We start from the raw sequence: 144179 nt of genomic DNA on the forward strand, positions 1-144179 counted from the left end.
GTAGATCCTGGCTATTATCATTAACATCTTGTAAAGATCGTTAACAAGTCACATATCAACTTGAGCCCTTCTATCTGCAGTAAAGTAGGGTAGGGTCAAAGTTCTATATCCATATTTTCTCATCTGTATGGACGAAGGTCTGACTGGTTACCTGGAGTTTAAAGCACGCACAGAAGCATCGCCCGATGGGACCTGAACGCTGAATGGGCGAACCAACTCTCTAAGGGCGTCTACTCTAAGACTCAGACCTTGACTCAGAGGGTGTTTGGTCTGAATGCATCCAGTTGAGTGACTGAGTGCGTCCGGATAACATTAAAAATTGGGGACCTCGTCATCTCTGGCGAAGATGCTCTGTAGCTTGTTTGTGTTACGTTGTCGGTCTTTTTTTTTAATTCTTTACAAGGTAGACCTTGACTACAATCTCACCTGATGGTATGTGATGATGCAATCGAAGATGTAAGGGGGCTAACTTGTTAGGAGGAGAATAAATATTCACACCACTTTCGATTTCTACACATCGTACCGGCACGCTAAATCGCTTGGCGGTACGTCTTTGCCGGTAGAGTGGTACCTAGCCTCGGGCGAAGCCTCCCACCAGCCAAAGATATGTCGTCATCAGGATCGTAAAGGACGATTTCCTGGCTTTTTATTATAATTGCCCGCCTCAGTTTTGATGCACTAGTGCCTCTCTCTCTCTCTCTCTAGTTTTAAAATCGTTAGCTGCTTTGTGTTTTTTGCCTACCTACTTGATTATTACGAATTCTTGCTGTACTGCGTCATTTAAATCATAATGATTTTTTTTAGTCAATGACAATAAATTTAAAATCCGGGGTGCGGCTCAACCACTATGTTACTCCGAATGAGCAAACGCTTACAATATAATTATTATATTGTGCTAAGCTGAGCTGTTAGAAAAGCGGCTAACTTCCGCTAGCTACTGACTACTGTCCAAAGTACAGTACTACTTACTGATCGACTCGTAAGCTACACCACTTTGCTACTGACCAAACCTTGAGTAGCTTGACCGCTATGCTACTGATCTAGTCGTAAGTCGTAAGATAGACAGCTGTGCTACTAAGTCAAAAAATCAAAATCAAAAATCATTTATTTCAAGTAGTCTCAGTTTACAAGCACTTTTGACACGTCAGTTAAATATTTGTAAAGATTCAACCACCGGTTTGGAAGTCAGGTTCTGGTGAGAAGAAACCGGCAAGAAACTCAAGAAGCTCTTTTTTGAAAAGAAATAATGCAGTATTATAATTTACAATTGATGACAACATTACAATTTCTAATAGTTTTACTTCCTGTGTGAAAGCTAGTGTGGTGGAAGCTGATCCAACGGCCTCCAACGGCCTCTAAGCGCCTTTATCTTTAAGGAACTCATCAATGTTAATTGATTATGAAACACGGCTAAAACTCACGTGATATTAGGTCAGAGTATGCCCGACTAGTTTCGAACCCATACGGGGCCCTTAGTCATGAGCTAGTTCTTGCATCGCGGCACGATCCAAACTACGAAGCGGCTGCGCGACGCGCCGCTGCTCGCATTGCGCGCTGTGAGGGGTTGAGTTGGTGTGGGTGGTGAGTTTTAGTCGTGTTTCATAATCAATTAATATGAATAACACTCACGATAGTTTAAATTCTAAAACTCATCAATGGTGCAGTAACCTCGACTAAGTAAATGTTTTTGACACATTGCTTAAAGCTATGGATTGACAGGTCCATCACAGTCGATGAAGTCAATGAACCTTCACAGCTAGACGGCTGTGCTACTGGCTTGGTATTGAATATCTCGACTGTTGTGCTACTCACTGAGTCGTGAGTAGCACGCCCTCTGTGCTACTCAGAGTGAGTAAACGCACACAATCAACGAGCTATACCTGCAGGCGCTGGGGGTAGGCAGTAATTGTTATGCTAATGCGGAGAGGCAGTACTCCACCCTGAGCTGCGTCGACACTATCGAAGCGGTGATTACGCCCAAGTGCTACTGCAGAATTAAAGTAGTTTAAGACTAAGCTTTACTACCTACGAGTGCTTACCTCAGTGAATCTACTTATGGGCAGTTAATCGGAATAGTCTTTACGAATCTTTCATCACTATTAGGCTAAAATAGGCAGATCACTACTACTACTACTATTTTTAACCGACTTCCAAAAAGGAGGAGGTTCTACGTTCGGCTGTATATATGTTTTTTTTTTATGTATGTCCAGCGATAATTCCGTTATTTATGGATCGATTTTGAAAATTCTTTTTTTGTTTTGAAGGGTTCAAAAAGCTTCAAATCCCATTACAAGAAAAACGAATTTTTTCTTCAAATCCCATTACAAGAAAAAATTCGTTTTTCTTGTAATGGGATTTGAAGCTTTTAGAGAATTTTGACCACACTGGAATCAAACCCTGAATTCTCTAAAAGCTTCAAATTCCATTACAAGAAAAAATTAGTTTTTCTTGTAATGGGATTTGAAGCTTTTGGAGAATTTTGAGAGCCACCAAGCTGCTCGAATGCAGGTCGGCGGGTTAACCTCATTGATTTATTATACGTTTAACAAACACGCAGGGGCACTCTTTCTAGATCTCTTAATAATTCAAAGACCCTTTTTTACCCTGACTGTGTCAACAGTTGTGAAACAAGTCAACAGATGCGTCGAAGAAGCGGAATTACTTGGCCTTCCAAGTAATTCCGCTTGACTCCTTAGTCAAGTCTATTCCACCCATACTTCTGACGCAATTTATAATATGAAATCCTAAATTGACCTGAGTTGTAATTGAATCGAACCCAGGGCCACTCTGTTGTAAAACACAATTTTAACAATTCTGTCGTAGAGGTCGTCAGATTGGCACATTTTTTCGTAATCGTAAATTTCATCTTCCTCACACACACATTTATTTAAACTTCGATCTTTTAGATAAATTGTACAAACTTTCAAGCTAAATGTACTGTTACACATGCTCTAAAATAGCATGCTAAAAATGCTATTTTTAAGTATGCTCCTGAATAAGAATGCTCAAAGTTAACATTCCAATTACACATGCTAATTTCTATTTATCGCTCTCTGTCTATAGTATCGTGTTAGACAAGGAGAAATAAAGGTGAAGAGAATACAGAGTAGCAATGCTGATCGACTAGCATACTCAAATAAGCAAACCTGTTCAGACGCGCTAAAAGCACGCCCCCTTCCACCCGCGCAGCAAGTAGCATGCTCATGAATCGCACTACTGTTGATTCTTGAGCAAGCTCGAAATAAGCGTGCTCATTAGCAATGTTGCGATGCTAATAAGTAGCATCGCAACATTGTTTAATATTAACATGCTTTCGTGCTTAAAATGAGCTTGTGTATCAGTAGCTTAAAACATGCGTCGCCTGGATACAGTGTACACACACTCGCTCATATATATACATACACTCACAATATATGTACAGATAACCTCAAGGGATGAACTAAACAAGCAACATATACTGAGCAAACGGAGATAGTTGCAGCTTAGTCCGCACTACAGTAACGAGATCCACCACTAAATACTCAGTAGGTACTCGTAAGTGTGCATTGATTCGGATTTAGCTACCAGGCGCCTAGGCCTGAGGCCTAGTTTGGACTATTTTAGTATTCTAGTCGAGTACGAACGATTTTTGGGCAGTAAATCCAAAAAATGTTCGTACTAGACTAAAATACTGTAGTAGTCTGTATGGGCTATTACATACTCATGATTAGTGATACGATCATCAGCGCAATTTAACAAAAATATCTTACACATAGTTCGAAGAGCCGATGGACGTTGGGGTCCCAAAGTGCTGGAATGGCGACCCCGCACTAGTAAGCGCAGTGTTGGCCGACCCCCCACCAGGTGGACTGACGACATCAAGCGAGTCGCAGGGATTCGCTGGATGCAGGCGGCTCAGTATCGTGATGTTTGGAAGTCCCTACAAAAGGCCTATGTCCTGCAGTGGACATCCATCGGCTGATATGATGATGATGATGATGATCTTACACATGGCTCCTAAAATTTATAACAACTTGCCACAACACCTACACTTAAAGAAAAACTTAAAAGTTTCTAATACAAAAATGTTACTACTCCATAGAGCTTATAAGATACTTTGCTGATACTTCAAAAAAATAGTTGTAATTGTATTTCTTTTAAACTTAATGTCATTTAATTTTAACTTATATAATTTTAATTGTATTAATAAAACATTTGTATACAGTTTGTATACTATATATGTATATCGGGGCATCGACCATATTCCACTCCATAAAGCGCACCGCCTATGCGCCATTTCAACGCTATTGGACGAGAGTCACGTGATAAATCTTTCAGTCTTATTTATTTAAACAGTAAATAATTAAATCTCAATTACATGAAAACCTGATTCTAATATTATTACAATAATTAACGTAGATTTTGCTTACCGTTCTATTAACTCACTCGGCGACATGTATATAGTATTAATGGTGAAAAATGGTTACCTATTACATAAGAACATCTTTGTATAACTAAATTTAATGTTTCTTGCAAATAAATGATTCTGATTCTGATCATCAGTCACAATAACGCCTAGTTTTTAACGGGCATGTCTCTCAAAAAGTTCAAAGTTTTAAGTTTTTATTAAACGCGAGCTTCCAAGTCTATACAGTGTTAATGATTATATATATCTACTATAAAAAAGTTCAACCGATTAGCCGTGAAAGGTAACAGACAGACACATAGACTGACTTACTTTCGCATTTATAATATTAGTATGGACTAGCGGACGCCCGCGACTTCGTCCGCGTGAAAGTCGATGTAAACTTTCATCTACCCCTACCCTACCTTACCCCACCCTACCCTACCCCTACCCTATTCATTAAGGCTGCACACGCGACGAAAGCTTAAAATATGTAACTTCTCCCGTTTTTCCAACATTTCCCTTCACTGCTCTGCTCCTATTGATGGTAGCATGATGAAAAGTATACTATAACCTGCCCAGGAGTATGAAGAACAATTGTACCAAGTTTCGTTAAAATCCGTCGAGTAGTTTTTGTTTCTATTACGAACATACAGACAGACAGACAGACAAAAAATTTACTGATTGCATTTTTGGCATCAGTATCGATCACTAATCACCCCCTGATAGTTATTTTGGAAAAATATTTCATGTACAGAATTGACCTCTCTACAGATTTATTATAAGTATAGATTAGCATGAACCTCCGTCCTTTGTAATGTGATCGGTCTTAATGCAGCTAATTACCGGAGCGCGTTAAGAGAATAATGCACTTTGATATCTGCCGTCGATTCCGAGGAGAATCGTTTTTATTGCCACTTTGCCGACGAAATGGAGCCTTATTTAATTATACGCAGTACTTATTAGGCTAATACTTTATTAACGTTGAGACAAGTAGCGCTACCTACTAAAATCTTAAGCGATGTTATTTTTCGCTTTTTAGTTTAGTCGATCTGACGTTTTATGTTTTTGAAATCGGTTGAATTTTTTTATTAAAATATTTTATTTATCCACTTTTGCTGTAATTATACTAAATTTGGATCTAGGCAAGAAAAAATCTTTCAAGGTATGTTGCTCTGTGTAATCGTGTTAAAACCCCCAATGACTGTCACAAACTATGTCTATGTGAAAAGTCCTCATCAATACAAATTAATCAAGCCCAATCACAAGAGAGTTACTATTCATCATTTAAAAGGTTTATTGCATGCCGGGTTTCTTACGATTTTTGAAAGTTCCCCTCGATTTCTCTAGGATCCCATCATCAGATCCTGACATGATGAAAATGGGACCACCTCAGAAGTATACCCTTACAAACAAAAAAGAATTATTCAAATCGGTAAAGGCGTCTTTGAGTAATCAGGTAAAATACATACAAAAAAAACATACACACGAATTGAGAACCTTCTCCTTTTTTTGAAGTCGGTTAAAAATGAGATTATCGTAATTTTTATTATCTATACTTATAATAAATTTGTAGAGAGGTCAATTCTGTAGATGAAATATATTTCCAAAATAACTATCAGGGGGTGATTAGTGATCGATACTGATGCCAAAAATGCAATCAGTAAAATTTTTGTCTGTCTGTCTGTATGTTCTTTATAGAAACAAAAACTACTCGACTTATGGATAGGGGTAGGGTAGGGTAGGGGTAGGGGTAGTAGTAGGGTTTCACGCGGACGAAGTCACGCGGGCGTAAAAAATATTATGATACGGAAATATCTGAGGTAACCTTTGAAATGGCGTGAACGTACAAGTATCTCATTCATTCACACTCACATCCATGATGTTTTCCGACTAAGTTTAGTCTCGCATCTATAAGAAACCGGTCGTATATAATAGTGCAAAATACCAGTATAAGGAAAATGGACATAAAAATTGAGTGTTTGTTCTTATAACTACGTATATTTGTGTTGTTTTGTGAATAATTTACTGGTACATATATTGTGTTTAACGTAGCTCCGTCTGCACACTCTGTATTAAGTGGTAGTAGTGGTACGAGTATCTACATACAAATAATACAAGCAGTGGCGCGCACAAGGTGTTTAACTAAGGTAGCCACTATACATACAAATTGTACTAAGTGTAAAATTATTTCTCCAATACAGGTTCGTAATAAGTCGTCACGCAGTGCATTCTTTCTTCTATTCATTGCATTACATTTATGTTCGCAGATTTATATAATGTATTCTGACTAATTACATAAGGAGCTGCCTCACTGGATGTTACTTTTCTGTCAAAGTATATATATCAACGATCTAATGCGAAACACTGTCTTTATGGAAACGATGTTTCATAGTTGTAATCGTGTTCGTCGGTAAAAAATATATTTTTGTGTAGTTGAATGTTATAAAAAACAGTCAACAACTTCTCGTTTAGTATAAGATACCTAATCTAAGCTCGTTTTCCGTAAAATATGAAAGACAATTTTCTTCGGGAATTTGGGCAAATACTAACCCTTAAGTAATTAGTCTGAAAGTGCATTACAAGTGTGACGTCACGTCAAGTATCACGCATTATTCGCATAAGGGTAGGCAAATACAATGAATCCGATTTGTACAATTGGAATTGGAATGGATTTTCTGGGATAAATATAGGATCGGACCTCGTCTATCTTCTGTGAAAGACCCATCAAAATTCCAAGGATTAGCATCAACAAACAAACACAAACAAAAAATTTTAAAAAGCTTGTTTTGTGTTCTGTTATCGTAAAGCACTTGAGAAAACTATTCCGAAATCACAGACATACACTTAAATTTTATGTATTGAATTTACAACCGAGTAGCGCAGAGGGTGCCCCGCCTACAGCATCTAAGGCTGTGGGTTCGATTTCTAAAACTGGAAAATATTTGATGTGTGATGAGTAAGGATGTTTTGTCATTCAGTGATTATCTGTATAGCCGTGATAGCCCAGTGGATATGACCTCTGCCTCCGATTCCGGAGGGTGTGGGTACGAATCCGGCCCGGGGCATGAACCTCCAACTTTTCAGTTGTGTGCATTTTAAGAAATTAAATATCACGTGTCTCAAACGGTGAAGGAAAACATCGTGAGGAAACCTGCATACCAGAGAATTTTCTTAATGGGGATGATGACTAGGTTTGAATATATTGATTTTTATGATACATTCGGGTAAATAAGGTCAATGTTAACTAATTTATACATAAAAAGCAAAGATTGACTGGTTATTTGCAAAATAAGTAAGATTATAAAATTTCAAAATCTACTAAAAATATTTTATCGTAATTAGAGGAAAATTCATACATTTTTAGCTTCCTTACATTAAATGTGACATTTTTTAATATTAAACTATAAACATAAACGCAGAAATAACAAAGATATTAGTAATTTTGTTTAAACGCCCATACAAATCTAACGATCATTAATTGCCTACGACGTCATAAGTTCGTCCCATTTTGTATGGGGCGTTTTTCAGGGATCCGCGGCAGCGCCGCAAATCTGACCCTTTAAATCCCTGTAGCTCCGAAAGTAATGATCGCAGATACCTTGTTACTTTTACAAAATTGCTTTACTATTAGCGTACTCTTAATTTATATACAATTTAAAAAACTGTCATCATCCCAATTCTCTGCGTGTGTGGAGTCTGCCAATCCGCATTGGACCAGCGTGGTGGACTATTGGCCTAACCCCTCTCATTCTGAGAGGAGACTCAGCAGTGAGCCGAATATGGGTTGATAACGATTATCTGTATAGCAAGAGCCATGATAGCGCTACTGCTAGCCTGCGTGCTGACGCTGCGCGGCGGCGACGGCGCGTGGACGCCGGAAAGCTTGCCACTGAGCACCGTATACCCCTGCCGGCACTCGCGCGACATCGTGCTGTGGGTGGAGCCCGGCCTGCCGCCGAGCAAGTACAACCGCTACTACATGGTCCTTGATACAATCGTGCCCGCGAACAGTGTCATGAATGTGACGTTTGATTCTGAAGTTGACATCACACTCACGCTGCGGTCGGTAAGTATTACCAGGTATTACTAAAGTCCGCTGAGAAATTACGTTTATGCGTGATCGAATGGGCGATGTAACATGAGAGAGAGAGAGATGAAAACGAGGCAATGGGGATGATGACTAGGTTTGAATATATTGATTTTTAGGATACATTCAGGTAAATAAGGTCAATGTTAACTAATTTATACATAAAAAGCAATGATTGTCTGGATATTTGAAAAATAAATGAGATAATAAAATTTCAAAATCTATTAAAAAAATCTTTTATCGTAATTAGATGAAAATTCGTACAGTTTTAGCTTCCTTACATTAAATTTGACATTTTTCAATAAATGAACTATAAACAAATAACAAAGATTATTAGTAATGTTGTTTGAACGCCCATACAAACCGATCAGCGAGCCAACGACGTCACTAAATCGTGCCATTTTGTATAGAGCGTTTTTCAGTAATCCGCCGCAGCGCCGCAAATCTGACCCTTTAAATCCCTGTAGCTCTGAAAGTAATGATTGCAGATACCTTGTTACTTTTTAACCGACTTCCAAAAAGGAGGAGGTTCTACGTTCGGCTGTATGTATGTTTTTTTTTTTTTTTTTTTTTTTTTTTTTATGTATGTCCAGCGATAATTCCGTCAATTATGGACCGATTTTAAAAATTCTTTTTTTGTTTTGAAGGGTTTACTTCCAGGGTGGTCCCATTTTTTTCATGTCAGGATCTGATGGTGGCATCCTGGAGAAATTGAGGGGAACTTTTAAAAGTTGTAGAGACGGCTAGTGCGTTTGTTAGTGTTTCCATAAGGTATTTTAAACCACTACAACTTTATGAAGGTTTGGAGTTGGTCTGATGATGGAGCCGAAACACAGACGATGGAACTCGTCAACGATTTACAGCAGTCACCTTTTGTTTGGGCTTGATTAATTTGTATTGATGAGTACTTTCCACCTGTATGGGTTGTGACTGTATTAAGGGTCTAGTGATGAAGACGATGGACAATGAAGAGAACTCCTCGACGGTTCACAGTAGCTACCTTGTGTTTGGACTTGATAAATTTGTGTTGATGAGAACTTTCCACCTAGATGGATTGTGACTGTATTAAGGGTCTGATGAGGAAGACGAGGGACAGTGAAGAGAACTCCTCGACGGTTCACAGTAGCTACCTTGTGTTTGGACTTGATAAATTTGTGTTGATGAGAACTTTCCACCTAGATGGATTGTGACTGTATTAAGGGTCTGATGAGGAAGACGAGGGACAGTGAAGAGAACTCCTCGACGGTTCACAGTAGCTACCTTGTGTTTGGACTTGATAAATTTGAATTGATGAGAACTTTCCACCTAGATGGATTGTGACTGTATTAAGGGTCTGGTGATGAAGACGATGGACAGTGAAGAGAACTCCTCGACGGTTCACAGTAGCTACCTTGTGTTTGGACTTGATAAATTTGTGTTGATGAGAACTTTCCACCTAGATGGATTGTGACTGTATTAAGGGTCTGATGAGGAAGACGAGGGACAGTGAAGAGAACTCCTCGACGGTTCACAGTAGCTACCTTGTGTTTGGACTTGATAAATTTGAATTGATGAGAACTTTCCACCTAGATGGATTGTGACTGTATTAAGGGTCTGGTGATGAAGACGAAGCACAGTGAAGAGAACTCCTCGACGGCTCATAGTAGCTACCTTGGGTTTGGACTTGATAATTTTGTATTGATAAGAACTTTCCATTTAGATAGGTTGTGACTGTACACACGCAGTAGGTATGCTAACACTAAAAATAAAAAAATAAAAATTTTAATAAAAAAAATTCAACCGACTTCCAAGTCAAAAAATAACTAACTAAAAAGCAAAAAATAACATCTTACCTATGTGCTACCTTCTGATCAGTTTGAAGGCGGTGCCAAGCCAGTGATGTTTTAATTAAACACCATTTAACTACAAAATTTCTGTGGTTCTTTCAGAAACAGCTTTAATTAAAACACAACACTGGCTTGGCACCGCCTTCAAACTGATCAGAAGGTAGCACATAGGTAAGATGTTATTTTTTGCTTTTTAGTTAGTTATTTTTTGACTTGGAAGTCGGTTGAATTTTTTTTATTAAAATTTTTACAAAATTGCTTTGCTATTAGTATACTCTTAATTTATATACAATTTAAAAAAAAACTGTCATCATCCCTATTGTAATTGATTATGTTTGTCCCTTTCGAACGACCTGTTAGAAACGCAATCTCTCAGAGGCCGGATTTTAGTCATACCTCATTTTATTTTATAAGCCTGAAAGTTTATCGGCTCATACTTGTTTTCTAAAAGACTTGAGTATTTTGGCTCTTTTATTAGACTCTACTAGCTAAAAGACCAAATAGCTCTTTGGCCTCGAGTTTAATTATATTTAATGGCTTAAATGCTAAAAAAAGAAAGAGGTCTGAGCCTTGGAGTTTAAGACTTTAACATTTTTATACGGCAAGCAGTTTTCAAGATTTCGTTATATATTATGTAGATTGATTTGTGTCTTTGTGTTTCGAGGATGAGGCAAAGTATTCAAGAGTCGTTTTGACTGATGGCGACAGCTTCGCACTTCGCTTTGACAATGAACAGGAAGGTCTGAGCTTCACAGTGCAGGGCACCACTCCAGGAGACACTCCTTATTTGACAGCCTTGTCCGTCAATGGCGTGCAACTCTGCGATGACCCTGCCGTGGTAAGTATGCAGAGATTTTTCAATTTCGTTTTATATATAGAATAGTCTACTACTTTTCTTTTTATGTGTACACCCGTCATTATGCATTATTCCTTGTATTTATTTTCGATTGGTTGTCTGGAAGAGACCGCTCACTAGCGATAAGGCCGCCAATTGTACATTAGTTTTTAACCGACTTCCAAAAAGGAGGAGGTTCTACGTTCGGCTGTATGTATGTTTTTTTTTTTTTTTTTTTTTATGTATGTCCAGCGATAATTCCGTCAATTATGGACCGATTTTAAAAATTCTTTTTTTGTTTTGAAGGGTTTACTTCCAGGGTGGTCCCATTTTTTTCATGTCAGGATCTGATGGTGGCATCCTGGAGAAATTGAGGGGAACTTTTAAAAGTTGTAGAGACGGCTAGTGCGTTTGTTAGTGTTTCCATAAGGTATTTTAAACCACTACAACTTTATGAAGGTTTGGAGTTGGTCTGATGATGGAGCCGAAACACAGACGATGGAACTCGTCAACGATTTACAGCAGTCACCTTTTGTTTGGGCTTGATTAATTTGTATTGATGAGTACTTTCCACCTGTATGGGTTGTGACTGTATTAAGGGTCTAGTGATGAAGACGATGGACAATGAAGAGAACTCCTCGACGGTTCACAGTAGCTACCTTGTGTTTGGACTTGATAAATTTGTGTTGATGAGAACTTTCCACCTAGATGGATTGTGACTGTATTAAGGGTCTGATGAGGAAGACGAGGGACAGTGAAGAGAACTCCTCGACGGTTCACAGTAGCTACCTTGTGTTTGGACTTGATAAATTTGTGTTGATGAGAACTTTCCACCTAGATGGATTGTGACTGTATTAAGGGTCTGATGAGGAAGACGAGGGACAGTGAAGAGAACTCCTCGACGGTTCACAGTAGCTACCTTGTGTTTGGACTTGATAAATTTGAATTGATGAGAACTTTCCACCTAGATGGATTGTGACTGTATTAAGGGTCTGGTGATGAAGACGATGGACAGTGAAGAGAACTCCTCGACGGTTCACAGTAGCTACCTTGTGTTTGGACTTGATAAATTTGTGTTGATGAGAACTTTCCACCTAGATGGATTGTGACTGTATTAAGGGTCTGATGAGGAAGACGAGGGACAGTGAAGAGAACTCCTCGACGGTTCACAGTAGCTACCTTGTGTTTGGACTTGATAAATTTGAATTGATGAGAACTTTCCACCTAGATGGATTGTGACTGTATTAAGGGTCTGGTGATGAAGACGAAGCACAGTGAAGAGAACTCCTCGACGGCTCATAGTAGCTACCTTGGGTTTGGACTTGATAATTTTGTATTGATAAGAACTTTCCATTTAGATAGGTTGTGACTGTACACACGCAGTAGGTATGCTAACACTAAAAATAAAAAAATAAAAATTTTAATAAAAAAAATTCAACCGACTTCCAAGTCAAAAAATAACTAACTAAAAAGCAAAAAATAACATCTTACCTATGTGCTACCTTCTGATCAGTTTGAAGGCGGTGCCAAGCCAGTGATGTTTTAATTAAACACCATTTAACTACAAAATTTCTGTGGTTCTTTCAGAAACAGCTTTAATTAAAACACAACACTGGCTTGGCACCGCCTTCAAACTGATCAGAAGGTAGCACATAGGTAAGATGTTATTTTTTGCTTTTTAGTTAGTTATTTTTTGACTTGGAAGTCGGTTGAATTTTTTTTATTAAAATTTTTTTAAGTTAATTTCTTGCCTGTTATTATTATTTTTGGTGTACAATAAAGTATATTTCATTCATTTCATTCAATAGTCATGCGTTTGACCATAGATCTTACCTGATGGCTAAGTGGAACGCGCTTGCCTAGAGTATGCTTATTCACTTGTCTTAAATATGTCCAGGATATATTTTTTTTATTCTTTAAAAGTTAGCCCTTGATTATAATCTAAGTGATGATGCAATCTAAGATGGAAGCGGGGTAACTTGTTAGGAGGAGGATGAAAATCCACACCCCTTATGGTTTCTACACGACCTCGTAAAGGAACGCTAAATCTCTTGGCGGTACGTCTTTGCTGGTAAGGTGGTAATTAGCCACGGCCGAAGCCTCCCATCAGCCAGACTAGGACCAATTAAAAAAACCTCAATCGGTCCAGCCAGGGATTGAACCCAGGAGTTCAACACCCTAGACATGCGTATACCTAAGAAATGAAGAAGCAAAACGTTTCGTACGACTTGTAGGGGTGCCAATGACTTGGTGATGGACGTCCACTGCAGGACATAGGCCTTTTGTAAGGACTTCCAAACATCACGATACTGAGTCATCCAGCGAATCCCTGCGACTCGCTTGATGTTGTCAGTCTCCCGCCGTCCGTCGCCACTGCGCTTACTATTGCGGGGTCGACATTCCAGCACTTTGGGACCCCAACGTCCATCGGCTCTTTGAACTATGTACCCCGCCCATTGCCACTTCAGCTTCGCAACTCGTTGAGCTATATCGGTGACTTTGGTTCTTCTGCGGATCTCCTCATTTCTGATTCGATCACGCAAAGATACTCCCCTAACATAGCTCGTTCCATCGCCTGCTGTGTGACTCTGAGCTTTCTTATGAGGCCCATAGTTAGCGACCAAGTCTCGGAATCTGAAGTCTAAATACTATATTTGTGTTTTCAGGATTATCTTCGTATGTACGAGGCAGATAAGGGTGTGCTGAAGAAAAGTGAACATCCGTGGGTTAGTAAGTGACCTAAATATAGTCGGTTGCAATGTTCGAGTGCATTTGGGAAAAGATTCTTAGCTATATATTTCTTGGCTGAAATTCGGAATGAAAATAAATTTTACTAATAGCGAGATTTGTGAAAAACTGAATTTTACGCGGACGAAGTCGCGGGCGTCCGCTATTATTGTTTATATTAAAGGAGATCATTCATTTTGGGCCCTTTTTGAAAGTGCCGGCCAACGAAAAAGAATGGCACGAATCGTTAGAACTAATCATATGAAGTAATAGCTAATACGGCATAAAAGTTGTCAGGTGGCTCTGAACCAAATTGTACAGGTTCGATGATTCGTCATTTCCATACATTTTGTCAACTTTTAAAAGTGCCCGCTCAGAAAAAAAACTAGAAATACAATCTTTGTGCCATACTAACTATTGCTCCAAATGGGCAATTCTAACGATACGTATCAGTTTTTTTTCTTGGCGGGCACTTTTGAAAATCGACAAAAGGTATGGAAATAACGAATCGTCGAACCTGTATAACTTGGTTCAGAGCCCTCCTACAACTTTTATGCCATATTAGCTATTGCCCCAAATGGCTAATTCTAACGAGTCGTGCCATTTTTTTTGTTGGCCGGCACTTTCAAAAAAGCGCCCAGAAATGTATGGAGCGTGAATGATCTCCTTTGATATGAGTCAAGTACCCTAATGTTTATTTTAACTCTACTATAGAAAGCTGTCATTCGAAGATCAAAAACCCAATGTGGAAGACCGAAGGTGAATCGCACGGGAGCGATAGAGAACGGGCTCGCGCAACCCGGCGCTTGGCCTTGGCATACCGCTGTGTATATTTCCAATTCGAGAGCAGGATTCCGTTACATATGCGGGGGTACTCTCATATCTAAGTACTTTGTTGTAACAGGTAAGACAAACTTCTATGCGTTAATTCTCAGTATTTAATAATAATAATAATCTGAGCCTATAGTAATTAGTAACTCAGATCGTGTGGCAGTATGGAAGAGCAAGGAGTTGCATGGACGATTCTACAAGGCCCTTACTGGGCCGGATGTAGATCAAATAACATCTGTATCTTGGTTGCAATTCGGTGACCTCTTTGGGGAAACCGAGGGTTTTGTCTGTGCAATTATGGACGAAGTTATAAATACGAGAAACTACCGGAAACACATTATGAAAGATGGCACTTTAGATATCTGTCGAGCGTGTCATCGTCCTAGATTCCCTTAGGCATATTGTGTCCGTGTGTTATCACCTTGCTAACGGTGAATATTTGACATAATCAAGTAGCTAAGATAATCCACCAACAGCTTGCTCTTCAGTATGACCTTATTGATTCTGAGATGCCTTACTATACGTACGACCCAGCGACAGTTCTTGAAAATAGCAGTGCATTGCTCTACTGGGACTGAACGATTAATTATCACTGACAGGTATATTGTTGCCAATATACCTGATATAGTGCTATTTGATCGGTCGGTGCGTCGTGCAATAATTGTTGATATCACTGTTCCACATGACGATAATCTAGTTAAAGCTGAAAAGGAAGAAGTATCAAAATACTTGGACCTCGATTACGAGACTACCTCCATGTGGAATTTTGAGTCAGCTATTATTGTTCCGATAGTTGTTTCAGTCAATGGTCTTATAGCGAAAAGCTTTGACCTACAACTTAAGAAGCTTTTGCTCAACTGTTGGATCAAAAGTCGGATACAGAAGGCAGTGATTCTTGAGACGGCGCGTATAATGAGGAGGTTCCTCACTCTGGAGCCCTGACCACCAGTTGCTTGGGCACTCAGATGTCCCGCAGCGGGAGGGTTTAATTTTTTTTATAAGTTTTTAATAGTGTGTTAACTAGTGTGTAATGGATAGACTTATTATGACAAATCACAGATTAAAAATACGTTGACAGCTCGCGCACTTTCCCCTATTCCTGACGCAGATGTATACGTCAGGTGACCCAAGAGCTGGCGCTTATTTGGCCCAAACGATAAGCCTTGTCATCCAGAGGAGTAGGTCTAGCATCTGCTTAACAAGGTGTTAGCAAAGTTACAACAATGTTATGCATCTTTTATAATATTTTTTGCATTGCTGATGCTCATTCAGTTTTACATACCAACACACCTGTGAAACTCTTTTCTGTATACTATACGACTCTAATGCCCGTCTTCAAACAATAAAAAATCGTAATTAATGGTTTCAAGAGCTGTAATTGGTGTCATGTGCTTCCTGGTCGTAAGGGCTATTTGAATGGAAATCTGCGTTTCTAAGTAATCGTTTCTTTTACAGTTGCGCACTGCATTACAGTTCCGTTCAAGGGCCAGAAACCCGCAGCAGAAAAGGTGAAAGTAATATTGGGACTACATGATATGAATGGAACCGAATCCCATTCCCAAACCAAGAAGGTATGTATTGGATAGAAGCAGGCGTTACTTTGCGGAAGTTCATCATGATTATATAATGATTTATTTATTTTGCTATCATCCGCGAAAAGTCGACGAACCCATGCGACAACGTCACCCAGGTCCGGCAAAATACTCTCTACGTACGTTTCACCCCGAAACCGGAGCATCCTCAGGAGATGTTGACTCTACAACGTGCAATTGCACGTTGTAGAGTTTTCGCGGATGATAGCAAAATAAATAAATCATTATATAATAAGAAGGTATGTATTTGATAATTTGAGTTCAAGTTCTTAGGCAGCGTGAATGCCGTCACGCTGCTAGTCGCGTATCTAAATGATTTTGTGCGATAATGTTTTGTGTTGTAATTATTGATTACTAGAGGACGACCGCGACCTCGTCCGCGTGAAAGTCGATGAAAACTGCCCCTACCCTGGCACAACCCTGGCAAGGCTGTAAAAGGCTTTTTGTGACAAAACCACGTCTGAAAAATATGTGTTACGACCACGACATCAAGTATCATCCGGATCCCTCCGTCCTAACATCGTTTTCTATAAGACCTGCGTCCTTCGCATAATGATCTACGCTAGCGTAGTATTTGCCGACCATCCGAGAAGAAAGTTTTCAATTATCTTGCCAGTTGCCAATATCTTGCCACTTTTTTAAGGGTTGTACGGTTTAATGATTTAATTAAAATATTTCTTCCTGTTTTCTTACAGGTTGAAAAGTTAATTGTCCATGAAGATTTTGATAAAAGACGATTTTATTCCGACATCGCGTTGATCAAGCTGTCGTCGGCGGCTACGTTGACAAGTTTCGTCCAGCCCGCGTGTGTGTGGCGGAGCGGGCTCGAGTCCGCGCTCACGGAACCAACTGTAGAAGTTGTGAGTGAATGAATACAACATCATAATAATAATAGAATAGACGCTGATGTTACTTTGAAGATCATATTGTGCATATGTAAACAATCTTTGGTATAGGTATCATCTCGTATTTATCCTGACAAATCAAATATTCACTTCGTCTTCTTACGAAGTAATCGCATCGTTACAATTACCTACTCATATTATAATAACTACGAGTATCTTTGAGACTGCTTTGAGCCTGCTCATCAGGCACCTACTGGTAGGTAGGTAGGGCACAGTGGCGTAGCGTGCCTTGGAGGGGCCCTGTATTAAAAGTAGGGGGCCCAATATAAAGGGTAAAGGTTTCTTAATACAGAAAGATGTTTGAAGAACTTATAAATATACGGATACGGATAGTTGCAGAGGCGTAACGGAACAACAAGTACCAGTACACACACAAGACATGTTCCTAAGACATTTTTAATTAATTTTCCTTAAAGAATGTAACCAAAGAATTATGGTAAGTACTGCCGAGCATCCTGTATAATGCCCTCCAACTAAAATGTTCAAAATATCTTCAGTATGTTGTAAAATATGTACAGAATTTTACCTGTTACTGTTATAAAATACCTAAGAATATATTGTTGCTCTTGTACCTACCAGGTACCGGGCTGGGGGATCGACAATGACAACACCATGCCCGGTCCGCTGCAGCAGGCGCTGCTGCCCATAGTGTCTAATGACACCTGCGTCCGCAGCAATCCGTCATTCTACCTCAAATTACTGAACGAAAAAAATTTCTGCGCGGGATATCACAATAACGGTAGGTACTACCGCTTTTCATATATCTAAAACAATATAGATTTGATTTTTAATTTTACTGAGTCGAATATCTTAGCAATCCATATATCCACCGCGCGGGTGCTGAGTCCATCGCGTGGTAGAAAGAAAAAGCTCCGAACTTGTGACCAGTGGATGTAGGATTAAGGAATTCCTTGACAACCGATTAACACTCCGCTCCTCCGCTCGTGTGGTTCCCTGCCTAGCCAGGATTATTTTATAAAATACTATTTATTATAGTAAAGTACCAGTAGACAATAATTTCTTGCAAAGCTTTACGAATAGACATAATAATTAAGTAGGTGTAAAAATTGTTTGCAGGTGAACTTTCAATTGCTTTTTAATTGCAGGAACGGGAGTTTGCAATGGTGACAGCGGAGGAGGTCTCGTGGTAATAAAACGCGACAGCTTTTTATTTTAACCTACCTTTAATAGAAGGGGCTTGCGTGCAATTATCCAATTAATAGGCGAGGCGTCTTGAGACCGTGGTGTGTTCGGAGGTATATGCAAAAAGCCTTGGCTTGGCTTGGCTGGTATACCTCCTTATACTATTATATAATTACCTATACTCATCACTCAGTCATTTAGTTCAATATTGTATTGAATTATGTAGGTAAGAACAGGCTACAATCTTCCAGCCTTCCTAATAAATTGCTTCAGATCCAGGGATTCCCCACTTCTATATGGAGGTAGACCTGTAGACCATTAGGTCTAGGATAGGTTTGTCGTGGAGCGTATATTAATACGCTCTACGACATATCTATATACGAGAGAAACGTCGACGAATAGCGGCATAACCATAAATATCTCTCTTTCACTAAGTTGGGACGAAAGACGTGGGACTGGCCACTACTCGTACGTATCGATTGATTGATCGACAATGTCTTTTTCATAACGAGATATTATGTCGTCGATGCATGTTAGGCTGAATCAATAAAATAGACTAATAGTATTGTTACGGAGGACCCTATAATTAGAGGCATAGGGTTCATAATCGCACTCACACACACACTCGAACCCTAGTTCGTAACAGTATGATAATCCAGGGCTGTTTGGGCCTCACTTTTCATATTAAAAAAGTATAAAGAAGACTAACTGTGATAGCCCAGTGGATATGACTTCTGCCTCCGATTCCGGAGGGTGTGGGTTCGAATCCGGTCCGGGGCATGCACCTCCAACTTTTCAGTTGTGTGCATTTTAAGAAATTAAATATCACGTGTCTCAAACGGTGAAGGAAAACATCGTGAGGAAACCTGCATACCAGAGAATTTTCTAAATTCTCTGCGTGTGTGAAGTCTGCCAATCTGCAATGGGCCAGCGTGGTGGACTATTGGCCTAACTCCTTTCATTCTGAGAGGAGACTAGAGCTCAGCAGTGAGCCGAATATGGGTTGATAACGACGATAAAGAAGACATGCTAGTAAACATCTTTTTGCAGGTTTACGTCCCTGACAGGACTGAATCAGGCAGCGGGAAGGAGTCAGGCGCCTGGTACGTCAGGGGCATGGCATCCTTGTCTCAAACAGTTCCTAACGGGTTCATCTGCGACCCGGACCAGTATAGCTTATTCACGGACGTAGCCAAATTTACGGATTGGATTGATGCCCAAATGGCTGAATGATGAAACGACAACGAAGAAACTATTGACATCACTATTGAAAGTATGGGAATTAACAAATTACACGCATCGCTAAAGCCAGCCAATATGACATGTCCGATGAAAATTTATTTTTAACCGACTCCCAAAAAAACGAGAGAAAGATTAGGTATACTTCCAGATTGGTCCCATTTAATTTTCATGAAAATCGGTTTAGTGATTTTGTGTTTAAATTAGCATAACTGAAATAAGTCTTTAAGTCGGTTAATTTTTTATGTTAAAAAGATTATTTCAAATTAAATTTATAAACTGGTATGTATTTTTTTTAATATATGGCTTCACTTTTAATTATAATAATCGGAAAAGACGAGACTGGGTACTACAACGAACGGTGATCGAACCACCATCTCTCTGTGAAGAGTCCGTCGCCTTTATCACTGAGCTATACAAGAATGTATTTGGTACAAGAAGATTTTTTTATTTTTTTTTTATTCTTTACAAGTTAGCCCTTGACTACAATCTCACCTGATGATAAGTGATGATGCAGTCTAAGATGGAAGCGGGCTAACTTGTTAGGAGGAGGATAAAAATCCACACCCCTTTCGGTTTCTACACGGCATTGTACCGGAACGCTAAATCGCTTGGTGGTACGTCTTTGCCGGTAGGGTGGTAACTAGCCACGGCCGAAGCCTCCCACCAGCCAAAATTGAAATGAATGAATGAATAGCCAAAGAATGGGCTATGTATAAAGTTTAATTACATTTATACTGAAGTACGGACATAAAATATAGCCATGACACTAATAAATAACGTGACTTCCTATTGTTGAAAGAATTTTTTAAGTCGGTTCAGTAGATCCAGAGATTACTCCCTACAACACCACAAATCTTACCTCTATAATATTAGTAATGGAAATATTTGAGACCTCAACTTAAGGCCTTTAATTTGAATAAGCTATTTTTTAAGAATCAAATGGTCTTTCGGTTCAAATAAAACGCTATATACAAATCAAATTCATTTATTTAAGTAAATAATTGAACATTCTGATATAATTCAACGTGATAAATATTCTCTTAGGATACTCCTCAACACAACTCGTAGCTCGCCAATAGGCCTGACATACGACCCACGACATTAATTTCATGAAGAGAAAGCCATTGTATTGAAATACTCTCATTTTGTTGATGGGACAAAAAAGAAAGCGATATGTCAATTGGCTGCTATTGGTCGACCTCGACAATCTCTTCGTCTCATCACGATATGTCGTGACCCGCATCACGATATGTCGTGACCCGCATCTTAGGCTTAAAGGTAAGAACGAGCCGCCTGCGTCACGCTTACAAAAATATATAAACATCAAAATTTATTGCGTAATATATACAGGGTGCTCGGGAGTGTTTCCCATAACATCAAAGTGTTGACGAGTTCACTTATAGGAGCCGAACTGCATTTTATGTTTTCATACAAAGTAATTCAAATCGTTCCAAATATGTAACACCTTTAGGAAAAATTAAAAAAAAAATATTTAATGACAAGTTAAGATGATGATGATACTAGACTACATTTTTGACGAGAGTGACGACCAGTGGTGCAGTGATTTTCTTGATTACTGCATGACAGGCCTTAAATACTTTCTGATAGTGGTATGTATGCAGCCTGTGTCTGACTTAGTCGATGATAGATAGTTGCAACTGGCACCCCGCACTTCATTAATTAGCTACTTCGTGATATGTATCACTGAATAAGTTTCGGTACGTTATCATTATAAGGATGCGTATATAAGGGACACATTTTAAGATCTATTTACAAAAGAAATATTATTTACTCTGAAACTATTCATTTTAGAACACATGTTCCTTGGACATATTTAATTAATTTTCCTTAAAAAATATAACCCTAGAGTTATGGGAAATTACTCCCGAGCACCCTGTATATATACCTCATTTTCATAACCTTACACTTATAGCACATATATGCATCCCTTTATTACGTACAATATAACTAAAATATGTAAACGAGACAAGTACAACATCTCATTCCACGTTTTCTAAAAAAACTTACTTTCGTCATTTCGCGTGCGTATTACGCAGTTTTACTACGCACTTGAGCAAATTATATTGTAGTTTAAATTTTATTATTTTGTTTAAATCGCTAAAACAAATATAAATATATTCTCATAATAATCTATGCAATGAAATAGGTAGATTTAAAAAACTTTTCGATGTATTCAGTAAAACCCAAATTTCATAACTGTCTAGATAATATTATAAATTTTATTAAAAAAGGAATGTCACTTTACTAAAGATCTATATCACGAAGACCGGTTATATAAATAGAGAACATTATCTCTAATTTTTCAAAAATTATGAATGTAGGTGAAAAAATATTTTCATAAAAACCCTTATATGGTCTTCGTGACATAGAAGCACTGTAAGAAAAATATGGTGAACAAATATGTCATATTTTCTTTGACACTTTACATAACAATAGCTATATAAGGAACTTATTTAAGTATAAACAGCACGACAGTCGCAACGCACAAACGCAAGTCTGCCGCATAAGAATCACTAAGTTCAAATCACTATAGTTATTCTACCATCAGTGTAGGCCTAGCGACAGCGTGTCTCGTGAAGAGAAAAAGACAATATTGTCGACCAATAGCGGCATCCAACCAATAGAGTTGAAACATCGCAAGTTTGTCTAGTAGTAGGCTTCGGCCGTGGCTAATTACCACCTACCCAAACTATTTAGCCTTCTGGTACGATGCCACGTGGAAACCGTCAGAGGTATGGGTAGAATAAAGTTGTATATCTTCCAAGATAGCCCGCTTACATCTTAGACTGCATCGTTACTTAAAATTAGGTGAGATCCCAGTCAAGGGTTAACTTCCCATTGAATATAAAAAAATCTACGAGCAACGAAAGAGAGCGTTATTTTTGATTATACCGCTGTTGGTCGAATAGGACATGTCCCAAAATGGGCCTTTATTATCTATAATTTATAAGCAGGTCGATAGTATCTATTTCGGATAGAAGATACAAATTGCTATTAAAAATAATTTTCAGAATTTTTGAACCCGCATTAATTAGATAAATATTTTTTTTGTTTTGCTCTACTTGTTTACAAATTAAACACAGACAATACTGTAAGTGTTCAAAACAGCCAATAAAAACACCTGGAATTGAATTCATATCCGGTGTAAGCTGTCAATGTAATATAGTCAAATGTCAATAAGACACAAGTTAAAAAGAAACATTAAATCGTAGACAGAGAAGTATTAAACAAAAAAATCCTTAAAATGCTTTAAAAACGCCACAAAATAACGCTACTTCGCGATCACTGACAATCTGTCAGGGTGTGAGTTACAAGCATGTTGCCATGATAAAAATTCTTAATTAACGTTGTCAGCTAATGAAAAAAAACATTTTATTTAATTTATAAAAAAAATGTGCGGGTTCAAATTTTTTTTTATTTTGGGTTTTAAGCCCTATATTATTGTTCTGCTTAGTTGACACTCGGAATAAAGGTCCAGCCTCCATACAAAATTGGGACATGTCCTCTGTCTGTCTGTTTTCTCGAGATATGTCATGATACGCATCGTAGGCCAAATGATGACTTGGATGTAGTAGTAAGGCGAGAGCGCCTTTGTGTGCCGCACACAGGAGAATCAGCAGCACAGCATACGTGTTAATTTACAGCTGTGTGTGACATCGAAACCCGTTTATCAAATAACCGTTGCTTGGCCACTCCTCACAGACAGAGGGTAATTTATAATGAAAAAATCTGCTTTTCTGACGCCCACAAATGCGCTTTGAAATTTTTTTTCAATATTAATGATAAAAATTGAGAACAATAAAATAGTTAACCTACTCATACAATACTGGACGTATGCCTTTACCTGCACCAAGTTCCAGTCGTCGACATTGTCTACCTACGCATACATATTACATATACAAACAATAAAATATTTTATCTTAACACAAATCCACCGCGACAAACGCGGAGCGATAGTCGTCACGAGGCGAGGACGCATTTGATTTCATTAAAAAAAATTACTTTTCGTAGCATTTTCTAATACTCTTTATTATTGGCTAATGATTTTAATGAAAATGGCTTGGCAAAGAGGTCCTAGTTACCAATCTACCTGCAAAGACGTGTCGTCAAGCGATTTAGCGTAACGGAGGGCTATTCTATAACGATTTTTTGTATAACTCGCTTGTTCTAGTTGTGAATTCACCTCTATCGTTTGCGTCCTAGAGGGCTGTTCTGTTTTGTATAAGTCGCAAATGTTAGTTTTGAATTTTCCTCTATCTTGAATAAATTAAGCAATAAGGCCACCTTTACATATTAATTCTTGGTTCAATTTTTTAAAGTTTCATTGGTGTGCAATAAAATATTCATTCATCTTCTTCTAACGGCCAGTTTCTTCATCGCAAGTCAAAGTAACGTCATAAAACAAAAGTGACGGTCTTATTCACTGAAAAATAAAGTCTTCTTTACTACTTACTACTTTTACTGTTACTTTAGCTTTACATGAAGAAACTGGCTGTAACTGTCACTTTTTATAGTATCTTGTCAGACAGAGAGTTAGAGGTCTCACTAGCGAGTTATAAAGACATCCGTACACGTACGTACGTAGCGATACAGCAGTTTAATTATGTATCACAATTCATACAAGTGTACGATTTATAACTCGTGCCACTGCATCAAATAACCAAGTAAGATGATGTTTTTTTTTTTTTTTTTAATGCGAATAGGCTCGCGTTTGACCATGATCTAACCTGATGGTAAGTGTAGATACAGTCTAAGATGGGACACGCTTGCCTAGAAGGTGCCTATTCACTCTTGTTTTGAAGATGTCAAAAACGTTATTTTTTTTATTCTTTACAAGTTAGCCCTTGACTACAATTTCAAATTTGGTAAGTGATGATGCAATCTAAGACGGAAGCGGGCTAACTTTATAAGAAGGAGGATGAAAATCGACACTCCTTTCGGTTTCTACACGGCATCGTACCGGAACGCTAAATCGCTTGGCGGTACGTCTTTGCCGGTAGGGTGGTAACTAGCCACGGCCAAAGCCTCCCACCAGCCAGACCTGGACCAATTAAGAAAATCTCAATCGGGCCAGCTCAATCGGTGATCGAATCCAGGACCTCCGTCTTGTAAATCCACCGCGCATACCACTGCGTCACGGAGGCCGCTAAAGTACTTTGATCTCATTGCCACTTGAAAATTTAACTAAACAATTGTTAAATAAAAACACAATTCAAAACACGGCCCCGCCACGGCCCTGTCACTGTGCTTACGTCACCGTCAAGCCTCCCCTCTCAAACATCGATACATTATAAATAGCATCGTCAGGACGTCTCATCACGTTTCATAAATATTTTTTATAGTGCATTTACAACACCGTGAAAGATTGTGTACATAATACTCATATAATATACATATATCACGGAACATCTCGCGCGTTCAAACAGTATATTACACCAAGAAATCGATACAGTTTAAATACATTTATGTATTAAATACAATACACAGAAAGTTAGTTGCGGAACGCACTTGCGATTGCAACAATACATTTTTGTCAATTGAAACGAACGATTACGTGTACAGAATAGAAATGTATCGCATTCAATATGTTGCAATCGCAAACGAAGTGCGTTTAGCAATACACATGTCAATAGATAAAACAGTACTACAATATTGCATCGCATCACTATCTCAAATATTCATAAATTTCAATACTTTAAGATTACGTACAAGTATAGTCGGTATACATTTATTTACTTTAATGTTAATATTTAAAATCCCTATACTCCAAAGTCACATCGCTAAAAGCGATTATTTTGTAAATTTTCAAAAAACGTCGCTTTCGTTTTGGCACATGCTGATATCTTACGTTATATTACATTCTTGATGTGCGTATACGCTTGTGGCCGCTCGCACACATGGCCCCATCTAACGCACACATACATTTATAAATACGCTATAAAAAATCTGATCAAGTTATCACATTTTATTCACATCTCAATCAAAGGTGTCATTATTTTTAGAAATTATTCCAGAAAAAGGTTGTCTGAAGGTAACAGCATTTTGAACGGAATACTGGTATTGAACGGAGTAAAAGGGTCTGTGCCTTGATGCCTTGGTTTACAATCGATATTTTGTAAACTTGTCGTCCCCGTCCGAGATCAAACACGTTGCGTTTGCAGCAAGCTTCATTCGCTAGATCGTTCAGCGAACGAATAAAAATCGATATGTAAAATGTAAAGCATCGGTAACGGTGTACCATTGCTACTGCCTGCATATAGAAAGCTCACGCCTCGTTCTACGCCACGCTAATATAAACCACCCCTTATAGTGTATCATATAGGATACATAACCTTCTCTATCGACCGAGAATATCGGTCGAGTTCTCTACATGCGTTATGTTACAAGACATATTTTTTCAACACCTTTACATTTACTTTTATTATTCGGGTACATCTTTTACATTAGCGATACATGCAGTGCGTTCACCGCGGGGATATGTGCGATCAGCTTTACAATCATTTAGTATAGTTATACAAGCGCGTATTGTAAGACCCGCCTCCCGCAAACATACATAAGTTGGCCGACTATCGATCAACAAAATTGCGAACTTAGAGAAAATTTTAATTGGGCGTAATCGAAAGTGAATCTCGACGACATTGGGAAATGACAGTCGTTATCGATACATCGGATATGGTCATATGTCATTCCCATATTACATTCTTTTATTATTATTCTCTGCGGTTTAGTTGACCAACTTCGTCGTATGTCCACGAGAGCTGTAAGGGCTCCCGCACACGGGCCACCGGCCACAACCAAAAAACGCATACATTTTATATGGATTCGCCGCACGCGCTGGCCACTAAACGCCGACACAAAACACCGCAACACGCCACTCGCGCGATTACAATACTGCATGTAAGGGTTAAAAAGTGTTAGCCACCGACCACAAGTATCGACCACTGGCCACAAGTGGCTGTCGCGCGCTTCAGCTACTTTTGTGGCCCCTTTTTGCTTCTTGCAGCGGCGTTAGTGGCTTTCGTGTGTCGCCCGTGTGCGGCGACACTAAGCCCGCCCGAGTACAACGCGCGCGTCGCGTCGCTCGTAGACCAGCATATGTACAAGTTAATTGTCAACATGATGATATAACAACCTTTATCAGACTTTCAGTACTTGTCTACAGCAAACTGCACGCAATAAACGACGTCCAGCCACGTTTGGAGGTTTAAGGTCGCTGCACACACAACGGTTGCTACAACTTACAAGTCACCGTCCCGTCTGTTCCACTGTGACGTATGTATTTTGTATGAAACGACGTTTTCAAATCGTGTCGTCCCCGTCGCGTTACGTATGCAGCAAGCTTTAGCCGAAACATCGTCTCACCCGGCGCAGTTGCTTAAAGTCCGGCCGCTCAGTGATTGCGTTTCTGACAGAATGTGATCGAATGGGCAATGTAACTTCAAACTGGCATACACGGTAGTTGAACTGAGCTGTTTCAAGGTTATGCCAACTGTTTGTCTTTGTCTTTGACCTGCCAGAAACGCAATCTCTGAGCGGCCGGACATTAGTCGACGCTACAATGCGCGTTATGCTTGTGAGTCACCGGGTTTGTGACACGCACTCAATTTATCGCACCGGCCATTTAAAATACCGAGATATTTGACGTCACGAGATTCAACTATACGCATAGATCGTTGGATATAATCAAGTTTTCAAAATAAAATAAAATAAAAATTCATTTATTTCAAGCGAGCTTAGTCTACCAGCACTTTTGAAACGTCAAGTTTGGAAGTTTGACTATTTATAGAGACTACCACCGGTTAGAAAGGCAAGGAATACACTTCTACTGCAAGAGCGAGAAGTAAAATGTTGAATTTTGTAACTAGCTAGGGCTCGCGTATCTTTTCTAGTTTAGCGATAGATCTTTAAGACGTCACTACATAAACAAAGTATAAAGAAAAGAAGAATTACAAATACTATCTATATATATATAAAAGGATTTTTTTGTGTTTATTTGTAGCGAAAAGGCTCCGAAACTACTGGACCGATATAAACTATATTTTCACCAATAGAAAGCTACAGTACGTGAAAGTATTTAGGAAACATTCTAAAATATTTAGGAGATCGAACGTAGAATTATAATTTTTATATTTTTTAGCGCTTGATTTTTTGTTAATTCCGCGTCTCGCATTTTTAATGACCGATGCTTTATTGAGTATATTTTATATACATCTAACACAAAGGTCGATTTACGTACATTACAAAATAAGATCCACTATATACCACCTTTAGCACCATTCATTCTTTCTTAACAATTTATTGTGTAACACAGCTCAAGTAGATAACTCGAGTACATGCTAAAAATATAGATTGTGCGTATCAATTTAATTATACAATTATGTAGAAACATGTTGAACACGCAACGCGCACTGTACAACGCAGCGCGTCGCGTGTTGAGTGTGTTTCCACCCTAACATTGGCATCAAGAAGAAGCCGATATCGACAATATACCCTAAACGTTTACAATAAAGATATATTTTGTTTAAAGATTACAAGTTTTAGAGCCGGTTTCACCATCTTTTGATAGAATTCACAAGTTTTGTCTTTTTTTTTTCACATATCGTGACAAACCTTGAGGTTAGACTTTTCGATTCTAATCAGAAGGTTGTAAAACTGACTCTTAATATCTCACTTTAGTGATACTTTAAAATAGTTTATTACGACAAATGATTTGAAGGAATGATATAATGGTTCCGTATATCAAAATAATTAATGAAGAGGTATTTACGGAACATAAAAATAAAACAAAATAGCAATATATGAAGTTTTTTTTTAAATGTGATAAACTAATGAATGAAATGAATGTGATATTTATGACAAAAATAGTAATTATCAAATATAATAATTACAATAAACAAGAAAACAATGAGGTTATCCAAAATATGATAAATGAATGAATAAGAAAGGTGATATTTAAAAAAAAAGTGCTCTTAAATGTACAGGTATAAAATAAGCACCGCTTAGAAGTAAAAAAAAGTAGGAATAACCGCTTAAAATATTAAAAATATAAGAAAATTAATTGATAGTGTGTGGGACACACGGCCATATTTTTTAACGTGAAACGTCTGTTTAAGCAAATCACTTCGTTCGTTATCAACCCATATACGGCTCACTGCTGAGCTCGAGTCTCCTCTCAGAATGAGAGGGGTTAGGTCAATAGTCCACCATGCTGGTCCAATGCGGATTGGCAGACTTTACACACGCAGAGAATTGAGAAATTCTCTGGTGTGCAGGTTTAACACGTGATATTTAATTTCTTAAAATATAAAATAAACACAACTGAAAAGTTGGAGGTGCATGCCCCAGACCGGATTCGAACAAACACCTCCCGGGATCGGAGGCAGAGGTCATATCCACAGGGCTATCACGTCTTTTTACAGCAAATAGTATATAGTAAGCAAATCACTTAAATACGTTGAATAGGCTAGTTGACATTTATATAAGTTCTTAAATGGTTCATTATCATTCTACTAGATTGAAAAAAATATATCATAGTTTTGAGACGTCATTACCTACATGAAATTTTTAATTTTTAAACATCTTTTTGACAATACGAGCCAAAACGTTGTCGGCCATTATTGTCTATATTTTATCGTTTCATGACGTCACGTAAACAATAAACCTTAGCCAAACGATTTATTGTTTGTCAAAATTTGTTTGACGTTTATTCCTTTAGTACATCAAGTAACATTGGTCACAAAATGAATGACATCGTTTTTAACGTTCACATAATTTTTAAATTAAGTTTTTTTATGAAATCCTTAAGTTTTATTAATCAATATCGATATATATTTCGGACCATTATCCCATCTACAATACGAAATTAACATTGTTTATATTAAATTTGATATGAGTCAACTACCCTATCAATCTCAAGTAGCTTGAACTTAAAGTTGAGGAACGTCTATTAAAAAAGGACTTAGAGTGCCTTGCTCGGCGCCTGAGATCGCCCTATACATTATAATACTATCAGCCAGCTTTTGAACTGGACTGAAGTCAAAATAGTTTTTTTTTAAATATAATTTTATATTACTTATTTTTAATAAATATTGTCTAAGTTACGTTCATTTTTATTTTGAAACGATTGTTCTTTAAACACACGTTATAGAAATTTCGCCGATCAAAACGAAGCAGAAACTCCAAAAACGCCCCTCCCTTCGCTGCATTAGGCCGCGACACAAAATTTATAAAATAATGTAAGTCCAACTTTAGAAGGCTCTTGGCCTATCTATGCTTCACCAAAGTTTTTATTGAGAAAATCGTCAAATAACTCATCGTATTTAATTAATAAGTTACAGCACGATATAATATAAACTAGAGGCCGGTTTCACCTTCTGATCAGTCTTACTTTATATCCAAAGACATAACTCAAGCCTCAATAGCTCAACTTCTGAAGCCTCAACAGCTCAACTTCTGACGCCTCAACAGCTCAACTTCTGATGCCTCAATAGCTCAACTTCTGATGCCTCAAAATCTCAACTTCTTTAACCTCAAAAGCTCAACTTCTAAAGCCTCAATCGCTCAACACTAAAAGGACCAAACTTATCACCGAGAGATCATGGTTCAATCCTCGACCGATAGATCACTGTCGTACCCGGTCCTCAAACACCGTCTAATTTGAGGAGAAAGGAAATATTGGTAATATTAAAAAAGAAGATATTGCAAATATTGTTTCAAAAAAACAAACTTGTGAATAACCTTTTTAACTGATGAAACTTAATGATTATCTGTAACTACCTAGATTAGATTAACATGAATGTAAGTAATGTAGATTTATTAATTGTAACATAAGTATAATCTAGATATAAGAAGAGACCGCACGCCAGGGAGCAAAGCTCTGCAGAGCCAAGGTGTGCAGTCACTATTTTGTAAATTTTTGTCTTACTTTAATCATGTGTTAAATTTTTTTCATTGTTGTGTTGTACTCAGCTGAATAAAACATTTTATTATTATTATTATTATTAACTTTTGAATCAGAAGGTATAGAAACCTCAAATATTATGTTTCTAAAACAAATAATAACAAAGTCATCAAGGTAGGACTACACAGTCCTGTTCATTACGTCTCGTATATCACATAGCACATATATCAGCCAAATTCAAAAGAAGCCAGTCAGTATATCTTTACTCAGGGACACTGTTCAGTCCTTAATATTTGAAAATTACGTGGACGTTTCACGTTAAAATCAATGAAACAAAGTGACGTCATGCGCCGCTCAGTGCTTGTGCGGGCGCGGGTCGCGCGGCGGGCGCGCTAGCGAGTACGTCTCCGGCTGGAACGTCGGCGGACACTGCAGGTGCGCGTATTGCTCTGAGCGACTGCTCTCCTAGAATCAATGCATATTAATAAATAAATAAATCATCAATTGATTATTAAACACGGATAAAACTCACGTTATATAATGTCGGAGTATGCCCGACTATACTACAGCCTTTCTTAATGAGTACTGTTTACCAACAAACAAATTAAAAATGAGGGTATAAATCACTAGTCATTTCACACTTTTTTTATAGGATTGGATTATATATATATAGTAGGGAAGTTCCAGCTTTCTGAGATACACTTTCTAACTAGTTCGGATAGCTGGGGCACTCACAAAATTTGATAGTAATATTTAATATTTTTCTATTTGTATTTATGTTTCATGATTTCCTCTTTTGTGTTTTACCGAATAAAAATCTTTCTTCCTTTTCACCTAATAATTATTACAAATAACTTGTTCTTAAATTAATGAAAATAAATTTAATTATTAAGCTTAGAACAATTAGATATGGTTAATATATTTTATATAACATTTTATAAGCAAACCATACGTAATTTAAAATAAATAAATTAGGAAATGACATGCGTTTTCTACCTTCATTTCTAATTTCTTTGTTGGTAAACAGTACTCATTAAGAAAGACTTTAGTATAGTTCCGAATAGTTAGTTTTAGGTACGACTCATTATATCCGTTTTGATAAGTCTTCTGTATTGTCAAGGGAAAAGTTTCTAGTACCTCGTAAGATACGAGAAGCAATAGAAATTAGTCGTCACCCGAACTTTAATCATGGATGGTTGCTGCCGACAGCGTGAAAGCTGCTATTTCTTTGATTGTCACATACAACAAACTTGAAACAAGATAGTGTTAGTTCGGTTTGCTTACAAGAAGACGAGTCTAATGAAGATGACATTAATGAACCGTCGGAGAGTGTAACGGAACCTTCACTCCCCACCACTCAACCCCTCTCCCAGCGCGCGATGCGAGCAGCTGCGCGCCCGCAACGTATCCTTGCGAGCCCGAAAATTGAAAACGCTCGCAATCCGCTAGTGTGATAGCTTTGTAAATGTGATATTGCCACAAAGCGAGTTTATAGTTTTCTCTTTTGTCGCACGACATCACTCACCTGTCGCACGATGTCGCGTCGCGCATTGCTGAACATGAGCCGCAGGCGAGCCACACCGCCGCCGCTGGCCCAGCTGCAATTAACAGTCACTATAGTAAGCTCGTCAAAAGCTGACTCTTTTTTCATTAACCGACTTCAAAAAAAAAGGAAGAGGTTCTTAATTCGACGCGTATTGTTTTGTTTTTAATGTTTGTTCATAACTTCGCCATTTATTAATTAATTTTAAAAATTATTTTTTTGTTTGAAAGAGTATACTTCCAGATTGGTTTTATTTAATTTTCATGAAAATCCGTTCAGTGATATTGTTTTTAAATTAAAATAACTGAAATAAATGAATGAAATTGCTTTGATTCTGATAACAGGCTACTTGCCTCTTTTGTAAACAGTGTTTAAACTGAATTATGGAAGTATTATAAGCTATATTTTATTTTGTCCCGTCAATAATAACCAGTAAAAACTTTTATATAAATGAAAAAATATCTACGTAAAATTTTTGCCGCCGGAATACAACACATTAGCAAGTGACGTCATTCATGGAGATAACAGCGTGATTGGCGTTCGCAGTGATGTGATTATATCACGTCACTGCGAACGCCGTTTTGTCGTTCCAGTTTATGATTGGCGTTTGCGGTGACGTGATAAAAGTACAATTTTGTTTTATAAAAATATTACAATTACGAGATTATTTTCACAAATAAAAATGTGATTAGAGTTTATATGCATCTAAACTGCCTATATGCAAAAGATCTTCTTAGTTTTGTACAGCAGGCGAGTAGCCTATTCTTATTTTTGGATGAGGAGATGTTTGGACAAAAACAAATTATAAGTATAAATAAATAAAAAGACTTAGTCGTTAGTCGTACCTGTCCCCGGCCGCCTGCGCCGGCGGCGTGTGCGGTGTCCCAGAGTGCACCTGAAACACGAATTCATATTCAATGAGATTTAACGAAATAATAGAGAATGCTACTATACTACAGTCTTTCTTAAAGAGTTCTGTTTACCAACAAACAAATTAAAAATGAGGGTATATATCAATAGTCATTTCACACCTAATAATAATTATAATTAACTTGTTCTTAAATTAATGAAAATAAATTTGTTTAATAAGCATAGAACAATTAGATATGGTTAATATATTATAAATAACATGTTACAAACAGACCATAAATAATTAAAATAAATAAGTTATGTGCGCAATATCACTTGAAACTTTGTTACACTAGAGCTTTTATATATACAATTACACTAGTTTTTGTTTTATTTAAAAATACCAAATAGTTATGATTTTACATGCATTCAAAGTTCGCATAAATATCGACTCCCGCTAACGGTCGCGATATAGAGCGTGACGTCATCGTGCAACACTTGCCCGGCCGGTTCAGGCAACTTCGTATTTACGAACTAATGGCCCTTATATTAATTTACAGTAGCTAAAGCAGTTGTACGAAATTGCCTGAACGGGCCGTGCAAGTGTTGTGCGATGACGTCACTCTCATTATAGCGGGCTGTCGCCGCGACACTTTAAAATTCCATATCATGAGAACTAATTAACGTATCGAAATAATTCTTTCACGAGATTTTTTTAGTTTCAACGGAGAATACAGAAAGCTAACATTTGAAAATTGTGAACATTGTTTGGCTCTGGTACTACTGAACTGATCTGAGAAATTCATTTACAAATGGAAAGCTACATTATCAACGAGTAAAGAAGGCTATATTTAATCCCTGTATGAAAACTTGAAACCTCGATTGAAACCGCGGGTCGAGTGCTAGTTTTCTTTTTATTTACAAGTTAGCCCTTGACTTCAAATCTCACCTGATTGGTAAGAGATAATACAATTTAAGATGGAAGCGGGCTAACTTGATAGGAGGATGAAAATTCACACCCTTTTCGGTTTTCTACGACACGTGCTGGAAGGCTAAACTAGCCACGGACGAAGCCTCCCACCAACCAGACCTGGACCAATTAAGAAAAATTCAATCGACCCAGCCGGGGAACGAACCCAGGACCTCCGACAAAGATAACTTTCTGTTACCTTATCAGCCCTCCGCAGCGAGGCACGCCACGCCTCCACGCGGTGCTCCCTCTGCTCCCGCTGCTCCTTCTGCTCCCTCTCTTCCCTCTCCTCGTGCTCCTGCCTCTCCTCTGGGTACACGATCTTTTCGTACCTAAATTACATATCAGTCAGTGTTTGTAACTCAGAATAGGATATCCAGTGGCGTGCATTAGGTTGTCGATCAGGGTCATCATCATAAAATTCAAAATTCATTTATTTCAAGATACGTCAGTAGACTATTTGTAAAGATTCTACCATCCTTTTCTTTAACAGAAATGGCTTGTCACTGTCCCCAATACGTAGACGACTATGATGTGGCTCAGGATCGTGATGTTTGGAAGTTCCTACAAAAGGCATCTGTCCTGCAGTGGACGTCCATCGGCTGATATGATGAGACCTGTGGAACCTACCCATCCTTTCCTTTAACAGAGATGGCTTGTCACTGTCCCCAATACGACTATGATGCAGATGGCTCAGGATCGTGATGTTTGGAAGTTCCTACAAAAGGCATATGTCCTGCAGTGGACGTCCATCGGCTAATGTTGAGATCTGTGGAACCTACCCATCTTTTCCTTTAACAGAGATGGGCTTGCCAGCGTCCCGGTGCAGGGCGGGGCTGGCTCGCGGCGCCGGCGCGGGGGCGGACGGCAGCTGGCGCGCCTGCAGCTCCAGCACCGGCAGCGGCAGCTCCGCCGGCGGCAGCTCGCCGTAGATGACGTCCGGCACGATGCTGTCCAGCCGCTGCTGCAACTCCTTGGCCGCCTGCCGGTCGTGCTGAAAGAGAGAAAACGAGTGTGCTTTAGACCACACGACTCAAATACAAGCTACTAACCCTTCACACACACCCGTCGGGGTGTCGTGGGCCTATAGGCCAGTAGGCCGAGGAAATTGGATGCATTTTGCCCCCGCCGGGTTAAACCCGCTGATGGGAGGCTTTTGTTTAAGCCGTTCACTAGACCGCCAATAGATGGCGTACCTACGTAGACGCTTGTCAAGACTCTGTGTGATAACTGACAATAATCAAACATTTTTCTCATATTGACATTTTTGTAAGGTGTCAATTTTGAAATTTTTTGGTGATCAACTTATTCACAAATCATTAACGTTTTTTCATACAATTCGTGAGTGTTAAAACAATAATTAATGAACAAAAATATTGAACCGACTTAACGACGAAAAATAAATTGGTTTTTAAAGTTTATTTGTTTTTATGCATGTTTGTACTCGGTTAAAATATTTTGTTTGAAAGATTTTATTATTGTTTTTAGTGTGTCCTGGCATGCCACAGTAAGGGCCATTTCGTTCAGTTATTTTAACACAAAATTACTGAATCGATTTTCGTGTAATATAATGGGAGGAATTATACTCTTTCAAACAAAATTTTCAAAATTGGTTAATAAATGACGAAGTTATGATGAAAAATACGCATCGAATTGAGAACCTCCTCCTTTTTTTAAAGTCGCTTAAAAACCTTTTTCAAAAATATATACCTGAAAGAGAAACTTCAAAAATTAGTAGCTGTTAATAGCGCCATCTCTCGTGTAGGACTTGCTTTACTTCAGAAATTCCTACTAGTTAGTTCGTAATTATGCCGTTAAAAACTAAACAGATTTGGCACTGTGCTTACTTGTGTGTCGTACTTTAGCAGTGTTGCAACAGATGGCGCTTTGTATGTCATTTCGATTACATTTTTCGTAACGCATTCACCAGCTTACTCCCCTAGTGAAGCGTGCGAAATGAAGATTTAGTTCAACAATATAGTATGTATTTATAATGACTTATATTATTATATAAAGACTATAATTATAATCATAGACTAAACACACATTTTGCTGCTGGTCTCGCTCGATGCCCATCAGCACGCGGTTGGTGTACAGCTGCTGGCGCTCCTCCTCCTGCTTCTTCAGCATGAACTCCTCCAGCGTCACGAATCCGATGAAGTTGTCCGGCTTGTGCACCTTTGGTTTTGGCACCTGCGGCAGAACACCAACATGTGAAATCTTAACAGAAAGATAATCTCCGAGCACCGGGAATCTCCTGGGACACTCCTGGGAGTCCTGGGACTTGTGACCTAGGAGAGTGTGTGAGTTCCTTCATAAGATTTGAGGGCTGAGGGCGTGGCAGGGAGTAGTGAACCTGCTTTCTACATCTACTGCCGTAGACACAATATAATAAAAATGACAAAATCAAGGCACCTTATGCTGTGAAACTTTTCTCGCTTTAAAAGTGTTAACTTCAAGAAAATTGTAATAGAAATGTAAGATCAATGTGATGGGCGATATCTAGAAACCAGTGATGACAATAACTGACTAAGCTATTATTTTTATTTATTAGTTTTGTACACCACATGGAAAAAAATACAGAGACAATAAAGTAAGTACATTACAAAAGTCGACCATAACGCTAATAAACATTTTATTTCAAGTAACCTTAACGTACCTGTATGGCAGGCTTGGTAACAAAGTCGCTCTTCTCGAAATCTAACAAATTAGGGTTCGAAGCGTGTATGTAGTTGATCGGCTTGGGTTTCGTCGGCACGGGCGCCGGGTGCACGGAGTGCGCTGGGCGAGCTGGGTGCGCTGGGTGTGCTGGGTGCGTTGAATGCGCTGGGTGCGTTGGGTGCGTTGGAGGCGCGTGGTCGGGCGGCACGCGGCGGTAGCTGCGGTAATGTTCAGTGGGCACAGGTACACCTGATTGTTTGCTCTGAAATGTTAGGAGTTGTTTTGTGATCGATTCAGTTTTTGTTGTTTCTTTATTGTAGTCATTCTGAGCTTATTTAACGGTCGACTACTTATAGGAGAGGAAATAGAGCTTAGGTCTACCACGTTGTTGCATTGCCGGTTGGCGAGTTTAGAGTTTTAAATCTTGATCACTCCTATAATATCGAGGTCCAATCTAAACCTCCATATCTGATGCTATATAGGTTAACCACTGGATATGTTTGGTGTCGTCCTTGGTCCTTGCTCTGGAGAAGAAGCGCAAATATTTGCGGTCTGGGCTTTCTAGCATGTCATGAAACCTGCCAAAAGCTATTACCGTGCTCGCCCTCCCAATATTCGGTCCGAACAACCGTGCTAGGAGGATAAAAGTCTCCAATCCTTTCCGTTAACAGAGATGGGCTTACTGAGAGGCGATTTGGGCTTTGGGCCTATAAACTTAATACAACTTATAGTCCGGGAATTTTAGAACTATCCGAGAACCAAACAAGTCTCAAAAGGTGAACGAAATCATCGTGAGGAAACCGCACACGCGATTTCTTAATTTTCTGTGTGTAAACTCTGCCAATCTGCATTAGACCAGCGTGGTGAACTATTAGTCTAACCTCTCACATTCTGAGAGGAGACACATGGTCAGCAGCTAAATATGGGATGATGATGATTACCTTGCTGGGCTTATTGTCATCCTTAGTCCTTGCTCTGGAGAAGAAGCGCAAGTACTTTCGGTCGAGGCTGGTGGCGGCGGCCTGGCTGACATTCTCCTGCGACTCGCTGCGGCTCGCTCGGTGCGTCAACTTCTTCAACGAGCCGAACTTGGATTTGTCTTTGTCTCGTTCCTTGTCTCTCTGGCTTCTCCTTTCGGAACTCTCCGTGTCAGACTCAGTCTCTGAGTAGTCTGTTTCAGAGAACTGTTTCGAAAGCTCCATCTGTAAAATATTAATATTGTTTCTTAAGGACGAGTAGTAGAAGCTTCTTTAGTTTTTGGTTTGTACCAGCCCTTATGGCTATGCTAACTAAGCGTTATTTCGGCCAGTGTATTTTTGAGTTAGGTGTTCGCTGATTACCTAGCGCAACGGTTCGGTTCCACATACTCTTACCGCGTAACTAACTCTAACTCTGTTTCTTAATTATGTATTGCTGTGATATTCAATAAACAGTGACTTAAGTTCAAGACTTTATTATATCCAAAACCTTGGCAGTGGCAATTTTGGGCTCAACATACCGAGTCAAAATAACTGTACTTAGTTAACCTTCCTGCAGTCTATGTAGCTAATTAAGACTAAGATTTTCTCTAAAACAATATTAACCTTAACATGTTCTTTATTAGTTATCAAGTTTATCATAGAAATGAGATTAGCAAATCTAAAATATCATAACATCTATCAAAATAATGGATATTAACAATATGCTAAAAGATAAGAAAACATAATATTATACATCACAACAAATTCATGAATCATCATTTCCTACCTTCTGCAAAATCAAACTATTTCAAATGGTAGAGTATGGTGTGGTACACTGTGATCCTCCAGATGAATCCTACTCACCGAGGCGGTGGCGACGGACGGCAGCAGCGTGGCGCGGTGGATGAGCTGGATCCACGCCAGCATGGCGTCGCGGGAGTCGCACGCGAAGTAGAAGGCGGTGCCCGTGTGGTACACTTTGAAGGCGTGCGCGCGCGACTTCACCTCGCCCGCCGCGCACACCGTGAACCCCTCCAGGTAGATCATGCAGTCCGCGCGGTTGCACTGCGGGTTGAGGGGCTCATGTTAGTCACTTGGACAGGGCCGGATTATCCATAATGTAAAGTAGGCAATTGCCTACACTATTGGACTAAGAATATGTGATGGCCAGACATATTACAAAAACTGAAAGGTTGCCAGCTTAAACTCCTATCATAGGTACAAAATTATCACATGATTTGGCTGTTCTAAAAACCACAGCTTTACGAAATTTACTTTATTTTTATATATTTAATTTCTGTCCTTAAACCTACAACCAGTGGTCACAAGTCCAGGGCTCTGCTCTGAGTATTTTTCCCTCCCACACGATGGACACGGCACTCACATAGTGAATCCATGGAATGCGAAAGATATTCGCCCCTTGATTTTTAATAAATCAATAGTGAAAATGGAAATGCCCATAATCTTTTGATAAAAAATTCTTCCAGTCATTCCTCCACAGAAAGAATTCTGAAAGAAAGAAGCCTGTGGAAAAAAAGAGGATTTATTCTGGAATATTCGATACATCAAACTCTGAGAAAATTGACACTTGGTAGAATTTGAAAGTTCCGGAATGCTTCAAAGGATTTCTTTACAGATGACACTGACCAGTGGCCACCAATGGGCCAACAATCAACAACGGACGTCCATGTTTTTTTCTCATCTTTTATTCTGTTACTCGACGGCAATCTGTCATACGACATTGAGCCTTTCGTCTGTTGGTTAGAGATTATGTGTCATCAGAAGGAGTAAGTCCATTAACGAATCTCCTATATTGCTATATACTAGCTAACTTTCTTGGCTAGATTTTGTCTGCAAAACAGCAGGTTGCCGTCTCCTCTCAGATTGTTTGCCAAGTCATCATGCATCGATAGTCGCTCCTTATATTTGATACTGTAGCAATGTATTTCATGTCCGACTGTAAACGTCCATTAGCTAACTCACACGTACCTCAGGCGAGCGGTACGCGTAGAGTGTATTGTAGGCCAGGAGCAAGTGGCGCGCCGCCCAGCGCGGGGCTGCGGCGCCGCGCGCACGCACCCGCTGCCACACGCGCCCCGCCGCACCGCGCGCTGCCAGTGAGCGAGCGGGCACCGCGCGCCGCTCTACGAAAGAAAGCACTAAGTGTAACGACACACTTACGGAACGTTCGCCGCTGATGCTGTTCGACGGAATTATCAATCGCTATCAACACATCGACCGCGTATCGCATCGCATGTCTGGTGTGTCAGGGGCAATTGAAAAACATTACCACCACCACGCTGCCTTAGAGTGCTCAATTGAAAATAAATTCGTGCACATGTTAATTTTTGGGTAATATTCGAAATTATTGTGTCATTCATGTGCTGAAGTTAGGTAAATGAATTTTTTGAAGTAAAAGTTCTGTAGGCGTGACTTGGGGAGTAAGCTTTAAGAAAGTGTAATCGAATCGTACGAAATGTAAACATCACAAGTAAGCCCAGCGCCGGTCATTTTAAAATTTAACGGCATAACAGTGAACTAACTAGCAGGAGCTTATGAAGTAAAGCAAGTCCGACGCGAGAGATGGCGCTACTAATCGTTACTGTTTTTTAAGTTTCTCTATCACATATTATTTAATTTTTGAAAGAAGTTTCACTTCTTCCAGTTGTGGGGTCTAAACTCAGACCAATTAATTACCTTTGGACTTGTTTCGCACTCTAATTCGCATAAAAAACCGGCTGTCGTTTTTGAGGGGGAAAAGATAAACTCACACATCGAAAATAATAAACACCAATAAATATATCATGTGTAATATAAACATATCTATAAATTTAAATTGTAATTACAAATTACTACACTTATAATTTTAATCAATTCTATAGACGCAGTTGGGACAAACACGTTAGATCGTGATCATATACTTTTGACAGAGGGGTAACATCTAGCGAGGAGCTCCTAAGGTAATTGTTCTGTGTGGCCTAATAGCGAGAGACTCTAAAGCACACTCACTTTTTTGTGACCTCAATCACAGCAAAACATGTAACTTTTGTGACATTTTAGAGACTCACTGGCGAGCATGGAGTTTTTCTTCTTCAAGCTGCGCGACTTGGAAGAGGGGAAGATGCCGCGCACCACGCTGCCGGCAGGGGAGAGCGCGGCGGGCGGCGCGCTGTCGGCGCCCAGGACGATGTCAGAGCGCGAGGCCGGCGGCTCGGGCGAGCCGTTGATGGCCGGCAGCTGGCGCGGCTCCGCGCTCACCAGCATGATGTCGCTCTTGCTGATGCTGCGCGGCGACAGCGACGTCTGCAACACAACACGAGACAGTTCAGTATGTACAACTTACTGCACATCATTAAACAATCAACAGTCTGCAATTAGTCGAATTTCTCTGATTTTTTGAAGTATAACTTTTTTACGCACGTTTGACTGAATTGGTGGTGTAAGCGCAACGAAAAGTGTGATCGTTCATAGCATTTAAGTTGCGTGCTGCCATCTACAGGTATAGACAAATAATGTTTGTTATTTTAAAATAACTATAGATGGCGCTTTTAGAGAACTTTGAAACAATCCCTTCCTGTCAACTTCTAGAACCTGTTGTGATGCAGTTATTGACTAAAGCTCATTGATGGCGCTTTGTTTTTTTTTTCTATTCTTCAAAGAAAGTTTACTTCAGTCGTGTGGTCTAAAGCACACTCGTTTTTTTTTTTATTTAGTGACAAGTTAGGTCTTTGGCAACGGGACACTGCGTGCACTGACCTGCACGTCAGCAGCGCGCGCGGGCTGGCGGGGCGAAGCGTCCCGCACGCGCGCGGGGTAAGGCGGCGCGGGAGCTAGCGGCTCCCACGTGCTCTGCAACACGCTGCGCGGCGAGGGAAGCAGCTCGCGGGGCGGCGGCTCCCACAGCGAACGCGACACCTGCAAGGAATGGCGTGCAAAGGGTTTTGAACTATTGTAGACATCATGCGTACAAATTCTACAAATTTGTTTGAAAGAAAATTCCTTCTCCAATACAGATAGGCATTGCATTATTGCATCTATGAAATGCAAGGCGACCAAAACGAAGGCAATAATTTACGATCCTCACGATAACGACCGCAACGCTTCCCAGGCAACACAAACACAAGCTACAAAGCGTCTTCGCAGGCGACTTAGATATATAGAGGTCCCTCATATATGACGTCGCCCGGTCGTGGGCTTTTAACTCACGATCTCGGGGTGCCTGCATTTATACACTCAGGCCAAACACCCTTCTAGAACGACCCTCTAAGCCGAGGTCCGATGATGATGAGATATGACGATAATGTTGATGATTACATCAACTTGCTTGTTAGTTACATACCGGCACTGGAACATCGGCAGCGGGATAGCAGTCTCGCGGGGGCAACGAATCTCGGGGCGGAGGCTCACGGGGTAGCACTTCCCGTGGCGGGGGTGGAGGGTCGCGGGGCGGCGGCTCGCGGGGCGGGGGTGGAGGTTCGCGGGGCGGCGGCGGAGGCTCACGGGGTGGGGGTCGAGGCGGCGGGGTCGGAGGAGCTTGGGGAGGAAAGCGTTCCGTGATACGCGGTTTGATGTATCTGCAAGGAATTACTTTATTGTTTAACAGAAAACATTTAGCCGCTCTCCCACAGAGATATTCAAAAGCAACTGCAACGTATAAGATGGAGCGAGCTAACTTGTTAGGAGGAGGATGAAAATCCACACCCCTTTAGGTTTCTACGCGACATCTTCAGTAAATATGTACTATTTAATAGGTTAAACTTAGTAGCTAAAAGGGTTGAAAAATTCATTAAAACCATAAGTCATGCATTTAAATATTAAATAACGTTATTTTATCTAATTGAACACAATTACTTAAGCCAGAATAGTTAAATCTACATTTTTAACAAAAAGGGTGGATTTCACTCCTAAAATGCAAAAAGCGCAATACTAGCACATGTCACTTTTGAAGTATAGGGTAAAACATACTTTTCATCTAAATCTATGGAAGTTCAACGAATTCGGAGGTTGGGGCTAATATATTATTTATATATTTATAGTTTTAAGTATCAAGATGTGTATTAGTTTTAAGTTTTCAATGTGTTGTGTTAACAAATAAAGTGTTTTCTATTCTATTCTATTCTAAATCGCTTGGCGGTACGTTTTTGTTGCTAGCCAGAGCTGGACCAATTAAGAAAACTCAATCGGTCCCAGCCGGGGATCGAACCCACCACAGCGCCACGGAGGCCGTCAAAACTAAAAGAAAAATAATAACGTCGACTAATAGCGATAATTTCGATTTAACCGCTATTGGTCGACATTTGCTATCTATTGTATCGAGATACGAGAGCATACCACGGCTTACTGGCCGTCAAAATAAACTCATAATGATGATCTCACTTGAGCGTAACGGGGAGCTGGTCGTCGCTGCTGCTGGCGGGGTCCTCAGGCTGCGACGCCTCGGCATCGTCACCAATCCTGTCGCTCAGCACAGCGTTCACGGCCTCAACTATCTCCAACTTGGGGGCCTCGTCGATCTCTTTGATGTCCTCGTCGTTGAACACGTCGGATCTCTCGTCGTCGAGCATCGCTCTCCGGTTGCGCTGCTGCAGTATGGCCACCTCGATCTGCGAGCTGGACTTCTTGAAGTCCAGTATTTGGCCCGCCTTCTCCAGGTGCAGCGTCGGGCTGTCGTTTACTGGCGTGGTGGGCGACTCCGGTATGGTCTGTGCAGCTAGCGAACCTGAACAATTAATTTGAGGCTTTAAGCATTAATTAATTTATTGACGTGTTGATATTCTTAGCGAACAAGTATTTTCAGTGACGTCATTAAGAATGAGATGCTATAATAGTACATTATGATATAAGTGCGGTAAGTTGAAAATTACAGCCGAGGCGATATTGCAGCTCGAGCCACAGGCGAGAGCTATAATATGGAAGCAGAGGCTATAATTATCAAAAATTATGTATATATAAATAATATTATTGAAATGAAAAGCGATAATTGCGAAATAACTAATCAAAAATTAGTTTTTTCGCAATTATCTCGGTTATATTAACACACTCCAATGATGTTAAAATTCAAAATCCAAAATTCATTTATTTCAAGTAGGCTCAGTTTACAAGCACTTTTGATTCGTCAGTTGACTATTTGTAATGATTCTACCACAATATTTTAATATAAAGACTGTAAAGCACAAAATTGTAGACAAATTTGTTTAAAAACATTTTTCCATGCGTCTAAACATTTATTAATAAAGCAGAACTATACCTATTGTATCACAAGGTCAACCGTGAATAGCGTATTAATACATTTCCACTAGTCCAACCGAGGGCCGCGTCGAACCAATAAATGTTTAAAAATGCACTGATTATAAAGGCCGAGTGTCAAGGGATTTCATGGCGTCAAGGGACTTTATGACGTCAAGGGACTTCAAGGCGTTAAGGGACTTTATGACGCCAAGGGACTTCAAGACGTCAAGGTTTTTCAGGAGCACAAACATACCGGGCTCTGAGCCTAGCTCGAAGTCATAAGCGGGCGTGGAGTGGCTCTTGTCCAGCTTGCCGCGCGAGGAGGGAGCGGGAGCGGGCGCGGGCGCGGGCTGCGGGGCGGCGGCACGCGGCACTCCGTGGCACGTGCGCGGGCGCGGCGACAGTTGCAGGCCCGTGCTGCATGACACCGCCTGCGACAAGTCTAATGTCTATAGACGCCCGACACAAGTGAAAGACAGTATATACACATTAGGAGCGAGTACATATTAGGCGTTTTGAAGCGCGCGCTTTAATAACGCGCGTTTTTAGAATAAAGGGGTTGTTCGAAGGTGTACACATGCTGCGTGCGCTTCTGATTAAGCGCGCAGCTGACCGCGTCTGCCGCGCGCGTTGTTGTACATTTGCAGCGCCGTGTTGTTGTACATTTGCAGCGCCCTGTTGTTGTACATTTGCAGCGCCGTGTTGTTGTATATATGAGCGCGCGCTTCGACGTCCATTTCTGAACTGAACCAGTGGTATGGATACTTTGACTGGAAAAAAAATGATTGCTTTTTTTCAATTTTGTATTTTTCGAAGTGAAACTTAGCAAAGCATTATTTTATTATGATTTTTTTTTCGGAAAGCACCAGATTAGGTGAGATTGTGAATGTGGATTACACTTTTGATTTAACTAATTTTTGATTTCACAAGGGACCTTGTAGTCCGGGGACCCCGAATCATTGATACAGCTGATACGACGGTAGCTACGCCCCTTTGAAGGAGTGTACCTTGCAGTGGCGAAGTATGGATATTAGATGAAGGTAAGCCGTCCCAAAGAAATGGAAATTCTTATAGCGTGATACAAACTGTGGTTTCTCATATATCTAGATACAGTACAACAATGAATTTGCATGGATTTTTAAAGGTAACCCGACGGGAATCGGCTTGTATGAACTCTTCGCCGCTGGTACCTTGTCTCTACGGTACAGGGCGGCGTCGTCGGGCTCCGGACTGCCGCCCAGCACCCAACGCTGCTGCAGCTCCTGCCAGAACTGAAACACGCCGTAGGGAAATGTTTTACTGACTCCATTAACCCTAAGATGAGTCAACGACATATTCCGTTTAAAAAAAAATTGTCAACCATTAACGATGCATCGAAAATATCGCTTGTCCTCCCTTTGTAATTAGACGAAAAAGAGAGCGATATTTTTGATACTCCGCTATTTGTCGATAATACACATATATTAGTTTAAAGACTGAAATAAAAATCTACTTATTTTATAAAAATTAAAGTTTGATTTTTTGTTTGTATACAGGAAGAAAATTTTTTTAGTGCGGATATTTTTATATTTTGTACATAAACAAAATTTAATGATCACGTATTTTTTCTTTTTTTTTTTAACTCAAAAATAACAAAATTATCGTTAGCTAAAGTTATTTACTTTTGAAAAGAATTTTAGGGTCACCCTATTGTGCGTTTATTTTATTTTCGTTTGATACCTAAAGGACGTCACCAGATCACTTTTAAGCTGAATATATCTTGTTTAGTAATAATATGTACATTATTTTGTTATTTTAGAGACATAAATTAAAAAAAAAATTACATTAAATGTATCGAACTGTTTGTAGATTTATATTCTATTAATGATACAGAACCACGAAAAAAAATATCCGCACTAAAGACCGAATCACCCTGTATAGGCTGGACCGATTTAAAAATTCTTTCACCAATATAAAGCTACATTATCAGTGAGTAACGCTGGCTATATTTTAATCACGTACTCGTACTGGGACTGCTAGGTAGTTAACAAATGACAAATGAGCTTGTGTCTAGTACCTTACATGACATATCCGCCCACTTTAATATGTCGCATATATATTAAAGTGGGCGGATAATTGTGAGTATATTAGTTTTGGTCTTGACTTGTCCAGGTAGTTCAGGCATCGGACATTACAATAGTGCTTGGTGTGGCACAATTTTAAAATAAATGTATTTGAAGTAAAACTTTACACACACGCTTTACTTGAGCAAGCTGAAGAACGCGTTACAAAAAGTTTGATCAGAGAGGCGAACGAAAGTTGAGAGGGAAAGTTAACTTCGGTCGAGTTGTGTGGTTTAAGGGTGGCCGCTCACTGGCAATTTTAAGTTGCCAACGCGTACAACTTAGTTGCGCAACTTTTTAATTTGTATGGGTAGTGGCACCAAAAGTTGAACGGACCCCTATATATAAAAACGATTGTGCTAAAATCCCGAAAATAAAATAATACGCTACTTACACGTACGCAATATTTTTACCCACACATAGCAATGTTTTCACTATACATGTATATACAAACATAGGCACATTATTTTTAACTTGTAAGGATACAAACTAATTTTGTACTTTTTATATTTACTTATTTTTTTAATATATAGAATTAATTAGTAAACTTAATAAACGTCATTGTCATGAAACATTTGTTTTACATGCATTTAAAGTTGACCAAAACGCTTAATCGTTCATCTTCTGGTGCCACTACCCTAATCGAAAGTGAATCCCTACCCTGATACGATCGGCGTCCAATTTATTAGTTGCGGCGATTTAGTTGCTGTAGATGTGCGGGCTGTCAAATATCACTATATTTGTTAGTATACTTGGCAACTTAGTCGGCTAACTAAAAGTTGCCAGTGAGCGGGGGCTCTAAAGCACACCCGTTTTTCTTTCTTTACCTGCTGCACGGTGATGGGCGCGCGTTTGGCGAGCGGGCTGCCGCCGCTCACTGAGTGGCGCCGAGCACGCGCGCGCTGCGGCTTGGGCGGGTACATCCTGTGACACCACACAGTAAGAATTTTTTTTTTCTGATTGCGTAAGTGCCGTAGGCTCCTTATGGGACCTTATCGGCGTCACCGGAGGGTTTGGGCGAGCGCAGAAGCATCGCCTGATGGGGCCCGAAGGCAGAAGCAGAGTAGATGGGCGGAACGACTCTCTAAGGGCGTCTCCTCTGAGACTCAGACCTCGGCTCGGCGTTCGTGAAGGGTGTTTTGGGTGTTTCGTGAAAGTGTATCAGTGCGGGCGCCCCCGAGAAGTCTTAAACCCCAACTCGCGAAGTTAATCAAAGTGGATCAGATAAGATACAGATTAAGATCAATTTAAGGTTCGAACACGAAGCGTCTCGCATCATTATCTGGCTAACTTCAGGACTTCTTCAATGCGTCAAAGCGAGTAGTTATTTATAAGTCTTAGTTCGCTAAGACTTGTAAAACAGTACTTGCTTCGAGTTTTCGAACTTATATTACTATTAGTGTATATTGTTGTTATTGCATTAAACGAGGCATAAAATTAGGATATATTTATTATATGAGTCTGGCTGAGTTTGTTTAGTTTGGCTCATCTCGGATCTAGGCGTTTGGGAACCCTCGTAACTTGAATTTTAACTTTTTGACTTTACATTTAATCACAACATAACTTAATGTTTCAAAAGTGCTTGTAAATGAAACCTAATTAAATGTGACACCGTGATAGTGTCTGATTGTGATGAGATAAAAGTACCTGTACTAGTAAGCACAGTGTTGGCCGACCCCCCACCAGGTGAACTGACGACATCAAGCGAGTCGCAAGGATCAGCGAATGCAGGTGGCTCAGTATCGTGATGTTTGGAAGTCCTTACAAAAGGCCTATGTCCTGCAGTGGACGTCCATCGGCTGATATGATGATGATGATGATGATGATGATGATGATGATGATGATGATGAAAAGTACCTGGTGGTGTCGAGGTGCAGCTGCGTGGGCGAGGCGGGCGGCGACAGCGGCTCGCTCTCGCCGGACGACGAGGCGGGGCTGGCGGGGCGCTCGGCGGGCGGCGCGGGCTCCGAGCGCGGCGGCTGCGGCTCGTAGCGCGGCAGCCGCAGGTGCGCGTGCAGCGGCGGCAGGCGCAGGCGGGCGGCGCGCGGGCGCGGCGCGTGCAGCGGGGGGGTGGGCAGAGCGGGGAGAGCTCCGCCGCGCCGCCGCAGCCGCAGTTGCAGCTCGCCCGTGGCGCGCGCCGCACGCACGCACTCGCGCTCCACCGCTTCCCCGCTCCAGCCGAGCACGCAGCGAGACCCCGCCTGCACGATCTCGTCCGCCTCGTGCACGAGCCCGGACGCGTGCGCGGGTGACGCGAAGCGGATGTCAGCGAGCTGGTGGTGGCCGCAGAAGGACGGCACCACCTCGAAGCCGAGCGGCCGGGTGCCTTGCCGCAGCGACACCGCGTCCAGCGACGCTGGCTGCAGGATCATCGGGTCCGACACGTCCTGCGCACACGATGTGAATTGAGTCACAAGGATCAGTTGGTTGTTACCAATTTAATACTGCTCTTTCTTTCTACCAAAATTGCTAATAAAGTATTATAATTTTACGTGCTAGTATTTCTCAGAAATAGCTCACAATTGACACAACCAACTCAAGAACTATTATTGATTTATAATTTGAAATTGAAATCGACATATTTCTAAACACTAGTCCAAGGAAATCTTACCTGATCTCCACATTACAGGTCCTAGTGTAGAGACCACAGGCAATCAACTACTTAGTTCAATAATATATTTTACACAGTTTGAAGCATTGTCGGTCGTCATGTCATCGTCTGGATCGTAAAGGACGTTTTTGGGACGCCTCTGCTTGAAGTTAGCGTTAAGGTTGGGAGTGTAATTGCAGGCCTCAACCACTAGTTGGTTGAAATGGATGGCAGAGAATGACAGAGATTTTTGTGGCAAATATAATGTTTTGTTGTGACCACGCACCTGTATGATGTAGTCGGCCACTTGCGCCACCGCCGCTGCCGCCGCCGCCACAGCGCGCGCCGGCTGCTCCGCGAACCGGTCCCGCTGCGCGCACGTGGCCGCCTCCAGCGACAGCTTCAGCAGCGCCGCCTTGCGCTCCGCCAGCGGGGACCCGGAGCACAGAGGCCATCTGACGACCAATACAACAAATGTTAGAATTACTTCGCTTACCATCAGACGTGCTTGCAGCTAAGCGTTTGCTATTACAAAATAAAAAAAAACGAAAAAAAATACCAACAGTACAGAAGTATACGCAGCCGCCGTGGACAAGACTTCAATTTAGGATTTTATTATATCTAATAAATTAGCTCGGGTCTGGTGGTAACCATCGACCGTCGCACTCTACCGACAAAGACGTACCGCCAAGCGATGTAGCGTTCTGATATTGTATTGCGAAGAAACATGTACAGGTATGGGTTTTTAAGCTTGTAGGTATACCGCTTCCAAGTAAGCCAGCTTTCCTTTGTCTGCATCGACATAAAGGCCAGCCACGTACACTCGTTTTCCGTATTCGTTTTCCGAATCCACTCTCCGGGTTCGGAAAACCGAATGCATGAAATCAATATATAATACCTACATTAAATGACGCACATGTCGGTAGGTACGTGTTTTCCTTACGGAACAAATTACGCGCGTACGTAACGAATGCGAGACCTTGCGACAATATACATTCCTAATGAAGAAAAGCGTCTGTTAAAGTCTGCGGAAGTCTCACGGAATTCTAAATAAAAATTACGCATTAGGAAAATGAATGCGGAAAACAAGTGTGTATCGGAAAACGAGTGTATGCGACCGGCCTTATTTCTCAATTCAAGTGTACGTTTAAGTTTACTAGTAAAGAAGTTTTGCTTCAAGTGACCTGTCCAACCAGCACACCAAGGGCTTGACGGCGTGCACCGTCCGCGCCACGTCCGCCAAGGAGTGCGTCTCGAGGCGCGCGTCGGCGTGGTGCCGCAGCGCGCGCGCCAGTGACGCCGCCGCCGTCGACACGCGCACCGCCAGCTGCTGCACGCACTCGCGCGACAACTCATAGTGCTGGAACAACCAGCAATTTACAAGACATTTAATTTACTAATCAATTGATGTACAAAACATAACTTTGTAAAATGGTGGTAACAAAGTAAACCTTGGGTGAGTTTGTTGTGGGGTCTTTTACTACCAAGGCGCTTTGGAACCCCTGTAACTAATTTTTAGTTTTCGACTATAATTACCTCCATTAAATTAAACTATGACATAACTTGACGTTTCAAAAGTGCTTGCAAACTTAGCCTAATTAAAATAAATTAATTTTGAGTTTGTTTTTAATTTCATCTATATGGTCTGTCTGTTTACAATAATCTCAAAGACTACTAAAAGAATTTTCAAGCATTTTTCACAGAGTAATTCATGAGGAAGATTTATGTATAGGTATAATTGGTCGTTGTTTTTTATACAATTCAATGAAAATATGACGATAATTTGTTGTTTATCCAGCGAAGTTATCACAGAACACATCTGCTTATAGTTATTTTACTGATCGCAGATTAACCCAGAAGAAAAAAAAGTTTGTCCTGGGTCCAACTTTGTGCCTCCTCACCTCAGATCTAACCTTGACAGATGAGTTGGTTTTAGGCACGACACAGCAGCTCAAGCTGTCCATGAGGACTCTGTTAAAGCTAGCCACTTCGATCTAGCTTAGATATCACCTCTGAATGGCTAGAATTCTGGATATGGAGTCCAGTTGAACCGTTTGCAAATCCCACGAACCAGAAGCTATTAGAATCTGGGGCTTTATTTGAAGAGCGGCTTAAATGTAAAAAGCACCAAACTTTACGCATCTAACTGGGAAAGATATACTGGCTAGATCTACAAAAAAGTCCACAATAGCTCAATAGCGGTCGAACTCATCATCGAGGGATGGTGGTTCGATCCCCCACCACGTTGGTCTATTGTAGTACCCACTCCTAATACAGTATTTCCTGACTAGTTGGAGGGAAATGGGAATATTGGTCATAATTAAAAATATGGCAAATATTCTTTTAAAAAAAAAAGGTACATACAGTGAAAGTTTACACAGATTTTCTCACAAAGTTGTGGGTATCTGATAGTAGGGCTATACACAATGAAGTTATGAAAGTTCCAAACATTCCAAGTCTGAAAAGAAGCCTACCACATTGACATTTTAAATAACTAGCAGACGCCGCGCGGTTTCACTCGCGTAGTTCCCATTCCCATGGAAATACGGGGATAATATATAGCCTTATAGCCTTCTCCGATAAATGGGCTACCTAACACTAAAAGAATTTTTCAAACCGGACAAGTAGTTCCTGAGATTAGCGCGTTCTATCAAACAAACATAACTCTTCAGCTTTATAATATTAGTATAGATCAACCATTCGCAAGCTACAACTTCACTACTGATTTTACAAATAAAAGTATAACTTGACCCTGTGTAGGTGTTAATTTGTCTATCAGTGTAAAGCGTGCTGTATCAAACCTAGACGCAAGTCTTTCACAAATCCGACAAAAAGTGTGACTTGGAAATTACAAGAGACATAAACGCTTCAATAAAAGTGAAATAGTTCTTCTCTTCTGTAGTATTTCCTAGCTAGTGTCACGTTACTTTTAAAAGAATAATTTATTCATACAAATAAGGGTTCATTTACACAAGCAGCACGTTTTCAACGGCAGAGATGGCTGTTAACAATGACTGTCGACAACTAAGTGACGAGAGGGTCATGGTGTGTGTGGCCGGTTTAAGGTTAGTTGCATATTAGATACCGCACTCTCTTCGCTTCTTCAGAATTGATTGTAATTAATTTAAGTTAGAAATATTTTTTTTAATTAATATGAGACACATTACGCTAGCTAGATTTACTAGGGGAACAGCACATGTGGACTTAAGTACAACTGCCAATATAATGTCCAAATACAGAAAAGCAATGATATTTTATACTATTAGATATGGCACTAGCACGTCAAAACTGAGGCAAACAAAGGTGCCCAATTGTCTTCATTTCATTTAGTCACATTAAGTTGGCGGCTGGACTAATTAAGCTATTCAAATATCATGTTGATCACAAAATTGAGTTAATAGCTTCATGACAGTCAATCAGAGGCAAAGAAAAATGGAGCAAAACGGTCATGCAATGGTACACAGGTCATGTGCAAAGGAGAAGAGGAAGACCAAAACAGAGATGGGCGGACGAAATAAGACAGGTGGCAGGAGGCAACTGGGCAAAATCTGCAAGGGATAGGGAGTTGTGGAAAAGTTTGGAGGAGGCCTTTGTCCTAGGGGACAAACAGAATGTATATACGAACTCTAAATAAAGGCTTTTATTATTATTATTATTATTATTATGAAATATTCTACCACAAAAATTTTTGTTCAAAATCTGCATGCAACAGCTGACAAACCAGAAGTCCATGTATCTTATCTCTATCAGTTGAATTCATAGATGTTGTTAGGGCGCCCCCAAGAGATTGTTCACCTGCTCAGTGTCGAGTTTAAACTCTATGCATATGAGAAGTCACCACTCAGCAGGTGTATGGTCCCCTGGGGGTGCCCCTGCTATGTCTATGAATTCCACTGGTGTATTAAATAGTCCTAGAAATTACATTTTATCCAGACAAACCACTATTGTTTATGGATAGTTTAATGATAATGTGAAATTTCAAGATAATTGTTTGAGAAGTTAAAACATGAAAGTGTAACTGTGAAACCCCACTTTCATATTTATAATTAGTAATAATACTTATAAGTGTTAAACTATAACTGCAATGCATAAGAAAGCATACATAATAAGTATTATAAACTATTATTGAAATACTTGCCTAACAACAAACTAACTCATACATGCTATTTGTGTGAGATAATACTGTTACATGAGCATAATGTAGCACTGATAAACGAGTATAGAGTACTTAACGTTAGGTAATACGTACAAAGTTCCGCAAATGTTCGACCGCCTCTAGCAGCAGTTCCTGGTGGCCTATAATGTTTATGCCGAGGTACTCCAGGTCGTCGCAGCGCAGGGTCAACAGTTTGGCTCCGTTTAAGCCCTTGGCCCGTAGCTCCGGCACATACTGGGCTACCTTGGGCCCCAGCCCTGCAACGAAACACCGCCTCTTAGCTGTGACTCACTCCGACCATGTACGATCACCTCAGTTTCAACTGTACCTAACATCCACTCGGCGACTTGGTCCGGTGACCATTCTGGAATGTTTAAGCTGCCCATAACGCTATTTCGGCTTTCTCGTTTTCATCACGTCGTCCAACATTATTTTTTACAATATTTTTTTCTCAAGTGAGCGGAACACTAAACACTTGTTTATTGTCACGAAATGTCACTGTCAGTGTCAAACACAGTCACAGAGCATTACACCATTAATGTTCTCTGTGTTTGTATAGCTTTCAAGAGTCCACTTGTCGCAACTTAGAACACCACAATCACGTATTTTAGATTTAGAGCATCATGAACTCAGTATTTTTATCTTTATACATTGAATACATCATACATTATAATTGCTATTTGCTTTATTGAATTTTTGTATTTAGAATAAATTGTTTTATTAACGCCATCTAGCACAAAATTATTGAAATACACCTATTTGGTCCGTGCTAGATGGCGCTAAGGCCTAGTTCGAACTACTTATAGTATTTTAATCAAGTACGAACGATTTTTGGGCGGTAACTCGACTAACTAAAATCCTAAAGTAGTCTGTACGTGTACGGCCTGAATAGTGATTTTTTCTCAGAATAATTTTCACGGAATTTTCACAGACCCAATATAGGTAGGTACATGGAATATTGGCACATGGAATGTAAGAGGACTTCTAGATGAGGGGAAGCTGCATATTCTGGAATCAGAAATAGAACGTTGCGGCTTGAGTTTTACTGGAATTAGTGAAACCCACTCGAAACAGAGTGGCCAGTGGCCACTGTGATACTGAGAAATCCACCATTCATATTTTTCAGGCAACGATAAAAGCAGTCACTCTCGAAGTAGCCATTGCAATACTCAAAAGATTAAACCGTTCTGTCTTAGGTTATGATCCTGGATATCATCATGATGAAATATGATGATGGATATCATCATATTTCTGACAGGATCATAACAGACAGGATCTCAATGCATCTCCAGTACTAGTTAATGTAGGTAGTTCAAGTTTACGCTCGTACAGCTGCTGCGAGTGATGAAGAAATAGACAAGTTCTATAATGAACTCGAAAACTATACGTCTAAGATTCCTAAACGAGAATTACTTCTAATACTCGGTGACTTCAACTCAAAGGTGGGAACTACAACCAATGATTCAGGTCTCCGAAATATTGTAGGCAAGTACGGACTTGGTACTAGGAATCCTAGAGGAAAGCGTTTGATAGAGTTTGCTGACAATAACATGAGCATTATGAACACTGTATTCAAACACCACATAAGACGTCTTTACACTTGGGTTTCACCTTGGGACATCGAAACCAAATTTACTATGCCCTTGTAAGATCTAGATGGAGAAGCTCGATAACTAACGTACATACTTTACCTGGAGCCGATTGTCACTCAGATTACCATCTATTTATTGGGAATTTGAGATTAAAGCTGCAAAATGCCTGCAACAAATACGAAAAGGATGCAAAAACTTAACAAGGATTCCTTTAACAAATGTCTGGTGGAAAAACATAACACTTGGATAGCAGAAACCAAGACCACAGTGGATTCAAACGAACTATGGTTATCGGCAAAAACATACATCAAAGAAGCAGTTATAGAATCGCAGCCTGGAGACTTGGAAGCTAGTGGAAGCTAGTGGAAGATCGTAAAAGTATGAAGGCTAAAGGTGTGTCAGTATCCTAACTTGATGCAATAAGTGCGCCATACAGGCGGAATGTAGATGTGATATAAACCGTGCATTGGCAAAGTTGTGAAAAGATCTTCTTAACAAGGTACGCTGCTTGACTCGTCAGTTTAAGCCTAAAACTTGGTCTATAGAGAAGGCCGTCGGTATACCAGTAACAGAAATTCAGGACATTGTCACCGTGTGGAGAGATTACTGTAGCTCACTATTTTCTAATGGTAACACTTCGGCAGATGACTTTTGTCAGATAAGTCAAATAAATGAACGGGAACCATCAATAATGAGGGATGAAGTGCGTGCCGCTATCCAGCATCTAAAGTGCAATAAGGCTATTGGTGTAGATGAGATACCGATTGAAGTTTCCAAGGCCACGGTTGAAGCAGGCGATGATGTCTTATTTAATATTTGTAATACCATTTTGCAAACAGGATGTTGGCCAATGGATTGGTCGCATTCTTTATTCATACCATAGCATAAAAAGGCTCAACGAATAAATATAACAACTATAGGCTAATTTCTCTCATCTCTCATGCAAGTAAAGTGCTACTTTAGATCATAAATACAAGACTTCAAGCCTATCTGTCACGTCAAATTGCTCAGGAGCAGGCTGGTTTTGTTAAGGGTAGAGGTACACGAGAACAAATACTGATAATTGCCAGACAGTAGACAAGGCACGAGAATTTAACACTCCGCTGTATATTTGCTTTGTAGACTTCTGTAAAGCATTTGATACTGTTAAATGGAAGAAGCTCTGGCAAGTATTAATAGATATGGGAGTACCTCTGCACCTTATAAATCTAGTACAACATTTATACGTAGATGGCACAGCTGCTGTAAGAGTGGACAAAGTGAACTTTGCAAGTTTGAAGACCAAAGCTGGCGTTTGGCAAGGATGTATTTTGTCTCCACTCCTCTTCAACACCTATACGGAATACATAATGCGGATGGTTCTGAATAACTGGGACAAGGGAATATTATTTTGTGGGAGGACTACGAATTAAAGAGGATATAGAAGACCTGCTGACCCGCCTATAATTAATTAGTCATGAATTTGGACTCGCCATTTACAGAGATAAGACCAAAATAATGATTGTGGACCGCGCCAATCAGAACAGACCAGATATTGACAAAATAGCGAACGGTTGCTCTAACCTACATCTATCTGGGTTCTACTATTTCTATTACTGGGGGTTGTGGTATTGAAATCCGGAGACCTTGTGCCAGGGTGGTGTTGGAGACGTTTGTTGAGGATTCCTTGGACATCATTCAGAACCAACATTTCCATTCTCAATGAACTAAAGATAAAAGAAAGACTTTCGTCGACTGTGCTTTTACGGGTAAAGTTGTTTGGCCACATCTCCAGAAATCATGATTCAAGAGAGCGGTTGGTAGTGCAAGGGCAGGTCCAAGGCAAAAGATACAAAGATCTCCAACCGATCTCCAACCCGGTGGACGGAATTAGTTAAGGCTACACATCTTTGGTGAGTGTACTCAAAATGCAGCCAATCGCTAAAAGTGGAGGAGCATTGCACAGAAGGCGTCGCTCATCGCTGCAACCACGACCACTCTGCCAAGAGTGTACGATTAAGAAGAAGATTATAGGTACACGAGGTATTTTTAGGGCACGAGGCGTAAGGCACTCCGCAAAATGCAAACCGAGTTTAAAATAGGTTTAGGTTTAGGTTTTTTCGTGTGTTACACTCTGCTTTTCACTTCGATTGCGAAAATAAAAGAATTTAGTAGGTACCAGATTTACGATTCGGTACATGTAGGTACAGTATACCTATTCAATGATTTATTTTAATTAAAAATTAAATGTACTAAAGTTTTTGACGGCCTCCGTGGCGCAGTGGTATGCGCGGTGGATTTACAAGACGGAGGTCCTGGGTTCGATCCCCGGCTGGGCAGATTGAGATTTTCTTAATTTGTCCAGGTCTGGCTGGTGGGAGGCTTCGGCCGTGGCTAGTTACCACCCTACCGGCAAAGACGTATCGCCAAGCGATTTAGCGTTCCGGTACGATGCCGTGTAGAAACCGAAAGGAGTATGGATTTTCATCCTCCTCCTAACAAGTTAGCCCGCTTCCATCTAAGACTGCATCATCACTTACCATTAGGTGAGATTATAGTCAAGGGCTAACTTGTAAAGAATAAAATAAAAAAAAAATAGTCTACAATGTTGGATGTTAAGAGAGACGCTTTTACCCGGTAACATAGATAATTTCCGACTGCTGTGAACAATGATAATTTTATACTTACTATAGATCGGTTAGGTACGTCCCTACAAAATCACCGCAAAAAGTGATCCGAATATTAGGCACACTGAACGCACACATGCACAATTTTATCTTTTAATTCCAAATGTTTATGTATAGGTAGGTATACCTATATAGTTTTTACATTTCCTGAACACATAACTCGACATTGTAGACGATATTTAGGTGTTATGTACTTTAAGTATCTAACGTTCGTTGTTGACCACAACTAACATTGAGATGTGAAAATTTCCTCTTTTGAGTGCCTCATTTTTCATAACCTAGTAACACATCTAGCAGTATTTAACATCATTGGCTGTGAAGATGAATAATGGTTATGTGAGGTAAACGTGGGAGAAAAACTCCTTTCGTAAGTAAATCCATTCGTTTTTCTTTTCTCCACTTATTAAATTTTTCGTAGGTAGGTATTTAATTGAATGCGTTTATTTATGGCGGCGGCTCATTTATAAAAAAAAAAACACTTTTCGTAAGAGTGTGCACCCAAAGAGTAGGTACCTACCTACCTACGCGCGCGAACTCTTACCTTGTTTTTTTTTTTTTTATTTAGTCTCTCAATTATTCCTGCAATCTGTCGTGAGACATTAACACAAATATAATAATGTAGTGTCTATTTCATGACATCTTGTGGTGCTTGGTCTCTTTAGCCTTTTGAAAGTTGTATCAGGTTTCTTCATCATTAGGTTCCTTGCAAGTTGATTTGGATGTTTACGAATACGCTTTTGGTATGTTTTCATTGAGTGTGCAACTTCTGTCTTTGTAGCTTAAATTTTTAGCTCACGATACAGGCGATCATTTTTGATGTACCAAGGAGCGTTGGTAATCATGCGCACCATACGCTATTTGTTTCTAAAAATAGTTTAGCTTCTAAAGAGTGGTGTGACAGGCCATTTGGGTTCCATAAAACTATTTTGAGCTACTCGAATTTTGACATATGACTGTCATTAAATTGGTGAGGAGATTTGTCACGGTGCATAATTGATTCATAATTTGATTGAACATATTTATTAAATTCTTCATATCATTTTGATTATCGGAAGATTCTTGGATGTTAGAATAATTTTTAATTTAAAAAAAAAAAGAAAAATTATTCTTACCTTGTTTGAAATAAAATCCATCAGAATACTTTATAACTTCTATTGTACTTGCGTATTGTTTTTTTTTTAGTTTTGCAGAAAGCCACGATGTCAAGTTAAAAAAGAAAATCTGAAAGAAAATTTGTCTCCACTAAAGATTACTTACTTTGAGAGAAGTAAGAGAAAAGATAGAACGGGGACAGAGCAAGAGGTCAGTTGCTGGGTTGAGAGTTGACGTTGAGAAAAAGACTGAAAGCAGGCACTATTCCTCGCTCTTTAGGTAGATTTTACAAAATATTTACTCGTGGGTTGGATGAAAGTTATAATTTATATACTACCTATATTTCTATGTATAAAATACTTATTAATGTTTTAATTAATGTAAGTCTTTGTAAATAAAGTGAATAAATAAATATTTTTTCATTTCTCATACTCGGACGGTGACGCTTACGCGGTGAATTCCATGTTTAAAATTTTAAAAATCGACATGGGATACTAATCTGTTATCTGTGACGGAATTAAAAAAAAATTGGTAGGTAATAATCTTAAAAAATAAAAACTAAGATTTGAATATTAAAAATGAGTTTAATAATTCTTTCTCAATAATAAAAAAAAATAATAATAATTAATAAAATATTAATTAAAAATATTTTATTTTTAATATTAATTCATTCGAATTGTCCTAATTTGATAAAAAAATTTAAATAGGCACCTACTACTAATATTATTATTATATCTACTATATAAATGCGAAAGGTCACATCACGACATCTCAAAAACCGCTTGACGTACAAAGATGAAATTTGGCAGGGAGGTAGGTAGTTTATAGATATACATATAGTATATTAACAATAGATACCTAAATAGTTAAGATAGACAACTAGTTTTATTTTCCTCATAGGTACTTATTCAAAATGAAAAGTATAGTGTTTAACGCGGGTAAAAGAATCAATTCCTACTCGGACTATAGCCGCCCTCGCTACGCTCGTGCGTTAAAATACTTCGGGGATTGATTCTTTCCACCCTCGGTCTATAAGTATCTACTCTGTTTATACATCTTGTGCAGTATGGTTTATCATGGTTATACTTAAGTTATATGAAGTAGGTAACTATAAAGTGTGGCGATATCACCCCTTTCGTCCTGTTGAGTTTACCTACTTAATATGCATAGGTAGTGATGAGTGGTGTCTTCTTTAGTAGGTAGTAGAGTAAGTACCTACATAGTAGGTAATAGGTATATACTTAACTACTGTCACTACTAGGTAATGACACCGATAACTATTTATGTTACGGTTATAACCCTAATACATACGAACAAAATACCAATTACCTACATAATACCTACATTTGACGTGGCCTAAAATCATGGAGTTTAACGCAAAATGTAAGTACTTAAGGAAGTTTGTTTTAGAATCCTTAGGACTGGTCCTGGTCTACTCTACCTACCTGTATAAGCTGTTTATTTAGGTGAATATTTTCAAGAGTGCGGTACGTTTCAAAAAGTCACCCTTTGTTGGTACATAAAGAACAAATCTCGCGACGAGTGGCATGTTATATACTCTGTACCTAGTACTGCAGTTTTTGTATTATTTATTACGCCTCGCCCTCGCGCGGGCGCGGCCGGCGAGGCGGGGCGAGCCAATGGCGGCGTGGGGCGGTGCGGGCGGCGGCGGAGCGCGCGCGACGCGGCAGTCTCGCTCGGCGCGTCGACTTGGCCGCATCTCTGTGTGACGGCGCTTCGCGATTGTGACCCGCAGTGCGCGAGTGACGTGCTAGCCCAGTGCGCGAGTGACCGGAGCCGGCGAGCCCCTCGCTAGGGGAGACGCCGCGGCGCCTACCTGCCGCCCGCGGGCGCGGACGCTGCCGGCGCACACCAGGTAGCGGCTCTTCCGCCCTAGTCACATCGAACAAATCTAGTGTATGTCGCCAGTGCCCTGGAACGGCTTGCGTTCAATTCACGGATTTTTCTAGACATTCGTGCTTAAAACTAAGTGTCAAATATCATAACTACAGATCGTGGGCTAGCAAGTGCTGGATTAGGTAGGTACCTTTTATTACCTATATATCGTTCAAAATGACCTAATTTGAGTTTCGTTTGTGGATTTATGCAGACTTTTAATGTCAAATTCAGACTGATACTTCCACTACGAACCGCGGGGTCGTCTAGGGGTCCTTTCTAATGAGTCAGACCTACCTAATCACGAAATCTTCAAAAAACTAACAGGTTAAGGATGTCATTATCATCACAATAAGTTTCATTTCGCTACCCAAAGGGAAGCGGAAGCAGGGAAGAGATTCCACTTGAATAAGTCCGTGTGGTCCAAAATATCATGTTCACGGGCATTTATATAACTTCTTCTTTAATTGTCATCTTTAAACTTTATATAGGTTGTCCATCACGGCTCATAGAGTCTAAGATATTAGTCAGAGTTACGGTTACTCTAACTTTATAGGCGACAGTTCGTTAAAAACCATACTGACGTGCTCAATTGGCGTTTTCGAGGTTTTCGAGTCGGGAGATGCGTTTGCCTGCTTGTCGGCTTCCTTGTTTCTTATCTTAATAATCTGTAAGAGCCTTAATAACATGTTCGAGATTCTGAAGTTTCCTACATTGCATTTTAATTCAACCTTCCAGCTCCTCAGTCAGTACTAAATTTAAACTAGAGAATTTTATGGCATTTCAAGGATTCACCGTGCAGCCGTCGGGCCCAAAGCCTGAGCAAAGCCTCCTTTTAAATTCATTAACTCTTCCCTTCTCCGCTCATGTTGTTCTCGCTGCCCAGACAAATTTGGTATGATGGTATCATCTTGGTAGAGCAACTTTGGATAACCGTTCTAATACCTATAAAAATTACTGCAGTTCTAGGATTGAATAGGCCTTGCTTGTAGAATTTATAATTGAGGCTGCTTTTACGAAATTACTTCATCTTTTATTTGTAGACTTTTTTAAGCTCTATTTATTTATTTATTTATTTATTTAATAAGGACAACCAACAGCTGATACAATGTCACATGTCAATAAATTACATTAATATACTAAGTTATTGCCCAGCTAATTACAGGTTATCACAGCATTCACTAATTAATATAACTTATGTCAAAACTACAGTTGTCAGCAATGAAATGTCAAAAAATATACAATGCAAATTAATATCTAAAAAAAATGTCGGATTACAATAAATTAAAAGCCATTAAAATAAAAATAAAAAATAAGTCACATAAAATTAAAAAAAAAATAAACAAGAAAATTAAATCTAAAAATTAGAATACATTAAGAATACAATACAATTATATTTACATACTGAAATTATTATTAATATTAAATGTCAATATATTATTAATATTAAATGTCAATATAGCTCTAGCTATGATTTGAAGTATTCTATGATGATGTCATGAGTTAAGACCCCTATCCAGGAAGGAGCACCTTGTATACAACCAATTATACTACAGTCCGTTATAGTAGGTACACTCGATGTGTAGGTACCTACTGTTTATGTGTATGTGTACTGTTTATCATCAAACAAATTTAAAATGAGGGTATAAATCAATCGTCATTTCACACCTAAATATAATTATAATTAATTTGTCCTTAAATTAATGAAAATAAATTCGATTAGTAAGCTTAGAACAATTAGATGTACTTAACATGTTTTGAATATCATTTTATAAACAAACAATATATAATTTAAAATTACATGTGATTTCTACCCTCATTTTTAATTTCTTTGTTTATAAACAGTACTCATCAAGAAAGGCTGTAGTATAGATATAGCAAGATTATTAGTGGCCTTCTCCCGTCGTACTCTGTAAAAGTTACTCAAATCTGGGAGGGTCATTTGAAAGGCATTAGGATATTTTTTAACAAGGCAGGAGACCAATCGTATATTAAGACGAACAATTTCGGTGCAGGGATCAAGGATGCAGAACTCAACTAAGGATAACCACTCATTTTGCATTTCTAAATTCATTGCATGCATTTTGTTCAGGTCGTTTTCATATTGATGTAAAAAGGGTTTTTATAGGCCTCAGTTATGCTTATTTTTTCTCGTACCTAGCCACCTCTATTTACTGTGCACCTGCCATAAATTTTAAGACCCACACGTTGAGAAACTCTGTTGAGGTCGTTGAGCATGGTACTTAGGTCATCCAGAGTCTCTGCCATAATGACCACATCGTCGGCAAACCGTAGTTGAGTGATGTACTCATTATTGATGTTGATGCCAAATCCGTTCCAGTCCAGAAGCTTAAAGACGTCTTCCAATGCGGCGGTAAATAGCTTTGGGTAGATCACATCTCCCTGCCGCACTCCTCGCTGCCATTGGATTGGTCTCGTAGTCTGATCCTGTATACGGACTGATAAAGTGGCGCTTTCATACAAACACTTCAACACTTGGATGTACCTGTAGTCAATCCGTCATCTCTGCAAAGATCTCAACACAGCCCAAGTTTCCACCGAATCGAAGGCTTTCTCGTAGTCCATAAACGTCCATATACAAAGATCATGTCTAATGCTCATGTACCACTTCACCCAGTTTTTGTTGAGGATTCTGCACTCGAAATCGTAGACGATATAAATACCTAGGACATAGTCCAGTTAGGTAGGTCCAATTTCGAGAAAGAGGTTAATCGCCGAATCCAGCTCGGCTGGGCAGCGTTTGGGAAACTCCGCCACGCTCTGTTTTGGGAGTAACGCTATTCATACGGTACTGTGACTTTACCAGGACATGCGCTATGGTAAATCTAAGGTGTTTGTAGAGTTCCGATGGTTTTGAAATCAATCGAAAACTGATATAATCTCTGAATAATGTTGATGGGACAGTCGAGTGTTTCAGTCAAATCCAGAAATTCCATGATTTTATGTAATTTGCATCAAATTGCGCCACATAGGTTTTACCGATATCATAATAAATAATTATTACAAGGAAAGGCCTAATCAGACGTGAAGTGAGATAGTTCTTGCAAATTAATGCTTTTAATATTGCTTATTGGATACTTACTGGTTCATCTTGTTGAGGTCATTTGGTAACCATGAAACTAAAATGGAAAAAAATACAATATTATTTACTAGCGAACGCTCGCGACTTCGTCCGCGTGGAATTCAGTTTTTCACAAATCCCACGGGAACCGTGGATTTTTCCGGGATGAAAAGTAGCCTATGTGCCTTCCTAGGAATGATACGAATTTGCCTGTTTATTTTTGTAACTCAAATGAAATTAGTAACTGTACCAGGAGACAATAATGTGGGTGTGTGAATATCTCAGCTTACATTTAATGAATTCAGCAGGGCAACATCTAGCACATTTACGCTTAGTGTTACTTACTAGTGAAAAAGAGATATACTAAATTATTAAGAATCTACATTTAAATGCAGAAGGGACCGATGATTACATGTTGCTTGTGACACTTCCTCAGAGTCTTGGAGTTACCTCATCAATCATCAATACCTCAACTGATAATTCGATCTTTCCAGATGCATGGAAAGTGGCAGTGGTGCGTCCAATTCCCAAATCTAACAATCCTGCTACTGTTAAAGACTAGCGCCCGATTAGTATAATTGGCCTATGAGTCCAAAATATTATAAAAAGTTATATACCTACAAGTCTCGAAATATCTTGAGAGTAACAACTTATTACCGGAATTGCAATCAGGTTTCAGAGCTGGTAGAAGCATGGTATACTTTTGGATGTTACGGACAACCCACTGACAGCCCAAGATAAAAGAATGTGTACAATGCTGGTATTGTTGGATTTTTCTCGGGCATTTGATTGTATAAATATACCGCTGTTACTTTCCAAGTTATCGTATCATATCAGGTTCAGGTTTGATATCAATACAATAAATTGGTTCGATAGATATATAACGAATAGTATCAGTTCATTGAGATAGCGCAGGATAATGGCAATAAGTGCGTGTCTTCCATCACTAAAGTTTGCAGAGGTGTTCCACAGGGGTAAATTTTAGGTCCCCTTTTATTCATTTTGTACATAGCAGATATTACCAATAACATGAAAAATTGTAAATTTCACCTATATGCTGATGATTTGCAGGTATATTGTTCTTTCGAACCACACGAGTATCGACAGGCAGTTCAAAGAGTTATTAGCGACCTTTAGAGAATAACGGATTGGTCACAAAAAAACTCGTTGGTACTTAATCCCTGCAAATCTAAGCTTATAGTATTTGGTTCACAAGCTCAATTACAAAAGATTAATTTTGAATCTGCTAACGTATTTTAATAGGAACAGGTCAAAGTGTCTACATATTGTTTGAAGCTTGCCTCCATCCACTGCTAGACATACGAGTAGGCCTTTCTAAAAGCGCGCCACCACACACGCTCCGGCTCCGGCTCCGCTTGTACATTATGTTTTCTGTGCCGCTTCCTATTGTTTCTTCATAATGTTGTCGGACCATCTAGCTGAAGGGCATCCTACACTTGAAGCTTAGATAAAAAAATAGCTGGTATAGAAGCGTTTCTAGGCTTATAAAAATACTGTATCGAGCTCTAATGAGAATTAACATTGACGCTGACCACAGAAAACATATGTACAAATACTCTGACTGACTCTTAGTGAAAACTGATTGACGAAACGATCATGCCATACACTGCAACGAAAATGTAAGATTTGTAGAGGAGTTAAGTTAATAATCTAAGAACCTGCATAAGAAATGTATACCCTCATCTGTTATTTATTAGTGATAAAAAATAAATTATAGATACTTAATATTCACAGTGACACATAGCAATTAGGTTGCCTAAAACACTTTTTCATACTAAATCTAGGAAATGAATCACAGACAACAACAGTTAAATTAAGCCTAAAATAAGCTTTCATTTTACATATTAGACATACATATTATTTAACTGATGACGATATCTAATAGTATACCTATCACTGCAGCGGCCGGCAAGAGAGGCATTGATGTGACGAATGTGTGAAATCTGCTGGCCTTTTCACTAACTTTGGTATATTAGCAACCTAATATAATGATATCCCAAATAAATAACAGATGAAGGTAGATAATACAATTATTTCTTATGCCGTATCCCGTACTATAATAGGATTCACGAAGAACTCTATGATAGAGTTAGAGAATATCGTCTAAGGGCTTGTATAGAGTTGGCTTTCCATGAAATCTGCTGGCCTTTTCACTAACTTTGGTATATTGGCAACCTAATATATATGATATCCCAAATAAATAGCAGATGAAGGTAGATCATATAATTATTTCTTATGCCGTATCCCGAATTATACTTAATAGGATTCATGAAGAACACTATGATAGAGTTAGAGAATATCGTCTAAGGGCTTGTATAGAGTTGGCTTTCCACGAAATCTGCTGGCCTTTTCACTAACTTTGGTATATTAGCAACCTAATATAATGGTATCCCAAATAAATAACAGATGGGGGTAGATAATATAATTATTTCTAATGCTGTATCCCGTACTCCGTGTCATAGGATTTACGAAGAACTCTATGATAGAGTCAGAGAATATCGTCTAAGGGCTTGTATAGAGTTGGCTTTCTATGATATCTGCTGTATACATATAAGCAACCTAATATAAGTAAATGGCATCAAATGAATAATTACCGCATTTTTCATAAAGACCTTTAAATAAACGTCTATTCTTTCCTCCTTTCATTTTTATTTTAATTCCATCCAAAATCACAAAATGTCATACAGTTAGTAATTTTGATTAGTTCAGATCAGCAATAGATTATTGTTGAATACAAAAACGCGTGTTTTATGAATTACTAACAATAGCTAGTTAGTAATTTTAGTGTAGTATCCACTACAGTTTGCGAGCATTCGCTTTCGTCTACCCTAACCAACTGGCCTATTCACTAATTTAACTTAATAAATTACGGGAGACTGTCTGAGCGTCTCAAGTCATTAGATTCAATTCATCTAGCTCAAATTCCTGACGAGATAGGAACGTTAGGCGAAGCGCTCGCAGCTTGTTCAAATCTAAACGGACACATCCGCGATGCAATAAGTGATTCCACCCGGGAGGTCCCTGTCTTCAGCAGGCGCCCTCCCCTGCCCGACCTACGGGCCTTGTTAACGCGTAAGAACACTCAGTTTAGACGCCATGACGCCGAACCGACACGACGAAATGCGAGCATACTCTGGAATCTCCAGAGACGGTGCAAGCGTCGCCTGCGCCGCCTTCATGACGGACAATGGGACAAAAGGCTAAGACAGCTTGACCCATCGCACGTAGCATTCTACGGCCTGGCGAGAGCTCTCAAAGCTGAACCTGTCTCGGCAACCCCACCTCTTAAACGCCCTGGCCTCCCACCCGCGTTCGAGGACATCGATAAGGCCGAATGCATGGCTGACAGTTTAGAATCCCAGTGTACTCCAAGCACCATTTCCCTAGACCCATTTCATGTGGAGAAAGTGAATTTAGAACTCGCTTCCCTCCTCTCTCTGCCTCACGATAGAGATGAGATTCCCCCTACGGCTTGCGATGAAGTTCGTTCGGTTATCAAAGGTCTACATAAAAAAAAGGCCCCAGGTCCCGACTGTATAAGTAACAAAGCGATAAAGCTACTCCCTATGGAGATTATAAACCTACTTGTTAACATTTTCAATGTCCTCTTGTCACACTGCTCCTTCCCCAATGCGTGGAAGGAAGCCACTGTCATAGGTATTCACAAGCCGGACAAACCCCGCGATCTCCCTTCTAGCTATCGCCCTATTAGTTTACTCAACACTATTGCCAAGGTATACGAGATTATTATTCTTAACCGTTTAAAGGCTGTATGCGATGAGAAGCAACTTCTCATCAAACAACAGTTCGGATTTAGAACCCAACACTCCTGTGTACAACAAGCGCATCGCCTCACGGAGCATATTCTCACCGGCCTTACCCGGCTTCGCACTCCTATTCCAACTGGGGCCATTTTCTTCGATGTAGCAAAAGCCTTCGACCGAATATGGCACGAAGGCCTAATAGTTAAGCTTAGCAGCTTCGGCGTGCCTAGCAGACTTGTCCGATTGTTTCACAATTACCTGTCAAATTGCACCTTTCGATACCGCCTAGATGGCACTCTCTCGTCTCCCAGGCCCATCCGTGCTCTCCCCGCTTTTATATTCACTCTTTACGAGTGATATACCCACTAACCATCCAGGTGTGCACATCGCCCAGTTCGCGGATGATACCGCACTGTTTGTGACACATCCTTACCGTAGATCCATAATAGCCCGCCTCCAGAAAGCGGTATCACACTTAGCAAAGTGGTTTCGCAAATGGAGGATAGAGGTAAACCCAGAGAAGAGTGCAGCAGTGCTCTTCTCAAGGAAACTTGCACGCCATTACTTCGATTTAAAAGAGGTCTCCTTACACGGAGCACCCATCCCGTGGCAACGCACTGCCAAATACCTAGGTGTGACCTTTGATACCCGTATGAGCTTCGCGACTCACATACAGAAAGCCAGAAAAAGAGCTGCTTATGTGATGAGTCGTCTCTATCCTATGATATGTGCTAAAAGCAAATTATCCCTCCGCTCTAAGGTCACTCTCTATAAGACCTGCATCCGTCCAATAATGACCTACGCTAGTGTAGTGTTTGCCCATCGCCCAAAGGCGACCCTAAAACCCCAGGTCCTTCAGAACCGATTCATGCGTCAGGCCACGGGCGCTCCGTGGTTTGTGCGCAATAACGACCTACATAGAGACCTAGATCTCCCCACAATAGCCCAATATATGAAACAGCTCTCGAAAACTTATTTTGAGAGAGCCGCCACCCACCCCAACCCGATATCAACGCTGATTGTAGATCTAGACGCCCAAAAAACGTCCTTTACGATCCTGACGATGACATAACGAACGACAATGCTTCCCAGGCAACATAAACACAAGCTACACAGCGTCTTCGCCGGCGAAGACGAGGTCCCCGATATCTGACGTCACCCAGACGTGGGCTTTTTAACTCACGATCGCCCGGACTGATACACTCAGGCCAAAACACCCTTCCCGAACGGCCCTCTAAGTCGAGGCCCGAGTCTCAGAGGAGACGCCCTTAGAGAGTCGTTCCGCCCATCTACTTGCTTCTGCCTTCGGGTCCCATCAGGCGATGCTTCTGCACTCGCCCAAACCCCCCGGTGACGCCGCTGAGGTCCCATGAGGAGCCAACGGCACTTACGCAATCAGAAAAAAAAAAAATATTTGAACTTTATTAACATTTACTAATATTCGAGAGGTTTTAAATATAATTTTGTGTGGTTATAGTGGGTAGGTAATCTCTGGATCTACTAAACCGATTTTGAAAATTCTAATAGGCTTTTCATCATTCATCATCGACATAAGACTACATCATCTCTTACCATCAGGTGAGATTGTAGTCAAGGGCTATCTTGTAATTAATTAAAAAAAAAAAAGTTCCTTGTCTTGAAGTGTGTGTGTGTGTGCAGGCGCGGGGCGGGCGCGGCGGCGATGGCGCGCGCGCGGCGCCGGGCGGCATGGCGGTGAGCTGCCCCGAGGTGATGTACGGCGCCTACTACCCCTACCTGTACGGCCGAGGCGCCGCGCGCTCCTTCCACCACGCGCCGCACTTCCAGTACGACCGGGTGAGTGCTTACGACTACTAATTCTAAATAGGGATGATGACAGTTTTTTAAATTGTATATAAATTAAGAGTATACTAATAGTAAAGCAATTTTGTAAAAGGAACAGGGTATCTGCGATCATTACTTTCGGAGCTACAGGGATTTTAAGAGTCAGATTTGCGGCGCTGCCGCGGATCCCTGGAAAACGCCCCATGCAAAATGGCTCGAACTAATGATGTCAGAGGCATAATGTAATGATCGTTAGATTTGTATGCGCGTTCAAACAAAATTACCAATATCTTTGTTATTTATGCTTATAGTTCATTTATTAAAAAATGTCACATTTAATGTAAGGAAGCTAAAAATGTATGAATTTTCATCTAATTACGATAAAATATTTTTAATAGATTTTGAAATTTTATAATCTCATTTATTTTGCATATATCCAGACAATCTTTGCTTTTTATGTATAAATTAGTTACATTGACCCTATTTACCCGAATGTATTTTATGATACATTCGGGTATCAATCAATATATTCAAACCTAGTCATCATCCCCATTGGGAATTTGACAATTATTTCATCATCATTATCATATTAGCCGAATGACGTCCACGGCAGGACATAGGCCTTTTGTAGGGACTTCCAAACATCACGATACTGAGCCGCCTGTATCCAGCGAATGTCTGCGACTCGCTTGATGTCAGTGTTACCAACTCTCCAAAATATTTATCCCTAAAGTTGGTGTCAAAAACCCCTAAAATCGCCTTAATTATTAAGTTGTCCCCCTAAAAATATAAATTCATAGTAATTTAGAAATAATATGCTGTAATATGTTTCAAAAGTCTATATTTAATACATACAAAATACTACGTCTTTATCTGAAGATTCAGATTTTTTCAAATCATACATGTTGACAATTAACAAATTTACCAATTTTTTTTATTCAATGAAAATTGCCTCAGAGTGGTTGTAGAATAACGTATTATATGTCGTTATAAGTCGCTAGGCCAAGAAAGAAATATTAAAATTATCATCAATTTAAAAATATTAAAGAGTCAAAAAATCCCTGAAAATACCCCTAAAAATTTCAGACCCCTAAAAAAATCCAATTTCACTTATTTGCCCCCTAAATCTGGGGGGAAAACCCCTAAGTTGGGAACCCTGCTTGATGTCGTCAGTCCACCTGGTGGGGGGAGTGTAAAGTGTACTAGCACACTAGTGACTAGTGTACAACGCTTTCTAGTCCATCAGCTCTTTGAACTATGTGCCCCGCCCATTGCCACTTCTGCTTCGCAACTTGTTGAGCTATGTCGTTATATAACGTTATTATGTAGGGTAAGTCCAGGATAGATGCCCCACTTTTCGAAAATGCTAAATAACTCCGAATTTTATAATCTTAGAGCATTGCGTTCTTTGGGAGATATTAAATATATTTCTTAATGTTCTATATAATCTGAATCTTTCTGATATAGACTGTGTAAATTTTGTGTAAATTGTAATTTTATGGACCTCTAAAAAATGGGATAGACGCCTACTGTGGCGGATAGAAGACTTATCATGAAAAAACTTCTGAGGATAGGTGCCCTTAGTGGGGATTGGCGACTTAAATTGAACATTGTAATTGGTTTGTTCTGAAATCAAACAACTATATTATTATAATCAGTCTTTATGGTGTTTTATATAACTTTCATTTTCATTTCTTGGCCATCTTTGTCAAAGTTATACTTTAGCTGTAGCTTTTTAGCAAACTGGTATGCTAACTGACGTATTGCTGTTCGGTCCAGCGGAAATCCAGCTTCTCCTAATTTGAATGTAAGAGCCACGGGTCGTTTTTTGTTATTACAGCATGTTTTCATAAAACAAATAAAAATAAATGCTGGATATATAGATTTTTTTCAGTAATAATTATGCCAGACAGTAACTACAATAATATGATGCAATACAATACAAAGTAAAAGTAATTCAAATTTAAAACAACAACACATACAGTAACTTTGAAAATAAGAATTGCTGTAAACGGCAAATCTTCGTCTTAATATTTTAGATGGTATTCCTTATATTCTAGAAATCTGAATTACGCTTTTCTCTCCCTTTTTCATCTCTTCAAACGCTGCTAGCATACTGTCTTCGGTCTAGGTTACAGTACGAGGGACAACACCCTGTTTCCTTTTATATTTACGAGGCATTTTGCTCTCCTGCAACAACACAACACTTATAATAAACAGTTGGGGATAGTTGCCCTTAGGGGCATCTATCCTAATAAAAAACGGGGCAACTATACTTTTTGTAGGGGATAGATGCCCTTATCAATAAAAACAAAAGTTGAGTTTCAATTACTATAAAATCTATCACTTTACATAGGCTAATCTTCAATGCAAGCAGACAAATAGAAAAAAAAATAAAATTATAAGCGAGAGAAAAAATACACTGTTGAAAGAACTTACGAATCTTATTTTGGCGCCTTTTGTCGTCTCACCGCGGAACATTTTTACTCACACAGACGAAACGCATGCACTCCGGTCGAAATTCCTCCCGACATTAAGGTTTGCAGGGGGAGGACTCGTTACTTACAGTAAAATTTAACTCCTACAGTGCTCCTAACATAGTGAAATAAAAATCAAGTCATCTATCCCACTGGGGCATCTATCCTGGAATTACCCTAACTCGGTGTACCATTCAAATATCGGTATACCACTACATCGTTTTTCATCGTATTTTTATTTCTGCAATCATCTAACATTGTTTTTTCAACGAAATGACGAAATTATCGTCATTTTACATAAACTAAAATAAGTATAGGTACCTACTCGTGTTAGTAGCCGATAGTAACGTTATTTTAATGAAACTAGTATTTACGTAATTCCGTTGAAGTTGAATATTAGCTGATCGTAGAAACTAAAAAACTATTAGGTACTATTTCATGTAGGGAAGAGGGGCATGAAAGGGACAATTTTAAACACAGTTATGTAGCTAAAGCACAGATAACGGTTAGGTACCGGCGCAGTTTCTGGTCTACCATTCCCTCAAATCACGACCAGGGGTGTATCGATCGCGTGAGTTAGTAAATCTTGTTTTTTTTTATTCTTTACAAGTTAGCCTTTGTCTATAATCTCACCTGATGCCTGATGGTAAGTGATGCAATCTAGGATGGAAGCGGGCTAACTTGTTAGTCTAATAATGAGGTAATTAAAAAAGAAGGTAGGTATTTAGACGGATTGTATTATTAATACTAATTAAATTTAATAAAGCCGTAATTTAAAGCATATTACGATATAAAAGATAATGCAGAGTTAATATAAAAAACTAATGTACTGGTAGGTATTAACAATAAATTCAGTTTCACACCTATGTAACTAGTTTAATAAAACGCATCGCGAAAGCTGATATTGACCGAATTAAATACCGAAATAAATAATAAATTTAAGTAAGTTAAGGAATGAAACAAAATATTTCGTTTGATTTTTAAGTGAATCAAAACGAAAAGTGTCGCTAAAAGAACCCTTTTTATGTGTTGTGTGGTGGTTATGTCAATCAAATTCGCAACGCATCGCGAAAGCTGATATTGACCGAATTACCTACCGAAATAAATAATAAATTTAAGTAAGTTAAAGAATAAAAGAAAATATTTCGTTTGATTGCTAAGTGACCCAAATCGAAAAGTGTCGCTTAAAAGAACCCTTTTTGTGTTGTGTGGTGGTTGAGCAAAAAGCCTTAAGTTTTTGAGTATAGTAAGTAGCTACACCTACTTACCACGGAATAATTAATTAATTACCCGGCATGCGATTCTGTTATTTTTACCCGGGGGGGGGGGGGGGGGGTTGTTTTGTACCCGGGGCGTGTCATAAACGAACACACCTATAGTGTACACATATAGCACAATAAATAACCCACTCCTAACATAATTGGAAGTTATAATTGGACTGAAAATAAGAAATATGTTATTTTGCAGTGTTAGAAAAAATAACTTAATTTATTAATTAATTTTGATTGATTTATATAGAGTTCTAAGTTGTTTATTCTTTAGAACTAGGTACTTATTATTTTTTATTGGTACAGTTATAAAAGAAAGATTCCTTTCGAAAAAGTCTCATTTGTCATTGGTGATTTTTTGTTTTTTCGAGTAAATCGAATTTATATTAAAGGAAAATAGACTTTAATAGAGCATAGAGAAAACTTTTTTTTTTTTCTTTACAAGTTAGCCCTTGACTACAATCTCACCTGATGGTAAGTGATGATGCAGTCTAAGATGGAAGCGGGCTAACTTGTTAGGAGGAGGATGAAAATCCACACCCCTTTCGGTTACTACACGGCATCGTACCGGAAAGCTAAATCGCTTGGCGATACGTCTTTGTCGGTAGGGTGGTAATTAGCCATGGCCAAAGCCTCCCATCAGCCAGACCTGGACTAATTAAGAAAATCTTAATCTGCCCAGCCGGGGATCGAACCCAGGACCTCCGTTTTGTAAATCCACCGCGCATACCACTGCGCCACGGAGGCCGTCTAAAGTAGGTAGTAATTTGTTTAGTGCAAGGCTACAGTGCTGTAGTATTAACTAATGTTCACTCTATGTAATCGTTATTAAAATCTATCTGCATCATGCACATCGCGACCAACACACAATCAGTTTTATCGGATGTCAAGCCGTTAGCGCAGGCATGCTTATCGGATGGTGAGTGGCTAGCATTAGATGTTATCATGACATGGTGACACTGCCAAGGTGTTATGGGTCGCGACCTGATCGTAAAAGCAAAGCAGGGTCGGTGATACCCGACACCAGTCAGCCGCGGCAGATGCGCCAAATCGTCATGACTTATTCATGTATCAAACTTCCGAAAGGTGGTTCGAATATGGTCAACGACTCTGTCCGCGTCTGGCTCTTGCTCTACATACTTATATAATAAATGCGAAAGTAACTCTGTTTAAAAAGCCGTGATAGCCTGGTGGATATGACCTTTACCTTCGATTCGGAGGGCGGAGATTCGAATCCGGTCCAGGGCATGCACCTTCAACTTTTCAGTTGTATGCATTTTAAGAAATTAAATATCACGTGTCTCAAACGGTGAAGGCAAACATCGTGAGGAAACCTGCATACCTGAGAATTTTCATAACATTCTGCGTGTGTGAAATCTGCCAATCCGCATTGGGTTAGCGTGGTGGACTATTGGCCTGACCCCTCTCAATGTTAATGGGTTGGTAACGAACGAACTCTGTTATTTGCTGCTTTTTACCCCCGACGCAAAAACAGGGGTGTTATAAGTTTGACGTGTCTGCCCATAGGCGTATATAGCGGGTGGGCCGGATGGGCCAGACCCACCCTAGAATAGTCCAGTGCCCACTCTAGGATACTGAGCTATTGATTTGAAATTCTATGATGGACGCCGACATACTAATAATTTTACACTTAATATGACTCAAAATATCAAATAATAACAATTACAACTTATAATAAAGAAAAACCTTTAAGCAATAAAGATTTTGAAAAATATATTAAGACCTTTTCTGATACCTGCCATACCTAGATACAACAAAAAAAATAAGTCGAGCCGTTTCAGAGGTCTGCGATCACAAATATTGCTAACAATTTTTTTATTGAGTGTCGACTCTGTTCAGTGATATGTAGGCCGACCCCAAGAAATAATCCTAGATACGCCAATGTGCCTGTCTGTCTGTCTGTCAGTCTATTGCACCATAGCTCCTGAACGAATGAAGCGATATCAATTTAATTTTTTTTTGTATCAAAGGTGACTGACGGGCGAGTGTTCTTAGACATATATGATCAAAATCGGTTGAGCTGAAAGTTGTGGGGGGTGAAAGTGGGAAAGAACAACCGAATTTCTGCAAATATACTCGAGTGAGTGAGCGAACTATACTTGAGTGAATGCGAATATTGACCACTTGATCGAGAGTATAATTAATAATTTCATGGCATTTTATATAATTTACTAGCGGACGCCCGCGACTTCGTCCACGTGAAACTCGATGTTAACTTCCAACTACCCTAAAGTCGTAGCAGTTAGCGGTACGTCTTTGTCGGTAGAGTGGTAACTAGCCACAGCCTATGCCTACCCGACCAAATTTGAGCCGGTTTAATAAATTCAACATCCTAAACTGACCGGGCTGGGATACGAACCCATAACCTCTGTTTGTGATTCTAATTGTGACGGCCTCTGGCGCAGTTGCTAAGTCAGACCTGGACAAATTAAGAAAATCTCAATCTTCCCAGCCGGGGATCGAACCCAGGACCTCCGTCTTGTAAATCCACCGCGCATACCACTGCGCCACGGAGGCCGTTTCACGCGTTGCAGGTGTTCAAATGTAGGTAACGGTCCCGTAGGTGATTGTTACACCTATTTCTTTATCTATAACCAGCTGTTTACTTAATTCAAATCAAACATTACAAATCATCGACTTATCTCTTCATCTTTCTATCTCGATTTCATTTTATTGCTCCGTGTGACCGTGGAGCGCCTGACTTATACAAAGTGAAAATACATTATAGTGAGAACATTCAAATTCAAAATTAATTTATTTCAAGTAGCCTTAGCCACAGTTTACTGTGCCTTAACTGTGTTTAGTAGATAGGTATGTACGTTAGAGAGCCGTGATCGCCCAGTGGATATGACCTCGGCCTCCGATTCCGGAGGGTGTGTGTTCAAATCCGTCCCGGGGCATGCACCTCCAACTTTTCAGTTGTGTGCATTTTAACAAATTAAATATCACGTGTCTCAAACGGTGAAGGAAAACATCGTGAGGAAACCTGCATACATGAGAGTTTTCATAATACTCTGCGTGAGTGAAATCTGCCAATCTGCATTGGGCTAGCGTGGTGGACTATGGGCCTAACCCCTCTCATTCTCATTTTTACCCACTATGATTAATTTAAAAAATTGTATTACTGCTTGTTATGGAAGAGCGGAGTCTTCTGTCACAGGAGTTTACAACTCTTAAAAGAAGACTCTAGCCTTTTATTTTTTGTTACTGATTAATGTTACTGAAATAAACTATTTTTTTTTTTTTTTTTTTATTCTGAAAGGAGACTCGAGCTCAGTAGTGAGCCGAATATGGGTAAATAATGATGATGTACGTTGGGGTCTTAAGGTGCTGGAATGGCGACCCCGCTCTAGAAAGCGCAGTGTTGGTCGATTCCCAGCAGTTGAACTGACGACATCAAGCGTGTCGCAGGGATTCGCTAGATGCAGGCGGCTCAGGATCATGATGTTTGGAAGTCCCTAATACTAACAAAAGGCCTAAGTCCTGCAGATGACGTCTATCGGCTGATATGATGATGATGAGGAGGAAGAGGTCTAGTTTACGGTGTGTGGATTTTCATCCTCCTAACAAGTTAGCCACTTTCGATCTTAGATTGCATCACTTAATATCAGGTGAGATTGTACTCAAGGGTTAACTTATAACAAATGAAAAGAAAAGTTAAAATGGACTTTTTAAAGAACATACATAAATCCCACAAGTAGTTTAACATTAAAACTTTGTTAACTCGTGAAAGTATATTACCAAGAATATTAAACGTTATCGATATATTTTTTATTATCACACCCTTTGCTAAGCGGCTCCATAAGGTCCGTGAGTGCAAGCGGGATCGACATAGGGAAATGTATTATGGTCAGAAGAGCCAGTTGTTAATGCACTAACTATAATCACCTCGCTCAATACAATGTTGCAAGTTGCGACCGCCAGAGGAATGTCATATCATGGATAATGAGTACTTATGATGTGGGATTGACTTATTGGGTTGGTACTGCATAGCTGCACACTGCACAGTGCATCGGTATGTAGCGTTGGCATGCGCTTTGATTTGCGATCTGTACGCGACGCGACTTGACAGCCGTGACGCTCGTGAAGTTTCGTAATCATCGACGGCTATGTTCGAAGGAGCAATAGGCTACTTGCCTCTTTTGTAAACAGTATTTAAACTGAATTATGGAAGTATTATAAGCTATATTTTATTTTGTCCCGTCCACGTGAAATTTTTGCCGCCGAAACCCAACACATTAGCAAGTGACGTCATTCATAGAGATAACAGCGTGATTGTCGTTTGCAGGGATGTGATATATCACGTCACCGCAAGCGCCAATCACAAACCGATGCCTTGTAGCGAATGACGTCTCAGTTTATGATTGGCATTTGCGGTGACGTGATAAAAATACAATTTTCTTTTATAAAAATATTACAAGTACGAGATTATTTTCACAAATAAACATGTGACTAGAGTTTCTAGGCATCTAAACTGCCTATAAGCAAAAATTTTAGAATTATTGATAAAGAAAATTATACCTAGAGGCCAAATACAGTCCAATATTCAATAAAATCCCAAATTCAGAGCAAATTCAACCTTAAGGATTGAGTTTAAGGTTGAATTTGCAAATGCGACTACTTGAGTGGAGTGCCAAGAAGTTGTGTTTGGTACTCATTGAGTGGGGACGTTTTTTGGTCGCTGATTGTGCATCCTCTTTTTAATAGGAGATCGATGGACCTAAAAAAATCAAGTTTGTTGGAAAACAGCGAATAAAGATTCGTAGGTCACGACATTTTAAAGAAAATGTATCGCAATTGGATATTGTTTAATCGCAAATATTTTTTTACAGTTTATATCTTAATACACTTGTATTTAAAAAAAATAACTGTAGCAATTTAAGTCTTTGTTTGTCTAAATACACATATTTTTAAAAGACCTTTTTTTGGTTAGGTCTCACTATTTCTGAAATTTAGACCAAACCTCTCAATAAGTCTGTATAATATAGCATTTGATATTTAATTAGGGGACACTTTTGTGTCTTAAAATAGATCCAGCAGACATCAGGTATTTACGTTAGTAAAAAAAATTACACATACCTACTTACCTTATGTTTCGTATTATTTGGATGCAATTCGGATTGGTTCTTCACATTTATAAACTGACTACTACCGAAATACTGACTACTGTTTGTGTCGCTTTCAAACCGAACGCATGTAGGAAAAGGGTTGGCGTGATAGAGACCTAAATATGCGCGTACCTCCTTTTACTTGAAAAAAACGCCTATGTTTCATTAACAGACGATGAGTAGCTATGTTCGTTGTAAGTCATTCTATGACTAAAAGTCAAAACCTGAAAATTTTGGATTAGGTCTCTATAATTCTAAAGGTGCGATATATTTATTACCATTGCCAGTGACTTAGTGTAGTTTCATAGATACAAAAATGCATGCCTAACACTCAATTGGGTATCATTACCTATTATTAGCTTGTTTTAATGGCCCACTATTGCCATACCTCCCTTCTAATAGGAGAGGTGATATGAAGCAGTTTCACCACTTTGCTTAAATGTATAGGTTTTTTACGATCACTATATGATGTTAATGATATTTAATCACCGAGACCGACGGCATAATGAGGCGTCCGTATTTTGTACAACTTTTACGAACAATGCCTACCCTAGTTAACGACCTTATGCACGCCGCTGTTACATAGGTTTGTATTAAGGTAGTCAGTGCGTTTTTGCATTTATGAAGCGCACGCCATTGGGTCTAACATTTTCTTTACATTTTTTTACAACTCGTTTCGGGGAAAGATAAGAAATTATTATGCGGTAGGATATTTTATTCGCAAAGCAGCATTGCTAAGCTATGTTCCAAATCTAAATGTATAAATAATAAAAATTTCAATAAAAAAATACAACCGACTTCAAAACCAAAAAACGTACCCAGTAAACTAAAAAGCGAAAAATAACATCATAATATGTTCTACCTGCTGATCAGTATGAAGGCGGTGCTAAGCCGGTGATGTATTAATTCAAGCCATTTAGATTTTGCAGACAGTGTTGTTTCATGTGGTCATGTCAGAAATGGCTTAAATCAAGACAACACCGGCTAAGCACCGCCTTCATACTGATCAGCAGGTAGAACATATTATGATGTTATTTTTCGCTTTTTAGTTTAGTGGGTACGTTTTTTGGTTTTGAAGTCGGTTGTATTTTTTTATTAAAATTTTTATTATTTTTCCATTTTTAGTGTAAAATTTCATCTCAAACGAACATATCAGACCCCTTATGACAGTCACAATCCATCTTGGTACAAAATTCTCAGCAATACAAATTAATCAAGCCCAAGCACAAGGTAGCTATAGTACACCGTTAAGGGGTTCCCTGAATTGACCTTGGTCTTCATCATCAGATCCCTAATGACAGTCACAACCCATCTTGGTACAAAGTACTCAGCAATACGAATTAATCAAGGCCAAACACAAGGTAGTTACTGTAAACTGTTAAGGAGTTCCCTTAATTGTCCTTGGTCTTCATCACCAAACCCCTAAATGACAGTCACAACCTATCTATGTGGAAAGTTCTCATTAATACAAATTAATCAAGCCCAAACACAAGGTAACTGCTGTAAATCGCCGAGGAGTTCCCTCGTCTGTTTTATGGCTCCATCATCAGATCGATTTTAAACCTTCATGAAATTGTAGTGCTTAAAAGTACTAAATGGAAAAGTTTACGAACACACTAGACACCCATATAATTTTTGAAAGTTCCCCTCAATTTCTCCAGGATTCCATCATCAGATCTTGACATGATGGCAATGGGACCAAATGGGGACTATACCGTTTCAAACAAAAAAAGAATTTTTGAAATCGGTCCAGGCGTCTTTGAGTAATCGGTGTACATACATAAAAAAAAAAAAAATACCGACCGAATTGAGAACCTCCTCCTTTTTGAAGTCGGTTAAAAACTACTTACTAGTGTAAAAAGTAAAAAAAAATGTAATTACAAGTTCATGAGGCCTATTTGAAAATTACTTTCTTTTTAAAAATATTTGCCATACCTATATTTTTAATACGAGTACAACCAATATTCCTGTTGCCCTTATCTATCGGAAAATACAGTTTTAGGACCACAACCTCCCGATGATGAATCCAATTCATTTACCCTATTACATTTATTTTATTCATTCATGGTTACCGGTCATAGGGCGAATTCCTGTTGCCCTCTTATCTATCGGAAAATACTGTTTTAGGACCACAACCTCCCGATGATGAATCCAGTTCATTTACCCTATTACATTTATTTTATTCATTCATGGTTACCGGTCATAGGGCGAATTCCTGTTGCCCTCTTATCTATCGGAAAATACTGTTTTAGGACCACAACCTCCCGATGATGAATCCAGTTCGTTTACCCTATTAGATACATTAATTTTATTAATTCATGGGTTAGGTTACTGGTGGTAGGGCGACGCGTCGTAGAGTGCCGGACCAACGTCTGACCTTCCGCTTGTTGCAGTTGAACGTGCAAAGCTCGGGCAATGCCAGCGCAGAGTACGCGGCCGCCGTCGGCTCGGGCGTGTCCGGCGCGTCGGGCTCGGCGTCGTCGGGCGCGTCGGGCGCGCAGTCGCCGGGCTCGCCGCCGCACGCGCACCACCTGGCGCACGCGCACCTGGCGCACCACGCGTCGCCGCGCCTGCGCGCCAAGGAGGAGGACCTGTCGGCGCACGGCCGCAACAGCGCCGACGCGTCCTCCGAGTCGGAGGGCGAGTGCGGCGGCGCGGCGCGCGCCCGCGCGCAGTACGTCAGCGCCAACTGCGTGGTGTTCACGCACTACTCCGGCGACGTGGCCGCCGTCGTGGACGAGCACTTCGCGCGCGCGCTGGCGCTCGACAAGCCCAAGGGTCAGTATCTCCGCCTAATACACGCCAATACTATCCATATATAGGATATGATGCAATCCATGAAATCGTGTGTTAAGCTGCGCAATAGAAGATTTTAAATATCACCGGTTAAATAGGTGCGCTAAACTCTGAGGCAGAGAGTGATGGCAGCACATCAATTGATTACAAAAATAAGAAAACTAATGTCGAACAAAGGTTATGATTCACAACATTTGATAGGACAACTTAAACTGTAACAAAAATAAGACCCTGGAATGACAGACAACGAAAAATGAAGTCACGCACTTGTGAACGTTGTGTGTAGGGTTAAAGGATCCTTTGACTGGTAACAAACACTCCCCTTTTCCACTCAAGTCACTCTCCCGGCTATCCCAAGTAACCCATAAAGAATTATACTACAAGAGATGTGGACGGCTCGAACGCCACGAGCACACTGAAGCCGTCCGTACCGTACGTTGCAACGCGGACGGTTTCTACGCGGGATCGTACTGGGACTCTAAATCAGTTAGCGTTACGTCTTTGCCGGTAGGGTAACTAACCACAGCCGACGGCTACTACCAGACCAGATTTGAGCCAATTATAAATTCCTTAAGTGACCGTCCGGGAATAGAACCCATGACCTCTGTGTTGAGAATCACAGCACTACCAACTGCGCCAATACCCAGGTCCCGGTCCCAGGATCACTGACGAGCGCGGTACCGCGAACCGTAGCCGCAAAAACCTAGCGCGCTTCGCGGAAGCGATCCACGGCTCCGCCCTCGGCTCGGCTCGTCGCTAGCTGTCGTCCCGTCGGGCCGATGTGAATGGAATTCGCTGCGATACAAAACGATGATCAGATGACGCAACACAGACCGGTTCGCAGGCCGGGGTCGAGGCGCGGGCGGGGGGCGGGGGGCTCGCACCAAAAACTGGGTCGAATCGTGGATGCCCGGCGTGGAGCGTCGCGGAAAAACCACCGACCATTACTTAAACGTTCGGCGAAAGGAGCCGCGCGGCAAAAACCGTCGCCGCGCTGCTTTGATGACGCCGCCCGCGTCCTCCCCGCGCCGCATAGCTCTGAAGGGTTGTTTGATTTCTGACCGAGCTAGATCATTTCGTATCTATTTACCTAAACTAATCAGCCCCTGCATTCTTTAAAGTGTCATCACTCATTTCCAGGGCAAATAAGTACGTTGTTAATGACATTTTATTTTTGCTTTCCCTTTTAAACTTCGCTCGCTGGATGCATACGGTTCAGGATCGTGATGTTTGGAAGTACAAAAGTCTTATGTCCTAAGTGGACGTCCATCGGCTGATATGATGATGATGATGATGATGATGATGATGATGATGATGATGATGATTGTAAATAAAGTTCAAATTCTAATAATGTTATAGGCGAATATTATAAATAAATTACATCGACGAGTATAAAATAGCGGAATCACACCCCTGATCTGTGGTCACCCTTGGTTTAGTCTATTTATTTAGTCGTCTAATACCTAGTTAAAGCATAAAATTTAATTAAGTTTTCTTTGGTCTTTGACCAGACCTGCCCCTGTAGCCAAGTGGCATGTCGATTCTCTTTCTACGATCGCTAACGCTTTGAAAACTAGAAAATATAGGAATGACATTTGCTATCGACAGGTCACGTGATCAAGATCTGTCATCCCCATATATTTTTCTAGTTTTCGAAGCGTTAGCGATTGTAGAAAGAGAATCGACGTGCCATTTGGTTACAGGGGCTGAGCCACTACCAACATGGGTGACCAATGACCATGGCTACAATGCAGTAGCGAAGAATAAAATTTTCTCGTAGGTAACTCGTTCATGTGGTTTTTTAGTCTGAATGTGTTTTTGGCTGAGTACCTACCTACCTACGTAAAATTAATTACGTCCGTTATTTTTTAATTAAAAGTTAATTGTATTTAAAGTTGTTCTACAAATATTGTTTTATACAATAACTAGCGGACGCCCGCGACTTCGTCCGCGTAAATTTCGATGTCAACTTTTCTACTACCCCTACCCTACCCTACCTCTACCCTACCACTACCCCAACCCTACCCAACCCCTACATCTACCCTACCCCTACCCTACTCTACCCCTACCCACAGCCTACCCCTACCCTACTCCAAACCTACTCCTACTCTACCCCTACCTTACCTACACCCTACCCCCATCCTACCCTTACCCTCATCCTACCCCTACCCTCCCCATACCCTATCCTTTTCCTACCCCTATCCCACCAGTACCCCTATCTCACGCCTATCCTACCCCTACCCTACCACTTCCCTATCCTACCCGTACCTCTACCCTACCACTACCCTACCTCTACCCCTACCCTACCACTACCCTAAACCCGGCCCTAAACCTACCCTACCCCTACACTACCCCTACGCTTCCCTACCCGTACCCTACCCTACCCTGTAACTTCTCTATCTTACTCCTACCCATAGCAAAATCGGTCCAGTCCTTCGAGAGTGGTGGTATGACCAAGAGAAATAGAGACTTCTATGCTAATAATATAAAGAGGTAAAGTTCGTGAGGTTGTAGGAGGTCATCTCTGGATTTACTGGACCGATTTGGAAAATTGTTTTACTAATAGAAAGCTACGTTATTTGCGAGTGTCATAGGCTATGTTTGATCCCCATATTCACACGGGAACGGGAACTACGTAAATGAAAGCGCCGGGCGTCATATAGCGGAATTTCTGCGTCTTTTAGAAATTTTGTATTATCTCCGAAACTATTTAAGTAATTAACATACTGTAAAGGGCAAATCTTATCTCCATAATATCCTTGTGATTATTAAATAATTTATTTTAATAAGGATTAAAGTTTAGTTATATAAATAATGACGTAAACCTAACTATATAAAATTAATAATTTTTAAAACACAAAAGGTACTATATCTGCTAATATATAGAAGATAGATATATGGTGTCGCGGACTTTTTTGTAGAACTTTTAAAGATACATAAAGTATCCATACATTAATTTCAATTTTACACAATAGTCAAGGCAGCGCATGCGATAAGTTTGTTTAAGAGGATTTTCAGTCCGACCTGTATGACAAAACCTGTGATAACTCAGCTAATATGTATGATACCAATATAAAATATAGCCTATAGCACTCCCCGATAATGTAGCATTCTACTGGTGAAAGAATTTTTAAAATCGGACCAGTAGTTCCGAAGATTACCCCATTTAAAAAATGTGACAAACTTACAAACTTACAAACTTTACCTCTTTATAATATTAGTATAGATTAAAAAATGTGACAAACTTACAAACTTACAAACTTTACCTCTTTATAATATTAGTATAGATTTACACTTACCTATACAAATTTAACATTGTCATATTTTATTTTACATTTTTGTTAGTTTTACAGCGTTCATTAGTCGGTTTTTTTTTTATAAAAAGGGGTGGAATGATGCGGTGGTAACACACACATAGACGTGATATATGTAAATGTATAATGCTACTTGTGCATTTCGTAATAAATGACAAGTCGATGTCGGGCATTCTGTCGCTCAATCGTTATCCTGTAGTTGTATGCTTCAGTCAGTTAGTGTTTATCAGTGGAGCCTACGTTTTATTGATTACCCACAACCGCAACACGGGACACGATATGCCTTACATCCTACTGATTTTATAAACGTTTGGATGTTTGTTACTCTTTAACGCCGCTACAACTAAACCGATTTGGCTGAAATTTGGAATATAAATAGATTTTACTTTGGATTAACACATAGGCTTTTACACTTTTTATCCAGAAAAAATCCTTGGATTCACGAGATTTACTAAAACCTTATGATTTAGATGATGTGAGTGTTTCTTACTCTTTCACGCCTCGGCTACTGAACCGAATCGCCTGAAATTTGAAGTAGGTAGGTAGAGATAGATTATACTCTGGATTAACACAAGCTACTTTTTATCCCGAAAAAAATCCATGGATCTCGAGGGATTTGTAAAAAAGTAAATTCGCGAATTGACTTTTTCACAATTCACAATTGTGAAGAAGTCGCGGGCGCCCGCTAGTAGTACCATATACTTATGTACAAACAACTCATGTATTAAAAGGTAACCCAATAGGAATCGGGTTGTTAAGAACCATCGCCCCTGCTACAATGTAAACGTATCTAAATCGGAGTGTGTTGCAGAGGGCGTCCCGCTGTCGGCGCGCAACCTGCCCGCGTCGTTCTTCAACGCGGCGGCGGGCGGCGGCGGCGCGTGCGCGCTGGAACTGTACGAGTACGACCCCTGGCACCAGCACTACGGGTACAACGCGCACCGGCACGCGGCGGAGTACCACGCGCACCACGGCATGGCGGCGGGCTACGGCGGCCTGCTGCTGGGCCGCGGCTCGCTGCACGCGCAGTACAAGCCGGTGGAGTGGCCGCACCACGCGCACCACGCGCACGCCGCGCCGCACCTCGACCCCGCCGCCTGCTCGCCCTACTCCTACCCGGCGCCGCCAGGTCAGTACTCTACTCCAGCGGTCATATAGGGGGTGGGCCGGGTGGGCCGTGCCCACCCTAGAATGGACCTGTGCCCAAGTATTCTGGGCTACTGTAACGGACGAAACAAAACACAGAAATATTCGGTGAAAATGAGCTCTTCGGGACGTATATCGTTGCAAGGAATGTAGACGGTTGGGTAATTCGTAACGAACTGGGGGGTTTAAATATCTGTCAAAACTGACAGTTGCCCTTGAAGGTTATACGTTCCGTGCTTTGCCCGGCCAGTTTATTTTATTAAATAGGTACAATAAATAAGGTCGGGATTTCCTTTTTAAATACATATTACAATAATTTGCGTCGCCAACAGCTAACTATTCCTATGGATTTCTATTATTTCTGTTATGATACTAAAAATAGACTTGATTTCAAGGGCCATGCCCACCCTAGGAAATAATCCTAGATACGCCACTGCCAGCGGTTCCCGAATTCTTTTGACATCGGAACTCTTTTTGTTTAACCATTTTTCGGCGGAACCCTAGCATAAGAAAGAAGTAAACTAAAGACGTTACCGGTAGCATATCGATTCCCTACAGAGTGCCATGGGATTTTGGAATGCAATATTTTATAAAATGAATATTAAATTACGTCAATTAATATTATCACAAGTGAAACGACTTACAATATGGAAATCTGGAATCGCGGAACCCCTGAAGGTCTTTCACGGAACCTCAGGGTTCCGCGGAATACCTTTTGGGAACCGCTGCTCTACTCTGAGACGAATATTTTAGCACAAGCTAACGCCGCGCGGTTTCCGTTCGCGTAGGAATACGGGGATAACATATAGATTCCTCGATAAATGGGCTATCTGACACTGAAAGATTTTTTCAAATCGGACCAGTAGTTCCTAATATTGGCGAGTTCAACCAAGCAAACAAACAAAAGTCTTCAGCTTAATAATATTAGTATAGATAGATTCTATGGATTCACTGTGTGAGCGCCATCGTGTGGCATAGAGAAAAACTCCGAGCAGAGCGCTGGACTTATTTCCAACCGGTGTAGGGTTAAGAAATCCATTGACCATTGTAATTTTTGTGCGTGCTAAAAGCGTGTTTTTTTAGTTTTTTAAACTATTTAAAGTTTTTTATTATTACAATATGGACTAAGGACAAAATATATAAAATATCCAAAATTTTTCGAACACTTTGCAACCGAGTAGGAATCTGTTTGGTGTTGTTCGTCTTGCATGTATCTACCTAGGTATATTTTTAGTAAGTTTTCTCTACATCTATACTAATATTATAAAGAGGAAGCCTTTGTTTGTATGTTTGTTTGTTTGTTTGTAATGAATAGGCTCAAAAACTACTGGACCGATTTTAAAAATTCTTTCACCATTCGAAAGCTACATTATACAACCACAAGTAACATAGGCTAAATTTTTTTAGGAAAAAAATAGGGTTCCGTAGGAAATTTGGGACACAAGGTGTAAAAACTCAACCAGAAAAGTTACTTTTTTTGCGTACGCTACCAAAACTATAAAAGATAGAACCATAAAATGTTCTAATTAATTGTAGATCTTATAAATATTTACAAAAAAGTCCGCGACACACTATACCTATATATGTCGAGTGAGGCACAACAACCATTCTTTAATTTAAAAATAGGGTAGGGTAGGGGTAGGATAGGGGTAGTTGAAAGTTTACATCGAGTTTCACGCTGACGAAGTCGCGGGCGTCCGCTATTACATTAATATAGAGAGGAGTAGATTAGAAAGAATATAGGTAACCCAGTTGCCTAATGTCTCGGCGCGGGCAGCGGCGGCTTGTTCGGCGATGTTTTACGGCGGATCTCATTAATTCTATTGCATCGAGCGATCGCATTCTTGTACGCGACGCGAGCGGCGAGCCGCCGCCGTACGCGCGATCAAACGACAGATAAATAACAGAGGGCGGCGCGCGGCTCAAAGACATTCCGGCGCGGGGCGCGGATGTTTTAATTGCGATGATTTAGGCGCTCTCGCGGAGACAAAGCCGCCGCCCTCCGCTAATTTTTCATTCTTACCATCGGTGGAACAAACATGGTAGTAACTGCAAACGTCGTTAGATATAGGTCGCGCCACGCTGGTCTGGACACGAGGAGTGTGATTGCGCAGTAAACGAATACATGAGATCAATAGGGATGATGACAGTTTTTTAAATTGTATATAAATTAAAAGTATACTAATAGTAAAGCAATTTTGTAAAAGGAACAGGGTATCTGCGATCATTACTTTCGGAGCTACAGGGATTTAAAGAGTCAGATTTGCGGCGCTGCCGCGGATCCCTGAAAAACGCCCCATACAAAATGGCTCGAAATAATGACGTCATAGGCAATGTAATGATCGTTAGATTTGTATGCGTGTTCAAACAAAATTATTAATATCTTTGTTATTTGTGCGTTTATGCTTATAGTTCATATATTAAAAAATGTCACATTTAATGTAAGGAAGCTAAAACTGTATAAATTTTCATCTAATTCCGATAAAATATTTTTAATAGTTTTTGAAATTTTATAATCTCATTTATTTTGCAAATATCCAGACAATCTTTGCTTTTTATGTATAAATTAGTTAACATTGACCCTATTTACCCGAATGTATCATAAAAATCAATATATTCAAACCTAGTCATCATCCCCATTCTGTAACTTTACACACGCCGACGGATTTATTGTAGCTGCAGACCGGTAGTATCGGTACATTGGTATTTGGGTTTCGGGATTTGATGTCGATGTCTGAACGACCTTTATAGGGGTGTTGGGTAAATATTCACACCGGTGCAAAGTTACGATTCGAAGTTTTAAGCTTATTGATAGTTAAAAATAAACTGAAGTAAGCAAGATGGTCAAGTTTTTCACGTTATTTCAAAGATTGGAATGAAATTCTCTTATATTTATATCAAAATTCACGAAAAGTTTCACGTCGCTTGCAAGGATAAGGATAACTGCAACCCTATTCGCCGTTCGCAAAGACAATGTAGAGCGTGTTTGTGTGACAAAATCTGACAACATCCAAATTAAATCGTTGATGTATATGTCTAAGTTCAAGTCTAGTGTATTTTAGCTTTTTCAGAGATGTAAAGTGTTCCAACTGTGTAATTTTAATATTTCCATGATCAAAACTGACGACGCCAAAGTTTGAATTAAAGTTGCGTTGTGGATGTGATGTGAACCCGTTGTAGGCGCGTAAACGTCATACAGGAATACCGATATGCATTACTGTCGATGTATATAAAATGTAGAACCGCTTCAAAAAGAAACAGAATCGACCTACATATCCCAGCCGGAATAGCTACGCAGTTGACGCAGTCACAGCGGATTTGAAGTGTAGTTTTTAGAAATCGAGAAATGCATAGGTACAAAAGTAATTAAGACGTGGTCTGCTGTGTGCCTTCTGTGCAGTGGCGTAGCGTGCTTTAGAGAGGCCATGTATCAAAATTATTTGGGAGGCCTAATAGACGAGTGGCAAATCCCGAATGTTCACCATAAAGTATTGCTGTGGTAGCTTCGCCCCTGCTTTTGTGATATTGCCTGAATCACCTCCATTAAAACTTATTGGTGGGAGTATACGGTGAGTAACTTAAGTGATAAGCCAACTGCAAATTTCACTTGATATTAAATGTCTGCCTAAGATGGAAACTAAATGCACAAATTGTAGGTACAAAGAGGAGAATTTCCCCTCCAATAAGTTCATAGTGAATCCTTAGGTTAGGTATGCAAAGCATTTATGCATAGGTATTTGAAGAGCACGCCACTGGCTGAGCATAACCTATTAAAAACCATATGCAGTAGGTAGGTAGGTACCAGCGGCGAAGAGTTCTTGCAAGCTGATTCCCGCCGGGTTACCTTTAAAAATCCTTGCATATTCATTGTTGCACCTAGATATGTGAAAGTGGAGTTTGTATCACGCTATATGAATTTATTTTTCATTGGGACGGCTTAGCTTCATCTAAATTGCATCCTTCGCCACTGGTACTCGTAGGTACATGCGGTAGGTACCTACACTCGCACCCACACAGTCATACAGTACAGCGGCCGGCATCAATCAACGCCGAGGGCGGGACGTGGGGGGAGGGAGGAATTTAATTTGGCCAACCCTCCCCCTCACATTAATTTTAATCGCCATCATTAAACGATGAAAGCGGGACCTCCGCTGCCATTCACTGAACACATCTCGTGTTATGAGAGAGATTTAACATATAAAAACCTAAAAAAGGCCCCGCGGTTTCACCCGCACAGTTTCAATTCCTTTAGGAATACGGGAATAAAATATAGCCCATGTTACTCGCTAATAATGCAGCTTTTCATTGGTGAAATAGTTTATGAATAAGTCCAGTATTCGTAACACACATATATGTACCTAGGTATGTAGCGTACCTACCTACTCGTGAAATCCAGTTTTCACAAATCCATAGAGCCATTTTCCGGGATAGTAAGTAGGTACCTACTCTATATACCTATGTTGCTCAATAACCTCTTCTATTTTCCAGTGAAAGTCCCATTAAAATCAGTCCAGCCTTTTCAAAGAAACTAAAAAAACTACCTACCTACCTTGAGAAAATACAGCCGACTATTTTCTCATTTATTTATTAGTTCTTATTTTAAAATTTTTAACAATGGTTATATAAAAATAAAATACAAAACACAATTAAAAATTTATAAAAAAAAAACAACTCTCCCGCTAAGGGACATTTGAGTGCCCAAGCAACTGACGGTCAGGGCTCCAGAGTGAGGAACCTCCTCACAATACGCGCCGTCTCAAGAATCACTGCAAATCACCAAATGCAATTCAAATCACGCATGACGCTTAAGTAACTGCAAATTTAGCATCCCGGGCTCCCCTACTATAGGTAACTACCTAGCTTACAAACACTTTTGAAAGTTTGACAATTTGTTTGACAATTTGACTCTATCACCAGTTCGGAAGGCAAATTCTGCTGAGAAGAGCCAGCAATAAACCTTTTTTAAAATAATCATTATTTCCAACTAGCGGACGCTCGCAACTTTGTACTTGTGAAATTTTCTTTTTTTTTTTCAAATTCAGTTTTTCACGAATCCCGCAATAACCTCAGATTTTTCCGGGATAAAAAAAGCCTTCAATGAACTCGATAGGTTATACCCAGTTATTTAACACAGTTATTTTGAAATCACAGACATACACTACATATTATTTACATATAGATATGTAGGGGAGAGAGGCTAGTTGTAACACTTTTCCCAGTTTTCATTGGAGTGACTAAACTATTCAGTATTTTAATTGAAAAATGCTTTTATATGATTAATCATGTAGGTATATAGACATAATATATTTCTACAATGTTTTTGCCCGAATCTATAATTAATTTTTAGTTTGGTACCGATTTATAGGACACTTTGTGGAATAAGTCGTTTGTTACCCCAACTTAACTTACCCCATTGCTGGTTGTTGTACCCTCTTTGGAAGTTGTACTAAACTAGTGTAGGGCACTAGTTTAGTACAATTAAAACTACAGATTTTATTATTCATGGATTGTATTAAACAAAAAAATAATAAGAAATTATATTTATTACTAACTGTTGAAATGAATAATTATCGTTTAATTATATATAGGTTAATTGTCAGTAGAAACATTTTCACTAAGGTAGGTTAGGTTAGGTTAGGTTAGGTATAATCAACGTTTCAATTTTTTTTTTAATAAATTCCTAATATACCTAATACACAAAATATTTGAAACTGGCAGTGTTATTAAGCTGTTATTACTCACCCCCGTTACAACAAGCCCCTCTCTCCCCTATGGATGATGTTTTTAACATTTCAACCTACCTTTATAAAAATTATCTACTTGTGTATTGTACCTACTTAATAAAGATGAAAGCCGATCCAAAAGGCAGCTTTGTCGTTAATAAATCCATTAATTGTGTAGGTACCTAATAAGCTTGCTTGCTTGCTTGCTTAATAGACGTAGGTACTCGTATTTTAACAGTAGCAGGGAGATATGAATATTAAGCATCTATGAAGTGCAACGTCGTGTTGAAAATTGCTCACTTTTTGCTCATACCAATACTCAATATTTATTTAATTAAGCAACTTCTCTTAAAAATACCTTTTCTAGTAGGTATTCTATTTCGACTAGGATGGAATCCGAACACTTCAGGATTCCACGCACCCTCGTTCCTTTGAATCCCTGGCGAGCACGTATCGCATGGCGCGCGTCGGGCGGCGGCGCGGGGCGGAGGGGCGTGGTTCTGGACCAATGGTGGCGCGCTGACCGCTGCCCCCCGGTCACTGCCCCCGCTCACTGCCCCCGCTGCCTGCCCCCGCAGCCCCCGGCCCGCTGTCCGCTCAATACAAGCGGGGAGGCTCAATCTCGCGCCCTGTCAATTACTGCCCCGCGCCGCAATTAACCGGTCGTCGCCACCGCAACTGTAATGAATGCCTCTATTGTGCCCCCCGTCCCCCCGCCGCTAATAGACAGTATTATAGCTAATAGTTACAGAGAAGTCTTTGCACCAGAAATATCCTCATAGTGCTCTGATATTTAAATCTCTCTATCATCAGTGGTTATCTGCTTGTTCCGTCATTCGTTAAATGCTTAAAGAACTTGCCTTAAAGATGCCAAATCTTTTTATACATATATCTATAGGTATGTACTTCGGTAGTATTATTGGTTTTGATAAAATCATCACTATCAGCATTAGCAGGCCAACAATGTCTCACTAATTATAGAAGAGGGGATATGTAGTGGTGCTTAGGCTCACCACTCTTCGCCAATAGATACGGGTTGGCGGGCTTATGGTGATAATGTTAAATTAACAACACTATCATAATTATGTTATTGACGTTGACCGACGTCTCGACGTGTTCTCCGAGGCACGCAGATTTAACAGTACCAACTTCCCAACTCCGGGGTAATTTTAACTGAAAATTTCTAAGAAAGATTATTAAGAACATTAAATATTTTAAAGGTACCTATAGTTTTTAGAGTAGGTATATATTATGTTATTGCGACTACTCACTGGTTTATATGCTCCTTCAAGTTAGGTAACCTGGAAAAGATAACTATTATTGATAAGGTCGCCTCATTTCGCACAGCATTCTATGCCTAGTTCTCAGATATTGTATGTGTTTATATGTTTGTTGCAATGAAGTTCTTTAAACAAATAAATAAAGATACCTACCTTAATAAGTAGTAGATACAATTTATTGGTCGACCAAGGACCATTCAAACCAAGGAACTTGAGATCCAAAATCACATAGCTGGACCAACAGTTTTTCTTAGTGTAGATGCAATCAACTATATCAGTAGCTGACGCGTGTGTTGTTGTACAGGTCTGGAGGCGCCGGTGCAGGACACGTCGAAGGACCTGTACTGGTTCTGAGCGCGCGCGCCATCCTACGAAGGCCGCGTACCGCCCTGGGAAGGCCTCGTGCCGCCCTGCGCCGCCCCGCGCCAGCTGACTCTGCGTCGCGCGCCCGGCGCCGGCCGCCACTCTAGTGCGACGTGCGCGGTGGACTTTTAGTGAATTCGGTGGAGATTCGCTCGATTCGATTTCTCACATTTTGTATTCATAGCGGTTTGCGTTTTTTTTACTGGTTTTACGGCTTAGGAATGAAGTTCTTCTTATGTGGTGAGTGTTTAAGGCTTTTTTGGAAAATTAAAAAATATCATTGTAGTCAATATAAATCAACCTCCTAATACTCTCTGTTACTCTGGTACTTTTATCCATAGTTACATGTCGATTTCTGTCAGTAAGTACCTACCATATCATTCTACGTATTGTACCTACCTAAGTAAGCTTCTTATAAGAACTTTTTTCATAAAAAAATACGCAAATCGCTAGAAATGCAAACCGTACAGAAAATCATGTAATGTTTATCGTTCATACAAAATAAGTATCTCACTCGTGTGAGTCGCAACTCGCAGACCAACGCCGTAGTCTTTGTCGCATGACGGACTACGGACTGTCGGTGGGCGTACAACCGGCGTGGAAATCATCTTGGACTAAGGCCTGCAATAGCCACATCTACCTCATTTTATGAAAGCTGAAAATGCGTGTTCCTACCATGTAAGTAGCCAATTATGGTGTTTGCCTAGTGGTAACCAATTATAAATAAAATAATTATGAAGTTTGGTAGTGGTTTTGGAATTAGCAAGTATCAAGGGTTTGAATTAGCAAGTAATCGTCCAAATCTAAGTCTACTTAGCTTCATGGCAAACCTTAGAAAAATACCATTTAATATCAAACTTCAGTGTATAATAATAACATTCAGTACCAGTGGCGGATTTACCCTAAGGCGCAGTAGGCCCGGGTCTAGAGTGTTCAGATGTTAGGCAGTTATTTGTGACAAAAAAAAATGTGGGGAAAAAAAATGAAAAAAGATCCAACTTTCACCAATTACAACAATTTTTAATTTCAACACTTTCTTTTTCATTAAATCTTAAAACCGATTAAAATGCGCAATTTTCCCCAAAACCTACGAAAGCATTACGAAATCAAACTTTGATCAAATTAAAAAAATAATTTATTTATCATTGCATTGAATACAAATGCAATTCATAAAAGAGAGGCCTAGGGCGGTCAAGACTACAAATCCGCCACTGTTCAACACTATGCCCTTGCAGGTGAGAATCCAAAACAACAGCTGGTAGAAGATGTAAATTTTGGTCATATATTTTTGTACGTTATTTTTTTTACCATCCATGAATAAAAAATAAGAAAACACCTAATGGCGTACAAAATTGTATAACCAAAACCGGAAAAATCGCACTACGAGTATTTATTGCTTTATGATCTGGAGTCTTGAAACCTGCTACCTCACAAAAAGTCACTGCGAATCTTCCTACCGTACTTACTCGTATATACATATAATAGAAGCGTAGGCTGACAAACTCTCAGCCTTTATAAAATGAGGTATGTCTGGCTATCACAGACTCTCGTTCTATCTGTGATAATTCTGTTTATCGACGTCGGTGTCATGCGCCCTGTGACAGTCCGCCGGCGTGTGGCGTGTCATGTATATACAGTAGGCTAGAGTGTAATTACGTAGGCTAGCTGGCGTCCGCGCGGGCGACCAATCATTACCTGCATCACAGGGGCGGCGCTAGACGTCGGCGGCCTTCAGGGGCCCCTTAGTGCCCACTGGAAAAGTAAAATTTAAATATATGAAATTAAATGTAAAATGATTTTAAAAATTATGTTATTAAATTTAGTGTTATACACAAACTACAAGTTAAATTTTAAAATATTGTTAGTCCTTGACAAATAGAATGATTTTTATTTAATGTTGGATTTTAGAAACACCGTAATGTCTATTCGAAATTACGATGCCACATACCTACATATATCGTTGGCCGTCGGGGTTTTAAAAAGCAAGTGATGAATTTAAAATGAGTCTAATAATGATATTTTAAATGATAATGTAAATAAAAGAAATACTAAGTAATAAAATAGGTAAACACAATAATAAAATAGGTTAAGACAAAAAAAAATTTGACATTGTCACCAGACTAATCTATAGCTAGACCTCGATCCAAAATACTTTTGCCAACTAGTAAAATAGTGAGGCCCGTAAACACGTTGCTGATACCGTCGACGTTTGGCGCCGCCCCTGCATACCTACATTGTAAGATAGAGTCTAGAATACTGAGAGAAATTAATGAGTGTCTGCGCCGCAACGCCCCACGTGGAAAACTGGGGCCACGAAAACATAACTATGCGTACACCAGTTCTTTAGACGCTCAATGAAACAAGTCATGTTACTAACGAATAAATAAATATACTTAAACAATAAACACATCACTATTTAGCCCCAAAGTAAGCTTACTGAGTAGCTTGTGTTGTGGGTACTAAGATAGTTAATATTATAATATTCATATACATTTATATACTACATATAAATACTTATATTATGATGAATGTTAATGTTGAACCTTTTATTTTCGTTGTTCTTAGAATATACAAAAATAAATTTCTATTTTCTATTACAAAATACTAAAATAATACAGTTGATATCTAGTTTTTGAACTCTACAAATATTTTTGATGTCACTTAAGTGGGTATGAACTTTGAAATAGGTTTCCCTAAAATGTAAGTACATACCTATTTAAACATACACGTTTGTTAACATTTTTATTCGAATAACTTATCTGTGATAGATACAGTAGAGTTATATTTATTACAAACATTTGATTTACGCATACAGACACCATAAAATTAGCCAATATTTATTGTTTACTATTATTTATTACTTATTGATTTAGAGCTCTGGGTAAAATACAGTCGCGTTTATAAAAACCACTATTATTATTCAACTGTTTCACAATCTATCATAAATTATAGATAATAATAATCCTTATCTAACTTATTTATAAATACTTAAGTAGATAAAAAAGTTGATCATTACAGTAAGAAAAATTGAATTATAAAGTACATTTAATACGAGTATAAGTACTTTATTTATGATTTGCTCATATTTTATTAAATACTTAATGAACTTACTTCTGAACCTGGTGGAACCTTTAAGTGGTAGCCTTCAGGCGGCGTGCGGCGCGGGCATTAGCGATATATAAATTAGTTATGTGTTCCTGAAGTATTATTATGTTTTATTTAAATTTTATGACCGTCTCCATCGCGGATCTTCAAGTGTTACATGTGAGCGACGACACATAGGTACACCGCGCGAGTGGCGGCGTTAGACTAATCGTGGACGTTGGTGACATTGACTTTACGAGACACTTTACAATTAAGAAATACGCTTTAGATTGTTAACAACAACTCCGGCATCCCTGATTCCTGGCTGCGGTTTCGCCTTAATCTTTCTTACATTGATGAAGTTCATCAGTTTAGCTTGCAATCGCCCAAAGGCTAAAACTAGATACGTTTGTTTTATACTTTCATACTATTGCCTTCTTGTCTTCCTATTTTCGAAAGACTGTATAGCTTTGGATGTAGTAGTAAAGTGTACTGACAAGCATTTTATAGGCGCGCAAGCCTGTTAAACTTGAGAAGCATCGACAATTTAAAAACTTGTTGGGTATTAAATTATCACCCGTCTTGATTGATTTCTAAGCAAAGGTTTTTTGAAAAACGCAATTCAATATTTACATTTCCCGCACCACTCAAAAAATTCAAGTGTTTCTGCTGTGTCGACGTGCCTTTATTTTACACAAATAAGGTGTTACCGCTGTCAACTAATTAATTTATTCAAATTAAAACTGTTTGCTGGGCATACCTTTATCTACTAAATTGAAAGATCATTTTTCGGCAACAATTGTGAAAGACTATGCTTTGAATAACTTTTGAGATATTTTCGCGAAGCTCCTTGCTCTTTGAAACGCAAGGCCGTCGACGCGCACTGACGTCGCCAACGCCTGACGCCGCCACTGAGCGCGTTATCATTATAGTATACGCTAAAGTTCTAGTCCACTCTGAAGTTGCAACACGCTGAACTGGTACCTTTGTAGCCTGAGATTTCGTGCACTGCGCAGCCAAACGCTCCGTCTTCAGAGCGGAATGGAACTTTGGCGTGATTTATAGCATTGTAGATTGATTATATTACAATAAGAGACAGCTACAGATGCGACCGTGCGAGCTATGCCTACCAGTGTTCGGCGGAGATACTCACTATGTCATCTCACGAAAACTATTTAGTATTTAGTATGTTAAGCGCTGTACAGTTAAGAGTAAATCAACCTCAAATATATATTAGAGAGAAATACCTACAGTCTACTCTCGATGATTTGATTCGCAACCAGTCTGTGCTTCGCAGCTCTCTGTAATTTGAAGCATTCATCATGCACGCATCTGTGATTTGTTTACTTAGTAGCTCACGCCAGTATCATAGTTCATTAGGCAATCGTAGGACTTAAGTGGCTTATTCAACAGAAAATTACGAACGTCCGAGATTCGTCTTACTTTATGTGAATGTTTAAAATAATAAATTACGAATTTTAGTCACTCTTGTTTACTTGGTTAAATAAACTCTTGTTATCTTGTAGTATTTTTTTTCTCAGATCAGTGTCAAATTATTGAGAGTCTACTGAATATTGTTTGTCACGTTTCGATCGCATGAAACACTGATACGTAGTATCTAGTACCTATGTAGAGCTCCGGCAGCAAATATTGTATATAGTCGTAGAATCGTATTTGGATATATTGTACCTATTTCATTAGCAAGTAAAAGCTGTGTGGGAGTAACGCTGCGACAGTCGCGTTACAAAATTCTGTCACTTCTGTGTTTTGCGACGGTGCCACGCTGTGCAGGGCATGGCGTGGGCCACAATATGTGCAATATAATTAACATAACCTACAAGAACGCGACGCGACAGTCGCGATTGCTATGCACGCGCTAGTATCGTTTAACTGTATGACGTATTGCTCTTAGATGGTACGAGCGATATGCAGTTTATTCATAAAGAATTTTTCTATGACAGCTTCATGCATCATAGACTTACATTGCGACTGTCGCGTGTGTGACGGTGCCAACACCCGTACCTACTCATTATTAAGGTCCCAATATACAGTGTAATTTTTATCGACCGATTGAATATCGAATATCTACCACATTACTAAGTGTTAGAGTAAAACTTGAAAAGGTACGGGCGTTCGAACGACGTCTTCTGCAGTTTCATATTGTAACGAGTGCAAGTTTCATCTATAGAAATTCTAATGACACTGAACACGCTCCTTGCTGTACTGCTGGTGATGGCACGATACCTACGAGAATTCAACTCTTATCTAACGGTTTGTGGTACCGTGGTTAACTTATGTGGCTCGTGGTTTCAAGTTCTGGGCCGCGATATAAAATATCAAGCTTTTCTTTCTTACAAGATGGTCTTGATCAGATTTCGCAGCTTACAGCTGGGAAGTTCGTGTTGTTACACCCCGTGTCTCGGACAGCACGTTGTACTGTTAGTCATCATGAACATCTAACAGTGTAATATAGGTTGCATTATGATGCTAAGCCCGCCAACTCGCATTGTATAGGATGGGTAGCCTGGCCCTGCAGTGGGCCATTAAATAAATAAATGAATTGATTAATGAAGCTTGCACTCGCCTGTATCCTCACGCGCTGACAGCGCTGCGGCCACCTCTCTGTACATAGCTGCCGCAGCGCCGACCTCTGTATAGAACCGCTTCAGGAGCGGCCTCAATAAATATTATTTGCAAAATGTACACTCTCGTTTTATTTATTTACCTCTCGACGCTCTGTGCACATGTAGATACCTAACAGACTCCCTAACTACCAGATTATTTCCTTGATTATCAAAATATATTTATTTAATGTGGCATAATGGGGACTGTAGACCTGTGTAATGGCTTTAATTTCAACTCACCACAAATGAAATGAGTAGAGCTTAATGTCATCCAAGATAGGATAGTATGACGGTCCATAACGGTACCTACAAAAGTCAAAATCCTCTCGAAATGTCTCTCGAGCCCATTTTAGTGCGAGGCCGTGAGCGTGGGCCCGCTTCGCCCACGCCTAGCTACGCCACTGCTGCTGCGATTCGCAATCCGATTTGCGAGTAAACCGAGAGCATGTCATAGTAGGTAATTAGGTGATTAAGTATGTATTCGATATAGAATAACCTATGTGTATAAAAACTGCTAAAACAAAATGAACTACTAAATATATATTCATTACAAATAGTGACTAATTTATTTATTTTGCTATTAGTCGCGAGAAAACCGACGAATCCAAGCGTCAACGTAAACCAGAACAGATATTTTTGCATCTAAATGTTAGAGTTAACATCTGAGGATGCTCCGGTTTCAAGGTATACAGGAAAAAGTGCGTTTTCTGTGGGATCTGGATGACGTCGTTTAGATTCGTGGGGTTTTCAGGCATAATTCAAAATAAAGTACCTATCACTATTTATAAAATGAAGTCGTCATCCTTACAGCAGGATCACTGCAGACCACATCTTCCTCCGCTGAGAGAGGATTAGAATAACTCTTCGTGAAGCATCTGTATCACTAAGCGCGTCGACCATTTTCATTAACGTGGACTAATCTACTCGTAGATGTGGGAAAAGTCGCAAATGGGAAGCCAAAAATCTGCCCATAATTTTCAACATATTTTTGCAAATTTTTGCTAATTGTCAATTTTTTATCCTAATTTAAATAGCTCTTGTTCAATTTTATTTTGTTGGTAAATAATGTCAATTTATGCAACTTATGTTAATGTTTTCATCAGTCATAAAGCCTACCTACAAAAGTCAAAATCCTCTCAAAAGGTCCCTCGAGCCCATTTTAGTGCGAGGCCGTGAGCATGGGCCCGTTTTAGCCACGCCTGGCTACGCCACTGTTGCTGCGATTCGCAATACGATTTGCGTGTAAACCGAGAGCATGTCATAGCCAGACATACCTTAGTTTAAGAAGTGTAATGTTGGAAATTGTCTGGCTAATGAATGATAAAGATGCTTGGAGGCCATTGGTTCAGCTTCTACCTTCACACAGGAAGTAAAAGTAAAAGAAAATATAATGATAATATTAAATATAATGATGTAAGTAATTTCAAATAGCAACTTGCCGGCTCTTCTCAGCAGAACCTGCCTTCCGAGTTTTTACAAATACTTAGTCAAACTTGACGTTTCAAAAGTGCTTTAGTAAAGTAGAAACTAGTACCTACTTGAAATAAATGAATTTTGAATTAAATTTTTTTGTTAGCGTATAGGTTAGTGCAGTAGCCAATTACATACTGTAGTCTGTATCTACCTACATATCTATACCTAATATAATATATTGTTGGCCTTAGTACTGTAGTTCTTCCACTGAACTTTAGGATCGATATTTTTGCCCGTCTGTCTGTCCGCCTTTTTGTAGGCCGTAGATCACGCCGTCTGAATGTAACTATTCAAGTAAAATAATTGCAAATTTTGAGTTATTATTACGAGGTAGACTATAGTTGACTTGAAATAAGAAGTTAAAGTCAAAATTTCTAAAGGTGTTCTAGCAAGGAGACGTCGCTAGAAAGATGCAGATCGACCTTGTCGAGAAGGGGTTTTGAGTAAAGTCCAAAACTTAAAATTAGAATTACGATTATTATTATAATTTTTTTTTTAATTTTTAACAATGTTAATAAAATACAAAAGGACCAAAAACATTAGGAAACCAATATCGGCCCAGCCGGGAATCGAACCCAGGACCTCCGTCTTGTAAATCCACCGCGCATACCACTGCGCCAAGGAGGCCGTCAGAACTATCGGAACAATAATAAACAATAGTTGACTCAACATTCCACATGGCGGTAATCTCGTGAACAAGGTCCAAGTATTTTGATAGTTTTTCCTTTTTCAGCTTTAACTAGATTATCGTCATGTGGAACAGTCGATTGTTATTTAGTATTAGTATAGTATTTAATTGCCTACCTATCTGTGATTTATTGAATACTTACTTTCTTTTAAAAAAAAATTGCCATACCTATCTTTTTAAATATGACCAATATTCCCATTCCCCTCCAACTAGTCGGGAAAGACTGTATTAGGAGTGGGTACGACAATATCCCAACGGGGTGGGGTACGAACCACCACCCTTCGGTGATTAGTCCAACCGCCTTACCGTCGAGCTATTGAGGCCATGATTTCTAAGCAGCGAAGACTAGTTTGGCAACTTCATTCGTAACACTCCCGATGGTATGCGCGGGCCGGGGACGTGTAGCGATGAATGAAATACCCCACGATTAATGCACCTCACTTCCTCGCAGTCTTTTCCCCCGTCGCCCGCATATTTTGGGAGTGTCATCAACGAACTTGCTAGACTATAGCAGCTATTGCCACGTACCTCAGACCAATTATAGAAGGACCTGTATCGCACTCATAGTCACAAACAAAATTGTCTGTCATTTTCTGAGGAAAACGAGCTTAGATTTGCTATATCTTCTACTAAACTAGAAGTTTTTGTCCGTTTTTACACCATTTAACTGCACAAAAAGGTATTTTTAAGGAGCTCTTTAACCGACGAACACGATTACGACTATATAACATCGATTCTATAGAGACACCTTTTATAATCGCATTAGATCGTCGATCACATACTTTGACAGGAAAGTGACACATAGCGAGGCAGGTCCCAACACAACAATAGTTGGTCTGAGCCACGTACTGTTAGTCATTTAAATCTACAAGTAATGTTTGTTTGTCGAGTATAATTAACAATCACTTCAGGACACTCAAACAGATAGTAGCAATTAATGAGTGTAAACAGTGGTAACAATCTGTTGTCCGTGCGCAGCTGTCGCGAGCTCGCGCGGCGCGGCGTGGTGGGTGAGACCGAAATAAACAATACGCCATTGTGTTGCGTGCACCACACATCTGACATGTGCCGGACAGTCAGGCGAGACCATCATCATACTTCACCACAGGACGGCTATTCTGTAATGATAATTTGCTCGCCAGTGCGAGTTTCGAATTCACCTCTATCTTTCTCTTTTTATAGTATAGTGTTAGACAGAGAACGATAGACGTGAATTCGAAACCCGCACATGCGAGTAATACAAAACATCGTTAGGTACAGAATAGTCCTACAGGCACTGTTTTTAATATTTCATCATCTCCTTTACCTTAACCTTATAGCCTATGGGCTATTGGCGTCCTAGTAAAGTACCTACCTAACCCAAGGATACTTACGTACCATGCGAACATGTCATCCAAACCAGTGACTCCGCTAGATTTCATTTCACAATCCTACCAATGATACTTCATTAGTACCTACCTACTAACTAAACTGTTATGATTCCTAAAATAAAAATAAAATACGCAAACGACTCTGGATGAATATCTATCTACACTTAGATATTCTCCGAATAATAATAGATTAGCTACGAATAATTAAGTAGGTAAATAACTTTTAGATTTTAGAGAATTAACGAGGACGAGGCCATCAACTGTTGCTGACGTCGTCGATGCCTAACAGCTTCACTGACATCAGTACTGGATTGGGGATCAATTATGTATTAATATAATAATATGGGGATTAATTATTATGTAACTAGCTGACGCCGCGCGGTATCACCCGCGTGGTTCCCGTTTCCGTAGGAATACGGGGATATTTTATAGCCTATAGCCTTCCTCGATAAATGGGCTATCTAACACTGAAATAATTTTTCAAATCGGACCAGTAGTTCCTGAGATTAGCGCGTTCAATCAAACAAACTCAACAGCTTTATAATATTAGTATAGATAATATTATGCTCATTAAGCCACATACCTACAGCTGACCTTAAATAAGCCTATCATAATAAAGTATTAATTTAGTGCCGAACGTATAGTATACCTAAGAAGACCTATTATCATAAGGCCCGTAGGAATTGTTAAATGGGGCCGCAAAGAAACTGTCATATTTTTCTTTCAAATATACTTACCTAATATTAACTACCTATTTCTTAGCTTACGACCTCGGGAGCTAGAGGCCCAGTTACGTAAAAATCTCCTACTGGCTTAGAAAAGGAACAGTGTGCCTAGCGGGAGTTTTCAGTATTTTCATACTGCTACTATCGCGTTTACGTCAACACGATAGTAACATTAAGAAAACATTGAAAACTCCCACTAGACACACTGAGTGTTTTTTCGTCTAGGTATCATGTTTGTCCGTTTAATTCCCTAAGCGTGGTCACCGTCGCGCACGCAAATAGCGCCATTAGCGGGCGCCTATTTGTAAGTTGTCCGCGCTTTACCGCATTTCGGACACATTCCCGCGTTTCCGCGGCTGGCGAGTGGCGCGGCTAATAAATACATAGTAAACACACCTCGGCGTCAATTTGTCGGCGCTTATTTATGTTAATGGAGACACCACTCAGCCGCGCGGGCGCCGCCGTCGCCACTGCCGAGCCACCATTGCGGAGTTGACAGAGCTCGTTTGAAGACCTATTAGAATATATGACCCTGCCTTGCATATATCTTTGAAATATGCAAATTTGTCAGAAAAAATTTCAAATTTTATAAAAAAGTTGAAACTAGTTATAAACCACGGCGTTTTCAAGAAAAAAAAACTAAAATAAACTCGCCTAACCTTCGTCAAAATTAATACTACACAGTTCGAGCCTATATGTTATGTCAATAAAAAGGAGATCATTCATTTTGGGCCCTTTTTGAAAGTGCCGGCCAACGAAAAAAAATAGCACTAATCGTTAGAACTAGTCATTTGGAGTAATAGTTAATATGGCATGAAAGTTGTAGGAGGGCTCTGAACCAAGTTATACAGGTTCGACGATTCGTTATTTCCATACATTTTGTCAATTTTAAAAAGTGCCCGCCAAGAAAAAAAACTGGTACGTATCGTTAGAACTGTCCATTTGGAGCAATAGTTACTACGGCTCAAATGTTGCAGGACTGCACTGAACCAAGTTATACAGGGTCGATGAATCGTCCCTTCTATACATTTTACTGAGTTTTGTAAGTGCCCGCAAACAAAATAAATCATACGTATCGTTATAACTAGCCATTTGCAGCAATAGTTACTATGGCATAAACATTGTAGTATAGCTTTGTGTCGAGTTATACAGTTTCGATGATTCGTCCAATCCATTTATTTTATTGATTTTTTAAAGTACCGTTTAACAAAAATATGGTACTTATGGTTAAAACTGCCCATTTGGAGTAATAGTTAGTATGGCACAAATGTTTCAAGATTGTTCTGAACCAAGTTATACAGGTTCGATGTCTCGTCACTTCAATGTATTTATCGTTATAACTATTTTCAATGCTATTTATCGTTATAACTAGCCATTTTCAGTAACAGTTACTATGGCATAAACGTTGTAGTATAGATCTGAATCAAGTTATACTGTTTAGATGATTTGTCACATCTAAAATATGGTACCTAACGTTAAAACTAGTCATTAGGAGCAATAGTTAGTAACACGATGCACACGTTTCAAAAAAAATTCTAGAACTGAAACAAGTTATATAACTTTCATTTATTGATTTCCAAAAAAGTTGGAAAACATAAAAGCAATAAAATAAAATATAGAAATAATGATTCTAAGCATTTGCTCAAATTCAACATTATGGTGCAAATGTAACTAAAAATTGTGTTATTGTGCATTGAGAGAAATAAAAACGTTTTATTAAGTTCTTCAAGTAATGGTAATTTCGGTTTACAAGCTTGAATAACATAACAAATACACGCACAACGGCGAATCACATGGCCAAGTGCAGAAACGGTCCAGAAGGAAGAACATAACAAATAATGATGACACAGCTCTTACACCATGATGACATTTATTTCATATTATTAGTTAAGTATTCATCATTATTACCTATTTATTGTTCCCCATTACATTCAGATATCAACAAAAACATAAGTGACGAATCATCGAACGCAAATAACTTGGATCAGAGCAATCATACAATGTTTCTGTCATACCTACCAACTAACTGTATTGCTTAAATCGATAAAATGCATAGAAATTAAGAATCATTGAACTTGTATAACATGGCTCAGAGCAGGCCTACAACGTTTGTTGTACTAACTACTACTCCCCGTTCCTATTACGGCCAGTTCTAAAGATACATACCATTTTGATGGTTGGTACTTAAAAATCAAGAAAATGTATGGATATTACAAGTAGTCACACGTGTATAACTTAGATCAGAGCATTTATACAACGTGTCTGCCATACTAACTGACAAAGTATGTCTAAATGATCAGTTAAAATTATACCTGTAAGAATTTTATTGGCAGGCACCTTTTAAAATTAATAAAATGTATGGAGATGACATGCCATTTAACCTGTATAACTTGGTTTAGAGCAACCCTACAACATTCGTGTTTAACTAACTATTGCCACAAATGACCAGTTAAAACGATACGTATAATTAATATTTTCGGTGGGCACTTACAAAACTCAATAAAATGCATATAAGTGACGAGATATCGAACCTTTATAACTTGGTTCAGACCAAACCTACAGCATTCGTGACATACTAAATATTACTCCAAATGGGCAGTTCTGACGATAAGTGCAGTGATAAGTGCATATTTTTGTAAAACGGCACTTTGAAAATCAATAAAACATATGGATTTGACGAATCATCGAAACTGCATAACTGGACACAGAGCTATACTAAAATGTTTATGCCATAGTAACTATTGCTGCAAATGCTAGTTACAACGATACGTATTATTTATATTGTAGGTGGTCACTTACAAAACTCAAAAAATATGTATAGAAGTGACGAGTCATTGAACCTGTATAACTTGATTCAGAGCAATCTTACAACATTTGTGCCATACTAACTATTGTTCCAAATGGGCAGTTCTAACGATACGTATCAGTATTTTTTCTTAGCGGGCACTTTTGAAAATTGACAAAATGTATGGAAATAACGAATCGTCGAACCTGTATAACTTGGTTCAGAGCCACCTGACAACTTTTATGCCATATTAACTATTGCTGCAAATAGCTAATTCTAATGAGTCGTGCCATTTTTTTTTGTTGGCCGGCACTTTCAAAAAGAGCCCAAAAATGTATGGAGCGTGAATGATCTCCTTTGTAATAATCTGCCACACCATATACGGAATGAGGAAAAAGATAATGCATTCACAAAGATATTAAGGGACTTTCTAGTCGAAAAGTGCTAATACGCGGTAAATGACTACATGCATGATATAGAAAAATAATAAAAACGATCTCCCTATCACTCGTCAACTAAATCTACGCCCAAACTGGGCTCCATAGCTTGCATTATATAATAAAAGTGTGACAAGAATTTAAAAAAAAAGTTGCTACTTGCAAGCGGATTACTAGCAATAGGCTTAGATCCATCCTAGCATGGCTATGCCCTGTGAGTGGGTATCTATAAGTGGCTTACACAGGAGCGCCACAAAACGCCGTCAGCGACCTCTTTTCTAGGGTTTCATACAAATTATATGGATTATTATGAATTTACCTGAATAATACGATAGTTTAAATTCTTAAATATTACATGTAGGCAAGTAACGTCGCTGTTCCGACACACGCCACAAAATGCCGCTTCTAGCTTTACTTAAGTGAAATTGAACATTAAATAAAATAAAATAATTATAGATTAGCTCATACAACAGCTCATAATTTTACAAAATGTACCCTACATTGAATAGGTACAGAAACACAGACCAAAATTAAAACCAAAGATCATAATTAAAAATTAGAATTAAAATAAAATAATATTAAAATTTAAAACTATAATGAGAACACAAAATTATTACCTACTATTTTAAACTATATTTTTTTATCTATAACACTAACTAGTATTTTACTATTTTTTTCCAATATTGTAATTTAATATTATAAACGCGCAAAATTCAAATCGATAACAAATACGACCGGATATGATTCTGTCGATTGAGAAGAAGCGGGAATCATCTAACAACCGAGAACGAACCAAAAAAATGAGCTTACGAGTTTTTGCCTACAGCTGTCACTTGTCACGTGTCAAATGTCACATTGATTTTCCCACGGGACATCGACTGCACGTTATTGCATGATAGTGGCTAACTTCGTATGTATAGGTACCTCTCACTGTACCTAGACCAGTGACCAGCGTAGCCTGGGTTTTTTTTTCCGTCCATCATCATTGACAACCCATATTTGACTCACTGTTGATCACGACTCACTCTCAGAGTGACAGGGTTAGGCTAATATTCCACTATGCTGGCCCAATGCGGATTGGCAGACGTAAAGAATTCTGAAAATTCTCAGGTATGCAGGTTTCCTGACTTTGTTATTCTTCCACTGATTGAGACACGTGATATTAATTTAAATTTCTTAAAATGCACACAACTGAAAAATATAATAAATATTAGGTTCGTGTCTCAAACGGTGAAGGAAAACATCGTGAGGAAACCTACATACCTGAGAATTTTCATAATAATTCTCTGCGTGTGTGAAGTCTGCCAATCCGCATTGGGCCAGCGTGGTGGACTATTGGCCTAACCCCTCTCATTCTGAGAGGAGACTCGAGCTCAGCAGTGAGCCGAATATGGGTTGATAATGATGACGATGAGATATCCTAATGAGGGTTGTTTGAGATTTTTTCATCCCGGAACATTCGCCTGTGCGGTGCGAGTGTTGGCGGCACAACAAACCGTTAACGGCGACGGAGCGGAACGCCCCGCCCGCAGTGACGGCACACGTGCGCCGCAGCCGCGCGGCACAACTCATTACGCGCGGTCTCATTAGCAGCGGTAAAGGAACTGCTCGTAAATCACTTACCTACCCACAGCCGACCTAGCCCTAGTCAATATTCACGTTACTGTTATTCTTGTCTATATGACGTTAATATTTCCGGAACTGCCTTCGATTAGAGCCGTGATAGCTCAGTGGTTCTGCCTTCGATTTGAAGGTCGTAGGTTCAAAACTTTTCAGTTGTGCATTGTAAGAAATTAAATATCACGTGTCTCAATCGGTGAAGGAAAAACATTGTGAGAAACCTGCATACCTGACAATTTTCTTAATTCTCTTAGCCTAACCTCTCTCATTCTGATAGGAGACTCGTGCTCAACAGTGAGCCGAATAAGGGTTGTTAGTGATGATAATAGTTTCCGGACCTATTATGTTTAACTACCACACTAAAAAAACGTTTATTTTAAAGTTGTACCAGTCAACACAACATACATTTCCTAAACTGTCGCGCATACCACTGGCCCATGGCGCAGCGGTATGCGCGGCAGATTTACAAGACAGAGGTCGTGGGTTCGTTCCCCGGCTGGGCAGATTGAGTTTTTCTTAATTGGTACAAGTCTGTAAAATATAACGACTAATGTTTTAAAAATCAGTGTATTAGGTATAAAGACTACATTATGCTAGGTACTTAAAGTAATCACTTTTTCTGGTATGACAAAAAGATTTTGATGCAATAGCAACATCGATCTCCTATGAGGTCAATGATTAGCAATTACGAAATTTTCAATCAATTTTACTTTTGCAGCGCGTCTTCAAAATTTTCAGTCTAGAATCGCATCATGTCAAGGGTCGTTTTCTGTCAGGGTATTTCAGTTCTTTATGATATCATGTACAATACCGTCTTCACCATAAGGGCACACGGGGCACGTGCCCAGGGCCCCCATTCTCAGAGGCCCCGAAGGACTGACAATGTCAATATCCTTAAAGAAATTGACTTTAAGGATATCTAAGGACCTTATAGAAGATTTTGCTAAACAGTAATCTCGAAAGAAACCATTATCGTAATCGTATAACTAAAAACCCAGTAGCATTCTAATATCATTAACGACATATTATATCATACTGTATTTGATTACCTATAAATAAATGGTCATAGTATAATATTATAGGTAAGTATATAATATAAGTATATTATTACATTCCAAAACTGAAAATTTTCCAAAATGAGTGCCCAAGGGCCCCAGCCTAGTTTAAGACGGCGGTGATCATGTATTAGTCTTGTCCTGCAACCTTGTTGAAGGACCTTTATGATGTCCTGATCTATCTATTGTAATTTATTTGTCACATTTGGAATCACACGTATGCGGCATGTAGGCGTATTAAACGGGATGACGTTTAATACGCCTTCATGCGTATTAAACGTCATCCCGTTTACGTTTTACGTCATAAAATAAGTATTTTATGACATATTATGCGACAAATCATTTTAGGCGTGATCGTCTTAAGCGGGTTCTACTAGGTATATTATCACCCCTAAACAATCGAATATGCTGCTCTAACATGGTGAGTTCATAGCCCCTCTACTACTCATTTAGAATAAAAAAAATAGCCTCGCTCTGTATAAATCGATAGGTAATATTATTATTATTATATAATATTTATTTCGATTAGCTATTTATTTATTTATATAAAGTAAATAAATAGTTTACGCCAACTGCGACCGTTCTGGAGGTAGAGCAGTCAGCACGCAGTGCTAACCCCCTACCGTAATTAGAAACCTTGTGCAAACCACTGTTCAGCGCCGCCTGCGTTTGGGGCGGAGGCACCAGCACGCAGGAGTGGGCAAATAACACAGTAATTGCGACCTTATTACCAAGACAACAAGCACTGCAATGGCGGAGAAGCATTCGCTACCAGCTACCGTCAGTGGGCGCGGCGTCTATGTAGCTAATTGCGACTAGCTAGAACCTATTACATGTCGCTATGTAATAGAAAATTCCTAGAGCTTTTCCTAGGTACCAATTACTGGCTACTTGATATCCGTAGGAATCTATACGAGGTTTGTGTAGGCGTTGGCCTATCATAGGACATCTTGTTGAGATTTTGTAGTATCTACTTCAATGTTGCTATAGTACCAGTTATACCTATACCAATCGATGTCAACATCGTTATCAACCTATATTCGACTCACTGCTGAGCTCGAGTCTCCTCTCAGACTGAGGATTACGCCTCAGTCCACCACGCTGGCCCTATGCGGATTGGCGGACTTCACAGACGCAGAGAATTAAGAAAAATTCTCTGGTATGCAGCTTTCCTCACGATGTTTTTCATTCACCGTTTGATACACGTGATATTTAATTTCTGAAAATCCACACAACTGAAAAATTAGAGGTGCATACCCCGGGCTGGATTCGAACCCACACCCTCCGGAATCGGAGGCAGAGGTCATATCTACTTGGCTATCACAGCTCTCGCGGGCGTTCGCTAGTTCGTAAATGCATAATCTAACTACAGAGATAGGTACTTCGCTGTAGTCGGGGAAAAATCGCCTCTTTGGTTCAATAATAACTATTGGAGGCAATATTTAAAAAAAAAATCGTGTCCGTAATACCTACCTTCTCTACCTATACTTGAAAACACATTAGATTTGACACTAAATTATTTTTAAAGTTGAAAGAATGAAAGATAAATAGTCCGTATAATTGTCATTTTTGAGATAAGTCACTTTACTTAAGCTACGTACATAGTTACTCGGATACGTGACTTGAATCTGTAGTGTCAGCCACTGATCATCAAGTAAGCTCACATGCCTGCAGCGCTAACGACTTGACCACCGATAAAACTGATCGTGTGTTGGTCGCGCTCGGCAAGATGTCGGATGGTGTGTGGCTAGCATAAGACCAGGGGCGTAGCGATAGCGTGATGATACGGGGCCCAAGGACTACTGGAGCCCCTTACGTGTCAAAAACAATAATAGATAGAGATTGTGGATAACATTTTACAATTTGTAAAATGTTATCCACAGTCTTACTTGAAATATGGTAATTCCCGAAAAAAAAACATATACTTAGAAAACTGCCTAGGTATATAAATTTTAATAAATTTGAAATTTAGACATTTTCATTGTTTATTTCAATATTCCCAAACAAAAAAAAAATATTACATCTTGTAGTGTAGTATGTTACAATAAGCATTTTGTTACCAATTATAATTTATGGTAAAAGAGTTAGGGGTAAATCAAAAACTATAGAGATTTTTCGAGATTTGCCACTCGTCTAATGGGCCCCTCAACTAACTTTAATACAGGGCCCCTCCAAGGCATGCTACGTCACTGCATAAGAATCTGAGATAAGAGGCGAGGTGGACACTCACATTAGGGATGATGACAGTTTTATAAATTGTATATAAATTAAGAGTACGCTAATAGTAAAGCAATTTTGTAAAAGTAACAGGGTATCTGCGATCATTACTTTCGGAGCTACAGGGATTTAAAGGGCCAGATTTACGGTGCTGCCGCGGATCCCTGAAAAACCCCGCCCCATACAAAATGGTACGAACTTATGACGTCGTAGGCAATTAATGATCGTTAGATTTGTATGGGCGTTTAAACAAAATTACTAATATCTTTGTTATTTGTGCGTTTATGTTTATAATTCATATATTAAAAAATGTCACATTTAATGTAAGGAAGCTAAAACTATGAATTTTCATCTAATTACGATAAAATATTTTTAGTAGATTATGAAATTTTATAATCTTATTTATTTTGCAAATATCCAGTCAATCTTTGCTTTTTATGTATGAATTAGTTAACATTGACCTTATTTACCCGAATGTATCATAAAAATCAATATATTCAAACCCATAGTCATCATCCCCATTTCTGAAGCAATAGCAAAATGGTGAAATAGATAATCGACCGCTACGTACACGTAGGTAAGTACTCAGCCGATTTACTCGGAAACGTGTTAAGAATCTGTAGTGACAGCCACTGATCATCAAGCGCTAACGGCTTGACGACCGATAAAACTGATCGTGTGTTGGTCACGCTCCGCAAGATGTCGGATGGTGAGTGGCTAGCATAACAGTCTGTTAGGCGAGGAGGGCACTCACGATACTGAAGCAATAGCAAACTACGTATACGTAGGTATGTACTCAGCCGATACGAATCTGTAGGTCTGTTCGGCGAGGCGGGCGCCGGCTACAGTTTGCCAATCAAGACAAGCGTGGGATTCCAAACACCGTGTTCAGTATTTTAATTAAACTTAGGTACACGCTTCAATTAAAACGTCATTAATACAAAATAGCTTTCCTGAGAAACACGGTGTGTTGAAGTCTTTTAATAGTAGGAGGGAACAGATATTTAGCAACCTACAAAGTAAACGAGAGCCTGTGAGAGCTAGACGTACTTTATTTTATGGAGGCTAAAAGTTCGTCAGACCATTATCTTACCATAGACATATCTAAGTAACTAAATTATTGCGTTGTGATTGGGTTAGATCATCATCGTCATTATCAACATAGTCTAAGTAATCAACCCATATTCGACTCACTGCTGAGCTCAAGTCTCCTCTCAGTGGAGAGTCGTGATGATTCCGGAGGGTGTGGGTTCGATCCAGTCCGGGGCATGCACCTCCAACATCGTGAAGGAAAAACATCGTGAGGAAACCTGCATACCAGAGAACTTTCTTAATTTTCTGTGAGTGTGAAGTCTGCCAATCCGCATTGGCGTAGTGGACTATTGGCCTAACTTTTTTTATTCTGAGAGGGCGAGGTAGATAGACGCCGGCAAATAAGTTAAACCAAAATGGCAGTTGTCTCTAAAATTATAAATAAAAGTGTTAGACACGTACTCCATGATTGCCCGGTAGGTACATACATTACTTATAGATGTCAATTAATTGAAAAACCCTCATAATATAGAAAGCTCCAGACGGTATAATCGCGCATGGGAATAGGGATGATGACAGTTTTTTAAATTGTATATAAATTAAGAGTATGCTAATAGTAAAGCAATTTTGTAAAAGGAACAGGGTATCTGCGATCAATACTTTCGGAGCTACAAGGATTTAAAGGGTCAGATTTGCGGCGCTGCCACGGATCCCTGAAAAACGCCCCATACAAAATGGCACGAACTAATGACGTCGTAGGTAATGTAATGATCGTTAGATTTGTATGTGCGTTCAAACAAAATTACTAATATCTTTGTTATTTGTGCGTTAATGTTTATAGTTCATTTATTAAAAAATGTCACATTTAATATAAGGAAGCTAAAACTGTATAAATTTTCACCTAATTACGATAAAAGATTTTAATAGATTTTGAAATCTCATTTATTTTGCAAATATTTAGACAATCTTTGCTTTTTATGTATAAATTAGTTAACATTGACCTTATTTACCCGAATGTATCATAAAAATCAATATATTCAAACCTAGTCATCGTCCCCATTAAGCCGTTGAAATTACTCTTTATGAAAATGTGTAATTTCACGAACAAACGATTAGTTACTCAGTGTATGCCGCGTTGTGTGACGTGCTATATAGGTAGAATTTTCGGACACAATGCCTGCTTTATAATGACGTATGAATGTGGTTTCTGGTGTTTTCTGTATTCTAAACTCTTATTATATGTCGCTAAGCAAGGCGCCAAATCCTAGAGGGCGCCTAAATAGCAAAGAAAAATATATGTATGGAGTATGATTATAGAAGTTATTGATATTTTATTACTTCTAAAATCCTAGTCGACCATAGACGGTATAGCATCTGATTTTCAATTGGTCGATGACTTCGCTTTCCATACTTTGCACTCACTATTTATTATTACGAGCAAATAGGAGAGGTTATTTGGATCTCGCTCTATTCTTTTATTTCGGGCCGGCGCTTTCGCTAAGCAACCGAAAATCTGTTACCACGCATAGTTCAACTTACATGCCGCTTACTATACCTACTTCCCTACCAACATAATGTCCGCGTTACATAGGCATTTCAAGAGCGCAAATAATAAAATCAAGGTACCTAGAAGTAGATGCCATTTCAGAAATGCGTCAACAAACATCTAGGTAGTAAATAGCAGAGCTGCTTCGCATGCCCAGGGGGAGAGGGGGGAGGGAGGGCCTTATTTTATTGTAACTATTTAAAATAGGCACTCGATTAAATAGCTGTTAGTCAAGTAGGTATGTGTCCGCCATAGCTATCGTAATTGAGTAGCGGAATTTACTACGACAAGGTTACTGGTTACGGGAATCAACACCGTGACACACTCCACACCAGGGCCGGATCGTCCATACGGCGAAAGGAGCGGTCGCTCCAGGCGCCAAATCCTAGGGGGCGCCGAAATGGTAAAGACAAGATCGAAAAGAAATTTATGTGATGAATTTACGTGCGCGAAAGGCGCCATAATTGGATCTCGCTCCATTCTAAAATTTACCTCGGTCCGGCGCTGCTCCACACTCGTGGCGTGAATAAGGTTACCTAGGGTAGGCATGTAACGTACAAATTGTATATACCTACCTAGTAATTAATTGATTTATTAAACGCGAAAAACCAACGATTTTAAGAAGACGAAGAAAAACTAACCGAACGTGATACGTTTAACAAGTTAGCCCTTGACTACAACTTCCCCCGATGGTAAGTGATGATGCAATCTAAGATGGAAGCGGGCTAATTTGGTAGGAGGAGGATGAAAATCCACACCCCTTTGGTTTCTACACGGCATCGTACCGGAACTCTAAAACGCTTGGTGGTATGTCTTTGCTGGTAGGGTGGTAACTAGCCACAGCCGAAGCATCCATACAGACAAAACTACATATACCTAGCTTAAAAAAATACCTGCCTATCATAGCTTTTACATGTAAGTAGGTAAACTATGAACGAACTACGAACGTACACGCTTGAAGTTATTTAAGGAGAATTTATTACAAAGATAGGGACAGGACAGAAGTGTCTCGACTATTTATTAACGGAATGTCATCTACTGAACTAAACATTTGGGCTACGTTCCACTTGGGGATCCCAACAATCACGCTCACGACCACAGTTTTACCTGTTCCACTCTCTTATGAGCGTTGTAATCGTAAACTCAAGAGGAATGGATAATGGAGCAATTTGCCTGCAAACCTGAGAATTTTCTTATTTTTCTACGTGTGTGAAGTCTGCCAATCCGCATTGTGCCAGCGTGGTGGACTATTAGCCTAACCTAACCCGTCTCATTCTGAGAAGAGACATATACCTACCTACTCAATGCTAGCCATGTTATTAAGGTCTAAGCTAGCAATTGACGAAGAGAAATGTGGGTATACTTGATTGTCAACGGCTACCACAACAGTGTGCCAAATGATATACCTAGCCTATCAAATATCATCACAATAAACGTCAATGATGACGTAGGTAGGTTAACCCATCGAAGTATTTACATAAGTTTTTTTTTTAATTCTTTACAAGTTAGCCCTTGACTACAATCTCACTTGATAGTAAGTGATGATGCAATCTAAGATAGAAGCGGGCTAACTTGTTAGGAAGAGGATGAAAATCCACACTCCTTTCGCTAAATCGCTTAGCGGTACGTCTTTGCCGGTAGGGTGGTAACCAGCCAGACCTGGACCAATTAAGAGAATCTCAATCTGCCCAGCCGGGGATCGAACCCTGGACCTCCGTCTTGTAAATCCACCGCGCATACCACTGCGCCACGGAGGCCTTCAAAAGTTGTAAGTAAGACGCATTCGGAACCCACGCAACTGTAATTAAGTTTAGAACTTCCATAATCTGACTTTTTAAAGTACTTGTACCTATACAAAGAAAAAAGAAAACACTAAAGCTGTTATGTTGTAAACTAAGCTTACTTGAAATAACGAATTTTGAATTTGACTGCGAGTGTTTGGACGGAACTATAAATCCTGTGGAAATAAATAACGGGTTCGAAAGTCAATAGTGTAACGGTGACGTAACGGTGCTAATCCCGGCGTTAAGCGCGTCCGCACGTCCGCGACATCTGCTGCGACGGCTTAACTCGGCTCAAGCGGCTTAACCCGGCTCAAGCGGACCGAGCGCGGGCTGTACCGGCCTGCCGGAAATAGACACTCGGCTGACGACAGCTCACACTTCATTAATTGCTGCTAATGTTGCAGCGATGCGGCCGGTTGTTAAATTAAGGCACCTCGCACACTAACGATCGGTAGGCCTAGCATGCGACCAACGACAAATCTCGTGAGGAGATACAGCCAAATTGCCGATGGCGGCGGAGTAGTCCCACCTCTTTCGTACCAGCGCAATGAATGATAGCGATATTTCTGGTTAGGCTGCCATTTTGACTATTTCTCTTCGAGAGATAATGACACATGCTAGAAACTTTTAACTGAAGAAACATATGAACGCGATTTGGCCAAAGAACGGGTCGGATCGACTGGTCGAGTAGTAGGTAATTACTAATTAGAATAACAAATGCCATGGGCGTAGCCAGGATTCTATCAAGGCGGAGGCAGCTATAATTAAATTGACTATTTCAAATTACAAATTGATACTGTCCGACCGAAACTAGTTTTACGGCCGAAAGAGAAACATCCACATAAGATCACTTTTTTGTTTTGAAGTAATTTAATTAAATCTTTGAATATCTTGAAAATTGGTATTAAGCCTCATAGACCGACCGCTCATCTATAATGCAGTAGACCGACAAATCGCCGTTTCACGATTGGTCGTGGTTGTGTAAGCAACTACTGCGTGAGGTTCCTTAGACAAATTTATATGAACATCGATATTAACGAATTTTGTGTCTGTCCGTGCTGGGGCAATGAAAAACAAAAATCTCGACCCACACAAACAAAATGATTTGGCCTCGAAAGAAGCCGGAAGAAATCGACGGAGGAATTAGCTTTTCCGAGGTCTTGCCTACTTGTTCGGGTAAGACCGGCAAGGGCCCTTATCCCCGACTCACTCTGGAGGAGATGACCCAAATGCGGTGAAGTGTCGGTCGCAAGCGATTGTCTCACCGCCTCTGGTCCAAACACCATTCCTCTGAGCTATGAGTGCATCCTCTAGTAGGATTAGTAATTCATTGAAGAAAGTTTCTTATATGATAAATTATTATTTTAATTCCACTCTAAGTAGAGGTACCTAGGTATTCTTTGTTTAGTCGGCGAAGGCAGCGAAGCAACAAACGCTTGCAATGATTATGATCGTATAATGGAGCGCCGGCGCTTTGAACTGCCGACCGTTTTTCCCACTAAATACTAGAAAGAAAACACGGAAAAAATTGCTCGCTTCGGTGAAAATGAAGCTCGAAAGTTCCCCAGATTAAAATACAGGTAGGTAAGTAATTGTTGTTGAAAGAATTCCTAGTTCACTTATACACTTCACGGTCCAGTATCGCTTTTAATGGTGGTGGGAGAGGAGAGGTCCCAGCTTCGAATCCCATCCGTTAGACTACCTAGACTTAGGTATCGATATTGTCGTCGTCATTCCAATAATACATTGTAATCTTTGGTCGTCATCATCAACCCATATTCGGCTCACTGCTGAGCTCGAGTCTCCTCTCAGAATGAGAGGGGGCCAATAGTCCACCACGCTGGCCCAATGCGGATTGGCAGACTTCACACACGCAGATAATTAAGATAATTTTCAGGTATGCGGGTTTCCTCACGATGTTTTCCTTCAACGATTGAGACACGTGATATTTAATTTCTTAAAAAGCACACAACTGAAAAGTTGGAGGTGCATGCCTCGGACCGGATTCGAATCCACACCCTCCGGAATCGGAGGCAGAGGTCATATCCACTGGGCTATCACGGTCCTACGTATTCGGTCGATATTGTGGTCTCACGATATCGTACGAGCGTTTGGCTCGATCGTTTGACTGACGAGAGAGATGATAAGCGATGAAGCGATCGCAACACGTAATGAATGTAGAAATTCGGGAAATGTGATAACATGATGAAACTGAGCGACCCGCACGCCACGCAGCGATGGCACGCGCCGAATATTTGCCCGAAAACCTGTCACACCGCTCCGTCTCGATCAGTATTTCATACATATTTATCACATACCTACGATTAATAATCTCGAGAAACGTTTCGAGGCGATATCGGCCGCGGCGACATCTCGGGAGGAAGCTATCCCTCACCCCGAATGTAAACGTTTCGTTAGCGGACACTGAAAATAAACCGCGCCTCGGAATACCGCTCCATTAAAGTAAGAGACGGCGGCAACAGGAACAAAATGGCAAATAAGAAAGTCGCGATGCGCGCCCGTCGGCCGCGGGCCGGGCGGCGGTAGACGGAGCGGCGCGCCCCGCTTTTTGCGAACCGTCCCATCAGAGCTCCGCTGCCCGCCTGCGCGCCCGCTCCCGCCCGCGCTTGTGACTAGTCGCGAGCGCTAATGCAGCCGTCATTCTCTTGGGTATTAATGAGGGTGATTTAGGACGCTTTTATTAGTGGATAACGGCAGTTTTACAATAGCGCGGCGGCGCGGCCGGGGGCGGAGGGGACGCATTAGTGCGGCACTAAAAATACGCGGCGACATTTACCTTTGTTTTAATCCGAACTAAATCGGTCGGCCCGCGCTCGCGCTGGTGCGATAAATCCCGCGCGGAATGCGCTGCGCGTCTCCAGAGAACAATTGAACAGATTTGGTTATCACGCGCCGCTGCGTGCCGCGGTCGTGCCGCCAGCGTACCGTGCCGTGCCGTGACACTGGGTCAGTCATAATTATGATTACTTTGTTACCGCATAGAGCGACGCGAGCTTCGGTGCGAGTTCGCGCGGGGCGGTACGCGAAGATATGTCAATCCTGTAGCTATCCGAGCGGCACGTGCATCTGTACCTAGTTAAGTACACGGCAATGGTTCGGTTTGCAGTGCACGTGACGTCCCTGTAGCAGGGAAGCACGCACTCCACTACTAGTATATATCTACTAGTATACTCGGGGTTACTACACCGTGGATGAGTTCCTTAATGATAAAGATACTTAGAGGCTTTTGGATCAGCTCCCACCTTCACACAGGTAGTAAAACTATAAGAAATTGTAATATTTTCATCAATTGTAAATTATAATAGATATTGTATGATTTATTTTAAAAGAGCAACTGTTGAGTTTCTTGCCGGTTTCTTCTCAGCAGAACCTGCCTTCCGAACCGATGGTAGAATCTTTACAAATAGTCAATAGACGTATCAAAAGTGCTTATAAACTGAGTCTACTTGAAATAAAGGAAGGTCTGGCTGGTGGCCTCGGCCGTGGCTAGTTACCACCCTACCGACAAAGACGTACCTACCTACCGTCAAGCGATTTAAGGTTCCGGTAGGATGTCGTGTACAAAGCGGAAAAGCGTGTGGATTTTAATCCTCCTCAAGAATAATAAAAAAAACTTAATTACTTGCATCAGTTCCGTTACTTTACCTCTCTTACCAAAGTAAAAACGTACCTATATCTAGGTATATATTGATCAACGAATAAAAGTGGATAGACTCCTATCCTGACAAGGAGAGAACAGAGAAAATGGCCGAAAAAATAGGCCGAAAAGAGGAAGATAAGGCAGCCATGAAGGATTGCAATACGGTTCTCTGTATGTAGGGTAAGTCCAGGATAGATGCCCCACTTTTCGAAAATGCTAAATAACTCCGAATTTTATAATCTTAGAGCATTGCGTTCTTTGGGAGATATTAAATATATTTCTTAATGTTCTATATTATCTGAATCGTTCTGATATAGACTGTGTAGATTTTGTGTAAATTGTAATTTTGTGGACCTCTAAAAATGAGATAGACGCCTACTGTGGCGGATAGAAGACTTATCATGAAAAAACTTTTGAGGATAGGTGCCCTTAGTGGGGATTGGCGACTTAGTTTGAACATTGTAATTGGTTTGTTCTGAAATCAAACAACTATATCATTATAATCAGTCTTTATGGTGTTTTATACATATAACTTTCTTTATATTTTTCTTGGCCATCTTTGTCAAAGTTATGCTTTAGCTGTAGCTTTTTAGCAAACTGGTATGCTAACTGACGTATTGCTATTCGGTCCAGCGGAAATTCAGCTTCTCCTAATTTGAATGTAAGAGCAACGAGTCGTTTTTTGTTATTACAGCATGTTTTCATAAAACAAATAAAAATAAATGCTGGATATATATAATTTTCAGTAATAATTATGCCACACAGTAACTACAATTATATGATGCAATACAATACAAAGTAAAAGTAATTCAAATTTAAAACAACAGTACACATACAGTAACTTTAAAAATAACAATTGCTGTTAATGGCAAATCTTCGTCTTAATATTTTAGATTGTATTCCTTATATTCTAGAAATCTGATTTACGCCTTTCTCTCTCTTTTTCATCTCTTCAATCGCTGCTAACATACTGTCTTCGGTCTACGTTACAGTACGAGGGACAACACCCTGTTTCCTTTTATATTTACGAGGCATTTGCTCTCCTGCAACAACACAACGCTTATAATAAACAGTTGGGGATAGTTGCCCTTAGAGGCATCTATCCTAATAAAAAACGGGGCAACTATACTTTTTGTAGGGGATAGATGCCCTTATCAATAAAAACAAAAGTTCAGTTTCAATTACTATAAAATCTATCAGTTTACATAGGCTAATCTTCAATGCAAGCAGACAAATAGAAAAAAAATTGACATTATAAGCGAGAGAAAAAATACACTGTTGAAAGTACTTACGAATTTTATTTTGGCGCATTTTGTCGTCTCACCGCGGAACATTTTTACTCACACAGACGAAGCGCATGCACTCCGGTCGAAATTCCCCCCGACACTAAGGTTTGAAGGGGGGGGACTCGTTACTTACAGTAAAATTTAACTCCTACAGTGCTCCTAACATAGTGAAATAAAAATCAAGTCATCTATCCCACTGGGGCATCTATCCTGGACTTACCCTATTAGGTATGTCAAAGATGTCTTATTTATGTCATTTATGTCTTGAAGGCAGAGGAGGTCTTTTAAGCCATGCGAAGTCTTCACCTACTGTTAGAAGTACGAAGATATTTTTACCTCCTAGACAATGTAGGTACCTATTTTGGTAGGTGATTTACAATAAGCAAATAGGAGCGTAGATCGCTAGCACTGAGTCATGGACGGATGTATTTAGCTCGCCGCTCATCAGTCGTTGTGTCTCGTTCCGTAATTATTTAGTTCGGCTCGTTTATTAATGAGGTGTTTGTTTATGACGACACCTACATGTGCTCCGCTTTGTCTGATTGTCGCTTGTTGTGTCGTCGGCAACGTCGCGCGACGTCTTGACGACGAGGGACATCTAACTTGATCGTCGACGGCCTCCGTGGTGCAGTGGTATGCGCGCTGGATTTACAAGACGGAGGTCCTGGGTTCGATCCCCGGCTGGGCCGATTGAGGTTTTCTTAATTGGTCCAGGTCTGGCTGGTGGGAAGCTCTAGCCGTGGCTAGTTACCACCCTACCTCACAAGTTAACCCGCTTCCATCTTGGATTGCATCATCATTTACCATCAGGTGAGATTGTAGTCAAGGGCGAACTTGTAAAGAAAAAAAAGGTCACTATTCACAGAGATACATGTACCGACTCGTAAATCTCTAGGTTTATATGACCACTAGCGGACGCCCGCGACTTCGTCCGCGTAAAAATTGATGTAAACTTCTCTCTACCTTACCCTGCTCGTAAACTTACCCAACCCTACCCTACCCTACCCTACCCTACCCCTACCTTACTCCTACCCTACCGCTAACGCTAACCCTTCCCTCCCCCCACCTTACCCTACCCTAACCCTACCCGTAACCTATCCATACCCTAACCTACCCTACCCCTAATCTACCCCTACCCTACCCCTACCTTACTCCTACCCTACCACTAACCCTAACCCTTCCCTACCCCTACCTTATCCCTACCCTAACCCTACCCTACCCGTATCCTACCCCTACCCTACCCGTACCCTACCCCCACCCTACCCTACCCTATACGTTCCATATCCTTCCCCTACCTCTACCTTGCCCCTACCCTACACTACCCCTACCTCTATCCTATCCCTACCCTCAGCAAAATTGGTCCAGCCTTTTGTGCGTGGTGCTATGACCAAAAGACTATAATTTCCCAAGCGACTTCTATGCTAATACTATAAAGAGGTAAAGTTTGTGTGGTTGTCGGGGGTAATCTCTGGATCTACTGGACCGATTTGGAAAATTCTTTTACCAATAGAAAGCTACATTATTTGCGAGTGTCATAGGCTATGTTTGGTCCTCATATTCATACGGGAACGGGAACCACGTAATTGAAACCGCGGGGCGTCATATAGCGGCATTTCTGCGACTTTCAGAAATTTTGTATTATCTCCGAAACTATATAACTAATTAACATACTGTAAAGGGCAAATCTTATCTCTATAATATCCTTGTGATTATTAAATCATTTATTTTGATAAGGATTTAAGTTTAGTTGTGTAAATAATGACGTAAACCTTAGTTTAAAATTTAAATAATTTATTAAAGTACTAAAGGTACTATATCTGCTAAAATATAAAAGATAGATATATGGTGTCGCGGACTTTTTTGTAGAACTTTTAAAGGTTCAAAAAGCCTCCATACATTTATTTCAGTTATACGCAATGGTTGAGGCAGCGCATGCGAATAAGTAAGTTTTTCGGTCTGACCTGTAAGAGAAAACCCGCGATATCTCAGTAGTTATATATGATAGAAATATAAAATATAGCCTATAGCACTCCCCGATAACGTAGCATTCTACTGGTGTAAGAATTTTTAAAATCGGTCCAGTAGTTCCGAAGATTACCCCATTTCAAAAAATTGTTACAAACTTACAAACTTACAAACTTACAAACTTACAAACTTTACCTCTTTATATTATTAGTATAGATTAAAGGACGCTCGCAACTTCGTTCGCCCTAAGACCTCTTTAAACCGACCATATCGCAAAAATTGTTTTTAGCAAACGTGTACTAACTACCTACCTCCCTGTCTTTGTTGTTCGTCTTAGATATTTCGTAATAAAAACTCAGTAGTTCAAAGCTCAACCCAAGAGTCAAACCTAGGACCTGGTGAAGCCAGATAGGCTACGACTAGACCGACGGGGCATAAAGGACTCCTAGGTGATAGATTAACTTATCTGGATAAGAACCACTAGCGTGCTAAGGTTTTTAAGTAGGTTATGCACTATTCTTTTTCTTTCTTTCTTTGATAAATATAATCAAAAGTTCTTGAAACTGAAATATGAAACGCATTTAATTATTATCTATACTAATATTATAAAGAGGTAAAGTTTGTAAGTTTGTAAGTTTGTAAGTTTGTAAGTTTGTAACAATTTTTTGAAATGGGGTAATCTTCGGAACTACTGGTCCGATTTTAAAAATTCTTTCACCAGTAGAATGCTACGTTATCGGGGAGTGCTATAGGCTATATTTTATATTTCTATCATTTATAACTACTGAGTTATCGCGGGTTTTCTCTTACACGTCGGACCGAAAAACTTACTTATTCGCATGCGCTGCCTCAACCATTGCGTATAATTGAAATAAATGTATGGAGGCTTTTTGAACCTTTAAAAGTTCTACAAAAAAGTCCGCGACACCATATATCTATCTTTTATATTTTAGCAGATATAGTACCTTTAGTACTTTAATAAATTATTAAAATTTTAAATTGAGGTTTACGTCATTATTTACACAACTAAACTTAAATCCTTATCCAAATAAATTATTTAATAATCACAAGGATATTATAGAGATGAGATTTGCCCTTTACAGTATGTTAATTAGTTAAATAGTTTCGGAGATAATACAAAATTTCTGAAAGTCGCAGAAATGCCGCTATATGACGCCCCGCGGTTCAAATTACGTGGTTCCCGTTCCCGTGTGAATATGAGAACCAAACATAGCCTATGACACTCGCAAATAATGTAGCTTTCTATTGGTAAAAGAATTTTCCAAATCGGTCCAGTAGATCCAGAGATTACCCCCGACAACCACACAAACTTTACCTCTTTATAGTATTAGCATAGAAGTCGCTTGGGAAATTATAGTCTTTTGGTCATTGCACCACGCACAAAAGGCTGGACCAATTTTGCTGAGGGTAGGGATAGGATAGGGGTAGGGAAGGGGTAGGATAGAGGTAGGGTAGGGGTAATTTAGGGAAAGTGTAGGGTAGGGTAGGGTAGGGTAGGGTACGAATAAGGTAGGAGTAGTGTAGGGTAGGGGCGAGGTAGAGGTAGGGGAAGGGTATGGAACGTATAGGGTAGGGGAGGAGTAGGATAGGGGTAGGGTAGGGGTAGGGTACGCGTAGGGTAGGGTTAGGGTAGGGGTAAGGTAGGGGTAGGGTAGGGGTAGATTAGGGTTAGGGTAGGGTAGGGTATGGATAGGTTACGGGTAGGGTTAGGGTAGGGGTAAGGTGGGGGGATGGTAGGGTTAGCGTTAGCGGTAGGATAGGAGTAAGGTAGGGGTAGGGTAGGGTAGGGTTGGGTAGGTTTACGGGTAAGGTAGAGGTAGAGAAGTTTACATCAATTTTTACGCGGACGAAGTCGCGGGCGTCCGCTAGTTAACTATATTTGTTTAGTTCTATGAAACCCATTTGGAGTTTGCAAAACATAACAAACAACATAGGCCTATGTTAATGGCAGATAATGTAGCTTGTCATTGGAAAGATTTTTTTAATTACTCCAGTCGTTGCAGAACGTATTTTAAACAAACGAACGAACAAAATCTTAAAAAAAAATACCTACTTATATTCAAAATAAGTACATATTAGTTTAAATTAGGGCTCTTAGAATAATTGATGCAATCAGCTCTCAACGGCGATGCTCGTGCAACATTGTAACGCGCTGGGGTGACCACCCTGCCTGTATATCGCGGACATGACCATTGTATTCTATAGGTGTCAGTGGTGTGCACAATGCTTTAACTAGGGTAGGCATTATACGTACCAATTATACAAGATACATACATTCCTTTTCCCACTACCTGTAAATTCGTAATGGTTCCGCAGTGTAGGCAGTAGGTACCTACCTCAATTTTTGTATCTACCTACTATAAAAAACTACGTACGTATGTATATCAACAAATAACAGTATATGTATACTATACCTAGAAGCCTAAAAGTATTAAAGAACTGAGTCACAGTAGAGTTATCATTATTCTAATCAGGTGTTAATCTAAATCACTGAGCTCAAACACTTAACAACGGGTAGATGTATGAAAGTATTTAGTGGTATTAAATTTCTCTAATAATAATATACACCCACGCATCCTAATATTATTTGAAAAATTAATATCTTTTATTTTCTGGGCAACAACAGAGATTGCAATTATAAAGAACAGTGTTAAACGTTGTACCTGCACATATGACTGCCATTTTGGTTCAACTTAGGTACTTACTTCATCATTAATAACCCATGTTCAGCTCACTTTTGAAGTCTCCTCTCAGAATGAAAGGGATTAGGCTAATAGTAGCTCCATCTCGCTGGCTCAATGCGGATTGGCAGACTTCACACACAAAGAGAATTTAGAAAATTCTCAGATAAGCAGATTGCCTCACGATGGTTTTCCTTCGCCGTTTGAGACAAGGTGATAGCTACCTATTTCTTAAAATGCACATAACTGAAAAGTTGGAGGTGCATGCCCGGATTCGAACCTACGTCCTCCGAATCGAAGGCAGTTGTATAATATTTAATAACTCAGCAGAAACAGAATTTTTGATCATAAAGTTCCAACACTTAATTTTTTGCTTTTATATATTTTATTATTTTTGATAACTGTGGTTTGCGCCCGTGATGTCACCCTTTTAAAGGTTTCCACTGAAAACCAGCGCTGCAGCTAGCTGCAGCTTTAAGCTGAGTGAGAGACCTTTATTTGATCAGTGCGCTTTTACATTAACTTTTCTTGTTCTTTGTGAAATATGAAAGCTTAGTTTTAAGTTTACTGACCAAATAAAACTATTTTTCTTTCTTTCTTACTTACTCCTACTCCTATACTCGTAGGTGTGCGAATAAATGTCCACATTATGTCGAACGCGTGGCCACAGCTCCTTCGTATCACAATAAACATATCGGCGGCGCGAGTGTGACGTCTTTTTCGATTAATTTATTTTGTGCCCAAGAGCTCGCCGCCAGGAAGCGCGGGGAGGCGCGGGGTGAGGGGGCACCGTAAATACATCACATGAGATGCATCGCTCGGGGAGCCGCGCACCCCGCCCGACTGGCGGCATTAACTAAACTAAACAAATGTTATTTCAACTTTAACTATTTACCTTTACTATTACGACTGCATTAAAATCTATATGATTTTACATTTTGCTGATGGGAGGCTTCGCCGTGGCTAGTTACCACCCTACCGACAAAGTACCGCCAAGCGAGCAATATGTAATTTGGTGGTTACAAATGGTTCTGGATCTCAGATTCTGGAAAAGTTAGGAGCCTGATATTTGGGTAAATGATAATGGCGCTCACGTCATAAAATTTGCGTCGCGCGTCAATCGCTCCGTGCTTTTCACTCACGTGAAAGTCATAATTCGGCGTCTCGTTTGCGCTTCGAATTTTATCCATATCGTACCGACGCGCTGCGCGCTCTTAATTAGTGTTCGTTCCGGTACGATGTCGTGTATAGAAACCCAAAAGGGGTGTGGATTTTCATCGTCCTCCTAACAAGTTAGCCCGCTTCCAACTTAGATTAGGTACATCATCACTTACCTAAAAAAATATAGGTATACATGTAGATGCAAAAAAGACTTCTTCTACAATGCAGGTTAGTCAGGGACTACCCTGCATTGTAGAAGAAATCCGTTTTCTTTTTTTTTTCTTTCTTTTTGATTATAATTATCAGAAATAGTGTAACAAAAGAACTACACAGAATGCACTGTCTGCGTTAAGTAGGTAGGTGCCCTATGCTGCCCATCTCTCCGTAATTATCACTCGAGTCTGCGTCTGTAAAGTCCTCAATGGGCGCGGCTGATAAATCTCTCTTGTCCTTGTGTCACATCAATCTGTGTCACCTCCCCCTCCTCCGCCCGATATAAACGAGCAAGACACTTCCGTTAGCGACGTAACGCGCACGTGAGCATGGGAGACGTGCTCACGTGCTCTCGTGCTCTGAGCTCTGCCCGTGCGCGGCTGCATCCGCCGGTGCTTGCAGGTGAGAATTCATGAGCTCCTACATAAAGCTGTGGCCTGTAGATAGGCCTAATATACGCACCACGACATATTATCTCGAGACGAGAGCAAGACAAATGTTAATAACGTTAAAGTCAACGTCTTTCTTTTGTTGCGTTGGGGCGAAAACCCATCTGACCCGCCATGATATTGATATCTTTCAGGACACCTATTATTATTGTTATTTGTTTATATTTGTCTGACGTGTCGATGCGTCACGACACGACACGACATGTCAGACAAATATAAACCCGGCTTCATGAAAAGGTCTTGAATCATGACAGATAGACTATAACAGTGGTCCTGTCCTTATAAGACAAGGAGTTAGATCTACTTTTTTTGCATTTAGAAGTAAGTAATCCTAAAAATAACTGATAGGTAGGCGTCGAATTGACAACCTCCGACTATTTTGAAGTCAGTTAATTACAATTGATTCTCTATTCCTGTACAAGCAATTGCATGTATACCTAGTGTGTGTACCTATACAGAACCCAAGTTGTAGGTATGTTTATGACCATAAGTCATAGCCATCAGTCTTGCGCCGCGCTCATCTCTCCCCCTCCCCCTACCGTATTTCCCATCTGAACACTATTGTTATAGTTGACTCGTTAACAACTGAGTCTTAGGGCCATAAATCATTTCTCTATATCTATCTCGCTTGCACTTATGGGTCTTATGGAGCCGTCTAGTGAAGGGTGTAACAATGAAAGACATATTATCGATAAGTAAAGTTTATTATCGTATCTTGTTCACAAAATTAAAAAAATTAACAATATTTGATTTAATATAATACATATTTCATATTATATAATTATTAACTAAATAAAATTAATCTTCATCTAAGTCTTCATCATCAGAATCTTCGTCTTCTGCCAAATTTATTATAAGCGGCGCGTGATCTCTAATTAGATAATTAAATAAAGTATCCATAGTGCGCAACGAGTAACACATGAATGTATTTATTTAATTGCAGTAAACACATTTATAGCAAAAAAAATACGCAATGCAATTACATTAGAAACCGACCAATCAGAATCGTCCAAATCATTATTGACTCATCATTAGCACGTGCGCAGGTAGCCGTTTATCGATAATTAGGGTGCGCAGGTAGGCGCGCTGCACATTCCTATCTTTTTTGACTTTTATGACCGGACGACTCAGATGATAACGCGCATACTATAGACGAATTGAATGACGTTATGCTAGCCACTCACCATCCGATAAGCTCACATGCCTACAGCGTTAACGGCTAAACGTCTGATAAAACTGATCGTTTGTTGGTTTTAAGCTTTACAGGCGATAAAAAACGATTAGTTTTATCGGCTGTAAAGCTTACTTGATCGTCAGTGGCTGACATAAGAATCAACAAACTTGACCAACTTGCAAATTAATTTTCAGAAAGTTTGTTCAAATTGTGTTTCCTCGCAAATGTATTATAAAACCAACATCGCATTGCAATATCGCCTTGCCTGTAATTTTCAACTTACCGCACTTATATCATAATGTAGGTACCTACTATAACTTTACCCACACGTTTGGTATCTGTCTAGTCAAGAGAGCGGAATAGGAACAAACTAGTCTAATAGACTAATAAACACAAATCCCTCCTCGCGCAGTCGGGTAAAAACGGTGTCGAAATAGGCGCTGTTATCAGCTATACTCGTAGGTACGAACTGATGGGGGTACAATCTAGATTTATGCATGAATTCCACTGCGCTGTGGGCTGCATGATGCATAACTGTTGAAAGCGGGCGTCAAGCCACCGATAGCTCAGACAACGGTTCTATATTACCTAATCATCATCATAATTAACAACCAATAATCGGCTCACTGTTGAGCACGAGTCTCCTCTCAGAATGAGAGGGGCTAGGCCTTAGTCCACCACGAAGGCCAGATGTTTGGCAGACGTCACACACGTAGAGAATTAAGAAAATTCTCAGGTTTCCGCTTTTTTCCTTCGCCGTTTTGAGACACGTGATATATAATTTCTTACTGAAAAGTTGGCAGTGCAAGAAGCCCCGGACTGAATTCGAACCTATACGCCTTCCGAAACGAAGGCAGAGTTCAACTCCACTAGGCTATCACGTCTCTATTACCTAACGCTCAGTGGTAAAGAGAGTTTCGATCCCCGGCCATATAACATACCTAGTATTTTCCGACTCATTGGAGGGAAACGGAAATATTTGTCATATCCGAATCCGATCCGAATTTAGCTACTTACTTCACTTATTTACGTATATATAGTTTTTACAGTTCCTGGAAATAATACCTAAATATTGCACTCAATTCGACATTGCATGCAATATTTAGGTATTATTTGTTTAAACAATTTTCGTTGTTAACTATGCGAAGTAATGATATTAAAACATTATTAGTCACTTTTGTCCGCCTCAGTTCCGACGCGCTAGTGCCATATCTCTCGTATAAAATATCGTTGCAATTCGTCGAATGGTTAACCTATCGGGTTTCAGATCACGAGGTGATAGGTTCGAGTTCTGAGTCGGGCTGTAAATTTACCTACTGAGCGTGTATTTCTTCAAAGAAAACAGTTAAAATTCTCAGCTGCGAAGCGGTGTTACACCACCGTAAACAAAATAAGTGATTGTCAAAAATTAAAACATAATCACTTTAAAACCCACCAACCCACATTGGAGTAACGGTGGTTTTAAGCTCTATAACCCTGTCTTATAGGAAATAGAAAGGCCTGGCACTGTAGTGGGCCGTTGATTTTTTTTTTAATATTTGCCATATTTTTTTTAATATGACCAATATACCATACCATTTCCTTCCAACTAGTCGGAAAAGACTGTGTTAGAAGTGGGTACTAATAATCCAACGAGCGGGGATTGAACCAGCACCTCTCGGTGATGAGTCCGAGCGTTTTATTGTTGAGCTACTGAGGATTTTTTTAAATAAGTTTATAATTACTACGAAGTATGATAGCTATGTGTGTTTATTCTCTGTTATGTCAAATTTCATATTTATTTAATTGATGACTACACATTAATGATTAAATGAATTATTTAGTGATAAGTTATGCATTTTCAGACCTCCATAACTCACGTATTCGTATTATTTATAAAATGTTATGTATTTAAAAATATAATAACATACCTATGTACCTACATAAAATTGCAGATACATATTTAGAAAAAATATAGGTACCTACTTAATTAAACACAGTAATGAATCTTTATGTAAACTTTGGAAATGTGTTTTTAATAATGAACAAAAAACAATATAAAAATAAAAATAAAAATATTTTGTGCGATCTCAATTTTTTCCTACGTATTAAATACTTATTAATTTTTTATGAGTTTACCTTCATTTATATTTGGTTTTAATTTTAAAAGCAGAAAGCCATGTTGGCTTTATAGTGATAAAAGAATTTTCAAAATCTACTACTACTCGGTTAAGTAAGTTATACTTGAAATTACATTAAAATTTATGTTAGTTAGTTTAGTTAGTTAGTTTAGTTTTTCTACTCTTAGGGTTAGAATTGTTTCCAAATTTATGTATGAGACCTTCTTCGGAATGTACTTTTTGTGAAAAAAGGAATTATTAAGATTGGACCACTTAATAAAAAGTTATGCTTGGTTTTACTTTACAATAATTAGATAAACAATCAACCTTACCTTATCAACCTTACCTAAAATAACCTTTAGGGTTGGAATTGTTTTTTCAAATTTATATGGGACCATTTTATAATAAAAAACGAATTATTAAAATCAGACTGCTTAGAAAAAAATAATTCTTGGTTAGGTAGGTATATACCTATTATAATTAATGGGTAAACGATAAATCATACCCTGTTTTTCTACCTTTAGGGTTGGAATTGTTTTTCTAAATTTTTATGGTACCATTTTCGGAATATAGCCTTTCCTAAGTTTAAACCCTTGAAAATTAAAGTTGCTTTTTTGTTAAATAGTTTTTCACGTATCCATAAACAACCGTTGTCTTATAGAGGAGTCTCTGAGGGGAGGGGGCACTTGACACTGACCAAAAATAGCACTTTAATGTTAATATTTTACAAACGGATCTCTAAACCGAAAAATAGTGGTAGAAGACCCCTCATATATTTTAAAGACCTATCCAAAGATATCCCACACTATGAGATAAACGAATACAAATTCACCCCCACTTTACATATACCTATGTAACCTACCCTAAAAAAAATTATTTTTAAGTCTTTATTTTACGACTTTGTTCATACTTTAAATGTTCATACTCAAGCATTTACCTCTTATTGCAATTGCAAGCTTTGCAATTGACTCTACAACGTGCAATTGCATAGCTTTGCATTTGCACGTTGTAGAGTCAACCTGAGGATGCTTCGGTTTCGGGTGAAACGTACGTAGAGAGTATTTTGTCGGACCTGGGTGACGTCGCATGGGTTCGTCGGCTTTTCGCGGGTAATAGCAAAATTTTTGACGGCCTCCGTGGCGCAGTGGTATGCGCGGTGGATTTACAAGACGGTCCTGGGTTCGATCCCCGGCTGGGCAGATTGAGATTTTCTTAATTTGTCCAGGTCTGGCTGGTGGGAGTCTTCGGTCGTGGCTAGTTACCACCCTACCGGCAAAGACGTACCGCCAAGCGATTTAGCGTTCCGGTACAATGCCGTGTAGAAACCGAAAGAGTGGATTTTCATCCTCCTCCTAACAAGTTAGCCCGCTTCCATCTTAGACTGCATCATCACTTACCATCAGGTAACAGACAGGAGATTGTAGTCTAGGGCTAACTTGTAAAGAATAATAAAATAAAAAAAAAAACCTACTTACTATGATGAAAATCCACACCCCTTTGGTGTGGATTTTCATCCTCCTCCTAACAAGTTAGCCCGCTTCCATCTTAGACTGCATCATCACTTAGCATCAGGTGAGATTGTAGTCAAGGGCTAACATGTAAAGAATTAAAAAAAAAATCATTATATAACTGCTGGGCCTGTAGCCATGCGTGCCATAGGTATGGTAAAGCCCCTGACGTTTAAAAAATGCTTGTAAACCAACCTACTTGAAATAAATGAATTTTGAATTTGACTTTAATACTTATAAGTACAGTCGCTCTGTTGTTCCCGAACTTGTCTCCCGCACTGTCGTGCGCGAGTGCACAGGCGGGGCGGGGCACCGCCCACATCGTGACGTCACGCGCGCAGCCTTCGCCGCTACCACTGCGCCGTCGCGCGGCTGTGCACTGCCACCGGGCCTAGCTAGCTGGAGATATTGCCAGTGGTGTGCACAATTCACTGCTTCTTTGGTCCAGTAGTTAGCTTATAGGCTAAATTTTTTTTTTTATTCTTTAGAAGTTAGCCCTTGACTACAATCTCACCTGTGATGATGCAGTCTAAGATGGAAGCGGGCTAACTTGTTAGGAGGAGGATGAAAATCCACACCCCTTTCGGTTTCTACACGGCATCGTACCGGAACGCAAAATCGCTTGGCTGTACATCTTTGCCGGTAGAGTGGTAACCACGCCATGCCAAGCCACGGACGAAGCCTCAAACCAACCAGACCTGAACCAATTAAGAAAATCTCAATCTGCCCAGCCGGGGATCGAACCCAGGACCTCCGTTTTGTAATTCCACCGCGCATAGCACTGCGCCACGGATGCCGTCGACATTATAAATAGGCTTATTTAGCTTCGGATCACGAGTTTCTAGGTTCGTATTTTATATATTTATTAAGTGAAACAGAAACATACCTACCAAGAAGTAAACAAAAGGCAGCATTATCTCTCTGCAGCGATTTCATGCCAGGCAACCTTAGTCTCAGGTAAACATTAGAAGTAATTATAGAAGTTGGTATAGGTATAATAAGTATATCTATGTATGAGATATTGAGATTTTCTTTCTTTTAAACAATTTTTAATTAATTATTTACGTTAATTAATTACTTAGCAGACGCTCCCGTTTTTTAGCAGCGTTCCCGTCCCCATATAGGAGTAGGTAGGTACTATGGTAAAATTACTTAGTAGCGTTCTCGTCCTCATAGGAATACTATGGTAAAATGTAGCCTAAAGCACCCGGGGATAGTGTAGCTTCCCAACCATGAAAGAATTTTTCAAATCGGTTTAATAGTTTCGCAGCCTATTCAATGCAAACCAACAAACAAATCTTTTATTTTTAAAATCAGAATAGAAAAATTATCACCCTAACTACCTACTATTCACTACGACGTCATGGGCTCCAAATCCACTGTTTCCTACCCACAGTTTCGTACCCACAGTTTTCCCTTCTAGTTGGAGGCAACGGGAATACTACTATACCTAACTATAAGTCATACTGAAAACCTATACCTATGGCACTATACCTATGGCACTGGCGTAGCGAGCCTTAGAGGGACCCTGTATCAAAATTAGTGGGGGGCCCAATGAAGGGTAGAGATTTTTCACAAAAGAAACAAAAATGCTTGCTTAAAATAAATATGATAAGGACTTAACTTAAGTATAATGTTTATAATTTTTGGCGAGCTACACGTAGCTACTAGCTTACGTGTGCTACCCCCGTACAGCTGATATGGGGGTAGTTACGCCCTGTCTACTTAAGTGTGAAAAAATGAAAAAAGTCAAATTTAATCTACAATCTCACTTAATCTGGTGCTTCTTGGAGAAAAAACTGGTAAAGAAATTTTCGGGATTTTTGGTATATTGGGCCCCCCAACTAATTTTGATACAGGCAAGCTACGCCACTGGGTGTGGATTTTCATCTGTCTCAAGATCGACACGCTGCAGCTATATTATATCAGTTGGTAAATACCTAAGTACTACTTGAGTATTAAGAACATTCCTCGTCTTTGTTTCAATAACGTGATATCACAATTTTGCAGGTGACTATTTTTAAACTTTAAAAAAATCTCGTGTTAATATCGTGTTAATTGAAATATGTTTTTCAATGACTTTTACTTGAAAAACAGTTTAAATTTTACACATTTTTTTTATAAACTTTCCTTCTGCAAAATTCTGTTTTTCAAGACTAAAGCAAAGAGGCATTACGAAGGTGAATTCACCCAAGAACGTGTCACATTCCAGCGTCCGCGGCGTGCTTCTGCTCGCATCGCTCGAATCTCAAGGCCGCGGTCGCTTCCACTCAGAGCTGACGCTTTGCAGATGAGGCCTACCTGGAATAAGGAAAGCAATACCATCAAGCGTCGAATTCTCGGCGCTCACCGCGACACGGGGCACTCCGGTGGGAGGCTCCGAGGCTCGGCACTCTAATTGCGGTGTGTTTTTGCGGAATCTGTATGCCGGTGCGGGCGGCGGGCGGCGATTCCTCGAAAGCGATTACCGCATCCGTTCGGCCGCGCAGCCATCTTGCCGGCGGTGACTTACGAGCAATTATCGCCAATTACAACTCGGTATAATACGAGTACGTACTCGAGAGCGGGCAGGACGAACGTAAGACCCCCTGTGACTTCTGTGACCTTAGTCTCAAACAGACCATAATTATAGGTAATGCGGAAAATAGTTGTGCTTTTTTTTTTATTCTTTAGGTACAAGTTAGCCCTTGACTACAATCTCACCTGATAGTAAGTGATGATGCAATCTAAGATGGAAGCGGGCTAACTTGTCAGGAGGAGGATGAAAACCCTTTCGGTTTCTACACGGCATCGTACCGGAACGCTAAATCGCTTGGCGGTACTTCTTTGCCGGTAGGGTGGTAACCAGCCACCGCCGAAGCCTCCCACCAGTCAGACCTGGACCAATTAAGAAACCTCAATCGGCCCAGCTGGGGATCGAACCCAGGACCTCCGTCTTATAAATCCACCGCGCATACCACTTCGCCACGGAGGTCGTCAAAATTATTGTCAGTAAGTTGATTTTGAGTTCTCCTAGTTTTTTCCTGGGTTCCAGTTACAAAAATATTCAAGTTTGTTTCTTCCAAGAAACTCTCAGTTAAAATTATCACTTGTTGTTGTCAACCACGGAGTTGGGAAGTTGGTAGCGTAACACCCCGTGCCTCGGTAAGAAAGTTAAGTTGGGACCGTTATCATTAACATCTATTAATAGTGAATTATCACTCGCTCAATAACCTTCACAAGAGCATCATAGTGACTTACAGGCAATTATCGCCAATTAGAATTCTGTATAATACGACTACGTTCTGGATGCGACGAGCGGGGAGGACGTGGAATTTAGTTTATCAAAACTCCCTCGGGAACCATAGATTTTTCCGGGATAAAAAGTAGCCTATGTGTTAATTAAGTTAATATTATGTCTCAATACCAAATTTAAGCAAATTCAGTTCTGTAATAGAGACGTGAAAGAGTAACAAACATTCATATCATCAAAATCATCAGTTTTCGCAAATCTCGGGAAACCATGGATTTTTTCGGGATAAAAAGTAGTACCATTCCAAATTTCAGCCAAATCGCTTCAGTAGTAGCGGCGTTAAAGAGTAACAAACATCCAAACATCCATACAAACTTTCGCGTTTAAAATATTAGTAGGAAGTAGGATGCGGAAAATAGTTGTCCTTTTTGTCAGTAACTCAGTAAGTTTGATTTTGAGTTCTCCTAGTCTTGGACTAGGTTCTAAATATTTATTCATGATTCGACTTATTGGATTTTCCTTGGGTTCCAGTTCTCTCAGTTAAAATTTTCACCGCGGAGTTGGGAAATTGGTGGCGTTGCACTTCCACAATCTTATTTATTTTGCAAATATCCAGTCAATCTTTGATTTATAAGTATAAATTAGTTAAAATTTACTCGAATGTATCATAAAAATCAATATATTCAAACCAAGTCATCATCCCTATTATCACTCGCTCAATAACGACTTACATACAAGCAATTATCGCCAATTACAATTACTACAATTACTCGATATAGTTAATACGCACTGAACGACCGAAGAGCGGAAAGACGATCGTAGCTCACCCCCTGTGACTTCTGTGACCTTAGTATTTATCAAACAAACCATAATTATATCTAATCCGGAAAATAGTTGTGCTTTTTGTAAGTTAGTTAAGTTCGAGTCCTGTTTCGGGCTACGAAAATATTTAACTTCCTTTCTTCCAAAAACTCTGAGTTTAAATTCTCAACCCGAAGTTGGGAAGTTGGTGGCATTACGCCGCCGTACCTTAGTAAGATAGGTCTTAGACTCCGTCGCTGTTATCATTACCATCTGATAGTGATTACAAGATTTGAGCATTATCGCTCAACAGCCCTGAAAAGAGCAGCGATAATTATTCGTAAGTCATCATGACTTAGGACTTAGTTGATTCGTCGTTATCAGCCCATATTCGGCTCACTGCTGAACTCGAGTCTCCTCTCAGAATGAGAAGGGTTAGGCCAATAGTCCACCACGCTAGCCCAATGCGGATTGGCAGACTTCACACACGCAAAGAAGTAAGAAAATTCTCTGGTATGCAGGTTTCCTCACGATGTTTTCCTTCACCTTAGTTGATGACTAACAACAAAGATGGAAAATACCGAGGAGTCGGTCATTAAAACTAAAAAATATAAACCTTGGATGACTTTGTTGTGGGCTCTTCTCGGATCAAGGCGCTTTGGAGACCTCGTAACTTTTCTTTTACGAGTTTTTGCGATTGAGCTTGCTGGAAAATAAACATTTGAAAGAGATTCTTATTTCTACTTGTGTAATTATAGGATTCGGAGGGCGTAGATTCGAATCCACTCCGAATCATCAATCATGCACCTCTAACTTTCAATTATTAAAGTAAAAGAAGTTATATCACGTGTCTCAAACGTGTCAAAACCATCTTGAGAAAACCTGCATAGTACCTGAGAATTTTCTTAATTCTCTACGTGTGTGAAGTCTGCCAATCCGCGGCGTGGTGGACTATTAGACTAACCTCTCGCATTCTGTCAGGAGACTCGTGCTCAATAGCTAGCCGAAGATGGGTTGTTAACTTGTTAATGATAAGGCACATAAGGTTTAACACATACGCCTCAGGTTTATAAACACTCTGTAGGACTAGTTCTACACATTAATTATGTAGTAAGTCTACTTACCATCAATTGGTCCGACGGTTATTACGTGCTATAAAAATACCATAAATGTCGATTATTACCTTCGATGCGAAGAACAAGGCCTCCAACTGCAGCCGACGGATTCCGCGGACAAGCGGTGGGTGTTCTCGGGTAACACTGTTTATCGTTCACTAACCGAAGTCGTTTAGATAACTGTGGAAAAAAGGGCAGGTAGACAGTTCGTAGAAACGATCTGGCGATCGGTAGCGGGACAGGTGGCAGCGGCTTAATTAGTCACTGCCGATTAGCGGCAGTGCTGCTGCCGATTAGCGGCAAAGGGCTGCTGCGTCCGCATACGAGTCGTTTTACCGCAGCGCGCACGGACGTTCAAAAGGTTTTAATGTCCCAGATAAGATAACGATTGATCCTAAACTGTCGAGAGTCGACCCTATCGCCGGCAGGTTCGTACATAAAGTGTTTTGGGTAATGGGGTATCGGAAATCGGAGTGTTTGACTGTTTGTTGACTCTTACATGGTTACTGTGAGTGCGAGACGCGACGGCGCTAGGTACAAATAGTTGTAACGCGGTTTATTGTTTAAGTGCGTTTAGAACGATTTCGGGCATTCCTCAGTTTACGGCGCCGTAACGGCCGGCAATCAAAATACCTCCACGGTAATGAGAGGTGCGAGCCGCGCAGTAAATCAGCGCCATTAATTACCGCTACCTGTCCGCTGCTGAAATGTTGAGTGTGAAACACGCAGCGAGCCGCTCGCTTTGCGGCCCTGCGTTCATGCTGTCCTGCTGCCTTGCGGCTCTGTTGTCCTGCAGCTGCCTTGCGGCTCTGTTGTCCTGCTGCCTAATGGCTCCGCTGCCCTGCGGCCCTGCCCCGCACGAACTCTCTGCGAATACATATGTCCGATCGAATAATTCGGCCTCTTGGTTACTAAGGTGGATGTTAAAGCGCTGCCCGGTAACGTAAGCAATATAAGTCCGAACTTATTATAGTCTCGTTCGTCTAGTGATTGGCATGGTATGTCCCCGGGTTAAGAAAATATTGAACTTTCTTTGAAAAAAATTATTGAAATTTTCAAACACGGAGTTAGTCAAAAGTGTGACGCCTCAATAAGAAAGTTCAACTCTTATCGCGTTAACATTAAGGTTAGATATCTGATACTGATGATAGCCGTGACAGCCCAGTGGATATGACCTCTGTCTCTGATTCCGGAGGGTGTGGGTTCGAATCCGGTCCGGTCCACATCAAACTTTTCAGTTGTGTGCATTTTAAGAAATTAAATATCACGTATCTCAAACGGTGAAGGCAAAACATCGTGAGGAAACTTGCATACCACAGAATTTTCTTAATTCTCTGCGTGTGTGAAGAATGCCAATCCGCATTGGGCCAGCGTGGTGGACTATTGGCCTAACCCCTCTCATTCTGAGAAGCGACTCGAGCTCAGCAGTGAGCTGAATATGGGTTGATAATGAACGTTATACTCAGTGATAGTAATAAAATATTATCATTCGCTTCGCCTTCATTAGTACAACATTGATTTCAACACTCTTTCCTATAAAAAACACACGCGTCGAAATAGAACCTCTTCCTTTTTTAGAACTCGGTTAAAATACGTGGATTAGGTAAGTAGGTCATATCGGCACGTCTATATCGGTTATAACGATACAAGAATGTGAGTAGATGCAGTTCTTGTTGTCCTATTGTCATCATTTTTCGCGGCGAGCTGCATGAGCAGCCAGCATACGCGCCGATGAAGCTGCAGCCAGCAGCGCCAGCACACTGCACGTGCCGACGGGCGGCAATGCGGCAGTCAGCCGTCGGCAGTCGGCAGTGACAGCAGAGCTCTGCACGCGCCGCCAGAGCGGCAATGCGGCAGTTGGCAGTCGGCAACGCACACTCGACCTGCTAATTCGCCTGTGTAATGGGGTTTTTATTGTCGGTTTATAGTTTTTCTCGTGGATGCCGAGCGCGCATTAACACAAGAATGCATATTAAATTGAATAATGATCGCTCAACTATTTCATCGAGCGTACAGATCAGGTAATTACTTACGCCGGCGCACACCTATTTATATCCAAATTGAATTCCATATAATAGTTATTTGTTTATTTAGGTATAAGTAGGTAGGCAAATATTTAATATACTGCATTAGCTCGTAGCAATGCCTGTACGCGCGATGCATCTCCGTCTGCACATGTCTATAAAGATACCGCATAGGCAAAGACGTAAGCTATCATAGCGAAAGAATTTTTTTTAATTTATTTCTGTCGTCACAGACAAATAAGGAATTAGACCTTTAAGGACTGGTATATAGGGCCGTAAAATAAATTTAAAAAAAAACGAAGAATCGAATCTCTGTTTGGTTTATCTATGTCTATACTAATATTAAAGAGAGTTAAAGTTTGTGGTATTGCAGAGGGTAATCTCTGAATCTCCTGAACTGATTTTAAAAATTATTTTACTTGCCACTCTCACTCACTTTTTTATTGAAAACCACGTTATTTTCTTTTACGGGAACGGGAACTACGCGGGTGAAATCACGAGGTGTTGGCTAGTTTATCATAATTTGAACTCAAGAGCGTAGTGTTACGAGGGCCTACGAGTTCCATCTAACAAACTATAAATATACTAAACTATCTATATGTTATTATAAACATTGTCTGTTATTTGCTGATAATAATTCTTCAATGTCATGATTACAGTTTTTCGTTTATAAGATACTGATTTGACTAAACCTAAAGATTCTATCTTTAGCTTTATTATTTAAACTCAGATTAAAGTAAACTATTTACATTTTATAATTAATTTAAATATTATAATGATATTAATTTCATAATGTTAGACTAAGCCGTAAAACTGTTTAATTAAAAAGTAGTTGTAAGATACAGAAACCATTTTGAATTGTAAAACTGTTTGAGTCATAGTCGGTAATTATTTTGTCGTCTGGTAGTCAGTCGAGCGCGATCTTTGTTGGTGATAATACACTTTGTTGGAAGTATACGAAGATTTTCATTGCTGAATACACATTCCTGACGTCACGCTGCCCGTCTCAGTAATATTTCAGAAGTGGTATGCAAATGGACTCAATTCTCGGACCATACAATAAGGGACACGGAAAAAGAAGGCGAAGCCATACTGATGTATCGACCGACGTAGAAGTACCTAACCGACGAAAATTAACATTTTTTTTTACACCCTGAAGAAATATATTCGCCGAAGAAACGAAGAGTTAACCACCTGGAGGCCGATATTGTACCTAAATTTGACCCAGAGAAGAAAAATACGAACGTGATGGGCTGGTTTAATAAAATTTACCAGCTGGGTGATATGTATACATGGAAGGAAAGAGATCGCATTTTCGTCATGCAAGTTCATCTCCGCGGCGTTGCCGGTCACGAAGCCCGGGACTGCCGCCGCTGCGAAGTCTGCCTCCGCGTTGGCCACAAGGCTGCCACTTGCTAGTTTGCTGCCGGCGCTGCTGGGAGTACGGTGTCCGGAGATGAGCACTCTGCGTAAACTCCACGAAACGTTACCCGGGTACGTAATGTTACATTTAACACATTCGATATTTTATCTGATTTGTATAAATAACGTATCTTTATGGACGGAGTGCTTACATTGACACAGGAAGTAAAGTTAATATTATAGCACTAGAAACAGCTACACATTTAAAAACTTAAAATCTTAACTTCAAATGTATTGATGAAAGGTTTTGGTGGTCTGCAAATCAATTCTTTGGACACGGTGCATATCCATGTAGATATAGACGACATATATATAAACAATAATGCTGAAATAACCAATACAAATTGAAGACTTAAACATTGTAATAGGTCAACCAATTATAAATCATCCGAACTTGACATTAGCACAGTAGATATAACAAGCAGTATAATAACTCGGCCGTATTTTTGAAATAAATACCTACAGCCGCGCGCTCCGTAAACATGTGATAGGGCTGCCCCCCGTCAGCATTTTAATTACATTTGCCAACTTTGTGTTTCCATTTAGTTATGTGATTGTAAATATACTTTTTTTTTAAATAAACAAATAAAATAACTTAGTAAATTGTAGTAAAATAGGAAGTGATCAATAAAATGCGTGTTGTTCTTTGATTGGTAGATTTGAATAAGGCTGATACTAATCAATGATCTTGAAGGACTTTCATATATTTATTTTGGTGATGCCATTTTGGTATTACCACCACACTAGGTGACCAAATAATTAAAAAAGTGCGTCAAGTGCGTGTCGGGCCACGCGCAGAGTAGGGTTTCGTAGATTATGTTAGCACTTTAATGCCTTATGTAATGCACAAAAATACCGATAACGATACCCCCACACTATAGAATAGACGACAAAAAAAAATCGATCCTGACTTGGCATGTAGGGAAGGAACTACAAAAAACAAATTGAGACTGACCGGGTTCGCTAGTAGTTTAATAAAAAAATCTGGATAGGTATATTAATATCAGCTGGCTCTTCACTCTTTTTATTCAAATACATTAAAGTATGAGCAACACATTAATGTTGTTAAATTCAAACAACTTCTTTACTTAACTTCTTTATTACATTAAAATACAGGTATACAAAACATACATGTCATAAGATTTAAATCTATGTATTACATAATAATCAAAAAAAACAACCTAAATGAAGAAGTTAATAAATAATTATTTAATATTTATTACCGTTCACGTCATTTACCTATTTACACAATTTTATCATTTAAGCATTTATTTATATATATATATTTTTTAAAATTATGCCTTTAGAATACAAAGTATTAATCAAACTTTATAAAAATAATAACTTTTTTCCTAGTCGTCATAATTAAAAAATCCAATACACTGCGTTCGTCACCGCGGCACAGTCGCAACGATCTTCACCCCACGATCATCCCACGTACGAGGTGCGTAGGTTTAGCTCGCGTTTCGACCTTTAGTATGAAGTCCAACTACTGGTTACACTGTGACATTAGTTACTAATTCCAAAATAGTCTACCCACGATTTAATAAATACCTAGCGTTATTCAAATGATTTCATAGGGAAGGTTCCTAAGTAATGATTTGGAACTACAGCCAGGTTATACTTGTTTAATTTGTGCATAAGCAAAAAAGTATACCTATAACACGGTCTATCATTTTCGATTTGGGTAAAGAATCTTATTTTATGTTGTGTGTATGAGTTTATTACAAAAACACCAATTTTGGCTTTTATGTATGACAAAATTCATAAGTACATCAATGCATGTCTGCAATGCTCCTATGCAAAGGGTAATTATGGTAAGCTAGAAAGCGCGTTACACCCTATAGAAAAACTACAAATCCGTATACACACTGTCCATGCCGATCATTTGGAGCCTTTTATCAAAACTCGTACTGATTTTACTTACATTATATTTGTGGTCATAGATTCCTTTACAAAGTTTATGTTTGCTAAACCTGTCCTAAAACCAAAATATTAGCTGTGTAGAAATCATCAATGGTTTTAAAAAAAATGTAATGCCATCGTTCCTAGAGATGCTTTTGCGACCAATGATATTAAATACTGTTAGATGTGTTACTAGCACATGAAAAATGAGGCGCTCAAAAGAGGAAATTTATAGTCAACTCAATGTTAGTTGTGGTCAACAACGAACGTTATTTAAAGAAATAATACCTAAATATCGTCTACAATGACTAGTTGTGTGTTCAGGAAGTGTAAAAACGATATATTCGTAAATATATAATGGAATTAAAGACAATATTGTGCATGTGTGCGCTCAGTGTTGTAGCCTATTATTCGGTTCTCTTTTACAGTGCTTTTGTAGTGACGTAACCGATATATAGTATAAAATTATTGTTTGCGGCCACATAAATCATCTGTCTCCGATAGCTCCTCCGCTACTGACAGCAAAGTTGAGTTACCGAGATAATCTCATTGGAGAGATAAGAGTAAATACTCAATAGATTGCAGTTCAATAATTCGTGTTAATAAAAACAGTGTTATTATTTTACAGTTACAAATAAAAACCTTTTAATACAATGTAAGCAATTGTTGATAAACTGAAAACTTACTTTTCAATCTAAATATCTAGTGAACTCTTACATACTGCTTAAAAAAATACAAATATCAGACGAACAAATTAATCTGAAAGAAATAATAAATAGAATGCAACTTTAAAATAAAATATAAAGTAATAAAACGAGAACAATCCACGTGTATAAAATATAACATCTATGTGAATAAAATACAATATCTGTGTGTCTACAATATCTGTGTCTACAATATCTGTGTGTCTACAATAACTGTGTGACGATGATAACTGTGTGACGATGATAACTGTGTGTCGACGATAACTGTGTGACATCGTGATCTGTGTGTCTTCGGTATCTGTGTGTTAACGATATCTGTGTGTCTACAGTGCAGTATCTGTGTGACTAAAAATAAAAATAAAAAAAATCTGTGTGACTATGATATAATATTTAGAAAACATAACTAAATCTGTGTGTTTACAGTGCAGTATCTGTGTGACTATGATATAATATTTAGAAAACATAACTAAATCTGTGTGTCTACAGTGCAGTATCTGTGTGACTATGATATAATATTTAGAAAACATAACTAAATCTGTGTGACTCTAAAATATAATAGCAGCAGCACCTTAGACAAGACCATAAGACCTGCAACCTTAAAATATATTACCTAGGAAATGAAACTAATCTGTGACTTCTAAATAGAACATTTAATAACTAAGCTAGATCTAGGGATGAATAAAAATTAAAGTATAGCCAGGCTCTAATAAAAATATGTAACTTAGTCGGTGCATAATTTTGAAGATTCCAGTAGTAGCCACCTACAAAGTTTTTTTTTTATATACAAAAAGAACATTTACGGTTCTGTTTATTTTACGTTTTTCAGACGCAGAAGAACCCTGATGCGTTGCCAGATAGCCGTGGGACACGGCTAATGCAGGATGGCCGAGTGTTACGAGGGCCTACGAGTTCCATCTAACAAACTATAAATATACTAAACTATCTATATGTTATTATAAACATTGTCTGTTATTTGCTGATAATAATTCTTCAATGTCATGATTACAGTTTTTCGTTTATAAGATACTGATTTGACTAAACCTAAAGATTCTATCTTTAGCTTTATTATTTAAACTCAGATTAAAGTAAACTATTTACATTTTATAATTAATTTAAATATTATAATGATATTAATTTTATAATGTTAGACTAAGCCGTAAAACTGTTTAATTAAAAAGTAGTTGTAAGATACAGAAACCATTTTGAATTGTAAAACTGTTTGAGTCATAGTCGGTAATTATTTTGTCGTCTGGTAGTCAGTCGAGCGCGATCTTTGTTGGTGATAATACACTTTGTTGGAAGTATACGAAGATTTTCATTGCTGAATACACATTCCTGACGTCACGCTGCCCGTCTCAGTAATACGTAGCGTTATTCTATTTTTAACCGACTTCAAAAAAGGTGGAGGCTCTCAATTCGACGCGTATGTTTTTTTTAAAGTTTGTTACCGCTTATCTTTGTCATTTCTTAACCAATTTACATTTTTTTTTGTTTTAAAGAGAATTTACACAATAATTAATTAATCGGCTAAAATTATAGCCGAAATCATGAACTTTTAAGAGCCGGTTCTTTCAGAAACGGCTTTAATTAATACGTCACTGACTTGGCACCGCCTTCAAAGTGATCAGAAGGTAGCATATACGGTGTTATATTTCAATTTTTAGTTTTTTTTTATGATTTTGAAGTCAGTTACATTTTTTTGTTAAAAAGATTTTATTGTAACTCAACTTTGTGTGACCAACTGACTACCATATCTAATAAAGAATACCTATGTCGATTCCTTGGTTCGATTGAAGCGGGTCACTTTCCTACGATTCCCGGTACGGCACATCTAATAACAACAATCGGAACGCGTCGATCGCTAGAGCCTTCAGTGATCGATATCGAACAAACGAAGCGCCGGGTCTCCGCCGACGGCGACGGGCCGGCGCGAGGACCTTCTCATTTAAATTAATTAGCGAGTCATCGGAGGGCGCGATAGCATCGCCACCGCGCGGCTGCGCCTCCATTAATCAATTATCAAACGTCATTATTTACCGCGCCCCACCCCCCGTCGGCGTCGCCATCCGTTACCCGATCCCCGATGTCCCTCGATAGAGACGTAATTTACTTCCGCGTGGAGCCTCCTGCCGCGTCCATCGCGTCCGTCGTGTCCGTCGCGTCCGTCACCCTGCGGCGCGGACGCAGGTGGAGCGTGGACGTCGCGTGCATACTTCATAGGTACCCTACAGCTTACAAGACATCAGTAGGCTATACCTGGAACTAAGTAGGTGCTCTTTGAATATTGTAAAGATTCCGTCTCCGCAACTCCGCATATGATTCCTAATTATATGAAATTATTCCTACTGAAAA

General features: G+C 39.6%; 3 protein-coding genes and 1 long non-coding RNA gene across 4 annotated transcripts; 2 read left to right on the top strand and 2 right to left on the bottom strand.

Moving 5' to 3' along the window:
- The first annotated feature begins 6278 nt into the window (after positions 1–6278).
- LOC112043589 (chymotrypsin-like elastase family member 2A) lies at positions 6279–19857 on the top strand. The gene is made up of 10 exons (XM_024079073.2): positions 6279–6534; positions 8194–8453; positions 10965–11138; positions 13802–13861; positions 14577–14766; positions 16149–16264; positions 16981–17145; positions 17770–17929; positions 18297–18337; positions 19384–19857. The coding sequence occupies exons 2-10, from the start codon at positions 8202–8204 to the stop codon at positions 19564–19566; spliced, it is 1341 nt and encodes a 446-aa protein (XP_023934841.1). The 5' UTR covers positions 6279–6534; positions 8194–8201; the 3' UTR covers positions 19567–19857.
- Positions 19858–20544: 687 nt separating this feature from the next.
- On the bottom strand, positions 20545–53065 carry LOC112043517 (uncharacterized). The gene is made up of 22 exons (XM_024078981.2): positions 52883–53065; positions 52648–52811; positions 49583–49758; positions 48685–48853; positions 47666–48195; positions 46636–46732; positions 44897–44977; positions 43960–44137; positions 42855–43197; positions 41818–42052; positions 41235–41393; positions 40547–40781; positions 39468–39622; positions 38343–38543; positions 37461–37721; positions 36518–36781; positions 35905–36051; positions 34641–34852; positions 34058–34190; positions 32885–32934; positions 32022–32094; positions 20545–30961 (listed from the first exon to the last, which is right to left on the bottom strand). Exons 1-22 carry the CDS (start codon positions 52938–52940, stop codon positions 30851–30853), a joined length of 4032 nt encoding a protein of 1343 aa, XP_023934749.1. The 5' UTR covers positions 52941–53065; the 3' UTR covers positions 20545–30850.
- Positions 53066–59587: 6522 nt separating this feature from the next.
- LOC112043588 (protein vestigial) lies at positions 59588–97753 on the top strand. The gene is made up of 5 exons (XM_024079072.2): positions 59588–59943; positions 68327–68482; positions 79738–80122; positions 84266–84583; positions 91908–97753. The coding sequence occupies exons 2-5, from the start codon at positions 68375–68377 to the stop codon at positions 91955–91957; spliced, it is 861 nt and encodes a 286-aa protein (XP_023934840.1). The 5' UTR covers positions 59588–59943; positions 68327–68374; the 3' UTR covers positions 91958–97753.
- A 42742-nt stretch (positions 97754–140495) lies between these two features.
- Positions 140496–142656, bottom strand: LOC128198248 (uncharacterized). The gene is made up of 2 exons (XR_008250972.1): positions 142476–142656; positions 140496–142422 (listed from the first exon to the last, which is right to left on the bottom strand). It is a non-coding gene; the product is annotated as an uncharacterized LOC128198248 (long non-coding RNA).
- Between the last annotated feature and the right edge of the window lie 1523 nt (positions 142657–144179).

Source organism: Bicyclus anynana, chromosome 7 (assembly GCF_947172395.1).
Source record: "Bicyclus anynana chromosome 7, ilBicAnyn1.1, whole genome shotgun sequence".
In the NCBI taxonomy this organism is placed as follows: domain Eukaryota; kingdom Metazoa; phylum Arthropoda; class Insecta; order Lepidoptera; family Nymphalidae; genus Bicyclus; species Bicyclus anynana.

What these genes read in the sequence shown, in the direction of transcription:
- LOC112043589 (XM_024079073.2), top strand. Translation starts at nt 8,202, where the DNA reads ATGATAGCGCTACTGCTAGCCTGCGTGCTGACGCTGCGCGGCGGCGAC. An exon ending in TCTGCGATGACCCTGCCGTG is followed by an intron (nt 11,139 to 13,801) that starts GTAAGTATGCAG and finishes TTGTGTTTTCAG; the next exon opens with GATTATCTTCGTATGTACGA. An exon ending in CCCATTCCCAAACCAAGAAG is followed by an intron (nt 16,265 to 16,980) that starts GTATGTATTGGA and finishes GTTTTCTTACAG; the next exon opens with GTTGAAAAGTTAATTGTCCA.
- LOC112043517 (XM_024078981.2), bottom strand. Translation starts at nt 52,940, where the DNA reads ATGGGCAGCTTAAACATTCCAGAATGGTCACCGGACCAAGTCGCCGAG. An exon ending in CGAGCTAGGCTCAGAGCCCG is followed by an intron (nt 43,198 to 43,959) that starts GTATGTTTGTGC and finishes TTAATTGTTCAG; the next exon opens with GTTCGCTAGCTGCACAGACC. An exon ending in CTGCCGATGTTCCAGTGCCG is followed by an intron (nt 41,394 to 41,817) that starts GTATGTAACTAA and finishes CATTCCTTGCAG; the next exon opens with GTGTCGCGTTCGCTGTGGGA.
- LOC112043588 (XM_024079072.2), top strand. Translation starts at nt 68,375, where the DNA reads ATGGCGGTGAGCTGCCCCGAGGTGATGTACGGCGCCTACTACCCCTAC. An exon ending in GGCGCTCGACAAGCCCAAGG is followed by an intron (nt 80,123 to 84,265) that starts GTCAGTATCTCC and finishes AGTGTGTTGCAG; the next exon opens with AGGGCGTCCCGCTGTCGGCG. An exon ending in CTCCTACCCGGCGCCGCCAG is followed by an intron (nt 84,584 to 91,907) that starts GTCAGTACTCTA and finishes GTTGTTGTACAG; the next exon opens with GTCTGGAGGCGCCGGTGCAG.